Below are 132,861 nucleotides of genomic sequence, written 5' to 3' on the forward strand. Positions count from 1 at the left end.
GTGTCTCTGCCTGTGTCTCTCATGAATAAATAAAATCATTTTTTAAAAAAGTGTACCTTGATTACTGATTACTGATTTCTTTAGCCCTACATTATATTTTGCGTGGGAGGCAAAACCATCCCCTAAAGCAAACCTCAAACTGAGTATTACAGAAGCGTCCTGGGAGGAGGGGCATGAAGGGGATAGAAATTTTAAAACAAGCCTGAAATAATCTCCGTGTATTTAATGTCATCCACATCTCCAAATACCAGGCATTGGTGATTTTCTCCTCTCAGAAAAGAGCTTGCAGTAAGCATCGGTGTAAATGAAACCACAGTGCAGGTGAGTCAACCTGTGAAAAGCAATTGGGCCAGGCAGCCATTCTAAAACATGCTTCAGGACTTTTGTCCTGGACATTTTCATGTTGATTTTTATTGTTTTCCATGATCAGAAAACAAGTTTTGAATTTGGGGGCTTTAAGGGATAGAAAAATCGGATAAATTCCAGATTATGGAAATTGCCCATTACCAATGGAAATGTTAATTCCTAAAGGAAAAGAAAGTAGAACCATTTTTCCTACACCTGTGCTATACATATGCAATTTTTAAAAGAAGGATTTTATTTATTCATGAGAGGCACAGGGGGAGAGAGAGAGGCAGAGACACAAGTAGAGGGAGAAGCAGGCTCCATGCAGGGAACCCAACGTGGGACTCAATCCCCGGTCTCCAGGATCACGCCCTGGGCTGAAGCCAGTGCTAAACTGCTGAACCACCCAGGCTGCCAGCAATTTTTTTTTTTTTGCAATAAAGCTCAACTCATAACAGAAATCCTTTAGGGTGGATATGGTAGCCCTCCGTAAACTAGTATCTGTTTCTTGTGTAGTCATGCTGGAACATTAATGCACCAAGAAGCGGCTGCATATAAGAGAGTTCAACTACTCAATTATTTAAAATATTAAAAAGCAAGCAGAAGCTCTGAGCTAAAATGAGTGATTTTCTAAGTATGTTGGCACTAGTACAAGGGAGCCATTTGTCCACAAAACACAGAATAGGAGTGCCTAATGTCTGCTTAGTCATGTTGAGGCTGATGGAGGAAGAGAGTTTCCAGTCCAAGTCCTCCTGTTGTTTTTAAGCATTTGGTAAAGCAACGTAGGGAGTGGCATCCCTAAATTTGTCTAAAAACCAAAGCAAAAAACCACAACAATGGATAAACTTCCACTGCTAAAAAAGGGTGAAAATGGGAATTCTGACACAGGGATTGCAGATGCCACACAAGTTCAATGTTATGAAGCTCTTACCAAAGGTATAAGTAAGTATTCTCTTGAGGATTTTCTAATGTCTAAGGGACATCCCCCCCCGCCCCCGCTTTTGGCAGTACAATTACAAACAGGTGGGTTTTCTGGAATTTGTTTGATGGGTAAGGGAAGGCTGTCAATTCTAGGTAGATTTGTACCTATGTTAATTTGAAGTACTTTTCCATTTTCTCAAGCAGTGATGATTTATTTGTGCATCATGGGATCAAACGGTGATAACTTGAGATGACAGGGAAATTTTATCAAAGTATTGCAGGTGGAAAATTAGGATGAGCTCATTATTAGCTTTGCTGCAGAGCGTGTGTGAATGCATTGTTGGAAACAGGATGTGGCTCTAGCGGTGGGTGTCTGAAAAGCAGCTCAACAAAGCAGCCCCCTGAGTGCTGCAACCTGGACTCACCAGGCAGATGTGGCCAGGACTTGGGAGGCTCAGGCCTCTTCTTTCTCAAACAGGCAAAGCAAACTCAGAGGAAAAGAAAAAGTTTGGTGACTTGCTTTCGCTGGGTTTATGTAGTGGTCCCTTGATAGAGTTCTGAAAAGAGAGAAAATGTTCTCATCTACTTTCAAACTCTACAGCCTGAATTCTAAGAAACTCTTAATATATGCTTTTCTTTATCTCTTGCAAATATAATAGACCTGTTTTACGAAGTATTGGGAACAGGGACCTAATATTGGCCAGGATGACAGCCCACTGTGGGCTCTGACTGTGGAGGTTTAACTACTGGTGCATGTGGATCCTTCTTTACATGTGAATCTTTCTTTACAATTACATACTCATGCAGGGGAAGGGCCTTAGATCCTGAATCTGAGAGAAAAAGCGAAGAGTCTGGCAGGGAGAGGAGGCCCACAGTGTCACAATTTAGAATTTGAAAACTTCCAGACGGATTAAATACAATGTAAATTCCGTTTATTAGGATAATGGATGACGAGTGGACAGTGAGGTCAACTGAAATGTCTTTTTAAAAAAATAATTTTATTGAGGCATAACCAACATACATTAGATTCAGGTGTACAACATAATGAAATGTTATAATGGTCTGTATACAATGCAAAATGATCATTTAAGTCTAGTTAACATGTCATCAGTTACAATTTTTTTCTTGTGCTGAGAACTTTAAGATCTACCCTCTTAGCAACTTTAAAAATATGCAGTACAGTATTATTAACTAGTCATCATGCTGTACATTATATCTCATGACTTATAACTAAAAGTTTGTACCTTTTGACCCTCTTCACCTATATCTCCCACCTCTAGCAAATGCCAATCTGTTCTCTATAAGCTTGGTTTCTTGTTTCATGGGTTTTTTTAAAAAAAAGATTTATTTATTTGAGAGAGCGAGCGAGCAAGAGCATGTGTAAACATGAATGAAGGGACGGGCAGAGGGAGAGGGAGAGAGAATCCTCAAGTAGTCTCCCCACTGAGTTCAGAGCACAACTCAGAGCTCGATCCCAGGAGCCTGAGCCAAAATCAAGAGTCGGCTGCTTAACTGAGCCACCCAGGCTCCCCTTGGATTTTTTTAGATTCCACACGTAAGGGGCACCTGGGTGGCTGAGATGGTTGAGCATCTGTCTTCTGCTCAGGTCATGGTCTCCAGATCCTGGGTTCGAGCCCCACATTGGGCTTCTGGCTCAGCAGGGAGCCTGCTTCTCCCTCTCCCTCTGTCCCTGACTTGTGCGCATTCTCTCAGATGAATAAATAAAATCCCTAAAAAAAAATAGATTCCACATGTAAGATTATACCATATTTGTCTTTGACTGACTTAATTTAGCACCATGCCCTGGAGGTCCATCCAAGACATGCAGGGCTAGGAAGGGAGACATGGGTAGGAGCTGCATGACTAGGCTCACAGAAATCCGAGATGGGGAGAAATGCTGAGGCATACAAAACCAGAGATAGGGGTTACTGTTGGGGGTTGTGGAGGCTGAGAAAAATTAAGGCCGTTCCACCTCAAGTTTAGCATTAGCACAAGTACAGCCATCTTGGGCCCCTGGGAATAAGAGCTGAACTTTACAGGAAAAACTGCAGAATGTCCTCGGCAGAAAATCCCATATCAGATCTTAAGAAACTCCCCGACCCTTTCCCCATATTGAAAAGAAAAAAAAATTCCTCCACCTCTTCTGAAAATCCCCTAGACCAGCCCATAAAAAACCCAGCTGTAACCCACTTCGGGGTCCAAGCCCCTGCTCTGCTGTGTGGAGTATACTCGGACCCAAGCTCGAGCTTGTAAATAAACCCTCCTGTACTTGCATCAGTGTCGGCTCCTTGGTGGTTTCTCGGATTCACAATCTTGGGCACAACAGGGGTAAGTTAAGACTACAGAGGAATAGGGGACCCTAAGTGTGTCTGGTCCCTGGAATTCAGCTATATGGTTATCAAATCACCTGAATACCTGCAAAATCGATTAGGGATCTGAGATAAGAAATGCTGCAATTCTAAAATTAGAAAAGTGACTACTTTTTGGAAGGTATGAGGTGCCAAAATGTGAATCTGAGGTGATATAGTGATATACTGGAGGCTAGGTGGAGGGGAAGGAGCCTACTTAAGAAGGCTACTACAAAGTATTAGAAGTAGCCAAGCACAAAATCAGAATGTTTAGAAGTCTGCTCTGGTGGGGGACGTCCCTGGCCTAAAAGTGTTCAGGTGGTGAAGTGGGGGCGGAATCCCAGGTGGGACAGTGTGGTCTCAGGATCCCCAGGGCCACAAGAACAGTGGTGCCTGAGTGCAGCAGGGTTCCCAGGCATCAGAGTGGGGAAGCTGGCTGCAAAGAGCAGGCCTAGGCGGCGACTTTGCTTGCTGTTGCCATAAACAGAGAACTGCTGCCCACTTGCAGGACTACTCTCCCGGGCAGGAGCCGGGCAAAAGGCAGAAGCACCCAGAGACCCCTGCCCTCCCCTGAGAGGAATGGTGTGGGTCTGTGCCATAGGAGTCTGTGAAGTTTGGAGATTCGACACTGGGTCACATGCCTAAGATAAAAATGCTTGGTCACAGGCTGGGTGAACACAGAGTGTGGGCAGAAACCAGGGAGACAAGAGTGCCTGCTTTTCCGTGAGGGCTCACTGAAGAGTGGGGGGTGTGAACTTTCAGCTCGGGGGCTAGAGATGGGGGCCCTGCCATATTCATCCCCCACATCAGTGCTGAAAGCCAGCAAAGAGCAAAACAGCACCACATAGTGCAATCTGGAGCCGCTTACACTGAGCTGGGCCCCCTGGCAAGGAAGGTGCAGTTCCGCCCAGGGAAGGACAACTGAGAATCAGTGCAACAAACCCCACCCCCAGACACCAGCAGGAGCTTCCGGCTAATACCAAGGTTACTGATCATACAGGACTGTAGAACTTCAGCGATCAGGGAAAACAGTATACAGCATTCATGGTCTTTTATTATCCTTTAGTCTTTCAGTTTTGTTTTTTTTCCTTTTTAGCTATTATTTTTTCAAAAAAAATTTTTAATGATTTTATTTATTTATTCATGAAAGACAGAGAGAGAGGCAGAGACACAGGCAGAGGGAGAAGCAGACTCCCTGCAGGGAGCCCGATGTGGGACTCAATCCCTGATCCCGGGATCACGACCTGAGCCGAAGGCAGACGTTGCTCAACCCCTGAGCCACCCACGTGCCCCTTACGTTTTCAATTGTTAAATTATTTTTAATTTTTATATAAAAGCATTCATATATATGTATATATATACACACACACGTATATGTATATATATTTGGTTCCCTTTCATTATATTTTATTTTTGAACATATATAAGTTTTTCTTTCTTTCCTATTTTGGGATCTAGTTCATTGTTTTGTTCTGTTTTACTTCTTGTTTGATTTTTTTTATTTTGTATTGTTTGTGTTTTCTTCTGGTTTGTTTCTTTTTCAGGTGGTGGTGGTGTTATTTTTGTCTTTTTCTTCTATTCTTTTCTGGACATAAGGACAAGGCAGAGAAACTCACCCCAAAAGAAAGAATGGAAGGATATACTCACTGCCAGGAATTTAATCAATATGGATATAAGTAAGAAGTCAGAACTAGAATTCAAAATGATTATAAAGATACTATCTGGGCTTGAAAATAGCATGAAAGACACTAGAGAATCCGTTATGATAGAAATAAAAGAACTAAGATCTAATCAGGCCAAAATTAAAAATGGTATTATAGAGATGCAGTCTAAAAGGGAAGCTCTAACAGTAAGGGTAAAGGAGGCAGGAGAGAGAGTCTATGATGTAGAAGACAAAATGATGGAAAATAGCTGAGGGGCACCTGGGTGGCTCAGTCAGTTGGCCAACTGCCTTTGGCTCAGGTAATGATCCTGGGCACTTGGGATCTAGCCCCGCTAGATCTAGCCCCCGGCTCCCTGCTCAGTGAGGAGTCAGCTTCTTCCTCTCCCTGCTGCTCCCTCCACTCAGGTAAGTAAAAATAAGGAAAAAGGAAAGGAAAAGGAAAAGGAAAAGGAAAAGGAAAAGGAAAAGGAAAGAAAAGAAAAGAGTAGCTGAGCAAAAGAGAGAAAAACAACTACTAAATCACAAGGGAGACTGAGAAATCAGTGATACCATAAAGCAAAATAGTATCTGGATAATAGGGGTCCCAGAAAAGGAAGGGAGGGCCAGAAGGTTTATTTGAACTAATTATAGCTGAGAACTTCCCTAATCTGATGAAGGAAATAGGCATTCAAGTCCAGGAGGCACAGAGAAACCCCTCTCAAAAATCAATAAAAATAGGTCAACACCACAACATATATTAGTGAAGCTTGCAAATTTCAGAGATAAAAGAGAAAATCCTGAATGCAGCTCAGGACAAGAGGTCCTTAACGTACAAGGATACAAACATTAGACTGGCAGCAGACCTGTCCACAGAGACCTGGCAAGCCAGAAAGAACTGGCATGATATATTCAGTGTGCTAAATGGGAAAAATATGCAGCCAAGAATTTTTTATCCAGCAAGGCTCTCATTAAGAATAGAAGGAACAGACAATTTACAGAAACAGTGACTTTACAGGTAATACAATGGCACTAAATTCATATCTTTCAACAATTACTCTGAATGTAAATGGGCTAAATGCTCTAATCAAGAGACATAGGGTATCAGATTAGATTAAAACAAACAAAATCTAGGGGTACCTGGGTGGCTCAGTCGGTTAAGCAGCTGCCTTTGGCTCAGGTCAGGATCTCTGGGTCCTGGGATCAAGCCCCACATAGGGCTCCACACTCAACAGTGAGTCTGCTTCTCCTTCTTCCTCTGTTGTTCCCCCTGCTTGTGCTCTCTCTCTCTCTCTGCAAATAAATATTTTTAAAAACCAAGATTCAAAAAAAAATAAAAATAAAAAAAATAAAAACCAAGATTCATCACAATATGCAGTCTACAAAAGACTCATTTTAGATGTAAAGATACCTCTAGATTGAAAGTGAGGAGGTGGAGAACCATTAATCATGCTAAAGGACATCAAAAGAAAGCTGAAATAGCCATCCTTATTATCAGACAAACTAGATTTTAAACCAAAGACTGGAATAAGAGATAAAGAGGGACACTATATCATAATAAAAGAGTATCGAACAAGAAGATTTAACAATTGTAAATATTTATGCCCCTGATTTGGGAGCAGCCAAATATATAAACCAATTAACAACAAAATTAAAGGAACATTGATAATAATACAATAATAGTAGGGGATTTTGACACCCCAGTCACAGCAATGGACAGATCATCTAAGCAGAAGATCAACAAGGAAACAAGGGCTTTGAATGACACACTGCACCAGGTGGCCTTCATGGATTTTTTTAAAAGATTTTTTTATTTATTCATTCATGAAAGACACACAGAGAGAGGCAGAGACATAGGCAGAGGGAGAAGCAGGCCCCATGCAGGAAGCCTGATGTGGAACTTGATCCCGGCACTCCGGGATCATGCTCCGAGCCAAAGGCAGACGCTCAACTGCTGAGCCATGCAGGCGTCCCCTTCACAGATTTTTCAGAGCATTTCATCCTAAAGCAACAGAATGCACACAGATCATTCTCCAGAATAAATCACATACTGGGTCACAAATCAGACTGGGTCACAAAAAAGACTGAGATTATACCATGCATATTTTCTGACCACGATACTTTAAAACTTGAGCTCAATCACAAGAGAAAATTTGGAAGGAACATAAATAAATGCAGATTAAAGAGCATCCTACTTAAGAATGAATGGGTCAACCAGGGAATTAAAGAAAATTTTTAAAAATACATGAAACAAATGAAAACAAAAACATGACAGTTCAGGGCAGCCCCGGTGGACCAGCAATTTAGCGCTGCCTTCGGCCCAGGGCATGATCCTGGAGACCCGGGATCGAGTCCCACATCAGGCTCTCTGCCTGGAGCCTGCTTCTCCCTCTGCCTGTGTCTGTATCTCTCTCTCTCTCTCTCTCATGAATAAATAAATAAATAAATCTTTAAAAAAAAAAAAAAACACGCGACAGTTCAGAACCTTTGGGATACAGCAAAGGCAGACCTAAGAGCAATATAAGCCTTTCTCAAGAAAGAAGAAAGTCTCAAACACACAAACTACACAAACTAATCTTACACCTAAAGGAGCTGGAGAAAGAACAGCAAATGAGGCCTAAATCCAGCAGGAGAAGCGAAATAATAAAGATTAGAGCAGAAATCAATGATATAGAAAAAAAAAAAAAGAACAGATCAATGAAACTAAAAGCTGGTTCTTTGAAAGAATAAGATTGATAAACCCCTAGCCAGACTAATCAAAAAGAGAAAGGACCCAAATAAATAAAATCATGAATGGAAGAGGAGAGATAATAACAAACACCTAAGAAATACAAATATAGGGCAATATTAAGAGCAATTATATGCTAACAAACTAGGCAATCTGGAAGAAATGGATGCATTCCTAGAAACTTATGCACTACCAAAACTAAAACAGGAAGAAATAGAAAACCTAAACACACCCATAACCAACAAAGAAATTGAATCAGTAATCAAAAATCTCCCAACAGGGGCACCTGGGTGGCTCAGTGGCTGAGCGCCTGCCTTTGGCTCAGGTCATGATCCTGGGGTCTTGGGATCGAGTCCTGCATCAGGCTCCCCGCAGGAAGTCTGCTTCTCCCTCTGCCTGTCTCTGCCTCTTTCTCTGTATCTCTCATGAATGAATGAATGAATGAATGAATGAATGAATAAATAAATAAATAAATAAAATTTTGAAAAAAAAATCTCCCAACAAACAATAGTCCAGGGCCAGATGGACTCCCAGTGGAATTCTACCAAACATTTAAAGATGAATTAATGCCTACTCTTCTGAAGCTGTTTCAAAAATAGAAATGGGGGACGCCTGGGTGGTTCAGTGGTTGAGCATCTGCCTTTGGCTCAGGGCGTGGTCCGGGGTCCTGAGATTGAGTCCTGCATCAGGCTCCCTGTGGGAAGCCTGCTTCTCCCTCTGCCTGTGTGTCTGTCTCTGTCTCTCTCTGTGCCACTCATGAATAAATAAATAAAATCTTTAAAAAAACAGAAATGGAAGGAAAACTTTCAAACTCATTCTATAAGGCCAGCATTACCTTGATCCCAAGACCAAAGACTCCACTAAAAAGAATTATAGACCAATATCCCTGATGAACATGGATGCCAAAATTCTCACCAAGTTACTAGCCAATAGGATCCAACAGTATATGAAAAGGATTATTCACCATGACCAAGTGGGATTTATGCCTAGGCTACAAGACTGGTTCAACATCTACAAATTAATCAACATGATGCACTACATTAATTAAAGAAAGGACAAGAACCATATGATCCTCTCAATAGAAGCAGAAAAAGCATTTGACAAAATACAGCATCCTTTTTTTAAAAAGATTTTTTTAATTTATTTATTCATGAGAGACAGAGAGAGAGAGAAGCAGAGACACAGGCAGAGGGAGAAGCATGATCCCTGCAAGGAGCCTGATGTGGGACTTCATCCCGGATCCTGGGATCACGCCCTGAACTGAAGGCAGACGCTCAACCACTGAGCCACCCAGATATCCCAACAGCATCCTTTCCTAATAAAAACTCTCTGCAGTATAGGGATAGAGGGAGCATATCTCAATATCATAAAAGCCATATATGAAGAACCCATAGTGAATATCATCCTAAATGGAGGAAAACTGAGAGCTTTTTCCCTAAGGTCAGAACATGGCAGGGATGTCCACTCTCGTCACTGCTGTTCAACATAGTACTGAAGTCCTAGCCTCAGCCATCAGACCAAAAAAAGAAATAAAAGGCATTTAAATTGGCAAAGAAGTTAAACTTTCACTCTTCACAGATGACATGATGGGTCATGTAGAAAACCCAAAAGAGGAAGGGTGCCTGGGTGGCTCAGTCAGTTAAGAGTTTGCCTTCCACTTAGGTCATGATCCCAGGGTCCCGGGACAGAGCCCCACATCGGGCTCCCTGCTTAGTGGAGAGCCTGCTTCTCCCTCTCCCTCTGTTGCTCCCCCTGCTTGTGCATGCTCTATCAAATAAATAAATAAAAATCTTTAAAAAAAACCCAAAATATTCCACCCCAAAATTGTTAGAACTGATACATGAATTCAGCAAAGTCACAGGATATAAAATCAATGTACAGAACTCTGTTGCATTTCTATACACTAATAATGAAGCAGCACAAAGAGAAATCAAGGAATTGATGGCATTTACAATTGCATCAAAAACCATAAGATACCTAGGAATAAACCTAACCAAAGTAGTAAAGGATCTGTACTCTGAAAACTATAGAACACTTATGAAAGAAATTGATAAAGACACAAAGATATAGAAAAACATTCTATGCTTATGGATTGGAAAAACAATTATTGGGGTGCCCGGATGGCTCAGTGGTTGAGTGTCAGCCTTTGGCTCAGGTCCTGATCCTGAGCCAAAGGATCAATGCTACCCAAAACAATCTACACATTCAATGCAATCCCTATCAAAATACCATCAGCATTTTTCAGAGCTGGAACAAACAATCCTTAAATTTATATGGACCAGAAACGAACCCTGAAAAACCAAAGGAATGTTGAAAAAGAAAAACAAAGCTGGAAGCATCAGAATTACAGACTTCAAACTGTACTACGAAGCTGTGATCATCAAGACAGTGTGGTACTGGCACAAAACAGACACACAGATCAATGGAACAGAACAACAATCCCAGAAATGGACCCTCAACTTGATGGTCAAATCGTCTTCGACAAAGCAGGAAAGACTATCCACTGGAAAAAGGACAGTCTCTTCAACAAATGGTGCTGGGAAAATTGGACAGCCATGTGCAAAGAATGAAACTGGACCATTCTCTTATACCACACACAAAAATAAACTCAAAATGGATGAAAGACTTAAATGTGAGACAGGAATCCATCAAAATCCGAGAAAAGAACACAGGCAGCAACCTCTGTGACCTCAGCTGCAGCAACTTCTTGCTAGATACATCTCCAGTGGCAAGGGAAACAAAAGCAAAAGTGAACTACTGGGACTTCATGAAGATAAAAAGATTCTGCACAGCAAAGGAAACTGTCAACAAAACTAAAAGGGAACCTACAGAATGGGAGAAGATATCTGCAAATGTCTTATCAGATAAAGAACTATAGGGCAGCCCCGGTGGCTCAGCGGTTTAGCGCCACCTTCAGCCCAGGGCCTGATCCTGGAGTCCCGGGATCAAGTCCCACAGCAGGCTTCCTGCATGGAGCCTGCTTCTCCCTCTGCCTGTGTCTCTGCCCCCCTCTCTCTCTGTATGTCTCATGAATAAATAAATAATCTTTAAAAAAAGATAAAGAACTATAATCTTTATATTCTATAAAGAAATTATCAAACTCATCATCCAAAAAACAACAAATTCAGTCAAGAAGTGGGCAGAAGACATGAACATTTCTCCAAGACATACAAATGGCCAACAGACATATAAAAAATGCTCAACATCACTGGGCATCAGGAAAATACTAATCAAAACCACAATGAGATAACATCTCACACTGGTTAGAATGGCTAAAATTAACAACTCAGGAAATAACAGTTGTTGGTTAGGATGCAGAGAAAGGGGAACCCTCATACACTGTTGGTGGGAATGCAAACTGGTGCAGCCACTATGAAAAACAGTATGGAGGTTCCTCAGAAAGTTAAAAATAGAACTACTCTACGACCCAGCAATTATATTTACTAGGTATTTATCCAAAGGACACAAATATAGTGATTTGAAGGGGCACCTACATCCCAATGTTTATAGCAGCAGTGTCCACAATAGCCACAATAGCCCAGATATCCATTCATCTGTCAATGGACATCTGGGCTATTATATATGTATACACACACACACACACACACACACACACACACACACACGGAGGAATATTATGCAGCCATCATGAAGAATGAAATCTTGAAGTGCCTTGGTGGCTCAGTCAGTTAAGTAGCTGCCTTCCACTTGGGTCATGATCCTAGAGTCCTGGGATTGAGCCCTGCATGGGGCTCCATGCTCAGCAGAGTCTGCTTCTCCCTCTGTCCCCTTTCCTGCCTCCCTGCCCACCCCCACACCCTGCTCATGTTCTCTTTCTCTCCCCTGCCCTCAAACAAAATCTTAAAAAAAAAAAAGAAGAATGATACCTTGCCATTTGCAATGACAAGGATGGAACTAGAGGGTATTATGTTAAGCGAAATAAGTCAACCAGAGAAAGACAAATACTATATGATTTCACCCATATGTGGAATTTAAGAAACAAAACAGATGAACATAGATGGGCAGGAAAAATAAAATAAGATGCGAACAGAAAGGGAGACAAACCATAAGAGACTCTTAACTAAAACAAAAAGAAGACTAGGAGGGCCAAGTGTTGGAGACATCAGAAAGTTTTTTTTTTTTAGTGTTTTGTTTTAAAGATTTTATTTATTTATTCATGAGAGACACAGAGAGAGAGGTAGAAACATAGGCAGAGGGAGAAGCAGGCTCCCTGTGAGGAGCCCAATGCAGGACTTGATCTGGGAACCCTGATCATACCCTGAGCTGAAGGCAGATGCTCAACCACTGAGCCACCCAGGCGTCCCCATCAGAAAGTTTTAATTCTCAAAAATATGTCCCCTGTTGCCAAGGGTCATGTTGCCATCATAATCTTAGATGGACCCTATAATGCCATTTTTGTTCTGGAGCCCAAATGGAGATGGATATTCTGGTGACCCTGGGGCCCAGAACACCCAGGGCTAATCTACTGGGTGAGATAATGGTACTGTGGTTAAGTAGGAAAATGTCTTCTTTTAAATAAAAGAGCTGCAAACAGAGATATTTAGCATCAAAGTATGATACTTGTAATCTACCTTGGATACCTCAGCAAAAATCCCTTATTTGGTGGTGTCTGGGTGGCTCAATTGGTAAAGCATCTGCCTTCAGCTCAGGTCATGATCCTGGGATTCGGGATCAAGCCCCACATCAGGCTCCCTGCTCAGAAGGGGAGTCTGCTTCTCTCTCTCCTTCTGCCCCTGCTCGTATGCGTGCTCTCTCTCTTGCTCATTCAAATAAATAAATAAAATATTTGAAAAAGGAAAAAGAAGAAAAAATCCCATATCTGAAAAAACAATGTCAAAATGCTAACAAACGGGATGCCTGGGTAGCTCAGCAGTTGAGCATCTGCCTTCAGCTCAGGGTGTGATCCCACAGTCCTGGGATTGAGTCCCATATCAGACTCCCTGCAGGGAGCCTGCTTCTCCCTCTGCCTGTGTCTCTGCCTCTCTCTCTCTGTCTCTCATGAATAAATAAATAAAATCTTTTAAAAAATGCTAACAAATACTAAATCCTAGTGGTATTAATTATACTATTCCCTTTGCTTTCCTGAATATTTTCATGATGAAAAGGGGAAAAAAACCTATGTCTTTGGGGTGGGGGGCATGCTTTCCAAGAGCTCAGTCTAATGGAGGAGACAGACGTAATTAAAATCAGTTTTAATGGGGCAGCCAGGGTGGCTCAGCGGTTTAGCACCGCCTTTGGCCCAGGGCCTGATCCTGGAGACCTGGGATCGAGTCCCACGTTGGGCTCCCTGCGTGGAGCCTGCTTCTCCCTCTGCCTATGTATCTGCCTTTCTCTCTCTCTCTCTCTCTCTCTCTCTCTCTCTCTCTCTCTGTGTCTCTCATGAATGAATAAATGGGATCTTTAAAAAAATCAGTTTTATTACAAAGTACTGCATGACCATTGTTGAAGTGAGTTAAGCCAAGCCATATGCAGGGAGAGACTGGCACTGTACTCAGATGGACACTCTGTATCAGTGCCAGAAGCAAGAGAAAGAACATGAAATACTGAGGAGACAGAAGGTAGTCTCAGGTTACAGAGGATGCTGCAAGAGTGACAGGGCATGTGTGATTAGAGAAGGATCCATCGGGGTCTGAACTTTACCCTGAAAGCTACAGAGTACTGAAGGATTTTAAGTAGGGGACAGACGTACTCACATTTGTGCTTTAAGAAAGTTCACTCAGGGGCGCCTGGGCAGTTCAGTTGGTTAACTATCTGACTCTGTTTCAGCTCAGGTCATGATCTAATGGGTTGTGGGATCAAGCCCTGTGTGTAGGCTCCATGCTCAGTGAGGAGTTTGCTTGAGATTCTCTCCCTCTGCCTCACCCTCCCCATTTGCACACATGTGCACTTTTTTTTACATGTGCACTTTCTCTCTCTAAAATAAATAAATAAATAAATAAATAAATAAATAAATAAATAAATAAATCTTTTTTTTTTTTTTTAAAGTTCATTCTTCCAACAGTGAGAGAGAAAAGGAGCAACAGGAGCCAGGAAACCCAGGTGACATCAGAGGAAAAGACACCTTTACGTAATGTGTCCCCAGAGGCGGTACCCTCTATCAATCACTAGCCAGAAGGCACAAAAAGGTGACTTTCTGTGAGGCACCACCCCACAAGGAGTGTCTTCCATAAATCACCTGCCAGCCTGAGGGGGTCCTTTGTGGTGTGCCTTTTTGAAAATGGCCCAGAGGTGCCCAATGAGTGTGAGAATGACACAAGAGAGCTGCTCCATGGGCTGATGGAGCCCTGTATGGCTTGCTTTGCTGCCACATAGTCTCACAGCCCAAATCTGCCTTGGTTTGCTGCCACATGCCTTACACAGCCAGACACAACCCATGTGGAGTCACATTGCTTAGGGGTGAATCTCAGCTGTGTGAGCCTGAGTGCGGTACTTGCAACCTGCTGTGCCCCATTTCCCCAACTCTGAGATGTGTTCTGCAGTTACTATGTGGAATAAACAGCACTAATGGACACCAAGCACTTAGGGTGCCAGGCATAAAGTCAGTGAGTGCTCAACAATTCTCGGCTACTGTTTTTGTGTTTAACCTTCCTCTGAAATAAGTTTTACCAAGCAAAATGAGTTTGGAAGCCAGGCTTGCAAAGTGATGCTGGCCTTCTTACCCCTGGAGTCTGTGTCAAGTCAGAGTCACTGTCGCTGTCATTGGAATACTTCTTGTGTTTTCTTCTAGAGGATTTTTTCTTTCTCCTTTTCTTGGACTTTTCTTTCGAATGACCAGACTTCTTCTTCTTTTCTTCTACACAAGGTACAAATATAAAATTAACTTCTAAGCAAGTATTACAATGATCAGTTTTATTGTATTTGAAATACTGGAAAAGAACAAGTGACAGGCAACCTGAGTAAAAGTAAAGTGTATTGTTCAACTATGTATAAACATTTTTTTTCAACTTCTCAATAAAGAAGCTCTGTAGTATTTTAAAAAATACCTTCTGTGCAGCCCAGGTGGCTCAGTGGTTTAGTGTGGCCTTCAGCCCAGGGCCCGATCCTGGAGACCTGGGATCAAGTCCTGTATCAGGCTCCCTGCATGGAGCCTGCTTCTCCCTCTGCCTGTGTCTCTGCCTCCCCCCGCCCCCTTCTCTCTCATGGATTAATAAAACCTTTAAAATAAATAAAAAATAAAGATAAAAAAAAATAAAAAATACCTTCTGAAGTAGAAGCTGAAGTGCTGCTTTTCTTTGGCTCATCATATTCTCCTGGTGTGTGCTCATCAATGCTGAATTTAAAGAAGATAGTTGTAAGAATCAGAAAAGTGATAAAATGTGAACCATGGAGTATAAAAATATGGAATAAAAATATTTCAGTAATGATATCGATTGTCCAAGGACCATTAAAAGCTAATACTGGAATAACTTTATTCGAGGGTCTATCACCTTCATTATAATGTAATAATCACTTATGTTTGCATAAAGCTTTAGAGTTTACAAAGTCCTATTCAAACTAAAATCAACATGTATTTTTTTAAAGATTTATTTTTTTATTATTTGAGAGAGAATCGGGGGGCAAAGGCAGAGGGAAAGGGAGAGAGAGAATTCCAAGCAAACTTCCCACTTAATGCAGAGCCCAATGCAGGGCTTGATCCCACAACCCCCAGATCATGACTTGAGCTAAAACCAAGAGTTGGACACATAACCATCTGGGCCACCCAGGTGCTCTGTATTTTCAATGCTTCCTACAAGATACTCACTTCAGACCTAACAGCATGCACACTGAAAGTGAAGGGATACAAAAACCTTTATCGTGGAAATACAAGTGGAAAGAAAGCTGGGGTAACAATACTTATATCAGACAAAACAGACTTTATTTAAAAATTTTTTTTTAATTCTTAGTAATCTATATGCCCAACATGGGGCTTGAACTCATCACTCTGAGATCAAGAGTTGCACACCCTACTGATCGAGCCAGCCACGGGCCCCAGACAAAATAGACTTTAAAACAACTAGGAGTGCCTGGGTGGCTCAGTCAGTTGAGCGTCTGCCTTCAGCTCAGGTCATGATCCTGGAATCCTGGAATCCAGCCCCGGGCCAGGCTCCCTGCTATGCGAGGAGTCTGCTTCTCCCTCTCCCTCTGCCCCACCCCACTTGTGTTTACTCTCTCTCTCAAATAAATAAATAAAATCTTTTAAAAAACAACAACAGGGGTGCCTGGCTGGCTCAGTTGGTAAGGTGTGTGACTCTTGATCTTGGGGCTATGAGTTTGAGCCCCACTTTGAGCATACAGATTACTTAAAAAAAAGACAAGACACAATGAAGGATACTACATAATGATAAAGGTAATAATCCAATAAGAGGATATAAAACTGTAAATATTTATGCACTCAACACGGAAGCACCGAATACTAAATACTATGCTATCTAAAGCAACTATTAACAGACATAAGGGAAAAAACTGACAGTAATACAGTAATAGTAGGGGACTTTAACACCTTACTTACATCAATGGCTAGATAATCCAGACATAAAATCAACAAGGAAACAGTGGCTTAGAAGGACAGATGGACCAGTGGACCCAACAGATAAATTCAGAACATTCTATGCAAAAACAGTAAAATATATATTCTTTTTAAGTGCACACAGAATGTTCTCCAGAATAGATCACGTTAGGCCACAACACAAGTCTCAATAAATTCAAAAAGACTGAAATCATATCATGCACCTTTTCTAACCACAACAGTATAAAACTAAAAATCAATCAAGAAAAATCTGGGAAGAACACAAATACAATGGAGGCTAACTAATATGCTACTAAACAATGAGTGAGTCAACCAAGAAATCAGAGGAAATAAAAAAATACATGGACACAAATGAAAAATGAAAACACAATGGTCCAAAATCTTAGGATGCAGCAAAGGCTGTTCTAAGACGGGAAATTATTATAGCAATACAGGCCTACCTCAAGAAGTAATGAAAAATCTCAAAAAACCACCTAACCATACACCTAAAGGACTTGGGGGAAAAAAAACAACAAATGAAGCCTAAAGCCAGCAGAAGGAAGGAAATAATAAAGATTAGAGCAGAAATAAATGATACAGAAACTTAAAAAACCCAAAAGAACAGATCAATGAAACCAGAAGCTGGTTCTTGGAAAAGTCAACAAAATTGATAAACCTTTAGCCAGGTTCATGAAAAAAAAAAAAAAGGGAGAGAGGGAGAGAGGGGGAGGGAGGAAGAGAGGGAAAGAGAGAGGGAGAGAGAGAAGACTCAAAATTAGAAATGAAGGGGAACAAAAAGAAATGAAGGAGGAGAAATAACAACCAGTATCACAGAAATACAGAGGATTGTAGAATATTATGAAAAACTATATGCTAACAAGTTGGACAACCTAGAGAAATGGATAAATTCCTAGAAATACATGACTTTCCAAAACAAATCAGGAATAGAAAATTTGAACTAGGGGATCCCTGGATGGCTCAGTGGTTTAGCACCTGCCTTCAGCCCAGGGTGTGATCCTAGAGTCCCGGGATCGAGTCCCACGTCGGGCTCCCTGCATGGAGCTTGCTTCTCCCTCTGCCTGTGTCTCTGCCTCTCTCACTGTGTGTGTCTCTCTCATGAAAAAATAAATAAAATCTTAAAAAATTTTTGAACTAGTATTGAAATTGAATCAGTAATCAAAAACTCCCAATAAACAAATGTCCAGAACCAGATGACTTCAGAGGTGAATTCTACCAAACATTTAAAGAATTAATTCCTTTTTTTTAATAAATTAATTTTTATTGGTGTTCAATTTACCAACATACAGAATAACACCCAGTGCTCATCCCGTCAAGTGTCCCCCTCAGTGCCCGTCACCCATTCACCCCCACCCCCTGCCCTAAAGAATTAATTCCAAAAAACAGAAAGGAAAGCTTCCAAATTCATTTATGAGGCCAGTATTACCCTGATACTAAAATCAGATAAAGATACTACAAAAAAGAGAACTATATTCTAATATTTTTTATGAAATATGCAAAAATCCTCAACAAAACATTAGCAAACTGAATTCAACAATACATTAAAAAAGTCATTTACCAGGGCACCCAAGTAGCTAAGTCAGTTAAATATCCTACTCCTGATTTCAGCTTAGGTCACGATCTCGGGGTTGTTGGAGGAGTCTCACGTCCGGCTCTGTGCTCAGTGCGGAGTATGCTTGAGAGATTCTCTCTCTCTCTCCCCCTGTCCCTCTCTCCCTCCTCTGTGCACACTGTCTCTCTCTCTCTCTCTCTCCCTAAAATAAATAAATAAAAATTTTTTTAAAGTCATTTACCACGATTGAATGGGATTTATTTCAGGGATGCAAAGGTGGTTCCAAATTTGCAAATCAGAGGTGCCTGGGTGGCTCAGTTGGTTAAGCATGTGACTCTTGATTTCAGCATAGGTCATGATCTCAGGGTCCAGGGATCAAGCCCCAAGTCCAGCTCCCTGCTTAGTGGGGAATCTGCTTGTCTCCCTCTTCCTCTGCCCCTCCCTCTGCTCATGCACTCTCTCTCTAAAATAAATAAATCTTTTAAAAAATTTGCAAACCAATGGGATGCATCACATTAACGAGAGAGGAATAAAACCATATGATCATTTTGAGAGATGGAGAGAGAAAGCACTGGACAAAGTACACCACCCATTCATGATAAAAAAAAAACCCTCAACTTGGGGTACCTGAGTGGTTTAGTAGTTTGGGTGCCTGCCTTTGGCTCAGGTCATGGTCCCAGGGTCTGGGATCAAGCCCCATATCCGGTTCTCTACTGGGTGGAGAGCCTGCTTCTCCTTCTCCCTCTGCCTGCTGTTCTTCCTGCTTGTGCTCTGTCAAATAAATAAATAAATAAGATCTTTAAAAAATTTTTTAAATAAAAAAATGGGCACCTGGGTAGCTTAGCAGTTGAGCATCTCCCTTTGGCCCAGGTCATGATCCCAGGGTCCTGGGATTAAGTCCCACATCAGGCTCCCTGGAGGGAGCCTACTTCTCCCTCTGCCTAGGTCTCTGCCTCTCTCTCTGTGTCTTCTATGAATAAATAAAATCTTTTTTAAAAATTAATTAAAAAATTAAAACCCCCAATAAAGTAGGTTTTCAGGGAACATACCTCAACATAATAAAGGCCGTATGTGGAAAAACCCACAGCTAGGGGTGCCTGGGTGGCTCAATCAGTTGGATGTCTGCTTTTGGCTCAGGTCATGGTCCTGGGGTCCTGGAATCAAGTCCCATGTCATGCTTCCTGCTAATGGGGAGTCTGCTTTTCCCTCTGCCCCTCCCTCCCGCTAGTGCTCTCTCACTCTCTCCAAAAAGAAAATCTTAAAAAAAAAACAAAAAACCCACAGCTAACGTCATCCTCAATAGGGAAAAACAGAGAACTTCCTCTAAGATCAAGAATGAGACAAAGATGTCCACTCTCACCACTTTTATTCAACATAGTACTGGAAGTCCTAGTGACAGCAATCAGACAACAAAAAAATAAAAGGTATCCAGATTGGAAGGAAGTGGGCAGCCCGGGTGGCTCAGCGGTTTGGCGCTGCCTTCAGCCCAGGGCGTGATCCTGGAGACCTGGGATCAAGTCCTGCGTCGGGCTCCCTGCATGGGGCCTGCTTCTTCCTCTGCCTGTGTCTCTGCCTCTCTCTCTCTCTCTCTCTCTCTCTCTCTCTCTCTCTCTTTCTTATGAATAAATAAATAAAATCTTTACAAAAAAAAACAAAACAAATTGGTAAGGAAGAAGTAAAACTTGCACTATTTGCAGATGACACGATACTATATAAAGAACACCTTAAAGACTCCAACCCAAAACGGCTAAAACTGATAAATGAATTCATTAAGGTCACAGGATATAAAATCAATATACAGGAATCCATTGCATTTCTATACAGTAATAATGAAGTAGCAGAGAGAAATGAAGAATATAATCCCACTTACAATTGCGCTAAAAATAATATAAAATACCTAGGAATAAACTTAACCAAGGAGGTGAAAGACCTGTACTCTGAAAATTATAAAATTTTGAGAAGAAATTGAATATGACACTAACAAATGAAAAGATAGTTCATACTCATGGATTGGAAGAACAAATATTCACAAATATGCACAAAAAATGTACATACTATTAAAATACCAATAGCATTTTTCACAGAACTAGAATAGATAATCCTAAAATTTGTAGGGAACCACAAAAAAACCCAAACAGCCAAAGCAATCTTGAAAAAGAACAAAGCTGGAGGTGTTACAATCCCAGATTTCAAGATACACTACAAAGCTATAGTAATCAAAACAGTATGGTACTGGCACAAAACCAGATGCATGGATCTACAGAACAGAATATAGAGCCCAGACATAAACCCACACTTTTTTTTTTTAACCCACACTTTTATGGTCAACTAATCTATGACAAAATAGGCAAGAATATACAATGGAGAAATGACAGTCTCTTCGACAAATGATCTTGGGGGACATCTAGGTAGCTCAGGGTGTGATCCCGGGGTCCTGGGATCGAGTCCTACATCGGGCTCTCTGCAGAGAGCCTGCTTCTCTCTCTGCCTAGGTCTCTGCCTCTCTCTCTGTGTCTCTCATAAATAAATAAAATAAAATCTTTAAAAAAAAATAATGGGCAGAGGATCTGAAGAGACATTTTTCCAAACAAGACATCCAGATGGCTAACAGACACATGAAAAAATGTCAACATCACTAATCATCAGGGAAGTGCAAATTAAAACCACAATGAGAGATCAATTTATACCTGTCAGATGGCTAGAATAAAAAACACAAGAAATAACTTTTGGTGAGGATGTGGAGAAAAAGGAACTATAATGCACTGTTGGTAGGAATATAAATTGAGGTACTCACTATGGAAAACAGTATGGAGGTTCACAAAAAATTAAAAATAGAGGGGTGACTGAGTGGCTCAGTCAGTTAAGCATCTGACTCTTGGTCTCAGCTCAGGTCTTGATATCAGGGTCGTGAGTTCAAGCCGTACATTGGGCTCCACTCTGGGCATGGAGTCTACTTAAAAAACAATTAAAAAATAGAATTACCATATGATCAAGTAATTCTACCATTTTTACTCAGAGAAAACAAAAACACTAACTTGAAAACATACATGCACCTCTATCTTTATTGCACCATTATTTCCAATAGTCAAGATATGGAAGCAACCCAGGTATCCACTGATAAGACAAATGGATAAAGATGTGATATATATATATATAATGGAATATTAGCCATAAAAGAGGATGAAATCTTGCCATTTGTAACATGGATAGACCCAGAAGGTATAATGCTAAGTGAAACTAAGTCAGAGAAAAACAGGGGCACCTGGGTGGCTCAGTGGTTGAGTCTGCCTTTGGCTCAGGTCATGGTCCTGGAGTCCTGGGATTGAGTCTTGCATTGGGCTCCCTGCTTCTCCCTCTGCCTGTGTGTCTGCCTCTCTCTGTATGTCTCTCATGAATAAATAAACAAAATCTTTAAAAAAAAAGTTAGGGAGATGCCTAACTTTGCTCAGTGGTTGAGCAACCGCCTTTCACTCAGGGAGTGATCCCAGGGTCCAGGATCGAGTCCCGCATTGGGCTCCTTGCAAGGAGCCTGCTTCTCCCTCTGCCTGTGTGTCTCTGCCTCTCTCTCTCTCTCTCTGTGACTCTCATGAATAAATAAATAAAATAAAAGTCAGAGAAAGGGATCCCTGGGTGGTGCAGCGGTTTAGCGCCTGCCTTTGGCCCAGGGCGTGATCCTGGAGACCCTGGACTGAATCCCATGTCGGGCTCCCGGTGCATGGAGCCTGCTTCTCCCTTTGCCTATGTCTCTGCCTCTCTCTCTCTGTGTGACTATCATAAATAAATAAAAATTTTTAAAAAGAAATTTTAAAAAAGTCAGAGAAAATCAAATACCATATGATTTCACTCATATGTGGAATTTAAGAAATTAAACAAAGTGAACAAAGAATAAAAGAGACAGACAAAAAAAACAGAGTCTTAAATACAGAGAACAGAAGCTCCTGACTGGCTCAGCATCAAATCTTAAGGAGCGCCTGGGTGGCTCAGTCAGTTGGACAGTCTTTGCCTTAGGTCATGATCTCAGGGTCCTGCTTCTCCCTCTTCTCCCCACTCATGCTCTCTATTGCTATCTCTGTCTCTTTCTCTCAAATAAATAAAATCTTTTAAAAAAAAGTTTTGCACAGAGAGCAGCCCTCTTGTCTGCCAATGGGGGAAATAGCCATGGTGCTCATCACAAGACAGAGCTTGTGAGCAAAAGCAAGCACAAACTAGCTCTCTATGTTGTACTGGGACACATAGGAGAGACACAATCATTTGGGAGGACATTTGATCATATCTATTGAAGTTTTAGGGTCACCTGGGTGGCTCAGCAGTTGAGCATTTGCCTTCAGTTCAGGGCATGATCGGGGCTCTGGAGATCAAGTCTGGCATCCGGCTCCCTGCAGGGAGCCTGCTTCTCCCTCTGCCTGTCTCTCTCTCTGTTTCTCATGAATAAACAGAATCTTAAAAAAAAACACAAAGTTTTACATATATATGCCCACTGACCAACTGTTCCTAATTTAGAAATTTGTCCTACCAACACACACCCATAGAAGAATGTTCCCTGTGTTTTATAGCTTTGGCTCCAGGCAAGGTATTTTGGCTTTCTCTGTCTCTCTCGCTCTCTCAAATAAATGAATAATATCTTTTAAAAAATAAATAAATAAAAATAAAATATTTAAAAAATACAGAGAACAAACTGGTAGTTGCCAGATGGAAGGTGGGTGGGGGAGCGGATGAAATAAAGGGGATTAAGAGTACACTACTGAGCTCAGCAATGAGTAAAATTGCTGAATCATCATACGGTACACCTGAAACTAATATAATACCATACGTTAATTATACTTGAATAAAAAAAATACATGGGAGGAATCTTGGATGCACATGGTAAGTAAAAGAAGCCGATCTGAAAAGGCTATGTACTATATGGTTCCAACCATATGGCATTCTATTAAAGGCAAAACTAAGAAAACAGTAAAAAGACCGGTGGTGGGCAGCCCAAGTGGCTCAGCAGTTTAGCGCCGCCTTCAGCCCAGGGCCTGATCCTGGAGACCTGGGATCGAGTCCCTCGTCGGGCTCCCTGCATGGAGCCTGCTTCTCCGTCTGCCTGTATCTCTGCCTCTCTCTCTCTCTCTATGTCTCTCATGAATAAATAAATAAAATCTAGGGGATCCCTGGGTGGCGCAGCGGTTTGGCGCCTGCCTTTGGCCCAGGGCGCGATCCTGGAGACCCGGGATCGAATCCCACATCAGGCTCCCGGTGCATGGAGCCTGCTTCTCCCTCTGCCTGTGTCTCTGCCCCTCTCTCTCTGTGTGTGTGTTGTCTCTCACGAATAAATAAATAAAATCTTTAAAAAATAAAATAAAATAAATAAAATCTTTAAGAAAAAAAATATCAGTGGTTGGAGGGGAGGGAGAGATAAATAGGCAGAGCAGAGGATTTTTTTAAGGCAGTGAAACTCTTGTGCATGATAGTATAATGGTGAGTATATGTCATTATACATCTGCTCCAAACCTACAGAATATACAATACCAAGAGTGAATCCTAATGTAAACTATGGACTTTGGATGATTATGATGTGTTGGTGTGGGTTCTAACAAAAGTACCACTCTGGTGAGGGATGTTGATAGCTAAGGAGGCTGTGATGGTGTTTAGGGAAGGGGGTAATGGGATTTCTCTGTATTTTGTGCTCAATTTTGCTGTAACCTAAGCTGCTCAAGAAAATAAAGTGATTTACTTTTTCTGAATGAAGCCACAGGGTAAATGTAGGAAACTATAAGGAAAGATGAAAAATTACTAGAGACAAGAAGGCTGAGGGAAGACTTCATGATTTTATTCTGAGTGTAAAAAGCACATAGGGCAGAGCAGCAACCATTCTGTCCCCAGAGAAAGAACCTAACACACTACAGGAAAAGATTTCATTCTATGGTAGAGAATTCTGAAAAGAGTATTAAAATTCTATAATTGTTAAAAAGGGAATTTCCATATCATATAATATTTTCCTTGGGGTATCTGGGTGGCTCAGTCAGTTAAGCATCTGCCTTTGGCTCAGGTCATGGTCCCAGGGTCCTGGGATAGAGACCTGCATTGGGCTCCTTGCTCAGTGGGAAGCCTCCAACTCCCGCTGCTTGTGTTCTGTCAAATAAATAAATGTTTTTTTTTTAAATTTCATAGAATCTTTTCCTCTGAGATCACATCTGTAACAATTTAAGTATTGCCTAGAATGTTATTTTTAGGGTTCCTTCCAATTCGAATTCTATTTCAGGTTCTTAAAAGCATTTCTTTTAAAAACAAGTTTTTTTGGCGGGAGGGCACCTGGGTGGCTCAGTGGTTGAGCATCTGCCTTTGGCTCCAGTTGTGATCCTGGGGTCCTGGGATGGAATCCTGCATTGGGCTCCCCACAGAAAGCCTGCTTCTCCCTCTGCCAGTGTCTCTGTCTTTCTGTGTCTCTCATAAATAAATACATTTTAAAAAAACAAGACTTTTGTTTGTTTTTAAATGATTTTATTTTTAAGTAAGCTCTATGCCCAACATGGGGCTCGAACTCACAATCCTGAGAACAAGTGTTGCATGCTCTACCAACTGAGCCAGCCAGGTGCCCCTTGAGAACAAATTTCTGAATGCTTTCTCACCCTGTCACAAATCACAAATTTTACCCATCAAAGCACATCGTCTCAACTCAACCTCAAGTAGACACAGAAATAGATGAGAGGTGGCATACCTGGTGAGCTCAGTTGGTTGAACATACAATCCTTGCTCTCAGGGTTGTGAGTTCAAGCACCATGTTAGGAACAAAGATCACAGTGGGGGGGGGGTAGAAATAAAGGAGAATAAAGAAAATGCTTATGAATAGCAGCAAAGAGGAAAGAAATAAGGAAAAAGAAGCCATCAGAGATTACTGACTTTAGGAAAATTAACTAAACCAAACCATACTGATAAATTCATTTAAAAAATCCCTTTGTTGGGACTCCTGGGTGGCTCAGTGGTTGGGCATCTGCCTTCGGCTTGGGTCGTGATCCTGGAGTCCCAGGATCGAGTCCCACATCAGGCTCCCTGCATGGAGCCTGCTTCTCCCTCTGCCTATGTCTCTGCCTCTCTCTCTCTCTGTCTCTCATGAATAAATAAAATCTTTAAAAATAAACAAAAATCCCTTTGTAATGCTAAAATCTGGCAAGCAATCTGCTGTTGGGTTAGCTAAGAAAATAAATTCAAAATAGTATAAATGTATCATTAACACTGAACCCTTCTATGAAGAAGAAATTAGCACCCCATGAATTATAATTTAAAGAGAACACTTAGGGGCAGCCCCGGTGGCTCAGCGGTTTAATGCCGCCTTCAGCCCAGGGCGTGATCCTGGAGACCCAGGATCGAGTTCCACGTCGGGCTCCCTGCATGGAGCCAGCTTCTCCCTCTGCCTGTGTCTCTGCCTCTCTCATGAATAAATAAATAAAATCTTAAAAAAAAAAGAGAGAGAACACTTAGCAGGGTGACTGGGTAGCTCAGTAGGTTAAGTGCCTTTGGCTCACATCATGATCCCAGGGTCCTGGGATCGAGTCCCACATTGGGCTCCTTATTCAGTGGGGAGCCTGCTTCGCCCTATCCCCCTGCCACTCCCCCTGCTTGTGCTCTCTAATAAATAAATTAAATCTTAAAAGAAAGAGTACACTTAGTATCCTAAAATCCACCAGCAACATGTTTGAATTCTTAGATATATACCATGTTTTTATTTTTTTAAACAATTTTTTTTGTTTTGTAAAGTAAAAGAATACCATAACAAAATATACTGGGTGGCTTGAACAACAGAAATTTATTTTCTCGCCATTCTGGAGGTTAGGAGACCAAGATCAAGGTACCATCAGGACTGATTTCTGGTAGGCCTCTCTTCCTCACCTGTAGACTGGTGACTTCTTCCTGTGTCCTTACATGGCCTTTCCTCTGTGTACACATGGGAAGGTGGTGGGGAGATATCTGGTATCACTTCCTGTTCTTTTTTTTTTTTAATTTTTTTTAAATTTATTTATGATAGTCACAGAGAGAGAGAGAGAGAGGCAGAGACACAGGCAGAGGGAGAAGCAGGCTCCACGCACCGGGAGCCTGATGTGGGATTCGATCCCGGGTCTCGAGGATCGCGCCCTGGGCCAAAGGCAGGCGCCAAACCACTGCGCCACCCAGGGATCCCCCTCACTTCCTGTTCTAAGGATACCAGTCCTACTGAATTCAGGCTCCAGCCTTATGACCTCATTTAACCTAAATTACTTCTCTAAAGGCTTTATTTTTTTAAGATTATTTATTTGAGAGAGAGAGAGAGAGAGAGAGCACGCATGAGCATGAATGGGGGGGGGGTGCAGAGGGAAAAGAAAACTCCCTACTGAGCAGGAACCTGGAAACAAGGCATGATCCCAGGACCCCAGGATCATAACCTGAACAGATGGCAGAAAGAAGCTTAAACCAAGACTAAAACAACCAGGTGCCCCTAAAGGCTATATTGCTAAATACAGTCACTTTGAAAATTAGGATTCAACATTTGAATGGGGGTGGGGTGACACACAATTCAGTCCATAACAAGGATTCTCTGTAGACAATATACATACTTCAGGAGCTCCTAAATCTTCAATCATCTCCCACTTTAATCTCCTAGAAGATACAGGCATCCAAATTATAACTCAGTGGCTAAATTGTGGGGTGTATGGGGTGTGTGTGTGTGTGTGCGCGCCTATTTATCTGGAGATAAATAGGTCCAATTCAATAGGTCCAGTTAAGTCCTATTTTCCTTTTACATTTTAAACTTTAAATTAATAAAAACTCAGCATAAATGTAAATTCAACACTTAAGATTGATGTTATAATGCAAATGGTACAGACTGCAGCCAGCCTGAGCAGCCATGCTAGAAATGCAGCCTGGGGAGGCTGTCAAGTGCATCTCTTCTGCCTCCTGCATGACATAGTTCCTGATTGCTCATTTGTCTTCTGTAATATGTGACACAATTTTACATTTGGAAACAAGTTTCATTTGTTTGTACATATTTATGAAAAGAGAAAGAAATCTATTTGAATCTGGTTAAAGCTTTGGTTTTCAGAAACCCGAGAATTAGTAAAGACAATTTTAAAAAATGAAATATTAGAAGTAGAGGACAGTACAGGGAGCTCTGAAAAGAAAAGTTCCAGGTCACAAAAGTTGTATTCATTGAGATTCAGAGTTTGTTCCCACTCTATGCTTCCCCTTTAGCTTCTTTTTGGAAAAGGAGTACACTGTTGCTCTTTGGAGGACACTAAAATAATTTTTAAAGTTCTTACTCTATTTGTCATTTTCTGTTTCAACTTTTGTTATGTGCAAACTGAAAAGAAAAAAATGGGCACAATTCTGCAAAATCTAGCTGCTTTTGTGTCTGTTTGGTTTTTCAAAAAAATCCTTACAAAATAAACATATTTGGGATGCCTGAGTGGCTCAGCAGTTGAGCGTCTGCCTTTCGTTCAGGGTGTGATCCTGGGATCCAGGATCAAATCCCACATGGGCTCCCTGCATGGAGCCTGCTTCTCCCTTTGCCTATGTCTCTTCCTCTCTTTCTGTGTCTCTCGTGAATAAATAAATAAATAAATAATCTTAAAAAAATAAACATATTTGGTTTCATTGTTTAAATAAATTGTTATCTATTCAGGGGGAAAGGTTATCAATCAGAACAATGCAGAGTTAGATTGAGAGGGTCTCCCACTTCAAGAAGCAATCTAAAAATAAACATACAAATAACAGTTCTTGGAAAATTTGAGGACTATAGGGACCAATGATGCTTGCCAGGCTGCAAAGGCACACAGGTCTTGTGGTGTAAGGCGTAAAATTAAGGCCTATTATTATGTACTGCCTTGACATCTGGGAGAACCAATGGCCTAACTGCAGATTCTTCTCCCCACTCTGCTCCTGTAGATAAGATTCCCTAGCCAAAAAAAAAAACCTCTTTATTATAAGGAATGGGCCCAGTTCCAGATTTTATCCCTGAGTAGTAGGTTTCTGTACTCTGCCAGCCTATGGATCTCATCTGTCCAGTGTCAGGTGTCCTGTGTTCAGCCTCCCCATTAACCCCAGGAGGGAAACCCCTCCCTCACCCACAAGGTAAACAGGACACCATTAAAATAGTCTCTACTGCTGCCTGGTTTCATCTGTACTAGTAAGATAAATTATTTATGTGCCACATGCACAAATGCAAGTCGTTCTTTCATCTTTTAGTTAGAATTCTAAAATAAGAAGCTGTTTGGTTTGATTGGCACAGACTGGGGACATCGTTCTGAAACATTTAACTCGGATGTAGGTCTTCAGTGAACAAACTCAGAACTGCTTTTACTCTTTCTGCTCCCAGGCATTAAACCCTAGTAGCTAACAGGAATGTATATTCTGTTCCAGGCACTAACTCATTACAACAACCCTAAAAATATCAGCACTATTTTTATTCCCTTTCTACAGGTGAATAAATGAAACTAGGGAGGTTAAATAACTTGCCCAATGCTCTTTGTTCAATTAACATTTGTTAGGTAGAACACAGGGTGCAGGATGGTGAGCCAAAGTTCACCAGACCACAAGAGAAACTAAAATAGAGCAGTTAATTACTCACAAGACCTGGAAGAAGTACAGGGAATGCCTCCAAAGGCCACACAAGGAGGTCAGGGCAGAGTACAGATAGAGGCTAAGGACCTGAGGCAAGTGCCTTTACTAGGGTCTCTGGACGTAGTGCTTTGGAGTTCCCAGATTAGGGCCAGATCCATCAATTTAAACCAAAAGAGTGGAGTTTTGGTAAGCTCCACAGGGATCTTATCTAAGGGACCTATAGAGCAAACAGGCACTGGGAGGCAGGGGAACAGTTGATCACAAGGGCTATTGGGGAAGTCATATCAGGAACTTAACATTTGCTTGTGATTCTGAGGGCTGCTATCTAGGGCATGTGCTTGCATGAGGCAGGGCTAGTGTAAGTTTAAGGTCCCTGCAGGCCACTTGGTGAAACCAAATGGATGCCCAGACAACAGTACCATGGAGTAGCTTTGCTAAACTCTTGACACTCAAGGCCACACAGGTAATAATTGGCAAAGCAGAGCTTCAAACTCCGGCAGTCCGAATCCAGAGACTCGCCTCCTCTCTATGCTTTATTACCTCCCACTGCTAGGAAGAAAAGGAATAATCAAGACATGGCCCAACTGTTGTAATTTCAACCTAACTCTCAATGCCTGTAATGATTTTTAAATTTCTAATTTTTTTAAACACATTCAAGGCCCTCAGTATGGGTTATCTGATGTTCAATAAACAGTAGACATAACACTCACACAGCAATAATTAAAACTATTTTCCTTCTCCTTCTTAAACTACCTTTCCACTCCAATACTCACTTTCATTAGAGGAAAACTGATCTCACCCTCCTCCTCCTTTCTTGGGTCAAGAGTGAGACCTCCCTTTTCTTTCTGAGTGAAAGAGAGAGAGAGAGAGAGAGAGAGAGGCAGAGACACAGGCAGAGGGAGAAGCAAGCTCCCTGCGGGGAGCCAGATGTGGGACTCCAATCCCGGAACTCTGGGATCACAGCCTGAGCCACCCAGGCGCCCAAGAGTGAGACCCCTTTTAACAAAACCTTTGTAGGTAGCCTCAAATCCAGTAGAGCACATCACTTTTTCTACATTCATCCAATCACCTCTTGGAGAAAGGTTCTACTTTCTAATTTAAACCTGTTTCCAGGCGCCTGGCTGGCACAGTCGGTAGAGCGTGCAACTCTTGATCTTGGGGTTGTCAACTGGAGCCCCACACTGGGCACAGCGATCATCAAAAAAAAAAAAAAAAACCCAAAAACCAACAACTACAATCGTAACCTCGACCCTTCCAAATTCCCTACATATTTCCACTTACATATCCTGTTATCTCAGGATCCAACACGCAATGGATGCGCTAGACGCTGTGAATTCTGTAATGAATAAAATCCTCCTTTCCACGAACTCAGTCCAGCGGAGAATAAAAACATGCTCATGAATGGCAACTTAACGCGAATATAAATGCTTTACATAAATTTGCGACCCTTGGCCATGTCCACTAGAGGATGGGAGGCGGCGGGAGACCAGGGCACTGGAGGCGCGCGCCCGAGGACAGAAGGGCGTTAAGGGAGCCAAGGGGCGAATATGCGGCCACCGCGAGCGGGCTGAAGAACAAGATGAAAACGGGCGCAAGGCAGGAAGAAGGGTTCAGAGAAGTGCGAACACTAAGCAGCGGGATGAAGGATGGAGGCGACTCTGAAGGCCGGCGGGCTCCTCAGGGCGCAGGTGCGTCCGTCTCACTCACCTCCCCTCTCTCCTCGTCCTGGAGGCCAGGCCCCGCCGTCGCGAACTCGCAGGCGCGCGCGGGCACCGCGGCCGGGGCCGAGGCGAGGGCGTGCCCCGCGGTGCGCAGGGCGGGCCCTGGAGAGCGAGGCCGCGGACGGATCGGCAGGACCGGTGTGGGGAGCCTGGAGCGAGGCCGCCCCACCGACGGCTCAGCTGCGCGGGGGACAGCAGCGGGCCCGCGGGGACTGGGCGGACCCGCTGCGCTCCGCGCTCTTCCGGAAAGAACTGCAACGCTTCCCCACCCCCGAACCCGAGGCCTCTGTCTCCGGACTGCAGACCGGGACAGGGGGGGCCATCGCTGCCGCAGAAGCAGGGAACACGCTCACGAGCCTGGGAAAATCTCAGTTGCCTTGGCTCCCAGAAGCCCGCTGCGCAACCTCCCTAAAGCTGAGAAAAACGTGGAAACCGTTCCGGGTACGTCGGCAAAATCCTTCCCCAGGGCTACGTGGCGTCCAGCCCATGTGAAAGGGGTGGCGTATCCGTGTAAATAAGCCGTCGCTGCCAGCGGCTCGGAGCGCTCATTCTTCCAGTTCCGTAGGGGGCTCGGCAGGTCTCATTTAGATTGGAAACCGTGTCTTTCTCAGCCTTACACTTGAAATAACCGCAAGGGACGGATGACGGACCACGGGATACATTTCACAGAATGGCCATATCAACAACACAGTCGATTCTGCTTGTGTTTCAGGTCCTTTCTGTGCTTGTGTGTATGTAGCATATTACATAATATTGGGCGCTTAGTGTGTCTCATGTGTATGCGTGTATATGTATGTTTGCATAATATATGCATAGATATGTGTGTACGTGTACATATATAATATATCAAAATGGCTCGAGTCGAGTTACATGTTTTTTTCTGAGCCTATCCTGAATTAAAAGAAAAGTCTAAATGGGAGACGGGAAGAAAAAAACCAAAGTATTCAAAGTATTTCTACGCAGCTGACAGTGTGTTTATTTTAGTGTTGTCATATTTAGCAAAAAAAAAAAAAAAATAGAGTAGACCCACCTACATTTGAATTTCAGATAAACAACGAGCAACATTTTAGTATAAGTATGTCCCATATGTATGACAATAATAATGCAGTATTAAATGACTTTTTGTTGTTGTTGTTGTTAAAGATGAGAAGGCCACTAATGTGCCTCCTCCAAGCTGTTCACTTGCTGTTTGAGAAGCAGGAGGCAGCCCCTGATATCTGGCAGGTAGCAGAGCACGCAGGCCATGTTCTTCTGTTGAACATAAACTCACACAACATTAACCTAAGACAAAGTCAGTAGGAGACTGATGAAGTGAGGCAAAACAAAACCAATTTATAATTTTGTCTAATCATAGCTTTTAAGACAGGTCACTGTGTCACTCAGAAAACACCAAAATGGGTGACTGCTATTTTATCAATTACAGCTTTATTCCCACTCTCCTCTGCCCTCCCTATAGATAAGATTTATTGAGATGCCCGATCATAAAATTGCTCCTGCTTTCTGACAGCATCTGATCTAGAGTGAACTCCCCTCTCCTTAGATCATTCCCTAAATAGCCCAAATACTACAATAGGTTCTTTTTAACATCCTTTTACTGAAACACCCCACAGTTCCCTATGGTATGCGTTCTCCCTCCCTGTAAAGAATAATAAACCCAATTGTGGGTGTATTCCTGGTGATCTTTGTTTGAAGGGCATTGGCATGTTCCATTGCCTAGAATGTTCTTGCCTAGATATTTGCATAGCTCTTTCCCTTAGTTTATTGTGTTCTTTGCTCATACATCATCTATTCAGAGAGGTCTTTCCCGACCACACTATTTACAATGGCACCCTCATCGTTCTCTGTTCCTTTACACTGTTTTTCTTCACAGCATTCATTACTATCTGATATTATACATTTAGATAACATATGCACATATGTTTATCATATGTCTCTCCCATTAAAATCTAAGTTTCATGAAGACTGGGACTTCATCTTTTTGACTGTATCCACACTGCCTACAATATTGCCAGGCACAGAGTAGGTATTAAATGATAGGTATTTAGTGAACATATGAACACATGGATTTTTATTGTGTCAGGATTTTTTTTAAGATTTAGGGTTTTTAAAAAGATTTTATTTATTTATTCATGAGAGACACACAGAGAGAGGCAGAGACATAGGCAGAGGGGGAAGCAGACTCCCTGCCGGGAGCCCAATGCAACACTCGATCCCAGGATCCCAAGACTATGACCTGAGCCAAACGCAGACACTCAACCATTGAGCCAGCCAGGTACCCCTGAATGTCATGTTAAAAAAATTTTATCATCATCAATTGAATATATATTAAGCACTCACAAGATTCTTGGCACTTTAACACAGAGGAGGACAGTTGCTGCCCTCAAGGAATTCATTGGTTCAAACAAGTCAAGCAAACACTGACAGTAGGGTTCTAAAACCTAACTGATTCTGGGCACCTGGATGACTCAGAGTCTGCCTTCGGAGTCCTGGGATGAAGTCCCACATGAGGCTGCCCCCAGGGGGCCTGCTCTTCCCTCTGCCTGTCTCTCTCATGAATAAATAAATAAAATCTTAAAAAAAAATAAAGCCTAAAAAATAAAAATAAATAAATTTTAAAAATAAATAAAGCCCTTTCAGGAAAAGAAAAAAGGCAAGGCAATTCTCTTGGTGACCCTGGTGCTGGCAATGCTGGCACAAAAGAAATGGTATTACATCTTCCAGTTTACTAAGAGGTAATCAACAAACCTTTGATATCAAGAATGCAGCTACTACCACTGTGATCCGTATTTCAAAAATATGTCTTATTTTAGTTTTAGCCAACTAAGCTACTGAAAGGTAAATAGATCCTAAATTTTCAAGCAGTACTTCATCCTGTTTCCTAAAACATTTTTTCCTCCTAAATTTTGTGCGAGGTTGACTCAGGAAAAAGGTCATTAATCTGGTAACTAGTTTGGTTAAATCTGCTAACTCAGTTCCAGGATAATACTACTATCTGCTTTAGTTTATAACAGTGTACTCCTGTCTCCTGTGAAATGTCTTTTATTCTTTAAAGATTTTATATATTTATTCATGAGAGACACACAGAGAGAAAGGCAGAGACACAGGCAGAGGGAGAAGCAGGCTCCATGCAGGGAGCCGGATGTCGGACTGGATCCTGGGTCTCCAGGATCACGCCCTGAGCCCAAGGCAGATGCTCAACCGCTGAGCCACCCGGGCTGCTGGAAATGTCTTTATATTAAACAATGAAACTCATAATTTTAAGTCCTAATTGAAAAAACCCCAATAATGCAATAATTCTCACATTGTTTTCTCACAATACAAAATCTTGCAGTGCCTGAGGAATTTCGTGTGTATTTCTTATTTCCATGTGAAAATACAACCACTGTGGTATTTTTCTATGTGGCTTTACTTTATTGAGGAGAATGTAAAATAGATTAGGAATGGTTCGATGGTGACATTCTTGTCTGATTTCATGTTGAAGGACATTAGATATAGTGATTTTTTCATTCTGGAATATCCTGACGGACATTTTCAGCAAGATTTTTGTAGGAAGGAAGCACGGGATTCTGGCTGAAAGGTAAACAGATGCAAATTCACGTTTGGGGGAATGGATGCAATATTATCCTATACTTTTTTTTTTTTTTAAGAAAATGAAGGTAGTGGATGGCCTTAATTGTTGACGAAAAAAAGCTAATATTTTGGCTCCGTAGTTGGATGCGATAAATAACCAGCCCGAAGGGAGAGATTTTGCTCTCCAAACACCCATTCTGTTGCTTCATTTATCGTGGTACTCAGGCAGAAGTGTATTAGCAGAAGGTTTTAAAAAATTACCACGGCTCACTCATTTATTCATTCATTAAACAATTATTGAACACCGAATATGTGTCAGATGCTAAAACCCCCTGGGGAGGAAATGTTACGTAAAAAATAAAAATAATAAATCAACAGTGCAAGTGTTCATTTATTCCTCTTTCAGGATACAGCTCAGATGGGGACATTTAGTTTGCTCTTTCCTTCTCTGTGTTCTACGCCTTGCACAAAAATACTTTGGTCGACGTTTGTGTACCCATCTAATGAGCTCTTTGGGAAGGGAGAGACCCTGGTTTACTCTTTTTTGTGTTCCACGGCACCTAGCCGGAGATTTGGTATAGCTCAGACACGTGGTCAGTAAATGCTGGTCGAAGCGAAGGAATGAAGATAGTACCGCATCGCTTAGTATTCAATTAAGAAAACTGTCTAGTGTCCTAGATTTATTTCTTAAAAATAGTATCTGTAATGTCGTTTAACTTGTCATCGTCTAACTTGAATCATCCAGAGTCGATCAGTTCGACCCGATTATATTTATTCCGGTTATATTTCAAGGTGGCTCATCGTCTAAGATCCGGGCTAATCGGGCAGTTTCAAACTTGCAAAAGTAGTGAAACTCATATGGTCTCGAAAAGTTTTTCCGCCCTAGCAGCTTGCGCCCAATTTCGGTGAAGGCGACTCGCTTCCCTCCCGTCCCCGCCGCCTGCGACGGACCGCATTACCCCATCTTTCCCTTCCCTTTTTCCCACCCTTTCGCCCTCCGGAAAGGGCCGAAAGGCTCCCAGAGCTTCCCAGTCTCTCTCCGCCCCCTGCGGAAGGAGCCGAAGGCAGAGCAGGGCGCCGAAACGGGGGCGGCTAGGAGCTCGGGCCCTTCCGGAAAGACCCGAACTGCGCTCGGAGGAGGAGGGCGCCTTCGACTTCAGCGCTGCGTCCCCGTGCTGTGCCCTCTGTCGGCGGCGCGGGGCAGCTGTAGCAGCGGTGGCGGCAGCCGCGTCGACGTCGACCAAGACTGGAGCGACGTTTAAAGAAGGAGCCGAATCGCCGCGGAGTCTGGCTTCTGGTTGTTGGAGGGCTCCCACCCGTCCGCGCGGCCCGACGAGGAGAAGCGGCGGCGCCGGGAAGCAGGTGAGGACCCGGCCCTGCGCCGGGAGGGGCGAGGGAGCGCGCCCGCTGCCTCCGTCGCTGGGCCGCGCCTGCGTTTGCATTCTCCTCACTTGAACCAGGAAGCGGCGGAGTCGGAGGCTCCGCTCCTCCGGCCCTTCCTTTGTGTGGGCCCGGGAGCGAAGGAGGGGACGAGCCCGGAGGGCCGCGCCGCCGTCCCCTCCGCCGTCAGGGGCCGAGGGGCAGCCGGTGCCCCGGGTAGGCCCGGCGCGTGGGGAGCCCACCGCGGGGACCCACTTGGCTTTTTCCTAGCCCTCCGCCTGCCTTTTTGTGCCTCCTTTTCTCCTCGTAGCCCCTACTTTGATTTAGAGCTTTTCTGCCCGGCCCATCCTCCCCTCCCGTCCCCTTCCCAGGGCACAACAATGCCGCCTGCTTGGCCTCATCCCCTCCCAGCACCCCACCCTCCCGTTCGCCACCTTCTACTTTCCCCGGCTTGCCCGAGGACCCCCGCCCTCGCGGTGTCGTTCGTACCTCCATCTGGATTTGCAGGAAGCTGCCTTTTCGCGTGAATTGGGGTGAAAAAAAAGCCCTCGGCTGCAGCCGGCTGGGTGCAAATGGGGAAGAGGGGGTGGAGTAAGGAAGATGGGGTTCAGCTGCCGCAGGGAGCCGCGTGTCGGTTCGCTTCGGTCGCGGATGGCGTTTCTCTCTTTTCCACCTTCACCTGCCCTCAGTCAAGGGTTTGTCTCACAGGGATGCGGAATGGCTTTTCCGTAGGCAGGGCGCAGATCTCAGGGGTGGGTGCAGAGCGCTTCGTGGCGTTCCTGGGCCCACCCTGACGGGGAGACGCGGGAGGGATCTCAACAAAATGAAACCAATTCCCAGTGTCACCTGGACGCGTCCGTTTTATTGCATTACCCCGTTCCGAGAGTCCATTTGCAAACGACAAAAATTGCATTTAAAAAAAAAACCTATCTACCTACTTAAAAGCGACATCTGTCGAAATCCCCGTATTTCGGAAGCCCTGGTTGCTGGCTCGCCGTCCAAAGGTCACCCTTTCTGATGAATGCCTTGATGGTAACCTGGAATTCCTTGGTACTGTTAAACGAGCAACGCCTTCTAAGGGATGTTTCAAATCGTCATTTCTAGACTTTTTGCCTACTTTTTTGTTTTTAAGCTGCAGTTTTGAAAATTTCGAAGATGCTTGGGACGCCCCGCCTTCCACGTGTATATAACTTAAGCACTGTGACGACAGTGCCACTATTTTGGTAACTTTAAAGGGAAAGAATGTTGGCAATTAAAGTGTTTCTCTACTTAAAGTATTTATCAGCTAGTTGTTTATGTAAAAAAATATAAAAGTCAAATATATAAAAATTAAGTATATATTTAATATATGTATATATTTTCAACGACTCAGCGGCCTTGTTACTGGGAATATATTCTGTGACTTCCAAAAATAGAATGTTCTGGGGGTGGTACATTGCATTGCTCTTTACTGACATCCCCATCCCTTTTTCTAGAGTAACTGTCTGTTCTCTTCCAATAAGTTTATGTTTTCATTTTCACTAACACATCTGGTATAAAAAAGTTCTCCTACCAGTGCACATAATTCTTTACTTAATTCTTTACCAACAAATTGAAATGTTTCATGTTTTCGTGCAAATAAGCATTAAGAAATGGTGACCTTTCCTTTGTCTTATTTTTTTTCACAGTACCATCTGTTGACTTCGCTTGGCACTCTAACATTTCACCTCTGGAGATTGTAAGAGTAGAGAGGTGAGGGGAAGGGGCAAGGAGATGATGAAAGGGGAGAGGGTAAAAAAGGTGTTTCAGAGTTTATCTAGATGAGGCACCCCAATTTAAATAAGAACAGAAAACTGACAGTCTAAAGGTAATAATTGGCAGCGTTTATAAACACTAATTCAGTCATTGGCTCCAGGGAGTAGCTTTTGAATGTATTTTTAAAGACCAGATAAAATTTAGGAAGAGTATAGGATGGATATTGCATTCAACAAGCTTTTCTGAACTTAAATCATTCATTTACAGGTGAAATAACTTCTGTGTGTTCATGATGAAGAGTTTTCTTAAAGTTTTAAGACCGTTAAAACTGAACTCTCAAGTCTTCTTGAGGACAGAACCCAAAAGTGGAACTAAGAAAATTAATTCTAATCTTATAAAAACTGCTCAGTGGTGACGCATGTATCTGAGATTCAGAGGAAGAGATTACCATTCAGATCTGTAGATCAATTAAAAACTCGCTTGTCTCTTCTCAGGGGGAAGTCATGAGATTTGATGCATGGTCCAAAAACCAGCCTGTATGAACAATTGACATACAAGTCAAAAAGTTATGCCAAACTTCAGTTAAAACTTGAATACACTATTTAATGTTGCCGCAGCTTACATTCTGAATGATAGAGTACTTCTTGTTTTTCTTTTTTCTAATCTTCTACTCCTTCCTCCTCCCTTTCTCTTACAGGCATGGAGAGTAGAAAACTGATTTCTGCTACAGACATTCAGTACTCTGGCAGTCTACTGAACTCCTTGAATGAGCAACGTGGCCATGGACTCTTCTGTGATGTTACCGTTATCGTGGAAGACCGAAAATTCCGAGCCCACAGGAATATTCTTTCAGCTTCTAGTACTTACTTCCATCAGCTCTTCTCAGTTGCCGGGCAAGTTGTTGAACTGAGCTTTATAAGAGCAGAGATCTTTGCTGAAATTCTCAATTATATCTATAGTTCTAAAATTGTTCGTGTTAGATCAGATTTACTTGATGAGTTGATTAAATCGGGGCAGCTGTTAGGGGTTAAATTTATAGCAGAGCTTGGTGTCCCATTGTCACAGGTTAAAAGCATCTCAGGTACATCTCAGGACGGTAATGCAGAAACCTTACCTCCTGGTTCTAGTGACAAGAACCTTGAAATACAAAAATCAAAAGATGAAGCCCAAGATAACGGGGCCACTATAATGCCTATTATAACAGAGTCTTTTTCCTTATCTGCTGAAGATTACGAGACAAAAAAGATTATTGTTACCGATTCAGATGATGATGACGATGACGTCATTTTCTGCTCTGAAATTCTGCCTGCAAAGGATACTTTGCCGAGTACCAATGCAGTGGCTCAGGTCCAGCCTAGCCCGGGTTCCGTTGCCATTTCAGATGTTGCACCTTGTACTAGTAATAACTCTCCCCCTTTGCCAAATCTCACACCTACTCAGAAACTTCCTACTTCTGTGAATCAGGCAACTCTGAGCCAGACGCAAGGAAGTGAAAAATTGCTGGTATCTTCAGCCCCGACACATCTGACTCCCAACATTATTTTGCTAAATCAGACACCACTTACTACACCACCAAATGTTACTTCCTCACTTCCAAATCATATGTCTCCTTCAATCAATTTGCTTGTGCAGAATCAGCAGACACCAAACAGTGCTGTTTTAACGGGAAACAAGGCCAATGAAGAGGAGGAGGAGGAAATTATAGATGATGATGATGACACTATTAGCTCCAGTCCAGATTCGGCGGTCAGTAATACATCTTTGGTCCCCCAGGCCGATATCCCCCAAAATGCCACTTTTGATGGATCGTTGGTACAGAAGATGCAGATTCCTACACTTCTGCAAGAACCACTTTCCAATTCTCTAAAAATTTCAGATATAATTACTAGAAACACTAATGATGCAGGCTTAGGATCAAAACATCTAATGGAGGGTCAGAAGATCATTACTTTAGATACAGCTACTGAGATTGAAGGCTTGTCGACGGGTTGCAAGGTTTATGCAAATATCGGTGAAGATACTTATGACATAGTGATCCCTGTCAAGGATGACCCTGACGAAGGGGAGGCCAGACTTGAGAATGAGATACCAAAAACCTCTAGTGGTGAGCCTGCAAACAAGCGTATGAAAGTAAAACATGATGACCACTATGAGTTAATAGTAGATGGGAGGGTCTATTATATCTGTATTGTGTGCAAAAGGTCATATGTCTGTCTGACAAGCTTGCGGAGACATTTTAACATACATTCTTGGGAGAAGAAGTATCCTTGCCGTTACTGTGAGAAGGTATTTCCTCTTGCAGAATATCGCACAAAACATGAAATTCATCACACAGGGGAGCGAAGGTACCAGTGTTTGGCCTGTGGCAAATCTTTCATCAACTATCAGTTTATGTCTTCACACATAAAATCAGTTCATAGTCAAGATCCTTCTGGAGACTCAAAGCTTTACCGTTTACATCCATGCAGGTCTTTACAGATTAGACAATATGCATATCTTTCTGATAGGTCAGGCGCTATGCCTGTAATGAAGGATGATGCTATTGGGTATAAGGTTGATGCTGGAAAAGAACCTGCAGTAGGGACCACATCTACTCCTCAGAACAAGCCAATGACCTGGGAAGATATTTTTATTCAGCAGGAAAATGATTCAATTTTTAAACAGAATGTAACAGATGGCAGTACTGAGTTTGAATTTATAATACCAGAATCTTATTGAACTTTGAAATCTCAGAAAGTTTGGTTTGCGTTCAGGGGCAGGGGTTTCAAAAGACCTGTAAAACAAGGTGAAAATGAGTTCCTTTGATCTGCTGTGTCATCTAAAGGCAGTCTAGTTGGATTATTTGTTGATAATTTTTAGAAGCAAATTATTCTGAAAGTTTTGAGTAGAGATTGAAAAGTCCCCCTCCCCCCACGAGTATCTGTTTATATAGTTAGCTTTCAGCTCGTTTTAAAGAGGCAAAGAGAAAAGAAGCTTGGAGAGATAGTTTCCTGAATAGAATTTGAAGCAGTCTGAATGTTCTTTGAAAATAACTGGAGTTATTAGCATACCCTAGTTTATCTTATAACTTTCCCCTTCCATGTTAGCACTTTACTGCTAAATTCTCAATTATCTTAATATTGAGACTATAAATGTGTGTTGTGTTTTGGATGTGGCATAAAAAGTAAACAAGAACTTCTAAAGTTGTTCTGGAAAATTTCAGAATAAGTCTCTGCTTGATTGTGTATTCTGCTAGTCCAAATGGATAGCAACCTCCTGCCTCCCTCCTGCCATGAAAATGGCCGTGCAGACAAGTGTCTCATCTGAAGAAAGAGTTTTAGCTAATTAGAGTTAAGTTTTGCTTTTATTGCCATCGTCTGGAAAAGACTTTGGTGGCTGGACTACTGTATATATACCTTTGCAGTGTGGTCTCTGTGGGCAAACATGTTAATGGAAAACAAATCTCTGTATTGCAGACAGGAGGAGAGGAAAAGTTCTGTTGTATTTGTTTTGAATTCTGTGTTCTTAACGATAGAGAGTGGAAGTGAATGGAGAGTTCCTTTTTTGTTTGTATGGTTAAAAATATTCCCTTGAGAAATTTCAAAGTTTGAATCTGAAAGCCACCAAATAAATCTTTCATTATGTATAAATCTTTATAAATGATAGATTCCATAAATGAGACTCCTACATATTTTAGGCGGGAGGCTACTGGTATATATTTTTAAATGTTCATATTACTTAGAATTTCTAATAGGAAAAGTTTTCATTTGAAATAGTTGAATCCGTGATCTAGTATTTTCCTTTCACAAGACGTTTTATGTTTTTACCCCTTCTAAAGTAAGTTCCATTCCATCTGCAAAGTGCTGCAATATTATAGCAATCAGAAACTATATATGGAAATGTTATATAGGCTTGTTGATTCCTGTTTATCTTGAGAACAATAAGTGTACCTTTTTTCCGTTTAAAAGGACACCTATTTAAACACTTCGAAAATAAAGTCGAAACTCCTTCAAGTGCTAATACTAAAAGGAAGCAGGTTGGAACAAATATATAGCCTAGCCTTTATAACAGGATTAATGTGTTGAACTTCTGTAAATTACTTTTTGCAAAGGAAAAAAAATTAATAGATACTGAAAAAGATTGTTGTGCATAGTTGCTAGTCCTTTGTAACCTTGCTTAAATATTTCTTAATTCAACATGTTTTCTTTCTCTGTGTATTTTTAAGAATAGTCTATTTCTTGACTTTGAACTTAAAGCTTTAATCACATTTTCTCATGTATACATCATTCTTCTGACGGTAAGCTAGATTTGAAGATAACGGTTTCAGTGTTTCAGTTGATAGGTGAGGTTATCAGGCCTCAGTATTTGCAATAATATGAGAAGGAGGAAAAATATTCCAATCTTCGGCTTACCGAGGGCTAGAATGATGTGCATCTGTCTGTTTTCTGTTCTGTGAGTCTGGACGTTCAAACCATTTTGTGAACTAATCCTTGGAAAAGTTTAAGTTACCTTATAACTTAAGACTCTGATCTCTGGAATCACAATATCTGTTTCCTTTCTGGGTAGATAGTAACAACATTACTCTTTGACTATAAGGTGCACTCAAATATTTTCAGTGGAAATTTGTTCGAGTTTCATTAATGCTTTCTCACCAGTTAGACATAAGGACTTCTGCAAGTGTGGATGATACTGATGGCCAGCAGAGCTTCCAGACCTTTCAAACTTAATTGCTAGGGAAATTAGTTGATCATAATAAAACCTGAGAGTTTCTACCAGGCTATTTTGACAAACCAGGAATTGAGTCTGTAATAGAAAACTCTCCATTCTGAATAATATGGATGTAATTATTTGCTGCTGCTGTGCAAATTCTGAGTATAAAACTTAAACTCTGTGCCCAATGAAGGTATCTTCTAGAGTTTTTTGGGAGAAGGAAAACTGGAATATTAACTTGTATTTTTGCCAGAAGACTCTTCTTGCATGTATGTCAGGGTCTTCAGTTTTTTCAGAAGTTTCTATATCCAAAGTTCAGAATTCTTGTGAACTACTCCTTTGGGGCTGAAACCATTCACTCCCACTGTTTATTGGGTTGGAAATCTGTAGCAAGATTCTGTTTAAAACTTACCGTGGTGTTTTCCTATTTCATACTTAGCTTTCTAGCTATTAAATTCCTTCTTTTTTTCTTTCAAGTTGGCTGGAAATTTGCTCCTGTGCTAAATTACCTGTAAACCTTCTGGATTGGAACTGTTTGAAATAGCAATTTATTGAAAGAGATGACAGAAAGTGAAAATGCTAAACTAGGCAAAGATTTTAAAATGCCATAGCAATCTTGCAAAATTTACTTTAAAATATATCTTAAATGATCATTATCATCTCGGTAGTACTGATCCCCCACATGCAACTACTATGAGGAATCCGTGTTGTCTTTTTTCCATTGTACCAAAAAGATAAATGGTTAAAAATGGTCAAGGTATTTTGTATTGTCAAGGCATGCCTATTCCGAAGGATCCAATGTGAATTCAATAGCACTGGCTTCCTCGCCTCTGTCAATCATACGAAACCTTGTTCATTTCCACCCAATACTGTAATGTTCATACTTGTACAATCTTTCCTGTCATATGACTTTAAGTTCTACTTTTCATTAACCATTTACCTGGTATTAGTTCGTAGAGCTTCTTATGGCAAAAATAAAATGTTATAATTCTGATTTTCGAGTGTATTTTTTACAAGATTATCTTTCAGAAATTATACAGACCTGGAGCACCTGGCTGGCTCAGTTGGTAGAGCATGCCGGTGAGTTTAGACCCCACATTGGCCATAGAGCTTACTTAAAAAAAAGAAAAAAGAAAAAAAGAAAAGAAAAGAAATTACACAGACTTCACTATTGTGTTGCTTTTCAGTTTTTGTGGTAGGAGACTGGGGCTATTTCTGATGACTACAAAATGAAATTTCCTACTAGTTTTGTAGGAGTGCTAATGATACTGACTCCATCTTTGGCTCTCCATCTTGTTCATGTCTGTGCAATGACCTCCCTTGGGGCTACATGTTCCAGGCTGCTTGGAGCAGTATGCCCTGACCAGACACAAGGAGGCTTGTTTTGATCTTTCCTAAAGTTGTTTAAACAACCATACTAGAGTTAACAATTTCTTCCCCTCCCCTCTGGTATACAGATAGCAACACTTTAGATAACTACACTTTGACTTCACCACAATGCTCTATAAAATCTGTGGATTAAGGTCCGGACTTTGTGGAGAATAGCGGTGTAGTGCCTGGATTGTGGTCTGCTCCATTCCCCGTCACTCCCCCCCCCCCAACAATAAGTTACCCAGAGTAAAACTCTGTAAGCCACGTGGAGTGGCATGGAATGGCTTGCTTCGCTTGCTTCCTTGTTGGGTCTCAAAATGCCTTCTCAGTTTGTAGGATACTTTACTGTCCCTCTTCTGTCTTCTGACAGGTTTTATATGTTGGTTAATCGCATCCCCATTGTACCTTGAGCTCATAGTCAAAAGTGAGTGGGCTTTTCTGTCCGTTGCTTCGGGATGTCTGTAATACTTATGTAGGTTCCATGAAGATGCACATACGTGGATAAGGAGGATGATAGTTTTATTAATTTGAAACATCACAAAAGCAGTCTGGGTTTCCAACATGGCAGTGATACAGATTTTAAGCAACATCCAGTTTATACAGGTTCTGTTCTGGATTAATATTTTAATGTTTCATGCCCAGTTCAATACTGTAAAGCAGAATTAGGAATAAAGCAGTAAATATTACAAAATGCAGTCAAGGTACATATTGGAAATACAAATTCCTTCATTACAGCAAATGTTTTGCAAAAGAGTAAAGCAGCAAATATTAATTTTTCTAAGGTAACATGCACTTTATATAATTCAATGTAATAAAAAAAGAAGCTGCTCAAATTAAGTGTTACAAAATCTATTCTGTTTCAAGTTATTTTGTAAAGTAAGAAAAATACATAGAAATGAGTCAGAGTCTTAACACTTTAAGAAATGTGATAAATGTAGGATATACTGTGTAATGGTGCCTTTTAAAAAATTAAATACTCCTACATGTTCACTAAAGCAAAAGGTACAGTGTAAATGACAAAAAAATTTCATCGAGTATTACAAGTTGGTATTTGTATAGTAAGTCAATTGGTTATTAGTCCCTTTTTGAAATCCAATAGAATTTAATATGCTCAGAACTGTAGAAAATAAGAGTTAATTTTATATGACACAAAGAGATTGTAGTTTGTCCGATTTGAACTCTGGATGAGGCATCAATCATGATGCTGGAAGTTAAACTGAATGCTTTGCAGACATTTACTGTGAACAATGAGTGCACTTGTTGTGCCTTGATAATTCTTGATGGCTGGGTGTCTACAAGGTAGATGGGAGCACCAGCATTTGCCTGCTACCTCTACTCCATCAAGTGGGGAGGTAGCGAAATTGGCTGGAAAAATTTCCAGTATGTGTTCTGTGTGTTTGCAGAACTGTCAAATTAGGTACCCTCCTGTAGCCCCTGTATTTTTTACATTATACAAGTGTAGGATTATCAGTCTTCCTTTAAATCAATCATTTCTCAGGTTAACATAAGATTGCAGTGAAAGTGTTCATTCTGAAGTGAAGGCATGGGTGCCAAAGTGTTAAATTCGTCAGGTGGATGGTTTAAAGCTATGCATAATTAAAAGAACCGAACAAACACCTACCACAATGTGCCAGATGGATTTTTAAATCTACGGTAACACTTAAGATTTGTCAAGTTAGCTACTTTTGAGGTTTTGCAGACTTAAAGCGGCATTGCAACACTTTGATAATCTTGAACACTGTCATGATTGGTCTCAACAAAAAAAAGGACCAATAAGAGCAGTGGTGTTAAAATACAGATGATTCTTTTGGGGTGGGGTGCAGGATACGTGCGGTTTGCTGGGATTGAAGCACAATATTTGAAGATTAAATAGTCACAAAGATTAGTAACAATTCGTATCACCACCCAGGAACCTAATCTAGCATTTTTAACTCCGAATTTTAACCGTAAGATTTCTATCTCCCATAGCGAATGTCTTTTGTAATACTGCACCACCACTGTCTCCTAAGTTACGGATGTGTAACAGATCAACTCAAAACACCTCACACGTTGCTCTTTGTATTTCAGTGCATCCTAAACAATCGATCCTGTTCCCCACGACTCGAGGGAATATTGCACTTTTCCCTTTGGGAGGTACTGATAACGAAAGCTGAGCTGAATGATCACAACAGCCATTTTTTACAATACTCACAGAGAAGAAAGGAGTACAAGATACAGGCAGCGTTTTTCGACATCCAGACACAAGCAAACAAAATCTTAGCCAGAACTCTCTGTATTGGAACCACTGGGTAGCTCCATCTGGGAAATTTTCCTTAGGGACTGACTTTAGTGGTAGGGAAAGATAGGGCCTATATATAAGCCAGGTGCTTCACCCAAGGTGCTAGGGTGGCAATCTGCCAAGGGTCTGAGGACAAAGTGAAAGAGGTGGCAACCACGCTGCCACTGAATACAGAGGTGGTGCCATAGGGAAACAATGCAGGTCCAAACGGGGACAAGCTTCTTGTGGGAATGGCTCCCCAGTCTTAGTGCGCGCTGCCCTTGGAAGTGCTGGGTTCAGCCTCGCCACCCCTGTTCTGCACCGATAAGGAATAAGCTTCATCCCTATCTTTCCCTAGCTTGGCAGGCCTTCGTAAAACTTTATGCATTAAGAACCACACTTTAAATTTTGTACCCTACACACTTCCACTAAAGCAGAAATACAAAAGCCACAGTAATCTCAACAGCCAGCAGGTATTCCTCTTTAGGGGCTGTAAGGTGGTGGTTTTTCAAAAGGCGGGTAGTAGGGCGGAGAGTAGCGGGGTGGTGCGCTGGAGGACCACATGTAGCTGGGCGAAGGCGAGGCCGACTGGGGCTCATCAGAAAGTCCAGAGGGAGGGGAGGATGGGAAGACACCGGAATGCTGTGTAATAAAAACAAAATATCAGCTTAGGCGGGCCGGGTTGCAATTTCTCCACGGCCCATCGTTATTTAAAAATGAACATGAAAAAAAAATAATAATAAAATAAAAATGAACATGGACCAAGTTTGCTTCTGTTTGGAACAATAGAATGCTCCTAAACTTCACGAAGTTCATGAGGAGCATGAGCCGGTTGGTCCCACTATCTATCCCCCAGCCACTCCAACTGCACAGCTCCCATGCAGATAGCATGGAATCCTCCTCCCCGTTCCCTCGAGCCCTGCATCCAGTTCTCGATTCTTGTTGCTCCTACTTCTGCGTTGTCTCTTCAATCCACAACTCCCTTTTCCACGTTTACAGCCCAAGCTTCCAATACCTCTCGCTCGAGCTATATCAACAGCATCCCAGCTAGTCTTTGGATGGGTTATTTGGACTTTAAGAGCATCTGAGGTTAAGCCAGTAACATCTGGGAAAGGCTTTGCTACCCAGAATATGTCATCTCATCTCACAGACCAAAACACAAGACAAAAACTAAGGTCAGAGAGGTGAAGTGGGCTTTCTTGGACCTAGGCTCTTCCAAGTCCGACAATTTCTATTTCACCGTAACCGTAGCCCACCACCCCCAAGTGTGGGGCAGGTGTGGGGGCAGAGAGGCACACCGGCTTGGAGGGGAGAATACCAATGTTAAGGACAAGGAACAATTTGTCAGGTTGCAGAGACACAGGATTCAATTTTACTCTCTATTGTCTAATTTTGGTCATCTTTGAAAAGAGAGGAGATAGATTTTAAAAAACCAAACAATGAATTGACATATCACAAGTCATTTGCTACTTCTCTTTCTCTGGCTCATTTATACCCTTGACCCTAAGGATTTTCCTGCTCAAGGATAGTTGACTTGTTTCTGTTTTGTTCATTGCCATAGCCCTCAGAGCTCAGAACAGTGCTTGACACGTATTAGGTGCTCAATTAATGTTGAATGAGTGACCCTAACCTCAGGAGTATGTAAGATGGACTTGGCATGTTTTTATTTTTTATTTTTATTTTTTTTAAGATTTTATTTATTTATTCATGAGAGACACTGAGAGAGAGAGAGGCAGAGACACAGGCAGAGGGAGAAGCAGGCTCCATGCAGGGAGCCTGATGTGGGACTCGATCCCGGGACTCCAGGGTCATGCCCTGGGTCAAAGGCAGGCACTAAACCGCTGAGCCACCCAGGGATCCCCGGCATGTTTTTTAAAAGTAAAATCTATTTTCTTAAAAAAATGTTTTTAAGATTTCATTCATTCATGAGAGACAGAGAGAGGCAGAGGCAAAAGCAGGCTCCCTGGACCCTCCTCTGCAGGGAGCCCGATGCGGGGCTTGATCCCAGGGATGGCAGGAGGCCAGAGGCCAGTTTTAGGCTCTCAGGAAGGGTGAACACAATAAAGCCAACAAATAGGGCTGGAGAACTGCACATTTCTGGTGTGTCTTAGCTTTAGGAGGAACCGATATATTAAAAGAAAAACAAAAAGGGACCCTAGGTGGCTCAGTCAGTTAAGTGTTGACTCTTGGTTTTGGCTCAGGTCATGATCTTGGGGTCCTGGAATCGAGAGCCCACTGTAGGGCTCTGCACTCAGTGGGGAGTCTGCTTCTCCCTCTCCCTCTGCCCCTCCCCCTGCCCGTGCTCTTAAATAAATAAATAAATAATCTTTAAAATGTGGCTTTTAGAAAGAAAAACAACAAGACTCACACCAATATTTCTCAAGAGATCAAGTGCTGTTTGGAGGAGGTCATGCCTTTACTTTGTTCAGCTGGCCAGAGTCTGAGTAGAACATGTCATTTTTCCAGGCCTGGGGCAATCGAGAGTCAGGCTTGACATGAGCTTTCTGGAGCCTGAGACCATTTGGCTGAGTCTCCTTATCCCCAGTCCTCACCCCTGCACTTGTTAGAAAGGGCCGTCCAGATTTCTAGGTCTTGCCCGAGACACTGAAATATCTGTCCACATAATGTTGGGACCTACGAGGGATGTCACTGCCATCATTCCCTCCACCCCTCCTTCCATTATTTCGCCCCAAGTGCAGGAATGACAGGGTCACAGAACCTGCAGAGCCTTGAAAGACAAAACAGCTTGAGTCAGTGGACTGGAGACAAAGCCTGGTTCCCTCCTAAAATCTCAATTTCCCAGCCCCCTCTGGGAAGATACGCTTCCTTAAGACTTGCTAGTCACTATACAAACGTCCCCAGTGGGGTCAAGAGTCTCTGTGTCCTGGGGACGTGGGAGTCTGCCCATCTCAATGCCACTACAGGATAGTGAGAATCAGGAGGCTGCTGTGAGGTGCTCCCAGCCACGGACGGGAGGTGCTCCCATTCACAGACAGGAGGCGCAAGTTTCCAGCAGCACAGCAAGAGGCAGTTCTGTCCCGGAGGTGCTGAAAGGCTTCTGTGGGCAGCACTGCTGTGGGTGGCAGTTGTACACTTTGATAGTAAAAGGGGGTGGCACAACGGCCTTTGGTTCTCACTTCTTGCTTTCAAGTTTGGGAATTATTCAAGCGGAGGGTGGGGGTGGGATGATTCTCACTTCCCTTTGAGGATACTAGAGTCTTAAGGATAAAACTGAAGGGCTCCTGGCAGAGCTAGGAAGCGAACTGGCTGCAGTCCACACACCCTTGGGGCCAGCGGGGGGGTGGAGGGGTGGGGGTGGGTACAAGACCCACAGTACCAGCACGTAGTTTCCTAGCAACAGGCAGGCACCTTGGGAAGGATTTGGCTTTGTTGCGACTGGGGAGCTGGCCTGGTGCGTTTTGGTTCCTAAGAGTCGACTTTACTAATGGGACAGGCAGCTCAGAAGAACAGAGCTTTGAATCCTTGCACACCACAAAGCATGAAAAGCATCTAAATAGCCTACTGCTGGGCCTCCTGTCAGCTGGAGCTTCCTGAGTTGCTTCTTCCAGGCTGAGGCGAGAAGGGGGACAAGTGCAGGAGGCCGATGGTACTATCAGAGGAGGACCACCCTCTCAGGACACACAAAGCTCTCATCTGTCGCCCTCACCTGCCCCCTCTCTGCTAGATTGCTGACCCACACGCCTTTGGGATCAACCAGGTGATAGAAGTTACAGCAAAAGATGCTGTGTCCCCAGGGTAAGATCCAGGCTTTCTTGGTTCTTTGCGTTCCCCCTCTGTTTCTTTGCTTTTGAAAGCAAAGCAAGGGGTGATGGAGAGAAGAGTGGATCAAAGGAAGGCAGAGGAAGAAAATGGGGGATCAGAAATGAGAGAGAAGAAAGGACAAGAAAGAAAAGAAGGGATAAACTTGGTAGGTGAGGGAAAATGCAGAGAAACAGCTGAATTGGAGCAGCCACAGCCTTCTGAGGTTCTCCGCGACCCATGCCATACACCGCCCCCCACCCAGGACTAAAGCAACTCTTTCATTAAATGGGCCCACTTTTGGGACCCCTGGCTGGCTCAGTGGCTCAGTGGCTCAGTCTGCCTTCGGCTCCGGTCGTGATCTTGGGGTCCTGGGATCCAGTCCTGTATCAGGCTCCCCGCAGGGAGCCTGCTTCTCCCTCTACCTATGTCTCCGCGTCTCTCATGAATAAATAAGGGAAATCTTTTTTAAGGAAATAAATAAATGGGTCCACTTTCTAGTGGGTCATTTTTGGTGGCTAAAGTGAAACCTCATCTACCCTCATGTGCATTAGTAAACAGCATAAACAGAGGCGTTTGCATTTTGCATAGGCTGAGACTGGTGTTTTAAGCTAAACGTGGCAATTCACCAGGTGGACAGGGAAGGTTTACATAAAACTACCCTGGGTTGAATTTCCCAGTGGAAGTAGAAACTGATGCTTTTCACTGTACGGAATTTGGACTACTTGGCTAAAACTGAAGTACAGGTGGGAGGGAAGTGAACGTGGAGGCAACAGAAGTGAGTGGGGAGGTTAGCGAGCAGCAAAGATCTTCTCAATTTCTATCCTTCCTGCCTGGGGGGATGGCGAGCTTGTGAAGCAAGGATGCCCTGGAATCCAGTGTTTGCATGATTCTTGTTTCTCCAAGCTCAGCACTTACAACATCCTCGCTCATGGACTTCGCTCATGTCTGACCACAAGGAATGTTTCCCAAGCTTCCTAACTGGACAGCTACCCAGTAAGGGCACGACTTGGAGGGGTTAAAACAAAACCCTATCCATTTCTTTCCTCTCCCTTCTATCAACCTCGGGGGAAAAAGGAGCAGTGGTCTTCAAGTGCAAAGTCACATATATAGTCCTATTTGGAAATGATTCGAATGGGGAAGTCATTCAGAAGAAAGTCTAGAAAGGTCATTTGTAATGTGGGCCCTGTTGCAATCTGAGAAGATCATAAGGGAGCTCTGGCTTTTTTGGTGACGGGGGTGGGTGGTCTGTGGTCCTGGAGGTTTTATCCTCAGAGTTGGTGTGTGTTTTGCTGATTGCCTTCTATTTATCTGGGAACACAAGCAGGTGTTCCCTCATCCTCTTGGCTTTCCTGGGTAAACATTGGTATTTCCTCCTATGAAACTATAAGGGAATGAAAGTGTGTGAACAAAAGAAAGTGCAATTCAAACACACCATTTAAGTTCTGGGAGGAAACAAATAATTTAAGACTGCATCACTTAGGGCGCCTGGGTGGGTTAGTCGGTTGAGCATCCAATTCTCGGTTTTTTTTTTTTAAATTTTTTTATTTATTTATGATAGTCACAGAGAGACAGAGAGAGAGGCAGAGGGAGAAACAGGCTCCATGCACCGGGAGCCTGATGTGGGATTCGATCCCGGGTCTCCAGGATCGCGCCCTGGGCCAAAGGCAAGCGCCAAACCACTGCGCCACCCAGGGATCCCAATTCTCGGTTTTGGCTCAGGTCCTGATCTCGGGATCGTAGGATCGAGCCCCAGGTTGGGCTCTGCTTTCAGTGTGAAGTCTGCTAGAGATGATCTCCCTCTTCTTCTCCCCCGCCCCCGCTCCTCCCCCTGCTCGTGTGCTGCTCTCTCTTTCTCTAAGATAAATAAATAAAAACTTAGAAAAATTTGAAAAACCCACATTACTCAAAACCCACACCACACAACTCTAAAGTCTCTAAAAAGGAAACACAAAGACAGCTCAAACCTAGAAAAAGAACCGGGAGAGGGATGAGAAATGTCCCAGCAGCCCCTGGAGTGGGGATTAATTTAATAATTAATTGGAGAGAGTTTACTCCCTAGAGACCCCTTCTGAGTCATGGTTAGGAAGTCAATAATTTAAATCAGTAAAAAATATAAATATCCTAAACTTAACTGGGGAAAAGATCTATGCTGTGCTCAGATTTATAACTTCTCCAAAAAAATTCTTCAAGCCAATTCTAGAGTCAGACAGACTCCAATGACAAGAGACTGGCAATGACAAGATATTTCCCTCAAAGGATTAAATTGGATGATATATGTGAAGCACTCAGCACCATGCTTGGTGCATAGCAAGGGCTCAATGAATAGGAGCTGTTACTAACAAGTAAAGGCTTTCACAAATCCCTGACGTGCTGTAAACCTACACTGTAGGTTTCGGTTAGGCAGCTAGATTTGGATGCCTTCCTTGGGTTAGGGACCCTGTTTCTGGGTTTCCACAGCACTCTGGGTAAGAGTCTGTTGATGTTTTTGTCTCCACTGCTGTCCTCTGACCACCCCCTACCCAAGTCCCTAGACTGATCTCTCAATGCAATCAATCTTTACACCCACAGCTCCTAGCACAGTGCCTGACACATGGGAACACAGATGTAACAGTGACTGAACCGAAGCCAACAGCCTGAGTCACTGCTGGCTTTGTCAGTCTTGTTTTCATCCCGGGCATAGTGTTTGAATGAGGAAGGATGGACAGAGAAACATCTCCATGCCCTCAAGAGAGGCTTCCTGTCTTAGAGTGTGCAAGGACCATCACCAGGGAGATTACTGTTTCTACTCTGCAGATTTGTTATAAAGTGAAAATTCCTAAAATCGATATAACTGGCATAATTGGCTTTGATAAAAACTAAATGGAGGCAGGGTACCTGGGTGGCTCAGTGGTAAGTTAAATCTTTTTTTTTTAAGAAAGATTTTATTTATTTATTCATGAGAGACAGAGAAAGAGAGAGAGAGAGAGGCAGAGACGCAGGCAGAGGGAGAAGCAGGCTGCATGCAGGGAGCCCGACGTGGGACCTGACCCCGGGTCTGCAGGATCAGGCCCTGGACTGAAGGCAGTGCTAAACTGCTGAGCCACCCGGGCTGCCTGGTAAATTAAATCTTAAAAAAAAAAAAAAAATGGAGGCAGCCTCTTGGGCTGGTTGACTTTTTTTTTTTTTAAGTAAGCTCTACACCCAATGTGGGGCTTGAACTCACAAGCCTGAGATCAAGTCGCGCGTTCCACCGACTGAGCCAGCCAGGTGCCCCCAAGATGACTTTTTATTCCTGTGTTAATTTCAACGTGCCTGTATTTTCTCTCTCTCTCTCTCTTTTTAAAAAGATTTTATTTATTTGAGAGAGTGTGTGGGAGAGAGCATGAAAGGGATGTAGAGGGAGAGGGAGAAGCACACCCCTCGCTGAGGAGGGAACCCAATGCAGGGCTGGATCCCAGGACCCCAGGATCATGACCTGAGCCAAAGGAAGATGCTTAATTGACTGAGCCACCCAAACGCCCCATCCTGCATTCTCTTAAAGGACTCCTTTTGTCTCTGTCACTGCTGAAATTATCTACACCATTTTTGTTTTTTTATTTATTTTAATTTATTTTATTATTTTAAAAAATATTTTATTAATTTATTCATGAAAGACACACACACAGAGAGGCAGAGACAGGCAGAGGGAGAAGCAGGCTCCATGCAGGGAGCCCGATGTGGGACTCGATCCTGGGACCCTGGGATCATGTCCTGAGCCAAAGACAGACGCTCAACCGCTGAGCCACCCAGGCGTCCCATCTACACCCTTTTTGAACAGATTTGTGTTTCCCAGTCTGTAGCACCTATTTGGATAATGAGTTTCCTCAGTTGTCTGTCAATACTATAGAACAAGTTCTAGCATTATTTTTTCCCAAGCTTGGATGGACACCTCCTTGTTCTGATACTGTATTTTATAAGAGTGAACAAGTCCGTGTTCACAGGATGTATATTACTATTGCAATATACAGTCCTAGACCTCTGCACGCGGTATCTAAACCAAACAAAAGTATGCTGTCTTCAGCAAAATGGGGTTTTCCGGGTTCAATTATTTTGTTAATCTAAAGCTGAAATTAGGTTGCCCAAGGGCTTTGTATTTGTAAACTGGCTGGCTAATTGGAACCACCCCCAAACAGTCATGCCTTTATGTCCCCCTGGTCAGTAGAAGCAAATTCATTATGGGCACCTCTCCTTTTAAAGGTATTTCCTTTGGTCCTCAACTTTTCAATTAACCAGATTTCAGTGTAATCCCACTCTTCTATGGCCAAGGGTTTACGAGCACTGTAAATGTTGAAAAGACCATTTTGCTTGTTTTCCTGAAGTGCCTAGCCCCGTGCTCGGCACACAATGAATCCCTTTTAATTAGGGGCCTTTCTTCATTCTGTTTCTCCGTGCTTAGTCTCAGCTCAAAAGGAAAAGGGGAGAGTGCAAATTCGGTAACTCTATTTCTGACCCACGTGATAACAAGGCAGAAAAGGGGAGAGGGTTGTTATTAAAAAAAAAAAAAACAAAACAAAAACGCTTCTCTTGTTTTGTTTCCTAGTTAAGGAAGTCTGGAGAAAAACAAGGGACTTCTTCCTCATTGCAGATTTCATTCAGTCCCTTGTGTGGCCAGAGTCCCTTGTGCTAAGGAGCAGGATAGGCCTCTTTTTGTGGCAGAAGAATGGGAAAAGCCACAGTTGGACAGGGGTCCCTACCAATGTACTAGAGGAGTATGTCTTCTCCTAGGTGCTGGTCAAGGCAATTTGGGACACCTCGACCCTTGCTCCTTCTCTCCCCTTTCCTTCCAGCTCTCCGTTCCCTGTGTCCTTCCCACCCTCCCCATCTCTCCCTTGTTGCATTGCCAGAGTCTTTAAGCTAGGCGCTGGCCCTGGGATCAAGTCCCACATCGGCTGCTGAAGGCCATCAGGGTTAGAGCCTGGCTACTCTGTATGTAGTTGGGAGGTTCCATAGTCAGCGAGAGAACAAGACAGCATGAACAGCAGCAAGAGTGAGAGAGAGTTCTTTTTCTCTCAAAACATACCTGAAAGTCATAAGCAGAATATGGCGGCAGGTGGGGAGGGCTATGGTAGTAGGTATTGTACGATGCCACTTGAGGACGAGCATAGTAAGAAACAGTGGGGTGGGCATTTTCAACAGAACAGTTCAGTGCTGGCAGAGTTGGGTTCTGTAAAAGAACACAAATCAGAAACACCATCAACGTTCCTCATCAGGAGAACGATTCAACAAACCGGCACGTCCATGCTGTGGAATACCATGCAGCTATTGATGGGCCCTGATGTGGACCTGTGTCTAGTGCCAGGGAAGGTTGTCCAGCAGACATCGCTAAGTAATGAGCCACTGGCAAAACTAAGGAGACAATAAAGATCGGGGTTGCTCGGGGTTGTGGCTGGGGGCAGGGAGGAAGAGGCAGGGCCCAGAGGATTGTTAGGCCAGTGAAGCCGCTCTGTAGAATAGCAGCATGGTGGACGCATGTCGTCATACATTTGTCCAGACCCACAGAATCACCACCAAGAGTGAGCCCTGAGGTAAACTATGGACTTTGGGTGATAATGCCTTGTCATTGGAGGTTCATCCTTGACAATAAGTGCACCACTCTGCTGGGGATGTAGTTAATGGGGGAGGCTATGTATGGAGTGGGAGCTGCGAGGGCATGGGAAATCTCTCTACTCACCTTTTCATTTTGCTGTGAACCTAAAACTGCTCTAAAAAATATAGTCTTAAAAATTTTTTTTTAATTAAAAATATAGTCTTAAAAAAACTAGACTGGCAGCCCCAGTGGCTCAGCGGTTTAGCGCCGCCTTCGGCCGGGGGTGTGATCCTGGAGCCCTGGGATCAAGTCCCACATCGGGTTTCCTGCATGAGGCCTGCTTCTCCCTCTGCCTGTGTCTGTGCCTCTCTCTCTCTCTCTCTCTCTGTCTGTGTGTGTGTGTGTGTTTGTCATGAATAAATAAATAATATCTTTTAAAAAACAAAACCAAAAAAAAAAACCTCCACTATGTTATATACCATGATTCCCGACTTACATAAAAACAAAGACCTGAACAACTGTGTGTGTGTGTGTGTGTGTGTGTATTTGTAAATGACAACAGACCATCAACTGTGGTTATCTCTGGGGAGGGGAGTAGTATCAGGAGATAAATGGTGACCCTTTCTTTTCTTTTATGTATTTATTATTATTTTTTAAATTTATTTATGATAGTCACACAGAGAGAAGGAGAGAGGCAGAGACACAGGCAGAGGGAGAAGCAGGCTCCATGCACCGGGAGCCCGACGTGGGATTCGATCCCGGGTCTCCAGGATCGCGCCCTGGGCCAAAGGCAGGCGCCAAACTGCTGCGCCACCCAAGGATCCCTGTATTTATTATTTTAAATAGGCTCCACAATGGGCATGGAGCCCAACGGGGGACTTGAACTCATGATACTGAAATCAAGACATGAGCTGAGGGGCACCTGGGTGGCTCAGTGGTTGAGCGTCTGCGTTTGGCTCAGGGCATGATCCCGGGGTCCCCGGATTGAGTCCTGCATCGGGCTTCCCACAGGGAGCCTGCTTCTCCTTCAGCCTGTGTCTCTGCCTCTCTCTCTGTGTGTCTCTCATGAATAAATGAAATCTTTAAAGAAAGAGACCTGAGCTGATATCCAGAGTCAGACCCTTAGTTGACTAAGCCATGCGGGCAGCCCTCTTTTTTTTTTTTTTAATCATTTGAATTAGTTGTGTGATTTTCCGATTTTTTATTTTGAAAAATTCAAACCTAGAGAAAAGTTGAAATCGGTCATTTATGTGGTTTCGGAGAACCAAAAAGACAGTAAAGAATAAGACCCAAAATACAAAATGTCACATAGACAAGGCTGAACAGGCCACTGCGCTTGCCGTGACTGAAATGCAATGAATCGAAAGGGTTTGTAAATGTCATGAGGATTCCTGCGGATTCCAACCTTGCTAAGGAGCTCCTGTGCACCGCCAAAGGTATTTATTTCTCGCCGGCCCTGCGGGGGGGCGGGGGGGGGCAAACCCCAGCAGTGCACAGAAACCATGAAAGATGAGGTCAAGTATATTGATCCCCCTTGGGGTGCACACAAAACAACGCAGGAAGAATTTGATGTCATTTTTATAACATGATTTAGGTGTGTGTAGCCCTCCAAGGGTCAAAGCTGATCTTGCTGTGATGGGGAGTCCTGCTCTCAACTGGGCCAAAGCACTGCTAAGGGAAGTCACCACTGCTCACTGGTTCCCAAACACGACTGTCCCCAGCAGGACCTTGTGAGTGCCATATGGGTCAAAGTGCAGGGTAAATGTTTTTCCCCTTTTCCATGTCATTGACACCGCTGCCATTTGTGTGGATAACCAAGAACGGTCTGCAAAATCAATGCGTCTTGATTCGGGTCTGTATCTACACATTAGCGGACAGCAGAAGCTTCCTCTGGAGTGATGAAAATGTGTGGGCAGGCTTTGGCAGTGGCTACAGGCAGCCAAGCCGGGATGTTGGCAGAGGAATCCTCCTCCTAACAAGTTTCAACACAGTTCTGCTGCTCTCTTCCTGGGAGTGGGCTACTGTTTACATCTCTGGGAGGTTTGAAGAGCTACAAATCTCAGGCATCACAATGCAGCTCCCAGACAAGCAGGGAAATGTTTGTCAGCTCCTCCCACGTTGGGGAGAGGGCTGAGATTCTTGACCATTCCAAGGACTGGATTGCTTTACAGAAGAGAAAGTGCTAGGAAACGCCCTTACCTCCCTACCAGAATTCTAAGAAGGAACCTCATCCCGGAGGAAATCCCAGAAAGCATGTTCCCTTGGCCTTCTGTCAATTAAAAACACGCCCTCCAGCTCTTGCAAAATGAAACCAGTCCTTCTATGCAAATAAACTAAGCCTACCCAGGGAGAAACAATCAGGCAATGTAAACTCAATCTATAAAAATTTTTGTGTGTTCAGCGAGGCCAGGGGCCCAGGGTAATCTTTGAAAGGAAGTTGACTATTACAGAAAGAGCAACACAAGAGGAAGATTGAATGAGCACAGGAAAGCCACAGAAGAGAGGAGAGTCAAGGGTAGAGGGTATAGACAGAACGGACAGGGCAAGAGGGGTCGAGGGAACAAAGAGGTAAATGGGTGGGCAAGGAGGGAACAAAAGAGATGGCTCCAGGGACACCTGGGTGGCTCAGCGGTTGAGCCTCTGCCTTTGGCTCAGGGCGTGATCCCAGGGTCCTGGGATCAAGTCCCACATCGGGCTCCCTGCATGGAGCCTGCTTCTCCCTCTGCCTATGTCTCTGCCTCTCTCTCTGTGTCTCTCATGAATAAATAATCTTTAAAAAAAGAGATGGTTCCAAATACATGTCTGGTGAGGTCTTAAGCTGATAACTCTGACTTTACAGCAAATTTGGGCTCTGTGTCTGTTCGTGCATGCATACAGTTGCGTGTGTACTTCTGTTAAAACTCTGGGGTGCCGAAGTTCTGAGGCTCCTGTTACTGATCAGTAGCACTCTGAGCTCCGGGGAACAAGAGGTTCCTTGGTGGCCCAGGAAACGGTGAACGCAATCTTGCCTGGTCAAAACAGAGTCTATTCTTAGATGATGATTGCGGACTTTGAAAAGACTGCCTCTTTTACTCCTCCCCATTTTACTCCAAACCAGGGACCCCGATGAGGAGCAAATGGTAAGATATGGTCACCTTTCATTTATTTTTAAAAGATTTTATTTGTTTATTCATGAGAGAGACAGAGAGAGAGAGGCAGACCTAAGCAGAGGGAGAAGCAGGCTCTCCCTGAAGGGAGCCTGATGCGGGACTCGATCCCAGGACCCCAGGATCACAACCTGAGCCAATGGCAGACGGGCAACCACTGAGCCACCCAGGCATCCCACCGTGTCTCATTTTAATAAATTGATCAAAGTAATGGCTCCCTTTTGGCACCCCATTTTCCATTCCCACTCGCTCTCCCATCTCATGAACTGGATGCCTTGCCCCTGATCTTTGCTCTCATCTTTCCTTTTCCCCACTGGCCTTTGACCGAGTTCCCAGGCCCGGCATTTGTACTTCCCTGGCCCTCCTCCTCCTTTCCTCCTAAGGAAGCTCTGGACGGTTGGAAACAACTCGCTTTTACTTGTTCTAAATTAAAGCAACTAAACAAAGGAGGTAATGTGTGTTGAAGCACTTGTAGAACCGGAAAGGGCTATCCAAACGTTGGTCCAGGCAACTGGGATGCAGTAGAAAGAGCAAAGGCTCTGGCATCTGACAAACCTGGGCTCCAGTCCCAGCTCTGCTGCTTAGTTCTGGGCAAGTCACTTGACCTCTGTTGGCTGTTTCCTCATCTGTTTAGTGGGGGCAGTAATGCTTAGCTCATCAGGTAGTAATAGTGGTGAGCAGTGAAGAAAGTAATTGTGTGGAGCGCCTGGGTGGCTCAGTGGTTGAGCATCTGCCTTTGGCTCAGGTCATGATCCCGGGGTCCTGGGATTGAGTCCCGCACAGGTTCCCTGTAAGGAGCTTGCTTGTCCCTCTGCCTATGTCTCTGCCTCTCTCTGTGTGTCTCTCATGAATAAATAAAATCCTAAAAAAAGAAAGTAATTGTGCAAAAGCCCTTTGTATAAAGCGCCATCACTGCTACCTCTAAAGACAGATCCTCAACAAACCCCCTCCCCACCAAAGATCAAAAGTCACAGTGAAGAGCCCAGAAATAAACCTGTACATCGAGGGTCAACAGATTCCTTGCAGGAATTCCATGGAGCCTACCGAGTAGCCACTGCCCACTAATTTCTGCCTCAGGCTAGCTTGGCCGCCCAGGTCTGAAAGCACTAGGAATGTTCCAGAGAACCCTTAACACCCTTCCTGATGTCCCATGTCCTCAACTCACCAACCCCAGAGCTTCTCTTCCAGCCAAAGTGGCTCACATTCTATGCAGTGCCTCGGCTTTCACCTGTCCCCTGGGGAAAGTCTCCAAGAACACAGGGCACTCTTTGTTCAACCCAGAAACAGCTTTTCTGAAGCCTCCTCACCCCTAAGCTCCCTCAGGCCCAAACCTACAGGGCCCCCTCCCTCCAATGGTCCTACTGATGCTGGTGTGCCCCCCACTCATGAATGCTTCGGCTTGTCCCGGTTCAGTTCCGGGAGAGGCACGGGAATGAGAAATGTGCATATGGGCAGCCCCAGTGGCCCAGCGGTTTAGCGCCGCCTTCAGCCCAGGGTGGGATCCTGGAGTCCCAGGTTGGAGTCCCATGTCAGGCTCCCTGCATGGAGCCTGCTTCTTCCTCTGCCTGTGTCTCTGCCTCTCTCTCTCTCTGTGCCTGTCATGAATATGTAAATAAAATCTTTTTAAAATTTTTTAAAAAGGAAATGTGCATATGAGGGGTGTCGGGTGGCTCAGTGGGCTGACTGACTCTGGGTTTCAGCTCAGGTCGTGATCTCAGGATCATGAGATCAAGCCCCACATGGGGCTCTGCACTGGGCATGCAGCCTGCTTGAGATTCTATCTCTCCTGCTCCCTCTGCACCCACCTCCCATCCGCTCTTACTCTCTCTCTCTCTCTCTCTAAAATAAATAAATAAATAAATAAATAAATAAATAAATAAATAAAGTTAAAAAAAAAAAGAAAGCATGTATGAGAGGAAGAGAAAAAAGACAGACAGACTGGCCTTGAGCGGGGAAGGAAATCTCTTGACTTGGAGTCACTGGCAGGAACACTCAATGACTTCCTCTCCACCTGCTCCTGCTGTGTTGAGTGTTTTCTTTTTCCTTGTTTTACCCCACCTTTCACTTACCATTGCTTAGCCTTTTGACAGTCCGAGGTCAAATTACAAACTGCTTCTCCGGTTCCTGTTCCTCAGGGACCCAAAAATGGGACAGAAGCAGCCTGGGGCTTAGGGGCTACCTGCCTTGTTTCTGGGGCCAAAGAAAAACCCCTTTTAGGCACAAAATAATTCCCTAAACACATGTGGGTCGCTTCCCTAAAGCCGAGGTACTCAATTCTGGCTGCAGAGCAGAACCCCCCCCCCCCCCCCCCCCCCCCCGGGAACTTTTAAAACTATTGATGCCCGGGCTTCAATTTAGAACAATTAAATTAGAATCTCTGGAGGAGGGGACCAGGCAGCTGGGCTTTTTAAGCTCCTCAGGTGATTCTATTCTAATAGGAAGCCAGGCTGACATCCATAGCTCTAAGGCTATTATCTTCACAATTAGAGATCAAGGTTTTTGTTAAATAAGCAAATACTTTCCCAAATAAACAAAATCTTAAAAAAAAAAAACAAATAAATGCTTAGAAATGCTTTAAAAGCAAAGGAAGAAGCCCACTATTATAGAGCACTTACTGGGTGCTGAGTCCCCTGTGCTTTTGTGCATGCGTGCGTGCACACAAATATGGCAAGGAGTGGAGAGGGTGGATAGGGAACTCGGGGAGGCCAAGGTTGAGGACAAAACCCCACAAGCAGCTTAGCCCAGGGCTGGCCCGTCAAATGGAGAAAGAGAAGAGCTCAGATGGTCTTTCTGGAGAAATTCCAGGATGAAATTCCTGGGGAGGGGGAGACTAGCATTACCCTTACCTGAGCTAAAACAAAACAAACAAACAAACAAACAAAACCTCTTTTCTTCCATCTCTCCCAAATCTGTCAAGGGAAAAACTATCCAGAAAGGTTTCTACTAAAAGTGTGCGTTTGTGTGTGGGGTGGGGGGCAGGGGTGCATGAAAGGCTATGTTTACATAACTAGCATGAACGGGAAAATTGAGGACACCAGCTCCTCATCCCTACCTGCAGAATGTGCCTCAAGAACACACGCAACTCATGTTAACAAAGTTTTGCGCACTGATGATACTGCCTGGCTCCTTCAACTTGAGATGTATGAAGGCAGCTACATTCTTAAAGCAATTGTTTCTGATTCCTCAGAAAACATGGGTCCCCATTTGCCTCCAACCTCCCAGCCTCTACCCTGGCCCCTGACAGGGGCCTCTGGAATGGGAAGGCACTTCCTTCCTTACCATGTCCTTAAAGCCTCCAAGGACAGCGGCAGTGATGATGCCCAGGAACAGACCGACGATGTTGAGGATGGTGGCAGACCAGAGCAGGTGGTAGAGGTGAATGATGTCCTGGCAGCTGCTGACGTCAATGTATTCGTAGTACCCGCCGGTGATCTCCACGCGGCTGGACAGGGAGAAGCACACACCAGTCAGTCCCCATGGAGCAGGCTGTCCCCCTAGGGCTTTGGCTAGCTTGCAGCTCAGCGAAAAGACAGGTGAGCAGGCGGGGAGCTATGGTAAGGGACACCATAGCCATGAATGCACTGAGGGAGCGAGGCACTATACTAAATCAAAGTGTGATTGCTGTTTACCCAAAAAATAAATTTAAAAAACCACCTCCTACCTACCAGAGAAACACTTGTCACCATCACTAACGGAATATGTATACCTATCCATCTATCATCATAGATGTAGATCAAATCTATGATTTGATAATACGAAAAATAATACCTGTATAATAGTAAAAAGTGCTCTAGTCCTTACTACTAGATAGCATATATTGACACTTGCTCCATGCCAGGCACGGTGCTAACTAAGCATTTTACCTATGTGAATTCATGAAATCTGCGCTGTCGAATATGGTAGCTACTAATCATGTGACTGCTTAATTACAGTGAAGTAAAACAAAAAATTCAGTTCTTCAGGCTCACCATCCACACTTCAGGTGCTCAACAGCCACACTTGTAAGAGCCACCCCAGTGGCTGGCTACTGCGCTGGACAGAGCAGATTACATTCTCATCATTGCCAAAAGTTCTATTGGACAGCACCACAAATCCTTACGATATTCTATGAGGTAGGTACTATCACCATTCCCATTTGCCAGATGAAGAAACTGAAGCACAAAGTGCTTAGGAACTTGCCCAGGCCATAAGTGGTAAAGCTGGGCTCTGAATTCAGGCTTCAAAGATTTCAGCATTTCCTCTTTCAAAACAAAACAGCAACAAACAAAGAAACAAAACACAACGTCCCAGTAAAGAACTAAAGCCAAGCTGCTGCATAACACCCGAATCTCACCTCCTTGGAGAGGCTGACCCTGGCCACTCTGTCCAAAGACACCCTCACCCCCACCCCACCCGGCCGCCACCGTCTACCATATTACTTTCTATGGACTGAATTGCATCCCCCTCTAAAATTCATAAATTGAAGCCCTAACTCCCAACATGATTGCATTCTGACACAGGACTTTTAAGAGCTAATTAAGGTTGAATGAGGTTAGAAGGGCAGAGCCCTAATCCGATAGGATTGATGGCTTTATAGAAAGAGGAAGAGAGAGATCTCGCTCCATCTGCACGCACTGAAGAAAGGCCAGGTGAGGACACAGGGAGAAGGTGGTGGTCTGCAAGCCAGGAAGAGAGCCCTCCCCAGAACCCGGCCATCCTGGCACCCTCCGGTACTAGGAGAAAATGAATGTCCAGTTGTTGAAACCACCCAGTCTATGGTATTTTATCATGGCAGCCTGAGCTGACTAATACATCGTCCTCCTTGAATCGCTCTCTAGCACTTATTCGTTACTGTCTGTCCCTCAGACTTGAATGTAAGCTCTACGGCAGGGACTCAGTTCGTTTTGTTCACTGCTGTCCCTGACACCTAGCTGGTGCTACATAAACACCTGTTGAACTGATTAAATGAAAGTTCCTGTCTTCTTGGATGTTGCAAACTAGTTTACAACTTGGCCACTGGAATCGCTAATGAATCTCCAACACTGTGGTCCTTAAAATTAAAGTCACGACCAAACACCTTGGCATCGGATAGTTATTACATGTGACTCCCCTCTTATAAGAACACTGGCAGTGAAAAAGGACAAAAAAAAAATTAAAGGTTAACCTCCAAAGAGAATCGAGGAGGGATTGTTCACACAAGAAAAGACTTTTAAACCTCACAGATGATTTTATCTTAGGATTCTTTAAAACCAGTGCTTTCAATGTTTTTCTGAGGAATTGCAATCAGTGTGGTTATGGGACAGACTGCGTCAGAACCATCTGTGTTTGTGTGCATGTGTGCCTGCCTGTGTGTGTCAGTGCGTTGTGTGTGTGTGCATAGGTCTTTGAGAAAGAGATGCTTAAACATGCAGATTCCCAGGCCCAGCCCCAGTCCCACAGAATCTGGCAAAATCTCTGAGGGTGAGGCATGGGAAACTGTTAACGAGTTCACTGATATTTGAAACCCACTGTTCTATTCATTAATTTATTATTTTTTAAGTAAACTCTGCCTCCAACTTGGGGCTCTGACTCTTGACCTTGAGATCAAGAGTCACATACTCCACCTGACTGGGCCAGCCAGGCGCCCTGAAACCCACTGTTTTGTTTTATTTTATTTTTTTATTTTTATTTGAGATTTTATTTATTTATTCATGAGAGAGAGGCAGAGACAAAGGCAGAGAGAGAAGCAGGCTCCCAGTGGGGAGCCTGATGCAGGACTCCATCCCAGGCCCCGGGGACCACGACCTGAGCCAAAGGCAGATGCTCAACTACTGAGCCACCCAGGTGCCCCCAAACCCACTGTTTTAAATAGTAAGCTTCCATAATGAAATTATAAAGGTGTCTTAATTCAGCAGAATTTGAACTGGATTTCAGTATTTCAAGGGCATAGCTGCAGACCACCCATAAGCAGGAGGGATACACAGAAAGCTTACTGCCCAGTGGCTTTCTGCATACATCAACAAACAATAAGTCCTAAGTAATCATTACTCGTGACAGGGAAAATGTTTTCTTTTTGATAATATTAACTAAGAATATGTATATCTATCATCATAGATGTCAATCAAATCTACAATTTTGAAAACTAATACAGTTATAATAGCAAAAAGTGCTACAGTACTTACTATTACCTGGTACTATCTTAAGCAGTTTGCAAACTCCAACTCACTTAATCTTTATAATAACCCTATATGGTAGAGGCTATTTTTATTCCTGTTACATCCAGACGAGAAAATCAAGGCAGAGTAAGAAACTAATTAAGTATATATGATGGCTAATTGAATTTAAATTAAAAAAAAAAAGGGAAAAAATTCATTAAGTAGCAGAGGTGAGATCTGAACTCAGACCCTCTGACTGTGAGTTTATACTTAAACATGACATTTGGGATCCCTGGGTGGCGCAGCGGTTTGGCGCCTGCCTTTGGCCCAGGGCGTGATCCCGGACACCCGGGATCGAATCCCACGTCGGGCTCCCGGTGCGTGGAGCCTGCTTCTCCCTCTGCCTGTGTCTCTTCCTCTCTCTCTCACTGTGTGCCTATCATAAATACATTAAAAAAAAAAAAAAAAAAAAAAAGATTTAAACATGACATTTTGCTGCCTCTCTAAATCAAAACTGAGCGCCACTGACAAATCATTGTCGAATTCTGTTCCCTATCATTATCAATTATGATCAAACAAATCAGATTTATATTGCATGCTACATTTTTTTTCATATTACTTGCACATATCTTTTATTCTTCACTGAACTTAGTAGAAAACCATGAGCCATAACATCAGCTCCATAGCACCCAGGATATCAGATACTGGATGGAGAAATGATCCATTAAAGAGGGATTTAAAAAGAAGACATATTTCATTCTCCTTTTCAAGAATTAAAAAACATTTTTTTCCTTTTCAAAAATTCTTGTTTCTGATATAAAATATGAACATATCCCGTGTTTATTGGGATGTTAAGGCATTAAAATCTGTGAAGTTTAAAAGTCTCTTCCTGTGTGAACAATCCCTCCTCAATTCACTTTGGAGGTTAACCTTTAATTTTTTTTTTTTGTCCTTTTTCACTGCCAGTGTTCTTATAAGATGGGAGTCACATGTAATAACCACTCTCAAGAGTGTCACTTATTAATAAAGAGATTTATGCAGTGAAATGGAAGATAGCTTACTGCCACGAAGTGGCACAGACAGGACTGTCCAAAGGCAGGCTCCATGGGTAAGGGTGGGTATGGGGTTGTAGGGGCGCAAGAGAGGCTGGAGAGTCAGCTTCTGACTTCCCCCAAATTATCTTTGTTTACTTCCCAACACACTGAGGGCAGGCTGGGAGTACCCACGGACAGGCAGTAGAGTACAGCCGACTTTTGAGTCGGACTGCATTTGGATCCCAGCCGTGTCACTTATTTGTTATCTGACTCCGAGCAACTTTCTTAACTTCTCCAAGCCTGGGGGATTTAATAAGAGAATGCATGAAAGCAGCATTCCACCACAGAGTAAGAGCCCCCCAGCATAACATGTAGCTATTTTTTTTCCCCTTCTAAGAGCCAGCCTCTGGCAACGAACCTTTGAATCTTGTTCTTGAAGCGTTGACACTTTAAAGGCACAGACCACACACCACCACGATAGGTTAGTGGTTTGTTTAAAAATATTCAACAATTTTAGATACGATATGTTCGCTTCTAGTTTGAGCAGGTTCAGCAGCTATATTCAGTAGCTGAATATATATCATATATATATATATATATATATATATATATATATATATATTTTTTTTTTTTTTTTTTACTTAACCATGAAGCAAAAGAACATTGGTACTGAGATCTGGTTCAGGGTTTAGCAGAGTAATGCGGTGTGTTTCTGTTTGAGATTCACAATTCCACTTGGTTCCGTCTGCATGAATGCAAGGCCCTCCTACCAGACCCCACCACTGCCCACCTAAGTTTCCTCAAACATTTTTGAAACTAAATCATCCATTTATTCAAAATCCTTCTATGGCTCCCTATTACCTTCCGGAAAAAGGGTCCGGAATTTCCTCAGTCTGCCATAATCCAACTCCAAAATGGTATCCACGTTCCAGCTAGGCTGGAATCATCAGAAACCCCAAAACTGGCCATGCTGGGTACTTCTTCCACACCTAGGCTCAGATTTCTCTCCCAGCATGGAAGGCACTGCCTTTTGTTCTCTGCCTCTCCTAAACCTCTCCTGCTGCTCGAAGCTTCCATACCCATCCCTCTAGTGTCTTCTTCAAGGAATCCAGTGCCCATTCATTGGCTTTTTCCCGGGGCTCCCACAGCCTCAGACAGTCTGTTCCTCTTAGTTTGGCCCTTTGCAGTTGTCATTCACTCAGTCATTTAACCCGATGTTTAGCGAGAGCCCACTCAGTGCTGAGTACCGTGCTGGGTGCTGAGGCTATGAGCAAGGTGGACATAACGTCTGGCCTCAACTGTAACCTCTTGAGGGTGAGGGTCATCTCTTACATTTCTTTTGTGTCTCCCTCACCGCCTAGCACAGTGGTAGAAACATTATAAGTCAAAAAAAAAAAAAAAAAGAAACATTATAAGTCATCAATAAGTACCTGGTGAATGGGTAACTGAGTTCAAAGGCGGATTGTGGCATTGATCATGAGATTGATTACCCAATATGGGCTTTCACTCTCTCGCTCTCAACTTGCTGGGTTTGCCTGGAGAAATGGATACCCTCTCTGTGTTTCAGTCCCCATTTAACAAAGCAGGAGGCGACAGATCTTGGATGAGACACAAGGCCATCGTCCTGCTCATCCCCCATAGGGGCCTGAACCATGGGAATCTGTGTATGGGTCTAAGCTATCATTCCCACACACCCCTCCCCCCCAGTAAAATGAGTTCCTTAAGGGTACGATTATGCTTTCTCCATACCTGTTCTTCTCGAACAGTCCCTGGCACACATTTTTGGAGCTCCATAAAAGTTTGTTAAAGGGAAGAATGACTGAAAGTAAGCTACCTTCTACCAGTTGAAGCAGTCCGCAAACCACCCCATATCCTTCCATTTCCTTGAGGAGACCCACTGGAAGCCGGGGATATTGACTTGACCTCTCCAGAGCTGAGTGAAGTACTCTGAGAGGCAGTTGCCGAGGAGCTGTGTCCTAGAGAAAGCCACCGTCCTGCACAAGGGTAAATGGAAGAATCTATGTTTGGTATTAAAACCTCACTGCCTTGACGTCAAAGAAAGTCTGTGGGTTTGAGGGGACAGTAGGAACTCTGTTTCCATAGCACTGTACAAATGACTGCCTGATGTTTTTCTTCCCACTTTTTTTTCTCTTGGCCTCCTTTCCAGGAAATGGACTGGAGGAGCTGGCAATTGATTAAAAATAGGTTTCGTGTGAGGAAAACAAATACACGCTCGGCAAAATTAAAGTCCCCGCATCTCTCAGAGTGCTTGTTGCTAGCTATATTTAGGCTTGGAGTTCAGATCTCTTTGGTGCTGGCTGGAAAAAGCCTCAGGTCAAGGGAAAGCTTTTCCCTCTATTGTAGGATTATTGCCTCTTAGTCTCAGGGCCTTGGTTTAGGACCCCAGTGGGGCTGTTCCATGATGGAAAGTTCAGAGACTCTTTCCCAGTGGCTTGGCCTTTGGCAACTTAGCACTACAGGCAGGGTCTCAACTGATCCCCGGGGCTGGTATCGAAGGCATCAGATAGGTGAAAACCATTGCCGAGCTTGAAAGATCTTTAGGGACAATGTCCCCATGACCCCTCTTAGTTGCCTAGTGCAATATTTTAATATTTTATCTTCGTGGTAAAAAGGGCGTCCTTCCTCTTGGGACTTGCTAACAAATATAGCTCCTGTTTCATTAGGTCTTTCCCCATGCCCGGTCCTGTGCCTGGGCCTGGGGCTGTGGATAAGACAGAGTCATGTTCCCTGCCTCTAGGGAGCCCAGAGTTTAGCACCACTCCTCATACAATTCCTTTAGAGCTTTGAAGACCATACTGGCCTAACTTGCTTGAAGAAAGTAAGAAAGTCAGTTACGATCAAGTTCAGATTGACAGGAAGATAAGCTGGGCTCGAGTCTCCACGTTGGGAAAAGAAATTCACCTAAGGACTCGGCTAAATGGAATTTAAAGTAGAATTACTGTATTCAAACCTCTTCCAGAAACACACCAAATTGCAGAGAGAAAGGTGTGTCTGCAAGGAATCACTTTGCAGCCCTCCCGGCGGGGGCCTCCCCTCTTCTCCATCTCAGGCCAGGCTGGTGCTGGCCAGCTCCCAGACCCCCCCTCCCCACCAGGCCAGGATGTGGGAAAAGAGGGAGAGCAGGCCAGAGGAGGGCGGGGAGAGCAGTGAGCGGGTGAGGGAGGGCGGAGTGGTGGGAAGGAAGGAGAAGGACAGCGGCAGGGAAGGCAGGGGAAGGGGAGGCAAAAGCAAAGATAGCAAAATAACCCAATTCCCCTAGGACCTATTTTACATTCCTTTGATCATTTTTGGAAGGATGAGCTCAGGAAGTACAATTATAGCCAGCTCTCCATCACCGCTGCTAAGGAGGGAAGTCCTTTACAAGTGTTAGTTATTATTACAACATGAATAATTGAACCTCCTAGATCATCCCCAAACCTCATTTGAGGCTTTAAATTTCTCTTCCACCGCCGCCAAACCTTTTAACGAAATGAGGCTGGTGCTAGGGAAGAAGGTAAAGGGCTGGTGCGAGTCCCCCCACCTCTCCTCCCTGCCTCCAGTCTGGTGGATCTTGATCCTCAAACCAGAGAAACGCCCCCCCACCCAATACCAAGAGTAGGGGGTGGGAGTGAGGACCCTTCTGGATCGAGTTCCATCCAGGCCCACTCTGCCAACAACTTCCTCTCTTCCTCCTTCCTTCTCCAGGCTCTCAGTGCCCTCATCTTCCATGTTATACAATTCAGTGGCTTATGGGGTCAAATCCAAATTGCTTACAGGGTCAAGTACAAAGTCATTCCTGTGGCCTGTGAGCCTTCCATGATCTGGCCCCTGACTACAGCTCAGCCCTCACCTCCTACCCCCTGTAGAACTGCCTCCACCTCACAACTGATGGGAATATCCTTTCCACCTCTACCTCCCTTTTGGTTTGTTTCCTAAATCCCTATTTACCCTTTATTTATTTTTATTTTTTATTTTTTTCCTATTTACCCTTTAAATTTCACCTCCCACATCACCTCCTCCTTGACACTGTTCCCCCAGCAACTCTGACCTTCAGTCACTTGGGTAGCCGGGGTGCCCAGTATATCCATTGATCCCCACTGTACTTCTCACTCTCTGTCATATGTAATCAATTATTCACATGTCTGTCTTGCCTACTAGTCTGTGAGCTCCTCAGCGGTAGACTCTATATTCCTACCACCTAAATATATTTTAAAAGAAAGAATAAGTGATGTTTTCACAATTAGAAGGCAGAGAGCCAGAGTGGTTTTGACACGACCAGCACCAACCCTGCTCCTGCTTCAGGGCCTTTGTACTTGCTCTTCCCACGGCTTGAAACACTCTTTCCCCAGATATCTACTTGGGTTGCCTTCTGGCTTCGTTCAGGTCTCGGCACAAATGTTACCTCCTCAAACAGACCTTCCCTGGCTACTGTCTCACATAGCGTGCACATTCCTCACCTTGTCACTATCTATCTACAAGTCCTGGCTCATTTTTTACTCAGACCTCTGATCAACACTTGGCATATTATATATTCATGTGCTATCGACTGTTTTCCCAAATAAGATATAAGCTTCATGAGGCCAAAGACTTATTTTGTTTGCTGCTGACAGCAGTGTCCAGAACAGGGCCAGGCCCAGAAGAAGTGCTCAGTAACTATTTGTTGAGTGTTGTTGAACTTGGCCTTAAATCGAACTGCGTTTGGACCCTACCTCTACCATTTCAAGTTCCGTGTGACTTTGGGCCAAGTGTCTGTTTCCTCTGAGCCTCATTCTCAACATCTGTGAAGTGGAGATGTGTAAATGGAAATAACCCTACGTACATCAGAGGTACGAAGTCAAGGAGATCCAATATCCCCAAGCACTTACTTAGCACGACGCCCAGCACAGAGAAAGCATGTCATGCTTATTAGCTGAAATCTGTTGACAGACCAATGTCTTGCATTTCTCCGATCCCTACCGTGTGCCCTCGCACCCCGCCCTCCCGGTGCCCACTGAGGGGTCAGAGCCTGGGTGCTCGGCACGTACTTGCCACAGTTGTAGAGGTCACAGCAGAAGCAGGTGTTGCCCCGGATGCGAGGCGTGCAGAATCCAGGGCTGAGGTGAGGGCAGTTCACCTGAGGGCACAGAACAGTGAGGAGATGGGCTGGCAGTGGATGGGAGGCAGGACCCTCTGGGACTGGAAATATGAGTTCGTGACTGATGGAGACGGTGAGGACGGTAAGGACGGCTGTCCGATGAACACAGCAAGGCGGGAAAGGGATGGGGCCAGGCCCTGGGCTGGCTGAACTTGTGCCTGAGACGAGGTACCGTGGAGCCGGGGTCCGTCCAGCCTCGGCCACAGCCCTCGGTGCCCCATCCCTGAAGGGCGGGGATGCAGAGGCAGAAGGATGGATGGAGGACAGACGGAAGAACGAATGACAGTAGGAAAGGAGGACAGGAGGACAGGTGGGGGAGGGGACTCAGAGGGTGGGGGGGAATCAGAGGGGGAGGAAGACAGAGGGGCCGTCACATGCACTCTGAAGTACGATAGTACCTCTCTAGCTGCCTGGGTAAGGTTCCTCATAACCCTCGCGGAAGGAGAATTTTTGGTTGAGGAACTTATGACCTTTTATAGGAAAAATAGGGTTAGGGGGACCAGGGTTACAAGTGAACCTATGGAAGTCATTATTAATATTTTTACAGTCACCAAGTTAACACAAGAAAGCGATCACCACGAAATCAAGAGAACAGCAATGACATTTTATACATCTCGAGTTTGCAAACAATTGAGACCATCGATTTTTCCATTTACCTGTCTTTTACGTTTAAGAACTTTTCCAGATTTTCTTCCCCATGTGGATACAATGAAGTGCTTGTGAATGTGTTTCACTGTGTTATAGACAATTCATAGCAAATGGGCACTATCTTCTGATAAGCTGTTCGCACACGCACCTTTCTACTCCTCCTTTCAGACCAGAGTATAATTAGAAAAACAGTAAATTTGCGATCGAGGGGAAGGGGGGGGCAGGTGACAGGCAGAGCCATAATAGAAGTATCCGCCCTGGTGCCTTGGGAGCAGAGCCATCACTTTGCCGAACTCCAGGGGCACCATTCTCATTGTATTTTATGTCAAATGGTAGTTTCATATTCAAGGGGCCTCTGGGTTGGGGTGCAGACAGTGGGTTGAGTTGCTTTCTGAAAATGACCCAGAGCCATGCTTCACCTCATTGCCCACTGCCTGTAGTTCCGTGTGAGGTGGCACAGAACGCAAGGACAGCTGTGTGGGGCGAGAGAGACAAATTGTCATGCTTCCGCAGCCTGGCCTATTGGGGGCATCATGAGAGGGGCCAGGCCGACAGTCCAGGCCTCCCCAGAGCCTTAAAGTGGACCAGGTTTCTCAATTACGCTCATGTGGCTTCCTGACTCCTCTTGTGGGCGGGGGTGGGGGGAGACCCAGACTCTGCCTCCCTAGTCCAAGCCCAGTGCTTTGCTGGGGTTCCTGCTTTTCTTCCAGCTGAGCACCGAGTCCAGGCAACGAAACCATCATCTGCAGGGCTGGAGGAGGGGCTTGCCCTGTGGCCTCTGTGCTCATCTGTCCCCCTTGGGATCGAAACCACACACTGAGAGGCTGCCTGCTGGGGTCAGAGGGGCAGCCTGTGGCCACAGAGCAAAGTAAATCTGATTAGGTCTCATGAGGCTCCAACCTATGACCATGGCCTCATTAGCACTTGTGCTCTGACCCACTGAACAAATCAACTCCAGACACCTAGCAGCAAGCCTTAGGCCCACGAAAAGGAGTAAAAGAAAGGGGGTTTCAGGCAGAACAGAAGACTTTCCCAAAAGGTAAGGCACACAGCCTCACCCAGCTCACCTCCTCAGCTTCCTTCTGGGATGTCTTGGGGACGTAGTGGCACCGGTTAGCATAGAGAGGTTTCAGATCCTGGAAAGGGAAACAGCAAACCAAAGGAGTTTGGGTTTTGGAAAACAAAGCAGCAAGTACTCTGATGGGTAATAAAAGATTTGAAAACACACACATGCACACACGCACACACACATGTGCACGTGTGCACATGCACACATAAGCAGGCAGTGGATTGGGTTAATTTCTGAAAACTGCCCATCTATGGAGCCTGAGAATCTGAGGATTAGATACAAATGTCCTCACAACTGCTTTCTACTGGGCCACTTGGTTAATGAGAAATTAGGAAATTGTTTGAGAAATGGGCTTCTTGACATTTCCTCTCTGCTTTCATTTCTAGTCTTCATCTTCCTCCCAAGAGGCCCCAGGGAACAAGATGCAGAACTCTTGCAACATAGTCCCAGAAGGAGGGAGCCCAGATCCAACGATGAGGTCTCGTTATCACCTGAGGACAGGACTCGGGCTGGCTGACATGTGCTCCCTTCTGTCACTGCCACAGCTTTTCCAGAAGAAAGAGCTCAGGAAGCCAGCCCCAGGGGGATGAACAGCGACTGAGCCTGTTGTAGATTTTAACTCAGCTGAACTATATTTCACTCAGCTACACAGATTAGATAAGGACCATGAACTCCAAAAATACTGCTAAAACACAGAAAACTAACATGGAGTTCAAGGACAGTTGACTTACCCTCCTGGTTTGGCAGCTTCCTGGTGAGGGAGCTCTCAGGCATGGGGTTTAGGGTAGAACAGACACAATCCAGGGCTGCCCAGACACTTGCATCAGGGGATGTTGTTCCCTTTTGGGGTGACGCCAAACATGAGTGGTAAGGGGCTCTGGCCAAAAGCAGGTGAGGATGGGACAAGCAGTCTGCAGCCAAAGCCCCCTTCCTCCTGCCTCCACTTTTCTCACCATTTGCAATAATCCCAGTGGCTGCCGTTCCCCACACATGATTTAACTTCTCCCGTTCCTGGCACCTGAGTGCCTCCAGCCTCCCAGCCTGTAGCCCCGTCAAGGACCGAGGACTTTCCATCAGCTGCTCCTACATGAACCTCCTGTCTGTACGATGCTCTGGAAGTACATTGCCCTGTTGGCCGAGGCTGGAGTCTGGCAGGAAAGGAATGAAGGTTCTCGTGTTTGTTCACAGCAGGGTTTATTTTCCGTGTTTGGGGACTAGCAGAGGCCCTCACTGTCCTGTGGAAGGGGAGGCTTGATGTGCTGCTCGCAGCCCTCCCAAGCTCCCGCTTCTGCAAAAAGCAATCAGCCTCCAACGGCCCAAACGAAGACAGACATGTTCACACGTGGGGGCTGCCCATGTGCTGCCTCTGGCTGCTATTCTGCATTGAGACCCTCGAGGAGGAACAAGCCCTAAGCCCTGGCGGTTGGGAGGTGGGAAAAAGTCACTCAGCTCCGGTTCGGCAACCTTTTTAATCTGGAAGGGAGACCAACTCTGGAGCAAAGAGTTGGAAATGAAAACTGCTTTATGGCAAGCCCCTTAGGGCAGTTGCCACCCATTATCTCATACGGGCCGCAGACTAAGCCTGGGAGGCAGGGTATTGTGCCATCCAGCTGAGGAGGAGGCAACGGTGACACAGGAAGGTAAAGTGACTTTCCCAGCTGGCTGGTGGCCACGTTAGTGGAAGGGCAAGGGAAGGGAAGAAGAGACAAGAAAGAGAAGGAATGAGACACATTTGGAGGGATGTGTAAGAAGGGTAGATCTTGAGAGGAACCTCACATGCCCCCAGGCCAAAGGACAGGGCAAGATGGTTCAGAAGAGCTCCAACAACAGAAAAGGCTGGCTTTAGGGGCACCTGGCTGGCTCAGCAGGTAGAGCGTGAGACTCTTGATCTCAGGGTTGTGAGTTCAAGCCCCCACATTGGATATGGAGATTATGTAAAAGAAAAACCTTTAAAATTTATATATATATATTTTTATTTATAAAAAAGAACAAGAGAAAGAGAAAAGGCTGGCTTTAGCTCACCAAAGTGGTGCTAGGGCCCCAAAATGCCTTTCATTAGACAGGCCAACAGAGATGGCCATACCTTAATAAAGCCCTCTTCCTCAAAACGCTCTGGGTGTGAGGACTGGCAGATGTCATAGGATAGGCACAGGGTAAGCAGAAAGGTTTTTCTTAAAGATTCATCCAGCGTGACTCTAAGTCCCTGAATCAAATGCTCTACTGCAGGCCACTAACTGTAGGAAGTACAAAGGGTCTGGAGGCAGAGACAGGTAGGTGATCATTACAGGACACTCCCAGTAAATATAACTGGATTTTTCCCCATTGCCTCTGGCTGAGGCCAGTGATCAAAGACATGAGGAGTATCAAGGAAATGCGAATCAAAACCACAATGAGGTACCACTTCGTTCTCACTCGGATGGCTAGAATTAAAAAGTAAAATAATAAGAATTGGAGAGGATGCACTGAAATTGGAACTCTTATACATACACTTCTGGTGGGAATGCAAAATGGTGCGCCTATTTTGGAAAAGTGTCTGGTAGGTCCTCAAAAAGGGTAAACATTAAAAAAAAAGCGTAAACGTAGTTACCCTATGACCCAGCAATTCCACTTCTAGGTATACACCCCAGGAAAATGAAAACATGCGGCCACACGATACATGAATGTTCACAGCAGCATTATTAATAAAAGCTACAAGTTGAAAACAAGCCAAACGTCCATCACCCGGTGAATGGACAACCAAAATCTGGTCTATCCATATGATGGAATATTCAGGCCATAAAAAGAAATTAAGAGCTGTTACATGTTACAGCATGGATGAGCCCTGAGAAAAGAAGTCAAGTCGCAGAAGACTATAATGTTATATGATTCAGTTAATGTGAAATGTTAATTAATACAGGGAAATCTGTAAGAAAGAAAAGTAACCTAGTGGTTGCTTAGGGCTGAGGGGAATGGGGTATAGAGAGGTGAGAGTCCAGAATATGGGGTTTCTTTTGGGGGATGATGAAAATCTAAAATTGATGTGGTGATGGTTTGCATGTAACAGTGAAGATACCAAAACCCGCTGAATTGTTCACTTTAAGTGGGCAAAAATTTTATGGGATGTGAACTACATCTCAATGAAGCTGTTTTTTAAAAAATACACATTAGGAGTGGGAGGAGGAGGGCAAAGGAGGAAGCCATTTTAGCTCATGATGCCATCAAAATCTACTGCAGGCTTCTTGGCCACTAGGCCTCTGTTACCATGGAGACTGCCTCAGAGTGAATACTCCTTGTCAAATGGGGATTATAATGCCTGCCCTACATATCTCACAGGATTGCTAGGGACCTCGAAAGAGATAATAGATGGGAAGGCACACTGAAAAGCTAAATGCGCTACATAAAAACAAGGCATTATTGTTATTAAGATGGCTCCTGTTGAATACAAAATAGCACGCATGCTATGATTGGCTGTAACCACACTACACAAATAGGTGTGTACTCGGAGACTAATATGCAGAAATGCTCAGATTTGCTATGCTAGGGTGGTAGGCTTATGGATGTCACAAATTCCCGATGTGTCATTGGCCTTTTTAAGAAGAAAAAGATGAAGGAGATGGCTGGCCTCGGCTAAAATCAGAAGGGATGGCTCTGACATGGGGGCCTACATTTAAATTCTTGGCCCTGAAAAGAAAATTGGGCAAAGAGCCTCTCTTTCCCTCCCCTGACTCTGCCCCCTGCCCAGAAATGATCTCCTGAGACACCAAGTCAGAGACTTCTGGTGGGGCAGCACTGACCACATGAGTTCTTCTCATGGCAAATGAGGGACTGACTCTTATGCCCGAGAGGGGGGTCCAAGAGGTAGCTGGAATTGAAATAATGATGATACAGATCCTCCTTCTGCAGATCCAATCATACTCATGCCATTCCCTCAGGATGACTTGCACTATTAGCCAATGTCATTGATCCGCAGAAGATTCTGATGATATAATTTTGCTCCAAATCAACTGTTTTGGAAAACAAAACATTTCCAGTTAGCTCATGAGATGTTCTCATTTTCCTTGTTGATTCAGTACGAATAAAAGGAGTACTCGTGTTTATTGTAGGGGCCCAGTAAGTTGCAGTGGCTCACTTTGGATTTTGATTTGTGGGCCAGATTAGGGCTATGTTATGACCTCCCTGGGACCTAGGCACTTTTGCTTTTGTGGGTCTCTGAATTTAAAAAAAAATGAAAATTATATTTTCTTTATCTTAATTATATTCAATGACTGCATTGGTCTAAAGACAAATATATTTATAGGCGAAAACTTTTCCTTGACCTAAAAGCTCATCACTTTTCTACTCATCTGAAAGGAAATGATACTGTTTTTATGAAACCCTGAAAGTCCTATGGGTCATAGGCACTGTGCCTATTGTGCCTAATGGAGAAGTCAGCCCTAGCAGAATTGTCTGGAATAGAATGAAATGGAAAAGTGCTAAAAGAAGGACGAGGGGGGGATCCCTGGGTGGCGCAGCGGTTTAGCGCCTGCCTTTGGCCCAGGGCGCGATCCTGGAGAGCCGGGATCGAATCCCACATCGGGCTCCTGGTGCACGGAGCCTGCTTCTCCCTCTGACTCCCTCTCTCTCTCTCTCTCTCTCTCTGACTATCATAAATAAAAAAAATTTAAAAATAAAATAAAAAATAAAAATAAATAAAAAATAAAAGAAGGGCGAGGGCTCCCGTAGGGAGCCACATAGGAATGCCCGGAATCCTAGGCTTTCTCAGAGCAGAGCACAAGTTTGGGTTTCAGGAGTAAAATGGCCTTTCTCAAGGTGCAGCTTTGCAGATTTGGCACCTAAACTCCAGGACTGGGCTCTGAGTGGAAGTTTCTAGCACTAGGGTTTTCTCTGGACCCCAATGACATCACTAAACGCCAACTCCTGCTATAGGGACAGAAAAGTTCAGGAATCTGAGAAAAGGTGATTCCGTCCTCATGGTCTGCTCTTGTTGCTGTTGAAACTCCCAAGGCTCCCAGAACTCATCCACTTTCCTGCTCCTCCCTACCTCCTCGCTCTCAACGTCACTTCCGTTCCCCTGGCCCCAGTGCCCTTGCCTCTGCCTTTCCAAATCTCACTCAGATGTCAAAGGCTCAGTGCTTTCCACCACCGGGAAGCCTGCCCTGGCCACTGGAGTCCAAGATAAAGCACTTTGACACTTAAGAGTTTACACCCGCAGGCATCTCTAGATGACTGTGTGTCCAGCGGTATCCTTATCTTGATTATCAGCAGCTTGAGACAGGGATCCTGTTTTCTCCCTTTTCTGTCCCCATTGCAGCGCTTAGCACACATCCTGGCACACACTCAATGAAACCTTGCTGTGTTGCACATTCTCTTTAATCCAGGGCTGAAAGTACTCACAATGTGTCTGGCAGCAAAGACCCCGTCGACTATGGCACAACAAAAGGCTGCAATCACACCAAAGCTGATAAAGACGATAGAAGCCACCAGCTGCAGGGGTGAGGGGTGAGGGGGACAGAACAAAAGTGTTAGCCTTCCACTCTTGCTGCTCCCGGAGACTAGATGATCCCCAAGAGAATGCCCACCAAAGCCCAACTCTGGCCTGCCACTCAACGGGGTGCTTTTTTTCAATCATGCAGGATGAGGGCAGCCCTGGGTGGCTCAGCGGTTTAGCACCGCCTTCAGCCCAGGGCCTGATCCCGGAGACCCGGGATCGAGTCCCACGTCGGGCTCCCTGCATGGAGCCGGCTTCTCCCTCTGCCTGTGTCTCTGCCTCTGTGTGTGTGTGTCTCATGAGTAAATAAATAAAAATCTTAAAAAAAAATTTTTTAAATCATGCAGGATGAGTGGGAGCTGGGGGAAGCAGGGAAGAGGCCACTGAAGGCATTTTTTTCCATTTTCAGGGCAAGCCAAGAAATTCACTCAGTGAGTCTGTGAGCACCAAATCGAGGGGAGGCTTGCTGATAACGAGCATACTGTCGGTGAAGGAATTTGACTTGTGTGGCTCCTCCATTCTCAGAAAGATGTTGGACCTTTGATATCATGTAGCCCAACCCCCTACTTTATTTACTGTGGGAGTGGAGGCTCAAAGAGGGGAAGTTGGTGTGCCCAGGGTCACCATCCAGTCTACAGAAGAGCCTGGTGCCCACCATCTCCCAGTCCAGTGTTGTTCTCAGTCCCTCACAGTGGGCAGTGATGAAGACAGGGATGATTCGGAGGCCCCACACAACCCTACGTGGCCTTCTGCGTGGTTGCAGAAAGAACATTCAACCTATTAAGATTTAAATATCAAAGACATTTCACAAGGCCGTGGAAGCCTCTGGAACTGATCAGCGCTGTGTAGTACATACAAAAATTTTTAAGTCAGATAAATGTTTGCTTGAACCAGACTGCCCTATACTCTGATCATGTTGAATAATACATTTTCCTCATAATTTGTCTTCCATTACAAAGGTGATGCTACAAGCCGGTGTGGGGGAAGGTGCTCGTAGGGGCAGGGGCAGGTGCTGCCTAAGCAAGCCCACCATCTGCCCCAGGGTCAACCCTCAGAACTAGATGGAATCAGTCCTTTTGTTCCTTGAGGTGTCTGGGGTAAAGAGCATGGCATCAAGCTGCTCTCCAGGGCCAAATCAAATCCAATTCAAGGCCACCCTAAGGTTCTCCTTCAGCAGGCTAGGAGGAAATATTTCTCTCCTTCAGGAGTTGTTCAGAAGCCTCTCCCCATAAATCTCACTTCACAGCACTACAGAGAATTGGTAAATAATGGATGAACGATGTCATGAAATTGGCATTATTAGCTATGCTTTGATCAGCTCTACAATCAAAACTCCCCCATTATTTTGAATAATGTAAGCCCAAAGTGCAAACACAACTGGCAGGGGAGGCAGGGAGTCCAGGTGAAATGGAAGAAGAAAACTCTGAGCGCTCCCCTGAGGGTGATTCCCCACATTGCTGGGGGAGAACATATGGTTAGAGTTCTCTGTCCCTGGAGCTATTACGTTATCTGATTAAACTTGCTGTTAAATAGGCCCCATTATCAAAGTCTAGATGCCACAGAAGCTTGTACTGGGGGAGCCTAATCAGTCCACCATCTGACCACTCACCAGGCATCTTGATTTACAAGCCTCTAAAGCTGCAATGTGCTTGTAATTCTGTAGGTACCAGGAAATCCAGCAGCTTGCCCTCGTGGGACCCCCATTAGGACACAGAACTTTCTAAGTTTTACCTCAAGTTATACGCTCATTCTTCCGTCAAAACTTACAACACACTTAGCTTTGAACTCTGGGTAATGGAAATGCTTTAGGTTGGTCTCATCATTTTATTTTGTCTTCCGCGGGCCCCAAGTGTATTTGTTCTCTTCATAGAAGTCTCTTAGATTGTAATATCCTAAAAGGCAGGAACCCTCTGCAAAAACCTCAGAGAGGGAGGAGGAAAGCAAAGGGCAAGATCCAGAATATTCTATCCCTTTGACTTAAGGACACTAACTAGGGTGCTGAGGGAGCATCAGGCAAGATGGGGACAAGTCCCATACCACAGGTTCACTTCAGAACAAGTTCCCTAGAGCCCGAGGAGAAAAGGCAAAGGAGCAGTTTCTTTTATGGCTCTGATCTGGGAAACCTTAAGAAGTGTGTTACTTATCCATATAAATACTGAGCTCTGTCAGAGGAAGAGTGTGATTCTATAGTGATGCAAACTTACCATCTGCCGTTTGTTTTCAACGAGGTTTGATCCGATGATTCCAAGGAATGATCCAAAGCCGAGCTGCAAAACAACATGGCAAACATAGCATGTGGGAAGGTGATCAGCCTGACTATGCAATCATTCCAGCTTCTGGATACGATTCAGGACAAGCAAAAAGACCTGGGGATACAGATGCTAAAGCCACATGCAGTTGTTACACAGGTATGACCTGTTCAATAAAAGTATTTCTCCCACCATTTGTCAATTTTTCCTTGCGGAAATGAGTCAGACTTAAAAAGAAACTCATATGCCCAAAAACTAAAAGTAAAGGTCAACCAGAGCTTTGCAGAGCCTGCCTATTTCAATGTCAATATCCATTACCTAGCGCATGACTGGTGAGTCAGTAAGAGGCATATAACGGTGAAAAGCACTCATTATATTCTGATCTTTATCTTTTTTTGTTTTTTTTTGAAAGGAGACCATCTACTCTCTGGTACGCGGATTACAAAGTAAAAATTTGAAATAGCAATTTCTGATGCATCTGGCACACTAATCAAACCCAGGAAGTACTTTAGAAATCAGCAAGCACCTTAACCTAGACTTAAAAAAAAAAAACCCTATTTTTTGAAAGCCTGTATTTGTGGCTGACCCACTGCAATTTACCTTAGCACTTGTTCACCTCTTCTTCCATCTCTGCTTCATTTATGGACAGAAAGCATTCATTAGAGGGTGAAGAGAAATGGCCGTGTAAAACCCTGAAAAAACAATCTCCCTGTCTAAGTGGCTGGGATGATGGCTCGATGTAGCAGGTCCCATTTTCCTCTCACTTCTGCCATTAGTGGACTGAGTGGGCCAGGCTCGTCTGAACACGATCAGTAGCCAACGGCTGTTGGCGGGGGTAAAAATGCAAGAAGTAAAAAGTGGTGAACCCGGACCAATAAATCTTAACACAAGCTCGCTGATGTAGTTACATGTCTCTTTGGCCTCACTAATGGGCCAGGTTTCCATCTGCAGCCTTACCTTGGCGAACAGGGGCATCTATTTCCATCTGAGGCCCCCAAGCCTTCCAGCTGAACTTGGAAATCTAATGGACCCGAGGGCCTGGCAGGAATGTGGTAGGGCAGTGGAGGGGCACTGGGTGGTTGGCTCAGAAACCCAAGAAGGAAAGGGAATGGAAGGGAAGGAATGAATGCAAATTTGCAAGGACTCATTCTGCAGGGCCACTCGGCCAGCCACTCCTCTTGAGAAAATAGAAGCTGAAGTGCACAAGGAAGGGTATGTCCCTTGCCCTCCAGGACTCTACTGAGAACATCCTCACTCAGCAGTTAAACTATGCCCATCTCCCGTCTGCTCGTATTTTAAATGTAATTGAAATGCGTTGTCATAGAGTGTACTGATTAAAACCTGGTTCTCTCACTAGCCTGGCTTTTTACCCCAGCTTACTTCCACCTCTGTCTATGGAAGAGCTCTTGAACAGACTGGCCTCTCTAAACCTCAGTTTCCTGATTTGGGAAATGGGGAATCTAGCAGCAGCTATCTCATAGGGCTTTTGCAAGCATAAACCAGGATGGTACATCCAAAGGACTTAGCACAGTGCCTGGCACACAGTAAGTACTCAGTAAATATTACCGTTCTGGGGGTTATTACTATTTTTGAAGACATTTCACTTTTGAGCAGTTCTAACCTAATTTGAGCTGGAAAATTCTATCATTGTTTGCTTGAGTTCATAAGAGGCCTTCATGTTTTCTCTTAGCTTTGCCTCCAATATATTCCAAAGCTTTTATTATTCAGGAAGAATTCTACTTATAGTCTGTGTTTATGGCACCCTAGTACCCTGGACCACTTGGGGAGATGGAGAGAAAGTCGGAGGCAGCTTCTGACACGAAACAGAAGTCCTTTGACTGAGCAGTGTATCAGTTTCCACAGATATTCACTTGATGTCTCCTGAACCCCCAAAGCAGTCTTGGCCTTCAGACCAGAAGCGAAGACTTTGGTTATTCCTAGCAGTCTCAAATGACTCCCTGATGGTAGTGGCCAGAAGAGGTGGGCTGAAGCCTCATGGAATTGACTGGAAAGACAAGGCACTCGGGACTAGAAGTCCCAGGTTAGCCAGTTACTTCATCCAGTTCCCTCCCTTTCTTTCTATCCCATTCTAATCCAGTCTGATTCATTTGGCTTTCTAATAGTCACTAAGTACTTGTGTCAGATAATAAGATTTGGCCCCTGCCCTCTAGGAGTTTATAGTTCAGTGAAGGAGAGACAAGACTGTGGGTTAAGGACCATAGGCAAGGAAGAAACACAGTGCTATCGGAGAAGAGAATCATTCATTTTGTATTACATCTCTGGCCCCACTACCTGTAAACTGTGTGACCTTGGGCTAGTCCCTCAACCACTCTGTGCTTGTGATTCCCCACCTATAAAATGGGAATCACAGTGGTAACTACCACACAGGGCTGCCGTGAGCATGAAATGAGATAAAGTATGCAATGTGACTTCTACTGCGTATTTACCGCCCCCAAAATGAAAACATGAATTCAAAAAGATATCTGCATCCCTATGTTTATTGCAGCATTATTTATAATAGCCCAGGTATGGAGGCAATCTAGGTGTCCGCTGACTGACAACAGTAAGGAAGATGTGGTATATATATGCGATGGAATATTACTCCGTCAGAAAAGGATGAGCTCTTGCCATTTGTGACAGCGTGGATGCACCTAGAGGGTATGAGGCTGGGTCAGATAATTCAGGCTGAGAAAGACAAATACTGTATGGTCTCACTCATATGTAAAATCTGGAAAACAATACAAATGAATAAACAAACAAAAAGAAGGATCAGACCTATAAACACAGAGAACTGACGGTTGTGTCAGGGGGGCAGTAGCGGATAGCAAAATGGGTGAAGGGGAGTGGGGGATAGAATCTTCCAATAATGGAATGAATAAATCATGGGAATAAAATGCACAGCATAGGGAATACAGACAATGGTACTGTAATAGTGTTGTATGGTGACGGATGGTAGCTACACTTGTGGTGGGAAGAGCATAATGTATAGAGGCTGAGTCACTGTGTTGTACACCTGAAGCTAATGTAGCATTGTGTGTCAACTACACTCAGATTTTAAAAAATTTAAATAGAGTATGTGGTGTGACTTGCATAAGGTAGGATGCTAAATAAATGGTAGTTCTAAGATTTCACATAGAAGGAGACATTTTAACATGGGGTCAAAGGCAGGTAGAGTTCATCAGGCAGGGAAGTAATATCTTTTTTGAGTCATGGCTGAAAGAATTCACTCACCTGGATGACAGATTGGTGAACTCACTAGTGTTGCTGAAACCACCGTACATTTGAAAAGCATTTTAATTTAAAGAACAAGGGGGGCACCTGGGTGGCTCAGTGGTTGAGCGTCTGACCAGCTCAAGTCGTGGTCCCGGGGTCCCGGGATCGAGTCCCACATCGGGCTCCCTGCAGGAGCCTGCTTCTCCCTCTGCCTGTGTCTCTGCCTCTATCTCTGTCTCTCATGAATAAATAAATAAACTTAAAAAAAAAGAACAAGGAGTAGTGGAAGGGGAGGTGGGCGGGGGGTTGGGGTGACTGGGTGACGGGCACTGAGGGGGGCACTTGACGAGATGAGCGCTGGGTGTTATGCTATATGTTGGCAAGTCAAAGTCCAGTAAAAAATATATATACAAAAAAAGAAAAGCATGTGCCCTCCATTTTGGTCACAGTAATACTATGGAGTTTAATGGAGCTGATGCCATTCCATTTGATAGACAGGAAAGTGGTGGCCTCAAGAATTGTATGGAGTTATCCCCACTTAAAGCAAGTTAATGACAGGGACAGGACTAGTTCACAGGTCCCCTGACCAACAGCTGGTGCTCTTTCAGCCACTCTGCTGCATTTGTGGTGTGTTAATAGAATAATGACCTTCATCACTGCGCCTCCCTCTCCAGGAAAGAAATTCCTGGCAAGGATGGAGTGAGAAGTCCTATTTGAAGAAGAGCTGAGAGGTCGAAAATTTTTTTAAAAAAGGACAGATCAACAGAATTTCCTGAAAGTGGGCAGCTGCTTCTAATCAACTGTTTACTCTCCTGAGGCCTCAGAGAGGTAAGCTCTGTGGTCATCCCTCGAGAACTGCATGGAATCATGGGAAGTGCAGACCTTTGGACCTCCATCTTGATTCCCCATTACCTGAATAAATAACCAATTTACTTTGTTTTGGCTGCCCTCCATCCGTTGAAGAAAAAGTCAAATAGTTAGAACTCCAAGTCAGATTTAAGGGCTCTTTTTGGCCTGGGCCCTGTAACTTCTGCCGATTCCCATTCACTGCTGCAGACGCCCAGCTGACGGTCAGATGGATTCGTCATTCAATACGTGTTCGTTGGACATCTAGTCTGCGGCAGGCGCTGTGCTAGATCTGAGATTTGGAGGCCAGAGGTTGGGGGTGGGGTATGATACCACGACCAATGAGACTCAAGGAGCTATAATTAGGTAAACTGGTCCACAATTCGTTCCCATAATCCTGAAATCCATAAAGCTGTTTTTGTTTTTTTTTTCTTTGTACCTAACTTGGTGGCAAAACCTTGAACTGATGTGAGATTATTTTATAATCTTTATCCTCTTAGTATAAAAATTCAGTTTATTAGAGAAATATAAGGGGCTGATGATGGGGTTTTTCTCAAGACCCCACTGGGATGTTAGATAATATAAGATATGCACTGTATTATCTTTCCAAAATAGAAAAAAAAAGTCTAAACTCGCAAACACATCTGATCCAAAGATTCAGATAAGGGATGGTGGACCTGCATAAACAAAGCCAAAGAATATGGCCCAACAGACGCCACAAAGGAGGATGTAAGTATTTTCCAGGAACCATGAGTAGGAGAAGTCTATGGTAGACCCCACTTGTGGAACCCCGCAGCTGAAAAACATCCCAGCCGTGTCTTTAAGTTGAGATAGAACAGAGCATTTGGATCAACAGAGAGAGAGAGAGAGCAGGGATGACATTCCAGACCAGGGTGAACAATGAAAGTCAGAGCAGCAAGGCAGGAAACCCCAAGGTGTGTTCAGGGCCAGGAACTGGCAATTTTGGCAAAAAAGGAGGAATGGGAGACCAGAACAAGGGCATCTTCAGAGATCCCCCCAAGTGACAAAGCTAAGAAGGCAACAGGGAGCCAATGAAAGTTAGAACTTTATGGCACGAGAAGTCTTATTTAGCAAACTTGGATTCGATTCTCATCCTTGAAATGTACTTCCGAAGGTAAGAACTGTATTTTATTTTATTTTTTTAGAACTTTATTTTAGAATGATCTTATATTTTAGAAAGATTTTCAACAAGGGGGAACAAAATTTCTGCCTAATTCACAATAAACCACAAAATCCTACTATCCAGAGCTCCGTCTGTTTCCTTAGCAGTCAATTCTTTAATGTAAACTTGTTGGGTTTATCAAAAGTCTTCACATGTAAAGCGGAAGCCACACTTGCCTAAAGAAAATTTCTGTGCTATTGCCTCAAATGATTCCTGTTGTCTCAGTCTCCTACCATCCCACTGTACCTCTGATATAGTTTTTCCATTAACTCACATACACACCCCCACCTCGGAGATGGGGCTGAAACTCTTTTTTTTTCCTTGAAAGAAAATCCAGGCTAGTATGGGCCTTAGCTGGAGAGAAGGTGCGAGAATGAAAGGATTTCCATGCTGATCAGGTGGCCAACCCCATCTTGTGGGTTGCTGGGGAAACACATTTAAAGGCCTCATTCTTCTGGATCTAAGGTTAAAGTGTTTACTGGGGAGGAGCAGGCTCGGTCTCCTGCCCTTTATACAACAACCGAGCCTCTTGTTTTTTAGGCCTCCTGTGCAGAAAGCTCACCAAAAACTCTTCTGTAAAAATCCCCAGCCAGGTTGTCTTTCTTTATTGGTTTTCATTTTTTAAAAATTGCACAGTTCAGCTTTTACAGATGACCACATCTTTAAAGATGCATGTGTGCTTATGTGTCTTAGAATGGTGGTACCACATTCCAGCTCGGATAGAGTAGCTTATGCTCTATTATAATGCACCTCACCATACAAGGGCATCTTGCTTGGCAAAATAAATACGCCCCAGAAAAGTTTCATGCGAGTTTGAGCTGTGCAAATATAATTATATTTTAAAATCCCTGAGATCTCAATATTTAAATGGATTGTGTATATGATAATTCTTTTTTTAATCTAATAACTCCTCCCTAATTTGTCTGTTCTGAAATTTTAAATTCTCACATACTGTTAACATATTTAACCAGCAGAGTTAATGCCCAAACAGCAGAGTTCCAAGTAGCCTGAAGTTTTTCACATTTCTATACAAGGATCATTTATATTCGGAGTGACCAATTTGCCAGTGTGGAATCTGAAAATGCCACCTATGCTCATTGTGGCTTTATCACAGAGCATATTTTATTTATTGGGTTTTAGTTCTCCACATGGTTGCTGGTTCACCTGAATTCGGTTCCCCTCGGGGTATTTATTAAAATGCAGATTCAATTTGTATTACTTTTTCAATCAAAATTAGTTCATCAAAGGGAAATTCGGGTTCCTGGGCCCTATGTGAACCTGCTGAGTCAGAATCTCTGGGGATAGGGAGTCTGGGGTCTGCATCCTCCCCCACCCCCTGCCCCGCGCTCCCCCACCAGTCATTGGTGTGCACACCAAGGTGGAGAAACCACTGGCTTAGAGCTTATATGGTACCTACCTCTCTAATAAGAAAATGATTCAATTAGTGAAAGCGCCTCATTCCCGGGGAAATCTGGATTCTCAGGCATGGGTCGTTACTCTATTTGTTACAACACAATCTGACCTCTAAACCCAAATGGATTTTCCTCCTTTTCAATCTGCAATCTTCCCCATTTGCTTTTGATAATTAAAATGCATTTTAAAGAAACAATCTACAGGAACTCTAAGAGCACATTTTTAAAGGTTTAAGCATGGGGCACACTGTCCTTTAGGGATGGTTGTCCTCTTAACATTTCAAGATTAGCTTTTAGTGAAGCACACACACACAGACACACGCCCCCACTGCTTCAACTTCCCCGGCTGGCTGAACATCAGGTACCCGAATAACAACAATCGCGAGCCCTCCATCCTTTGTTCGTGTATTCCAACCTAGCCACCCACAGGCCCATATTCTACAGAGAGGGTTCATAGCCACGGTTCCAGAAGAGGAGTTCCTACTCTGAAATGACGTGGAAAATACCTTTTCCTCACCCATGGGGAGTCTGAATCTTGGCTTGAGCCTTTGCTCATCCGTCAGAAATATTTTACAAAATGCAGCTACCTGAAGCACGCAAAGTCATACAGACCCTATAAATTGCCTTTCCAAGCCACCAAAGTGCAATCTTACCTTCCCTTTATCTCCTCACCACCCCCACCCCCCTTGCTTGTGTTTAAAAATAAAACCCAATTCTGCTGACAACTGGTTTTCTTGCCTCACCACAGGAAGTGGACTGGGTGAGTTCTCATGTCACATGGTTAACAGAGGGCACCGCACAGTGTGTGTGGGACACCTGCTTTTGGCGGCAGGAGGGAGCCCTGCGGGCCCAAGAGCTGCGAAGGAACTTCCCCGGGGCGCTGCAGCCTTGGGCTCCTGGGAGGTGGGAGGCCCTGCAGTGCAGGCTCCAGGGCTCCCTAGGGCTATTGAGGAGGCCTGCGGTGGACCCGTGGACCCAGTGGCCTAGGCAACCTGCGTCAGGCTTGGTCACTCACAGCGCCAGGCTTGTGAAAGGCATTCATCTTTAATCCCTTCCTGTCCCTTGACTTCTCTCTCCAACCCCACCTTTCAAAAAAAAAAAAACCAAAAACACAAAAACACACCAAACCAACAACATAAATACATCTGCCCTCTTTGCTCTACTAAAAAGGAAAAAGGAAAAGAACCAAAAAAGAACTGTCCTAAACTTCCTTCCTGCTCTCTACAATTAATTACAAATTAGAACTGGGAAATCATGCAAATGATAGTGAAATATGATGAAAATGAAATATGATATGAGCCAACCTCTAGAGTTAGGCTTTGGGTTCAACAGCAGTGCGTGTAGATCCAGATGAGGTTTGTGTTTGTTTTTGTTTTTCTTTTCTTTTCTTTTTTCCCAGACTTATCGAGGTATAAATGACAAATAAAATTGTGTATGTTTAAAGTACTCAACGCAACAATTTGATGTAAAATGAGGTTTTGTATGTCAAGAGTTCCGTGGTTTTCATGCACCCTGGGGATGTGAAAAGCAATCCACTGACCTCTGGAAGAAAACTTGTTTCCTATTTATTGTTTATCTAAAGTAGTAATAAAGAAATTGAGCATTACAAATATTCAGTAAACAGACTGTCACTGGTGCCCTCCCCAGGTCGTGAATGTCAGATGACAAGGTGGGCTGTCTGGATGGAAGGAAGGCGAGATCCAAGCAGCAACAGGTTGATGTTGATGGTGGGTCATTTTACGTGTGTCTGGACTGTGTTACCTAGTTTTAACTAAACTAGTCCCTATAAAATGGACAAGTGGTTAGGAAAGGCTCCTGTTGAGAAGCCACAAATTGATGATGCCCCTAATAATGTAAGCAGAAGCCAGCCACAAGAAAATGGCAGAGTTGACACTTGTCTTGGGATGAGCTTTCTGTCAGCTACATTGTGGGATCAACATTAAAAAACAATGATGCCACGTTGTATGGTGACAGATGGCAGCTACACTTGTGGTGAGCATAGCATAATGTATAGAGATGTTGAATCACTATGTTGTACACCTGGAAGTAACATAATATTGTGTGTCAACTGTACTCAAAAACGTTTTTAAAATGATGCCAATGATCATCTGATCATCTCTGATAAGTCAGGCAAAAATACTCAAAATTATCTAGTGGGCTATTTGAAATAAGGATGTATAGCCACTACCTTTATTTTTTTTTTACTTTTTTTTAATTTCTTATTTATTTATGAGAGTCACAGAGAGAGAGAGAGAGAGGCAGAGACACAGGCAGAGAGAGAAGCAGGCTCCATGCACCGGGAGCCTGATGTGGGATTCGATCCCGGGTCTCCAGGATCACGCCCTAGGCCAAAGGCAGGCGCTAAACCGCTGCGCCACCCAGGGATCCCTAGCCACTACCTTTAATGTCAGACTTCAAGTGAAGTGCGAATCGTTCTTTGAAATTTTAGTGTTAGTATGAGGGTATTACAAATTATTGTTTATTTTTAATCTAATATTTGAATTTCCATTTATGTATGTTTTATGAACGTGTAGAAAACTTCTAAGTGAATAAATACACACATTTTAGAAGCAAATATTCCACATATCTTTCCCGATAGGAATGCATGACTACTTTGGAGATCAGTACTGTGCGTCACAGAGTGTTGAGCTGTGGTCAGATTTCGGGTCAGATCAGACCCCCATTATATATAGGAAAGCAGATGCCCAGAGAGAAAAGGACCTTAACTTAGGGTTAGCACTGCTAGTTAGTACTATCCCCTCAACCAGAAAACCAAGGTCCTAGAGAATGAGGTGACTTGCTCAGGATCATACTGCTAATTAGGGACAGAGCCGGGATTCTTCTGATTTTCAGAAGTTGCCCCTCTATACACACACACATAGGGAAACGCGAAAACTGAGCAAACACTAGAAACTCCCGCAGAACTAAAAACCATCAGAGTAGAACCCGAAAGATGGTAGGCAAAAAGCCATTGGGACCTACCTATGCCCATTATACTTACAATAACTCCTGGGTAATAACCTCCGACAGTCACATTCTGGGTCCTAGTGGTTGCAGCAAGGCCCACCGTGAGAATTAACACAGACACGATAAGCAAAGTCACGGTGACATAGATGGAGTTTCGTTTCCTTCGATTGAAGGCTCCTGAAAGCACACAGAGAAACTGAAGCTGCTCATTGTGGCCAGAGAAGGAATGGGCTTACAGGAGAAATTAGGAAGGTCTTCCTTTCCTACTCCAACTGGTACCTGGGGTTATCTCTGGGGAGTGGGATTATGGGGAAGGGATGGGGCTTCGTTTTTTTTTTTTTTTTGCAGTCATCAGGTGCCATGTTTACAATAAAAAAAACATATTTCTAGTTTGAAAATGAACAGCAGAAGAAATCTTACCAGTTACATAAAAACGGAAAACAAATTTTTGTGCTCTCCGCATTCTATAAAAGATGTGTCATATCCACTTAGTAGAGTGTTTTTTTAGGCCGAATTATAAGGCATATGATAAATGGGAAGTGTACGTGTGGAGGTATTAAATGAAAATATTTTAAAGCCATTAAGCGACCAAGAAGGGTTTTTTCATAAGCTGGAGATAGGAAATTTCATTTTCAGTGTAAATATCACAACCAAGCCAGGTACTGGGATTTTTTTTTCATTTATTTCTGACATTTGCCACCTTATGTATAAACTTTAAAATGGTGTGTTGGCAAGATTTCTCACATAACAAATGTGTGTAATAAAGTAAGTGTTTGGAGGCCATTAGTCCACAAAGATATGTATCGAGGGAGGTAGATGGGAAAGATTATAACTTATACACATTTGGGCTTATGTGAGGGTGACATAAATATAAATGACAAGAAACCCGTTCTCCTACTCAGTGCTTATCAGACATGATAGCGCAAACCAATATTTTTTTCAGAAACAGGCTTATTAAGTCAGATAGAAAAATGGCATCTAGGCTCGCTTTTGAATTTAATTTTTTTTTTAAAGGAATCAAGCACCGCTCCACACTCTGCCTGCATTTCTCTGGCGAGGGGAAGGGGCTCTCAGCAGGAAATAGCAGGGATGAGTTCCCACCTAGGAGTTCGGTAAACACAAGCAATGGGGGAGGGAGTAAGAGAGTCCAGTTCTCCAGTGAGAAGGATGAAGCAGCAGGGAGCCTTATGATGGGGTCGCCCACCCAGGCGGCTTGAGTGGCATTTATGGGCCTAAAGAGGCCACTAGAATCTGCTCCCAGGACCCCATCATTCTGGGAGGCCTCTCTGCAGCCTCCAGGCAGCAGCCGCCTTTGAAGCCGCCCAGACTGCACCACTGGGAGGGAGGGGAGAGGGGACGAAGGAAGGGGGAGGGAGACGAGACAACTGGGGAGACCCGGGGGCCAGGTGTGCGGAGGGAAGGGCTGTGCCTTCCGCTGTGGACGCAGAGAGCCAGGAGTGCCACCCTGGGTTCGCTCCACCACCCATCTTGTCTTGCCCAGTGCGGGCCCTGCCGAGGGCTCCCAGGGAGGTGGGAGGGGCTGGCGGTCTCCCCTGACGTCAGCCTGCAAAGTGAGGGACATGACTCATCAGGGTCATTTCTAATGCGATCCCGTTCTAAGACTATTTCACATTGAAATGTACAAGGGGCCGCAGCGGTGACAGGGACCCATGGCCTAAAGCGCCAGACCTCGCCCTGGGAGGAGAGGTAGGGAGAGTTGGGAGATGAGGCTCCTCTCCAGTGGGGCCTGAGTCCAGCCTCCTCGGGAAAGGGGCATAAAGGAACTCTAGTGACATCTGTGACATCAGGGCCCTCCGTGAGAGAGGGCTATTTGGGATGCAGATGGCAAGCAGACTGGCGGAAACACCTCGAGCAGGGCTGGGAGAGGCGGCCCAGGGTGGGGAGGGGAGAAGGGGGGCAGGATTTATTTCCTGTTCACCTGAAGGTTAGTTTATCCTTTGGTGGCATCTCCAGAGGCCCTAAATGAGTGTCTGAACCGGGGTCCCTGCGCCTATTTGATGACAGACACTTCGCAGTGAATCTTCGAGTTGGTTCCACTGAGGGGCTCTAACAGAAACCTACCATCATGATCGCCTTCCATTCCACCTGCCTTCTCCGATGTCACTCGCCCCATATAAGCCTTCCCCTGCCTCAGATTAGCAAAAGACAGTGAGGGAACATCTGGAGACACCACGGGTATCTTTGTGACACTGAAAAGTGCCTCAACGCCTCACATGGAAAACGTAGAACTTTAGAGACTAAATTGGGGGAGTGTGCATGTGGTCTTCCTCATTTTTTTACGCTCTCACTTGCCTGCTCCTTTCCTGCCAAGTGGCTTTAAATCCTATTCACAGCTCTTGGGTCTCCTTTGCAAATATCACTCTAGCTCTTAAAAGCATAGGAGCCAGGTCAGAAAAGTGACTCAGCAAACCACATGGTGTCATTTGAAAAATCTATTTTTTCCCCCCTGCTTTAGAACCTGAACTGAAAATCCAGTCAGTTGAGAAGCCCAGGCAAAGAGCCTACACACTTACCAGGGCCTTTCCTCCAGATAGGATTTGCTTTGAAAATTCCCAAGTAAACTCTGCAATCAGTAGGTTGAATATCTACTCTGTCCCCCTCACACCTTCCCCCAAGTCACTCCCTACTTTACACTATAAGGACTATAATTGTGTAAGTTGAAATTATTTCTAGTTGCACTTGGGAAGTTGACCATCATAAGGAACCTCAGGGTGAATGCTTTTGAAAAGTGAAGAATCACGTCTCCATTTCCCTTTAGTGTCAATTCCACTTAAAAGTCTCATCTACTAAGAGCAAGACACACATGCTCTCTGAATGCGTGGTCCAGGCTACTAAATAAAAGGTAGCTCATTTTGTCTGGGACATTTTCCTGGTGGTTGTTTCATTGCAGAAGGGAGCCCTGTTCTTATTAGCCTGCCTTAGATGTTCTCATGAACCCAGGAACATCTGATTCTGATTTTGTTCAATCAATCCATCGAAAACCTCCATCTGATACCATGAGGTACTTAAATAAAGCAGGAGGTTCTTGAAAACAGTGCCTATCGCAGTGTTTGATATCTAGAGTGCAGTCAATACTTGTTGAATAAACAAGAGGCAACATATCGGAATTGCTTCCCTTCTAAGCAAAAAGGCGTGTGCGTGCGGGGGAATTGTGTGAATAAATATAAGCTGGGTTCATAGACTGGATTTTTAAAAATAGGGCACACCTGAGGGGTCCCCAGAACTAAAATCCTTCTGTTCAACTAGTGTCACACAACCCCGATGTCTCTCAGTAGCCTGACAACTTGGCACCCAGTATATTTCTGTTTAAACAACCACCACCACCCCTGCAACCAACAGCAGTGGGAGAGTCTGAAATCCAGTCATGGGCTTCCCTGCTCCCCTTCCGCCCCCAGCAGCTTCCCTGCAGAACTACTGCTGCAGACCTCTCTCTCTCTCTCTCTCTCTCTCTCTCTCTCTCTCTCTCTCTCGATCTCTGCAGTGCCCCACCTCCACCCCAGATTCGTGAGGACCAGGATGCTCAGCTCTAGAAGCGCCCAATTATTTGCTGTCTCCACCCTTCCAGATACAGCCTGGTTCCCCCCCCCACTCCCTGGTCAGAGCCCCCACCTGCACTGCGGTCTTTGAATCTGAGTCCCTCCCTCCCTCGAAAACCTGCTCAAAACTCACCTCCTCCAAAAGTTTTCCTTACCAAACTTACTCTCCTCTAATTGCTCATTATCTCGTGTCCCAGAGTTCCTATATATACCTTACTCAATACACATATTAATTGTAACTGCTACGATCACCATTGTAATTGTGGGTCTGGTACACAACCCATATGATAACTCCAGTTCGGGGATTATGTATCTGACAGGAATGCAGGTGTGGGTTGCCAGGAGGTGGGATGATTGTCTCTGCTTACTGATGTTTCACCTTGTGCATGTTCTTGGTCACCCCCTTAATAATAGGGTGCAGTAATCGCTGTCAGAGGGCAGCAAGGACCAGGGCCCAGTATCCTGTCCTGTACACTATGTTGTCGATGACTGGCTAACGGGGGTGGGGGGCGGTGCTCATCTTTTCAACGGATTAGGATTTGCTTACCTGAATTGAGCTTTGCCACACAGGGAGGGTCCCAGGAAGTCCCAGCCTCACGTAGGTGGAAACAGGTGGCTGCCCACAAAAGACCCTCAAGGCTCTGCCAATCTCCCAAACATTTCCTTAAAGGTGCTGATATCCGGTGTCCTGACCCCCCTCCTTTTGCAGTTCTTTGACCAAAGACCTCCAAGGCCACTGGTGAATTACAAATGTGTTACTTGGGAGGGAAGGGGGGGTCCCCCGCTGTAGTAGAGATGCCTTAGCGCCTGGGGGCGGTGTTGCCAAAAGGGGTTTGCTGGGAGTTGGGATGTAGGGGCGCTGGAGTCCAATTACCATCTTCATATTGCCCAGCGCCGCTAGGACCGTCCCTCTCCAGGCAGCCAGCAAGCGTAGCGCGCAGGCACCTTGGTGCAATGTGTGTCTGTGTGTTTTAAATTTTATTGTTGGGGCTGCAGTTGTGTCTTGCCGGTGGAGGAAATCCCCTCTGAAATGCTGCCCCTTGGGGGCTGTAACACTACCCCCACCTCCACTCTCCTCCCCCGCCATGCAAGGGAAGGTGGTGTTGCCAAAGCTGAGTTAAGTGGGAGTAGCTCCTAAATAGCCTAGACGCTGATTCAGGCCTTGGTTGTGCGGGACCCGAGCCAGGGAACTCCGGGGAGACTCCCCTGTCCAAACTGTGGAAACCCAGGGTTACCACTCGACTCAGGAATTCGCTAGTGCCCTCGGTCTGCGGACTTTACAAAGCGGGATGCGTGGAGCTGGCTCGCGCGTCTATAAGGGATCTACAATTCTTTGCCCGCAGTGTGGAGTCTGGGCTGGGCAAAACCCACTCAGCTTCTTGTTGCGCAGACCTTTCTAGAAACGTAAGATTGGCCGAGGGCCCCCAGGAGCCTAAGAAAGAACTCTCTTCATCGTGTTCCCCCACCCACAGAGCCGTGTGCCTAGTAGCGACAGTTAAGGCCCTGGCCCCCTAACCTGAGCACTCCCCCGCAGGCAGGGGGCCCGGCGCGGGAGGCCGGCTTTGCGGGTGGCTGTGGCCCGCTGCGGGAATGTGCGCTGCGGGCCCTCGCGCTCTTCCCCCCCCCAGCCCTCCCTGGCGCAACAGTCTGGCGTCGGGGAGCCAGGGGCTGCGCTGGCGCCACAGCTGGCCAAGGTGAGGAGTGCATTCTGTGTGCAAGTGTGCGCGCGCGTGCGTGAGTGTGTGTGTGTGTGTGTGTGTGTACGCGCGCGCTTGTGCTAGACAGCTGGGGAGAGTCTGGTACTGCTGGGTTCTGGATTCGGACCCAAGTCCTTGGCCTTATTTGGACCACACTCAAAAATAAAAAAGATCAAGTTCTTATACTGAATATGCAGAACCATTGAAAATACGGATCTTCCCACCATCTGGGAAGTTGGGATGTAGGGGCGCTGGAGTCCAATTACCATCTTTCAGGGGCCCTTCTTTCAGGGACACTTTCAGGGGCCCCTCCGGTGAACGAATTCTGTTGAGACTCGGTCTTATGCAGGCTGATATAGGGGGTTCAACCCTCTCCCCGCCCCCTCCTCTAGAGATGTTCCCACGAATTCATTACAGAAGACCTGAGCAGATTGGATGGCAGGAATTCGGGACGGAGGAAATTTGCAGAATGTAAAGTATGTTGGCAAGACATAATTTGATTTGGTTCGAGTGTATCCGAGGCGAATTTTAAGATTAGGTGGGATCATGGTTTGACAATCCCCTCCCGCTCTCCTGGGCTCCAAATTAATTTCTCCGCCCAGTGAAATCATAGGGCTTGGGAAGGTGCCTAACAGCTGAGGGGGACTGGGTTTGTGTTCTGTTTGTAACTACCAAAAAGCAGCTTCAAGGGACAGCCAAGTTGGTGTCTAGAGGTAGCTGTGCCCCAGATGTGATGAGGAAAAGTGTTGAACCTAATCAGGCTGGTGGGTCCCCCTCCCCCTCCATTACACCCCGAGAGAGAAAGCGCGACTTCGGAAGGTGCGCGGGCTCGCGCTCGCTCTTTCTTTCTCGCGCTCTCACTCGTCGTCCCCCCCACACACACACTTTTTTTTTTTCACACTCACGCACATTCCTTGCATTTGGAACAGAATAGGAATCAAATTCAAGGAATGTGGATCCTGACGCTGCACACGGCAGGGATGGGCTGTCTTGAGTGATTCCTTAGGAATTCCCCTCCCGCCAACCCCCCTCCTTTCTACTCCCCCCCGCCCATCCCCCAGGGTTGCGCAACACCCCCCCCCATCAGCGAGGTGCAAGTCTGCCCCCCCCCCACTGCAGCTCTGAATTTCTGGGCAGCTTCGACAGAGTTGGGAGGGGGCGAGGACTCTGTTCTCCTAATTGTCGTTAGTCGTGAGCTCTTAGAAGTGACGGGGACTTTGCAAACAGGGAGCGTGGAATGGAAAGCGAAGGCGCAGGTTGCAGGGAAGTGTTTTGATCCCCAGACAGCTGGAATTTACCACCGGCTGCAAGTCTGTCGGCACACGCACAAGAACACGCACACGCCCGCACTCCGGGCGCCGGTACTCCGACGCAAGCTTGGCGCTCCCGTCTCCGCGCGTCGCCCCGGCCCCCCCCCCCGGGCCGCTCCCCTGGGGCTCCGGTCGGCCACCCAGACGCTGGGGCGCGCGGACCCCCTACCTAGCCCCGCTTCCCGCTCCATGGCTCCCGGGGCGGCCGGGGCGCTCGTGGTCCAGAGGGCAGCGCACTCACCCCTAGCTGCCGCCGCCCGGAGGAAGGGCGGCTGGACTTACCCATGGAATCGGGCAGGGACATATCGCTGGACCGCTGCTGAGTCAGGGACTGATGCATGGTGAAAGCTGCCCTGTGGCCCCGGCCCCCGAAGCTGCTTCACGCGCCCCCGGCTCAGGGCGCCCCGCAGAGCATCCTACTCCGCGGCTGCCGCTCCTGTCCCTCCGAGAGCTGAGAGAGACTGCCTCTGGTTGCGAGCTGCAGCCCAAGTGTCGCCTCCCCCTCCCTTCCCCTCTTCTCCCTCCCTCCTCTTCTGCCTCCCTCTGCTCCGGGAGGCAGCAGCATTGGCGGTCCGATCAGCGGCGTGCGCTTGCGCAAGACCCCCCCTCCCTCCCCCTCGGCCCCCCCATCCTAGTTATCCACCTCCCAGCCTCCCAAGCCAGACAGGGAGCCGTTTTCGCCCGTTGGGGCCAGGGCTGCGCAGAGAAAGAGGGGGAGGCTACAGCCTGGGGCCTGTCGGCCTTCTCTGTACTTTGGAGAGAGGGTCTTGGGCAAGCATCCTGTTCTAGGATGTATAATTGGGGAGGGGGCACAGTCAGAGGTTCAGAGCTGATGAACACACACACACACACACAGGCACGCGAGCGCGCATGCACACACACACACACACACACATTTGTGCAGGTTGGTCTTAGTGCTTCCAGAATGACATAATGGAGCTGGAGATGATCCAGAGAAGGGCCACTCTATAATCAAGGGGATGGGGGAGGGTAGAGGGGCTGCCATATGAAGATAGATTAAACAAACGCAGACTCTTTAGTCTAGAAAGATGAAGGCTGGGAAGGGATGTGACCAGAGTGTATAAAATTATGCAGAGATGGAGAGAGGGAACACAGCCTTATTCACCAGGTCTGAGAATTCTAGAACCAACGGCCCCCTAAGAGCTAGAAGGAGATTCAGCTAAAGCAAACATGACTCTGCATCAGCACCATCCCAGTTTGGGCTTTGGTCAAGATGCTTTTATGTCAAGGATCTCATCTTCTCATCACAGCAGCCGTGCAAGGCAGGAAGAGGAAGTATCCATAATCCCATTTTACAGATGAGGAAACTGTATCTCAGAGAAAGCACGAAAATTTCCTGTAGCCACTCAGCCAGTAAGTGACAGAGGTGGGATTTGAACCTAGATCTGTTGGACCCTCAGGTTGGCGCTCTTGCTGCCATGGCAGCTGAAAAGACATATTACTCTATATGGTGTATTGAAAACCTAAGGAATTCATTAGCCCCAAGAGGTGCAACAGGATGTAAACACAAGTAGCTTTGGAAAGAATGAAATAGCTGTGGCCGCCAGAATCTGCTGTGGATTGCTAAGGGAAGGGTAGAGGGGAAACGTCCTTGATCTTGGAGGACAGCAAAGTCCCTCCTAACTGATCCTTCCAGTCCCCATTAGGATATTGGGCTGGAATCACTACCTTGTCAGCCCAGAAGGTGGTTTTGAGTCCTCAAAACAGTAGCAGAGCAGAATGAGGTGGAAGGCGAGGAAGAGGATAACAGTGGGCTGCAGTTCCCTCGGCAACCCAGCCCTGAGGGCTCCGCATCCCATGGAATTTACCTGTTTGAAGGCATCCATTCTGCCCAGTGAGAGCTCCCAGGTTCTTATTGCCAGGTCTCCTTCCAACCACATCCCCTGATGGTAGTGGCAACCCTATTTCCGTGTTTTCCCGCCGAAAAAAAAATCAAGTATAAAATTCACCTAAGAGTCTATGGGATGAAGAAGAGAACTTGGTTCTTTCCAGCTCTGGCTTGCTCATCTACTGTGAGGCTTTGTTTCATTATCCATGAAATGGAACCAAGGGCCCTTGCCCTTTCCCATCTCCCAAAGGAAGAAAAAGATGCTTCCTGAAGGTTAAAAAGGAAGCCCTTTGTAAAGAACTTGAGCACCCCAGGGGCCTGGCTGAATGCCGTGTCAGGTATTATTAGCAGCTTTACACTATAGATGTGGTTTAGAAATCTGTGATATATGTCCTAGATAGAGACAAGATGCCCACGGGTGTAGAGGTGTATGTCTTAAGCATGCTTGGCTCATGTGTCGATCTCCAGTAAGCTCCACAAAGGCAGGGAGCAGTCCTGTACTTATACTTTTGCCATGTTTGTCTTCAATTCTGGTTACTTATCCCCACCCCTTTCACTCTAAATATCTCATATATTTAATGTGAAGACCTCCTGCAACCAGTATTAATTTTTCAGGAGTTCTTCATAACTAACTGATTTTGTTTCTGTGAAAGTAACCTTGGAGAAAAGGGGGTTTATACAGGCTGGAAAAGACGCCTTTCTACATTCTTTAGAGATTTTGGCTCCCCTCTAGCAACCAGAGAGCTCGCAATCCCTAAAGAAGCCAAATAGAAACTTGTTACCATGTTGGTGTCGATGGACAGACAGAGATGCATTACCCATCAATTGATACAGAGGGCCTATGTAATTTGACCTTTACAAGCAAAGCCATAAACGAGTGAGGGAGGGCTTGCTTTATGCAACATCTGTATTTCCAAATCCTGCGTGAAAATTAAAAGCATTTCGAAAAAGTATGAGAGGAGCTGGCCATTTAGAAGAACTGCATACTGTATATTTCCTTCATATGTCTCTTGGGGGTACCTTATGGGACTTGGAACACAGCAGGCTCTCAGTCAAGTTAAAAATGACTTTGAGACCAGGAGCAATGACCATAGCAGCAGCTGCAGCAGCTCAGTGAGTAGTAGCAGGCTTCTCCCCAGAGATGGTGTGCTTATTTGGACAGAGGATCTGGGATAAGGGGAGGGACTAGGATGGGAGCTTGGAAAAGAAAAAAATAAAAAAGAAAGAAAGCAACCCACATTTCAAACAAGACTGGCACAAAGACCCCTTTTCCTACCCCTCCCAAAAGAAAAAAAAGAAAAGAAAAAAAAACAGTGTATTTTACTCTGAATGAGCTGGACAATTAAAAAGCAAGAGGCAGTTTTTTTCATGGGCTCTATCCTGATTTTTTTTAATGTCAAAATGCATGTAGATTTTATACAGTAATAGGCTCGTAGTAAAATTTACCAATAGAAAAGCCACCTAAATGAAGGAACAGGTCTTTCATGCCAGCGAAGGCTACTATAAAACTGCTTGGTTAGCTTTGGATAAAAAATAAATTATTAAAATGGCTTAAAATAAATCCTTTTCATTGCAAGCTTAATCAAGCATACAGTGTTGCTCTAGGTTGCAAACTGTTTTATAGCACGAGGAAACATTTGCCAATGGGGCTCTGCAGCCTGCTTCTCTCCATCTTCTTCAAACCAATGATGAGAGTGCTCCCTAGAAGGCTTCGGACCACTAGAAAAATGCCAGATGGTGTTCTGTCTCTAACACATTCACCCTGGGAATAGCCAGAGCACTCCATCACCTTCTTATTTTGATGATCAATTTGACGAAATTATTGTAGAGCCTCCCTGATTCCACATTTGAGAAATGTAGGCTGGCGGAGTCATGTCCACGTGGATACATACACATAAAGGCATTCATGCATATTTGGAATGGTGGCCACACAAGTATTCACAAAAGCACACACACATACACACACGCACACATCCCAGCCATTCTCTGTCCACCGGGTTATCACCACCTACCTCTCTCTCAGCTCCTACACTTGAGTTGACTAAAGATAGAAAGGAGCTTCAGAATAATGGAGAACCTCAAAGTGTCCAAACATCCCTAATTGAGGTTGGGGTTGCATTTTCCAAACTACCTTAGGTCAATGCCTAATACCCAGTACCTGCGCCACAAACAGCTGAATCTTCACTGTGGAGAACCATGTTTGATGGTGTGATTTCGCCCAAGGAGCTTGACTGGTTCCCATTGTCGACTGGTCATTTTCTTTGGGTACCAGGAAAAAGCATCTCAGCACCAGAAAACAATGCTTGGTACTTATCTTTACTTTGTCACTTTTTTTTTCCTATCCTAGTGACCGAACACTGTAAGTACCAAACATTGTGTTTTTCAATACCAGTAAGGAAATTTTGGTAACATGATTTTAAAGGAACGGAACATCATTTAATCACCAATCCCTGCTATTGGATACTTCAGAGGTTTCCAGTTTTTCAACATTTATAAATAACACAATGAACTAAATATTAGGATCTTTATTATCATAGGATATAATATTATAGTGGTTTAGTGCCGCCTGCGGCCCGGGGCGTGATCCTGGAGACCCTGGATCGAGTCCCACATCGGGCTCTCTGCATGGAGCCTGCTTCTCCCTCTGCCTGTGTCTCTGCCTCTCATTCTCTCTCTGTGTCTCTATGAATAAATAAAAAATAAAAATCTTTAAAAAAAAAGTTTCACATATATATTTTCTAACAAAACATTTTTATCACCATACGTATGGTAAGGTGCACAGGTCTTAAGTATACATATCAATAAATTTTTATATATACACCCCTGTAGCCATCACCCAGATCAAGATTCAAGATGTTGAACCTTTCCAACATCCCAGATGGCTCCCTTGAACCCCCTTTCCGGCCAGTAACCCCCCCCAGAAGTAACCACTATCCTGATTTCTATCATCAAGTCTGAATATTTTTTAAAAGATTTTATTTATTTATTTATTTATTTATTTATTTATTTATTTATTTATTCATTTATTCATTTATTTATTTGAGAGAGAGAGAGAGAGAGAGAGAGAGAGAGAATGAGCAGAGGGAGGCCAGAGGGAGAAGCAGACAGACTCCTTGCTGAGCAGACCCAGGGGTCGATCCCAGGACCCTGGAATCATGACATGAGCCAAAGGCAGACACTTAACGGATTGAGCCACCCAGGCATCCCCAAGTCCGAATATTTTTGAGGCTTTTTTTTGAGGTTTTTAATGCATATTGCCAAATTGTCCTCCAAAATACTTGTGGCAAAGTTCCTTCCCACCATCAACATGTCCAGCATGTGTGTGGATCCTCACACTCTCTTGGCTTTACCTTGCAAAGGAGATGTTTCAGCACTTAAGACACACACCTAGTTACAGTCAGAAACAGGAAGGGCCAGTCAGGAAGCTGGATCGGGGTTCAGCTGGGTACTAGGCACCTGGTGGGAACCACAGATCTAGGAGCCAGGAGGGAGACAACACAGTGTCACCGTCCATGAGAACCTTAGAAACCTCCAGCTGCTTAGTTGTTCTCATTATTATATTCATCATTGTTCTCTGTTGCATGTACCCGAAGTCTCCTTTTTACATAGCTTTCAAAATGTCTATAACGATCACTTAGTTATGCCTGGTCCATAGTAGGGACTTAAATAACTGTTGAATATATGGCACTTTTAATCTATTGCTTTTTTTCTGCTTACTGGAATAAAACATGACACTGTAAAAATTCTCCAAACTGCAGAGATACATGATGCAGCAAATTACTGTCTCCCCCACAATTCTACTCCCCAGAGATAACAATTTATGGGTTGAAATACATTTTCCTGATTTTTTTCTCCAGGCATACTTTTGTTGGTTGGTTTGTTTTGAGAATGAAATGCTCCTTTTTAAAAATAAACTTCTCAATAATAAAACACATTTTTTGTTAAACTATGTAAGTTGTATTTAATAGCTTTCAAATACACCTCATCAAAATCCATCTTCAGTCAATCAAATATTCTTACACAATAAAACTCCCTTTGACTTATGTTATGATATCTATTTAGCTCTTAGGGGCAAGGAATGGAAATTACAACTCATTTTTGATCACTAATGTGTGATGAAGAGCATCAGGAGAATTCTATGACAATGAATAGAAAGAAATGATTCAGATTTCAAAGCACATTGCTTCGAAACATTAACAAAAACATCGAAATGCTACAGGTATACATGCTTCAGGAAATTCTTGATAGGGTAGTTCAGAAAAACATCTGTTTCTTGCTACAGAAGGGAGGGTTTCCTTTTAAGATAAAAGTCTGTTTTTTTTCACAGAATTTCACACGTTCCTAATTTGAAGGGATAAAACAACAACAGAGAATAATAATGCATGCATCAATGAATACACTAGGGAAATCTTGATATTCAAAAAGGCTAAATGATGCTTTTGTGAATTGTAGAATAAATTTAACAGAGGTTAATATTCACCAAATGTTAAGGTTAGAGAGAGACGGGTCAATGGGTAGACATAATTAACATATTTTATACAGTAAACTTTATTGAAGGAAAATCCATACAGAAAAATTCACCATACATATGACTTTTTAATCAGGGGGAAAAAGGGCAGAGGATGAGAGTGAGTGGTCTTAAGGCCACAGGACTGGGTTGGGGGATCAGTCGGTGGGTCTCACAGTTTGGATATTCTGGTTCACCTGCCAGAGATGGCGGTTGGTGGCGATAGCGGAATAGCATTCATTTAAGCTGTAACTGCCCTGTTTCCTTCCTTTAATTAATTACAGAGCTGAGTACATCCTTTCCCTGTATCCCCATCAAACACATTCATTAAACACCTAATTAGATGTGGCATTGTCACAGGCGCAGGGTTGGGGGAGAGGTGCATCCCACTGCTTGGTTCAGGTTTGAACTGGAGAGGATTTCTGTGTTCAGTAGATTCTGGGAATCAATAGATTTGCTCCCAGTTCAAACTGCTCCACAGAGTCTTTAAAAATGTTTACACTCTGTGACCCAATAATTCTACTTCTGGGAATCTGTACTAAGGAAAGAGAAATCTAGACCAAGATTTATGTGCAAGGATGTTCGTGGCAATGTTCTTTATAATAAGGGAAAAATTGGGGGGAAAACCCTGAAATGCCCCCAAATTAGGGACATAATTAACTAGATAACACAGCCATATGGTGCATATGTTATGTAGCTGTTAAGATTGTGTTTTCAAATATTAAGGACAAAGGAATATCCATAATAATAAGTGAAAAAGCAGGCTGTATAGTTTGATCTCAATTTTGTTTATATTTTAAAAGATTTTATTTATTCATGAGAGACACACAGAAAGAGGCAGAGACATAGGCAGAGGGAGAAGCAGGCTCCCTGCAGGGAACCTGATGTGGGACTCGATCCCAGGACCCCAGGATCATGACCTGAGCCAAAGGCAGACGCTCTACCACTGGGCCACCCAGGTACCCCCATCTCAATTTTGTTTAAAACTGTATATATGCACAGAGAAAAATGACGAAAAGCGAAGCCATAAAGATACTTACTGTAGTTAATTCTGGGTAATGGAATTACAGATGACTACCTTCTTTTTTATACTTTTCTGAGTCTTTCAAATGTTCAGTGAGCATGTATTCTTAAAATTAGCCCCCTAAACCTTCCAAATTCTATTTTGTAAGCAGATTAAATAAACCTGTGAATGTTTCATAACTTGCACTCTGTCCTCCCTGCAGTGTGGGCAGTGTGGGCTGCTCAGGACCCACCTGCTTTGATTCCCTGTCTCTCTGTCCCTCTTTCTCTGTCTCTGTCTCTGTCTCTCTCTCTCACACATACACATACACACACACACACACACACACACACACACACACACTCGGCTCTGCTTTCAATCTTCCTTGCCCGAGTGCAAGTTTCAGGCAATGTGTCACCTCTTTCAAGGAAATTTGTACTTCTCTTTCATTGTGTGATTAGTAAAGCTTGGTGGTGCTGGCAGGTGGGCAAGTACTTTTTCTGGTCCAGCTCTTTCAATGCCCCTGAAAGTACGCCGGTAGGGGGCTGTCTACTCTGTGGATTGCCTGAAAGGAAACCGCTTTTCTGAGTGACTGACCTGCCTGGGAAGATGAAAGGAACTCTGCCTGGGTTGGGGTGGGTGGGTGGAATTTGAGGGAGAGGCAAAAGAGAGAGAGGGAGAAAATGAGCACCTTTGTTTATTAGCGAGGACTCCTCTGGTAAGGTTGCAATTTAGTGTCCTCCTGTTTAGAAGAAACACAGCTTTGCAGTTCAGTTGGAGCCATAAGAAGTTCTGTTGAAGATGAAATGCACCTAACTCCAGACCAGCCTCTCGGCTTTGACCAGGAACCCAGAATCCTGCTATAACGAGGAGAGGTTGCCTAAGAAAGCCTGCTTCCCTTTAGCAAACAGCCGGCAGTTGCAGAAGTGAAATAGGCACCTCAAGCTCAAACAACACAGAAGTGTGTATAGACTAAAAAGTGAAAGTCTTTCCCTTCCCAGTCTCACTTTTTAAAAAAATGTTTTAAATATTTTATTTAAATTTAATTTGCCAACATACAGTATAATAACACCCAGTGCTCATCTCATCACGTGCCCTCCTTAATGCCGGTCACCCAGTCCTCCTCCCCTTCTGCAGCCCTTTGTTCGTTTCCGGAGCTAGGAGTCTCATGGTTTGTCGTCCTCTCTAATTTTTCCCCACTCAGCTTCCCCCCAGTCTCACTTTTAAGAGATAACCTCTATTAGAAGTCTGGGGTGTCTTTTCCCTGTGCATATGCAAGTATATGTCTGTTTTTCCTGTGCATATGCAAGTATACACGTGTACACACACACACACACACACATTACACACATAGGTAGCAAACAAAAATGGAACCAAATCATAACTCTTATTCTGCAACTTACTTTAAAAAAAAAACAATTCTACTTCATGGGCAGATAAGCATGTCTGTATATACAGATTTACCTCATTCCCGCCCCCCCCCCCCCCAGCAGCTGCCTAACATTCCATCTTGTGAACGTCTCAGACTTATTTAACCAACCCCCCATGGTTGGACATTTAATTTAGTTCCAGTTTTTCATAGTTACAAGCAGTACTGCAGTAAACATCCCTGTACATATACCATGGAATCAATTTAAGGGGAAATCTTCTTTCCATCAGCTGTGCATTACCTAACCATTTGCAATTAGTTTCCTGGGCTCTGGAGAACAGTTTTTAATGGCTATGCCAAATGTTCTGTAGCGTCCCGAACGGTCCAAGGCATCCTTTCCAATTAAGTTGCAGTCTGCTACCCTCTGCATTTTAAACGACATTATGCGCTAAGGACAGGGCACTGTCTTACATTACTGATACAGTGGTACGATGCTCTAGCTTAATACGAATGCTCTGCACTTGAACAGGCACCGCCTGACCAGAGTGGGCGGCCAGAGGCTGGGGGGACCCAGCACCATCACCCAGGGCAGCCCCACCCAGGAACCAAGATATGTGACCTTCCCTCCTCTGCTTACTTCCCAGCCTCTCTCCACCACTTCTGGCAGGAAGGCCCAACTAGAAAGTAAGACACTTTATGTGCCATCTATGGGCTCAAGGGAAAGAAAAAGGGAAGCACAAATGCCAACATCCGAATTGAGGGGCATCAGGTGGCTTTCTGCCCCTTTCACCCCCGTCCCCCAAGTGCCCCCTCTTGTCCAGGTACTCCTTGTCTCCGCTGCTGTGCCTTCTGGAGGCGTGAAAGGCTTTGTCTTTGAAGCCTTATTTGGAGAGGATCTCAGTCATTGCCTGCACCACCATCAAAGCCCGTCTGTTCTTCGAACTCCCAGTTGCCAGGATTCGTTTGTGTTAGTGGGACAGACAGACAGTGCTTAAGGCTCGGCCTCAGGAGACCCTTTCTAGCCCTGGGCCTTGGACCACACTGATCACTCAGAGCCTCCATTTTGACATCTGCAAAATGGGGACGATAAGAGCACCTACCCCATGGGGCCCATGTGTCATGAGATGAGATCGTACATGGCAAAGCGCATCGAAAGCAGGGGAAAGTGCAATGTGATCGCAAAAGGTGCCATGATGATTTATGAATGCTTCCTCCAGACAAGCCTGTTTTGATTTGTTTCTGTTGAAACCGGGGATTTCTGGAGACTACGGTGCTTTAACTGGGAGGAGTGCTTATTCCAGCAAAAATGTCCAGGCCGTGGGGCAGGCCAGTGGGGAGGCTATTTTGAGAGGGGGAAACCCTTCCAGACTTCCAAATCCACATATGCAGGGGGTTGCTGGCACCACCAAGGAAGAAGACTGGCAGAGGCCCCCAGGCAGAAATGTCGAGAAAGTCTCCCTTACTCCTTTCTGTCTCCAGCTGAGAGGAAGATGGGTTGGAGGGGGGGGCAGCGAGGACAGCATGGATTTCTGAGGGCTGGCCTGAGGACCTGTCCTCCCCAGGGAGATGTGTTCTAGCAACTGTTTGGTGTATTTTTAAAGGTCAGAGAGGCTTTGGCTCTATAGGATGGAGTGGCTGTGACACCTGATTAATGTCTGTGCAGTACTTTCCAGAATGAAATTTAATCAGCAGAATGATTGCAGCAAGCAGCTGCCTGGAGGAAAATGATCCTGTTCTAATGGTGGCTTGTTTGATGTGTTGGCATTGTAGTGGGGCACGTACATTATTAGTCCAGCCCAGGGGGCCCCAACCAGGATACTGGATCAACTAGTAAGGAAATGCAGTGAACACCAGCAAGCCCCTCTCTGGCTCCTATGCGAGGCCATCACTGTCAGATTGCCAGCTCCTCCCTGCTCCCAGGACCTTTGCTGTCAGCCTCCTTCATATCCCCAGGGTCTTTCCTGTCTGCTCCTTCAAGTCCCTCCTCGCCTTGTTACCCATTCCTGGAGTCCCTCTGATCCATCACTCACAGCGCCCCCTCCCCAGCCTCCAGGCCTTCCCTGACAGCCTCCTCCAACACACTCACAGGTATCCATCCCTCTCCTCCCCACCAGAAGTGCTCTCCAGGCTTCAATGGAATGAAAAACGCCTCTCCTCACCAAATGACTGGAGTCCCCTGGTCTAATTAACCCTTGTTGGCCTACTTTTCCATCAGAAGCACAGAGGTTATTATGCTGATGTGGCGATTCTGTCGTCCGTCTTACATTCTCTAACAGGTAGGAATCCAGCAGGGACTGAGGTGACCGCCATGTCCCATCATCCAAATGACACAGTGTGCTTTACATCTAGGCTGACGATGTTGGGCCTTCCTCAGCAGAATCTGTGGTATGAGATGCTTCCCCAGTGGCAGAGAGAGGTTGAATGAGCCAGGCACAATTTCTTGCTGATCTTTGTTCCCTGGTTTGAAAAATGTCCACACAACCCCTCTAGAGCATACTCTACCATCACCATGGGGATCTGACCCAGGATGAGGGCAGTGCTGGGAATTGTTAAGGCCCTGGCTTATACTGGAAAGGGTAACCTTTGTGTCGGGGGAGTGCCTGGGTGGCTCAGTTGGTGAAGCGCTTGCCTTTGGCTCATGTCATGATCCCCAGGGTCCTGGGTTTGAGTTCAGCATCTGGCTCTCTGCTCAGCAGGGAGCCTGCTTCTCTCTCTACCTCTGCGTGCTCTCTTTCTCTCTCTCAAATAAATAAATAAAATCTTAAAAAAAAAAAAAAACAGGAAAGGGTAGCCTTTCAGGACCAAGAGGATCAAAATGGATAGTGTCCCTCAAAGCCCTCTCTAAGCTCAAAGAAAGAGTTGAGCAATCTCTTCCCCATGCGTAGTTGAGAGTACCTCATGACTCCCAGGCCTTGACAGAGGAGCGAGAAACAGAAGAGGTCAAGAGAGAAGCAGCAGGAAAAATTCAGCCACCGTCAGCGCCACCTCCCCGCCACCATGTATGGGGTAAAAAGCTGCCCTCACTGGAGATGGATGCAGCTGCCATCCTGTCTCTTACTTCTCTTGGCCCTGGGGAAGGATTTCCCAGATGAGACAATGTGCAGGGTGGGCAGTGGAAATCCCCGCTGTGCCCGTGATTAAAGGAGAGAGGGACAGAGAGACAGTTATCTCGAGGAAAAGAAGGGGAAGGCCAAAGAATAAAACAAGGATTTCCCCCACTAAAATAAAAAACAAGAAACACTCCTAGACTTTGTCTGAGGCACCACCCTGGGGCCCTATGTATGAAAGGAATCTGGAATCCAGGGAAAAAAAAAACAACTGACTAGTGTTCCTAACCACATTAAGTTGTACATGTGTTTGGGGATGTCTGGAGGTGAAGTTGGACCACGGGGGCAGAGATGGCATCCAAAGTTAGAAAGCACTATGACTAGCACACAACAAACCATCGTTGAATACTTGCTATGTGCCAGATACTGGAAAGAAGTAAGATTCAGATCTTGCTCTCAAGGAGTTCACAATTTCACAATTAAGTAGGGGAGAGAGATTTGTTAAAAAAAAAAAAAAAAAAGATAATTTCGGCACAGAAAACTAAATGCAGTGGTAAAGGTGTAAGCTGAATATCGAGAAAGGACTGAGATGGTGTTCCTCACCCAGGCAGGAGAGATGGGGGAAGTGGTGCCCGATTTAAGTATTAAAAGATTGACTCATTCATCCATTCATTAGGATTTAAGCCCCATAAGGTCAGGGACTTGTTTTGTTCACTGTTGTAAGTCTTTTTTTTTTTTTAAGATTTATTTATTTATTTATGAGAGATACAGAGAGAGTCAGAGACATAGGCAGAGGGAGAAGCAGAAGCAGGCTCCCTGCAGAGATCCCAATGTGGGACTTGATCCCAGGACCCCGGGATCATGCCCTGAGCTGAAGGCAGATGCTCAATCACTGAGCCACCCAGGTGTCCCATTCCTGCAATTCTGACAGTGTTTGCCTCACGTATATGGAGGTGAGCTTTTAGGTGTGTATATATTTATCATTGTTGTATCTCCCTGAATTATTGATATTATTATTATTATAAAATCTTCTTCGCCTCTACTAACAACTTTTGTCTTAAAGCCTATTTTGCCTGATATTACAATCTCCACTCTAATTCTCTTTTGGTTACTGTTTTCACTACTTCTTTTCCATCCTTTTACTCTGAACTTAATTGTGTCTGTGAATCCAAAGCACGTCTCCTGTAGACAGCATATAATTGAATCATGCTTTTTTATCCATTCTTCCAATCTCTGCCCTTTGGTAGTTGTGTTTAATCTGTTTGGATTTAATGTAATTATCAAAAAGGTGAAATTAATGTCTGCTCTTTTGCTATTTGTTTTTTCTATTTCATGTCTTTTGTGTTCATCAATCCCCCCATTACTGCCTAATTTTGTGTTAAATGGATTATTTTCTGGTCTGCCATTTTGATTACATTATTGTTTCTTTTACTATATATTCTATTATTTTCTTAGTGGCCTCCCTGGAGACTGTAATGAACATATTAACCTATAAAAATCAAGTTGAAATTAATGCCAATATTATTTAAGAACTTTGCTCCAAGAGAACTCCATTCCCTCCTCCCTCCTTTGTGCTGGTTGTCGTACCAGTTACCTCTTTAGACACCATATGTCCATCAACACAGGTTTATCATGATTGCTTTGTACAGTTGTATTTTAAGTCAAAAAGGGAAAAAAGGAATGTGTCACACAGTCTAAAATTAATATTACAAGTTGCTTTGACATCTGGGAAAATTGGGAATGCCTCCACTGGCCAAACTGCAAATTTCCTTCCCTCCTCTGCTTCCACAGATAAGGTCCTCTGACCAAACAACCCTCCTTATCACAGACACCAGGCATGGTGCCTACTTATCCCTGAGTAGTGGGCTTTCGTTCCCTGCCAGCCCATAGAATTATTTCAACTAGCCCATCACGTCTTCCCATGGGAACCAGGGATCATCCCTTCCTCTTGATACTACCAAGGCTGCTTCCCACAATGCTTGGTTGTTCACTCTGATCCCAAGTGCAAACCCCCTGTGGCTCTATGTGACATGCAGTACCCTCCTCCTTCAGGCTCTAAGTATATATGGTTAATAAACTGCCATCAGTCTCCTGTGTCCAGCTTTGGGTGTTGTATGTTCAATCATCTCCACAATTCTAGGGAAGAATCCCTCCCTCATCAATGGAGTGCAGAAGAGATCAAAACAATTGGCATCATGAAGAGGATAGACCAACCATGACAAGGACACCTGGCTTGTTTTAATTAAGCGCTCACGGCTAAATAACTGATTCCACGATATGGCAAATGCTGTCTGGGACAGAGTTACCAATTGCTGATGGATTGCACTTTGGCTTGTGGGGCACTCTGTGGTCTTTCCCAGGTATTGGTGGTGGCTCTTTTCTCTCTAAATGCTCTAATCCTCATGACAAGCATTGTTGCTAATTGGCTATACCCTAGCATGACATACCGTTGGGTTTGGCCTGGATTTGGCAGGTGGTCTCTGAGGCCTCTAACTGTGAAAGCAGCACACACAGTATCCTAATCACTTGGCACTTTAGTCCCAACTACCAAAGATGGGCTGTAGCTCTCTGGTTACTGTGTCTAGCCTGGTTATTATCACTGGCTACTTGAGTGGCCATGCAAACCTTGTTTGTGCACTGCCAGGATGGGCCTAGAGACAGCTCTTGGTGAGGTTTGAGGAAAGGAAGGGAACCACCATCCTAGAAAGAATTAAGCATGGCATCCCAGTTGCCTAATAGTCATCATTGTCCAAACAAGGGTAGCATCTTTGCTTCTGTAATGTGCTGCTACTTCCCTTGCTACTGTCACCTATGATCTCCTGACCCTCTAAAGATATTGAGGTACACATCCATGGTAACCCATGGCCCAGGTACTGATTTTTAAAAATGGTAAGCGGTAGGACACCTGGATGGCTTGGCTGGGTAAGCACCTGCCTTTGGCTTAGGTCATGATCCCAGAATCCTGGGATCAAGCCCCACGTCAGGCTCCCTGCTCACCAGGGAGCCTGCTTCTCCTTTTCCCTCTGCTCTCCACTCATGCTTGTTCTTTCTCTCTCTAGTGCTCTCTCTCTCTCTCTCAAATAAATTTTATTTTATTATTTTTTAATTTTATTAATTTTATTATTTTTTAAAGATTTTATTTATTTATTCATGAGAGACACAGAGAGAGGCAGAGACATAGGCAGAGGGAGAAGCAGGCTCCATGCAGGGAGCCTGATGTGGAACTCGATCCTGGGACTCCAGGATCACGCCCTGGGCCAAAGGCAGGCACCAAACCGCTGAGCCACCCAGGCGCCCCTCAAATAAATTTTAAAAATCTTTTAAAAAATTAAAATGGGAAGAAATATTTTGTACTTAATTGCTTTCCCAATACATAATCCCTGGCCAGGGTGCCTGGGCTTTGCCTAGCACTGCTGCTTACCAGCATGCCAAAGGGCTAATTTTATGATCATAGGACTTGATGGATCTCATTCAGGCCATAGACAAAATGATTTTGCTGGATGCAGACCTCAACCCTGGGAAGATTGACATTCCCTGGAGGAAGAGACAGCTGCCAATAAGGCAGGCCCCAGAACTCCTGAACCTTTCCTCATAACCACCGAGAGATCCATCACAGGTGACTGGGCAGAAACAGAAACTAAAAGTTGAGGCTTTACTTGCCTAGAAATCTAAATTATTATAAGAGAATTTTTACAGATAGAAAAATAGGGGGAAAAAAGGGAGGCCCCTGTGGGGAAGAGAGTAGAGCCATAGCGAAATTGTGGACACAATGCTCTTCTGCAATGCCATTCTGCTGTTTATGCCCTGATTACAACAAAGAGCTCACTCCTCAGGGTTGCAAGGAAAAAAAAATTGAAATAAAGGTACACGATATGATACAATTGGAAATATAAAATTTACTAAAAGAATTTATATAGCAAAAAGACAAAAAGGCAATGATTGACTTTTGTGCCTCTACAACATAGGCTCCAAATTAGCGTCAACATTTGTTGAAATGCACCAATTGGCAAACCTACGTGGACTTGATCAATACTAGGACTCAAATTACAGTTTTACCTAGGGACCCATTAAATTTAAACAAGGTACTCTCTAGAATCTTCAGGGAGTTACTGAAGATACAATAAAGGACAAGTAGGTATGCCTTACCTTAATGATCAGAATTGTTATTTTGCCTAAATTCCCCATGGCCATAGCACCCATTACCATAAAATATCCTCTAGTAGGCCCAGACATTCTGACCCAGGTGAGTAATAAATTAAAATCGTATAAAGTCTTCCACTTTTATCAACTGGCTTGGCTAAATGAGATGCCATGGACTGCCCAGTTTATTTTTAAAAAGATTTTATTTATTCATGAGAGACACAGAGAAAGAGAGGCAGAGATAGGTAGAGAGAGAAGCAGGCTCCATGCAGGGAGCCTGATGTGGGACTCGATCCTGGGATTCCAGGATCACACCCCAGGCCGAAGCCAGGTGCTCAACCGCCGAGCCACGCAGGCATCCTGATTGCCCAGTTAAAAAAGTTAAGATGGCCTGATGTGATTCAAAACAGGGCCCTAAGGGATTAAAAGTGATTATAGAAGACCTAATTAGTGAAGGGGTGATTATCGCCATTGCTTCTCCATTTAACATCCCAATTTGGCCTGTTCTAGAACCTGGAAGGAATGAATGGTGCCTCATAGTAAGTAACTGCACATCAGTGCTCTGGCTCCATCCATTAGGATCCCATATCCAATACTGACTATTGGAATTACTGACTTCATCCACTCAGCAACTTGGAACTATTTTGCTATTATAGCTTTGAATAATATGTTTTGTTCAGTGTCTATTTCAACTGTCTCTTAACCGCTGTTTGCCTTCACTTCTGAAAGGACACAATATGCCTTTGCCAGGCTACCCATGGGGTACCTCGGCAGCCTTGTCATTACACACAGTCTTTGCCAGCCAGATCATAACTGCACCCACCTTTCTCTAGAAACACAGACATGACATGACATTGATGACATCCTCCTCCAAGGAGATTCATTTGACACATTTATTAACAACATACAAATACTCATAAAGGAACTCACAAAAAGGGGACAGATCATTGCCACCCATAGTGCAAGGCCCCTCCATCTCTGTTACATTCCTGAAAATTCATTGGCAGACTGAGGGCTATTCCATCTCTGACAATTAAGAACATACCTGTTGACCCTTCAGCACTCACAAGGTTAATACAAGTCCAATATTTCCTAGGATTTTTTTTCTCTTGGTTCTGGGGATACCATGTTTTTCATTTACAAATTTTACTTAATCTCGTTGATGTTACTCACAAATTTTCCCACCTTGGATGGGTCTCCAACAAAAAGCTCCAGAATCTGTCCAAATTGAGATCAACAAGTACTGCTATTAGTGTCTTCAGAGACTCCTTCAGGCTTCCTTTCATGGCTCCTAGAATCTCTAGAGAACCTATGATAACCATAAGTGGTCCATAGGCTTCTAAAATAAGTTGCTCTTCATAGTCCTGTACTATACTATTAAGGCAGTAATTTGCTGGCCACATACTAAGATCTCCTGAAACTCAAGGCCCTCACAGTCCCGTAGCCTATAACCCTCTACAACCAGCTGCCCATTATGCTTTGGGTCATGAAAACAGCACTCCACAAACACATCACAGCTGCTGAGACCTCCTTGCTCCCAGGATGGAGCCGAACGTGGCCCGTCTAGTAGATCCCACCTACAGGAGGCTGGCCTTCTCTATCCTCACTCACTTGCCAGATGCCATGATGCTATCGAGGAGGTCAACCTCTCTCAGACCCTTGGCTACCTAGGGATCCTTGTAGGATCAACCAAGTGACCAATAATGGGAGTTCATACACTTTGTGGATGGCATTGCACCGTCATGCACGATGGAGTTCAGTAGAATATTGATGGTTTTTCCTCCCTTAACCAGAATGTCCCTGAAAAGGATGGCACCCAAGAGTCATTACAACTGGCCATACTTCAGGTAGTCGTTTTAGCATTGGATGCCTGGCCAACAAATAGTATCATTTGCATATTTAAAAAAATTTATTTATTTATTTATTTATTTGAGAGAGAGAGAGAGCGAGAGCACATAAATTGTGGGGGATGGGTAGAGGGAGAGAGAGAAGCAGGCTCCTTAGTGATCAGGGAGTCCAACACGGGACTCAATCCCAGGACCCCGGGATCATGACATGAGCTGAAGGCAGAGGCTTAACTGACTGAGCCACTCAGATGCCCATCATTTGCAGGGCCTCTGCTTAAGAGTTGCCCCTTTAGAAGTAAAGAACTCTGGGAATCTCTTCCCTCACAGATATCCAAAATATAAATGAAAGTCACATGTCTTTACATATGCTAAGGCCACAAACAATACAAGGCTTTCCCAGGATATTCCTTATCCCTTTTGGAGTTACATTGCCATTAGTGACAAGGGCACTCATTTCATTTCTGAGTACACCATGCTGGCTCTTAAAGAAGGCATTCAGTGGAGTTTTCCCTATAGGACCCAGGAAGTTGGTTTAATCAAAAGGCATAACGGGCTCCTCAGATAACTCTTATTTAAGTTACAGAGTGGCAAATGGACCCCCCCCACTGGGTGTCACTATTGCCACAGGCATTGATTTGTCTAAATTCATGGCCTCTGGGGACATGCACTCCTTGCACCAATGCCACATGGGTCCCTCAAATGCCTTTTTTGGACATAAAGGGGGATACCTCTAAAGTTCCTGTTTTTTGACCATCATTTCACCATATGGTCCTCTTCCTCCTGGTCAAGTACTTACTTCCCTTCCTAGGGAGGCACTTTTACTACCTAAAAATCTCATTCATAACCAGGATTGAAATTGATAAGACATTCAAGGGGTCAGGTGTGATGTCAGTCCTAAAATTAATATTCTGTGCTGCTGTGACAGCTGGTAAAAATCAGGAGAGCCTCAAATAGACTAACCACAAGTTTACCTCCCCACTCTGCTCCCATGGATAAGGTCCCCTAGCCAAACAAAACAAAACAAAACAAAAACTTCCTTTCATGGGGACCTGGCACAGTTATTGCTTGCTGATCCCTGAGTACCAGACCTCAGTTCCCTGCCAGCCTGTGGAATTATTCAAACAAGCCAATCACATCCATTATGGGAACCAAGGGTCACCTCTTGATACAGACTTGAAAGTCTGCATCCCACTGACCCTGTTCCTTCGTTCTGTTCTCAAGTGCATGGCAGGTGGTGTCCTCCTCCCTTGGACTGTGAGTACACGTGACTAATAAATTATAGTCAGCCTTTCAGATATCATGTGTTAAGCCATCCCCATAATTATACACTGGGGAATCCATTCTTCACCAATGGGGTGAAGAAGAGGTGATTAAAACAAGGACTTATAAAGAAAAAAAACCCCACTTATATTGTCTTTTATATTTACCTAGGTCATGAGGTTTATCAGTTTTTTAAATGTGAATTCAAGTTACTATCTAGTGTTCTTTCACTTAAGCCTGAGAGTCTCCCTTTAGTATCTCTTGTAGGTCAGGGCTGCCAGCAATAAATTCCCTTAGTTTTTCTTTATCTGGGAATGTCTTGGTTTTTCCCTTATTTTTCAAGAAAATGTTTGCTGGATATAGAATTCTTAGTTGACAGTCTTTTTTCTTTCAGCACTTTTAAGGAGTCATCTTATTTCCTTCTGGCACCTATGGTTTCTGATGAGAAATTAGCTGTTAATCTTTTTGAGTAACTTTGCATCTAATGAGTCACTTCTCTCTTGTTGCTTTCAAGATTATTTCTTTTTCTTTGTTTTTTGACAGTTTGATATGATGTGTCTAAGGTATGGATCTTTCTGAGTTTTTCTTACTTGGAAAATCTACTTTGTTTAGTTTCTTGGCTGAGTAGATTCATTGTTTGTTTTTTTTAGTGAAATTTGGGAACTTTTCTGACATTATTTCTTCAAATATACTTTTTGCTTCATTCTCTCTTTCCTCTTTTTCATTATGCATACACTTGGTTATGTCCAACAGGTCTCTGAGGCTCTGTTCATTTTTCTCTCTGCCCCTCAGATTAAAAAATCCCAATTGACCTCTTTTCAAAGTCATGGATTATTTCTTCTCTCTGCTCTATTCTATTGTCAAGTCCTTTTATTGAATTTTTAATTTTCTTATTGTACTTTTTACCTTTGTACCTTCTATTCCATTCATGTTATAATCTCTGTTTCTTTATTGATAATTGCTACTTCATGAGACATCATTTTCAGACTTTGCTTTAGTTCTGTAGACTTAAGTTCCCTTATTTTAGCATATTTAAAACATCTCATTTAAAGTGTTTATCTGGGGTGTCTGGCTCAGTTGGTAGAACATGCAATTCTTAATCTTGAGGTCATGAGTTCAAGCCCCACATTTTGGAGCTACTTAAAAATAATAATGAAGTGCAGATGCCTGGGTGGCTTAGTGGTTGAGTGTCTGCCTTTGGCTCAGGGCCTGATTCCAGGGTCCTGGGATCGAGTCCCACTTCACGTTCCCCACAGAGAGCCTGCTTCTCCCCCGCCTCTCTGTGTCTCTCATGAATAAATAAAATCTATAAAAAAAAATAAAGTGTTTTGCTAGGAACTCCAATATTTGGGCTTTCTCAGGGACAGCTCCTATTGACTGCCTTATTTCCCCTTGTATGAGTCAATCTTTCTTTTTTCTTTGCGTGTCTCTGTGCAGGGCAGAAACCCAAAATGGAGTATAAACAGAAACAAATGAATATAACATTTCAAATAAATAGCATAACAACTTTAGGGATTCGGGTGGAGGGAGAACTAACCCAAGAAACTTTTGAAGGCAATTTTTTTTTCACTATGTACCGTCAAACAAAATAATTGTAAACAAATACTATACTCTAGTTAGTAGGGGTTTTTTTAAGGTTAAAAATTCTGAAGCTACAACATGGAAAAGAAGAAAGCTAGGATGAAATTTGTAGTGTTGAATTTCAATCAGAGCTATCAGTATGAATTCATGGTTAATAATATATTTTACTTGTATATTTTCTGGTTCTGTCAACTGAGAAGGCCAAGTAGTAATAATGCCCTAATAACAATGAATACATCTAATTCCCAGAGCCTGGTATCTAAGTACTCTTCCATAGTAAAAGGGATCAGGGCTACTTGGAGAAATGGCTGATTCCAAGGCTGGGACAGCAGAAACAGCTTGTGGTGCCAGAAAATAGGGAGGTATTCAAAGAATGAAGCTAGCTTGAAATGACTTCCAATAGCCCAATATGGGATAATTTGATGAACAAAATAATGATAGTAGTGAAATGTAACCCATAGAATAAAACAAACATTGATGGGTCTATACTGATATAAACAAACAGAAATTCTTTCTTTTAAAAATTATTTATTATTTATTCATGAGAGACACACACAGAGAGAGAGGCAGAGACATAGGCAGAGGTAGAGGCAGGCTCCCTGTGGGGAGCCCGATGTGGGACTCGGTCCCAGGACCTGGGATCATGACCTGAGCCAAAGACAGACGCTCAGCCACTGAGCCACCCAGGTGCCCGAAATTTTACTTTCAGTAGAATTCCAATTAATAAATGTAAAAGGAATGGTGGAACTAGAAAATTACCATTTGGCAGCCACCATAACAATACTTGTTTCAGGCAAGAATCATCAATGGATGCCAAAACCAGTGAATGAGAATCTAATCAGAAAAAGGATATCTACATAGTATTGAAGCATCTTTCCATAAGATATATACTAATTACCAAGTGTAAAACGTAACTTTACAATGGAAAAGCCTGCTAGGGACCACCTTAACCAAATGGTTACAGTTAATAAACATTATGAGCAACAGCACAAAGCAATATCATGTATCTCTAATGTGATGCATTGTAAAAGACACATCACTCTTTGGTATTCCTGCCAAAAATGTATAACCTAAATCTAATAATGAGGGAATCATCAGAAAAATCCAAATTGGGGGATATTATATAAGGTAACTGGCCTGTACTCTCTAAAAAGTCAAGGTCAAGACAAAGAATTAGGAATTATGCAAGATTAAAAAAAGGTCAGGCTGCCCAGGTGGCTCAGCGGTTTAGTGCCGCCTTCAGCCCAGGGCCTGCTGCTGGAGACCTGGGATCAAGTCCCTCGTCGGGCTCCCTGCATGGAACCTGCTTCTCCCTCTGACTGTGTGTCTCTGCCTTTCTCTCTCTGTATGTCTCAAACGAATAAATAAAATCTTAAAAAAAAAGAGTGTAAAGTGTGACAATTGGTGAAATTTAAATTTAAGACTAGTATATTTGATAATAGTATGATATCAATGTTAAGTTTCGGTTTTGATCATTGTTCTGTAGTTATGTATGAGAAGTTCTATTTATAAGAAATACATGTATAGAGGTAAAGGAACATCAAGACTGCAACTTAATTTTAAGTGTTTCAGTAAATATATGGGGGAAGAGAAAGTGAATGTTGTAAATTGTTAACATTTGGGCAATCTGTGTATGTGAAGGGTATAGAGTACACTCTTGCAACTTTTCTGTAAGTCTTGATATTATTTCAAAATGAAAAGTTTTAAAAATCCCTAGGAGGGGCAGCCCAGGTGGCTCAGCGGTTTAGCACCACCTTCAGCCCAGAACCTGATCCTGGAGACCTGGAATCAAGTCCCACGTCAGGCTCCCTGCATGGAGCCTGCTTCTCCCTCTGCCTGTGTCTCTGCCTCTCTCTCTCTCTCTCTCTCTCTCTCTCTCTCAAATAAATAGAAATAGATAGATAGAAAAAGATAAAATCTTTTTTAAAGTCCTAGGAATAAACCTAATAAAATGTATGCAAGACCTCTGTATGGAAAACTATAATGCTTTACTGAGAGACATTGAAGATCTATATAAAACAGATATACATTATTCATAAATTAGAAGACTAATATTGTAAAGATGTCAATTCCTTCAAATATAGATTCAATTAAATTGCAATCACTGCCCCCTATGTTTTTTTGTGTGTGTGTGAGAGACAGAGAGAGAGAGAGAGAGAGACTTAAAAGCTGAATTTTACATGTATATAAAAATACAAGAGGTATTATAGACACTTTTTAAAAAGGATTTTATTTATTTATTCATGAGAGAGAGAGAGAGAGAGAGAAGCAGACACAGGCAGGGGGAGAAGCAGACTCTGCGCAGGAAGCCCAGTGTGGGACTTGATTCCAGGACCCAGGATCACGACTTTAGCCGAAGTCAGACATTCAACCACTGAGCCACCCAGGTGCACTTTGGGGACAAGTTTTTGTAGTTTTCCCATAGGCCTCTCTTCCTGAGTGAAATTTATAAGAGGGAAGTTAATGGGAAAAAAATCTAGAGCCCCTATCGCTGCAGTTGGTCCCAGAACTAGAACTGGAATGCGTGGTCTCCTCCTCACTATCCCTCCTAAATTCCTCTCCCCATCAGCTATTGCCTGTGCTAATCCCGGTGGCTTACTTGGTGAAGTGAGTAAAACCCTCATTACTGAGAGATCGGAGCCCCAGTAACCATACACACCTCAGTTTGGGGTTCTGCACTCGCCTATTCGCAATCAAAATGGAGCAAGGCAAAGAAGTACCAAGAGTTGTCCAAACGGATTACCTAAGCTCCATTCCTATTTCTTTTTTTTTATGATGACTTAAAAGTTATTTTTTAAATAATAAATTTATTTTTTATTGGTGTTCAATTTTCCAACATACAGAATAACACCCAGTGCTCATCCCGTCAAGTGCCCCCCTCAGTACCCGTCACCCGTATTCACCCCCACCCCCTGCCTTCCTCCCCTTCCACCACCCCTAGTTCGTTTCCCAGAGTTAGGAGTCTTTCATGTTCTGTCTCCCTTTCAGATATTTCCCACATATTTCTTCTCCCTTCCCTTATATTCCCTTTCACTATTATTTATATTCCCCAAATGAATGAGAACATACAATGTTTGTCCTTCTCCGATTGACTTACTTCACTCAGCATAATACCCTCCAGTTCCATCCACGTTGAAGCAAATGGTGGGTATTTGTCGTTTCTAATGGCTGAGTAATATTCCATTGTATACATAAACCACATCTTCTTTATCCATTCATCTTTCGATGGACACCGAGGCTCCTTCCACAGTTTGGCTATTGTTCCATTCCTATTTCACCCTGTCCCCATTTTATAACGGCAGCCCACTGGGACTTGCCAGAAACTCTACAATGCATGTCTTCTCACACCTTACTCTTCCACGCCAAAGGGTCTGCTAGATCATATGAGTTAAGCAGCCAGGCTGCTTTTACCACCCAGAGTTCCTGCTCTGTGACTTACTCCAAAGTGGTGGACCTCAATGACTCTGGGTAGATGGAATAGATAGGTATTCCCAGGTATGGGGTGACTTGCTGTAAGAGTCAAATGGTCCTTCCTGGTGCTGTGCTTTTTTATCTTTGTGGTAGGGATTATAAGATGCCACAGTTTGTCTTTTACTTTGGCAGGGATTTCCCTGCATGCTCCTGACCACTGGATTCTTTAAAACGTCATTAAATCTTTATAGGCTTTATCTCCTACAATCTGGAGCACAGGTGTCTTACCAGGGCCTCCAGAGAGCTAGTCATGTCTTGCTCATCCTGCTCAATCAGCACAGTGAGGTCATCAATGTAATGGATCAATGTGATGTTCTGTGGATGTCCGGAGAGACCAGATTTCTTTGAACTATGTTATGACAGAAGGCAGGAGAAATAACACATCCCTGGGCAAAACTCTAGATAAATATTGTGATACATTCCATATGAATGTGAGCGCTTTCTGATTCTCTCTCAATTGAAATAGTAAAGAACACATTTGCCCAATCAAAGGCCATCTATCATGTACCTGAAGCCAAATTAATTTGCTCTAGCAAAGGTACACTGACTTGCACAGAAGCTGTGATTGGCTTCTACCTTCTTGAGCTTGCAGTCATCTCCAGTCTTCTTTCAAGTCCTATTCAGTTTCTGCAGGGTCTATCCCAGTGTATCAAATAGGGAACACCATTCTTTCATCATTGAGATCCTTAAGGGTGACACAATCTATGTCATACCCCAATCCCAGGCAGAGGATGGAGTATTGATTTTGATTTACTATCTCAGCCGTGGGCTACATTTTCAGAGCTTTTGACTTGGCTTTTCTACTACTGTAGCTCTTATGCCACAGGACAAAGACTTAATGCAAAGGTTACTCCAGCTGCTAAGAATGTCAATCCTAATGAAGACTCAGTGGCCAGGGAAATGACCACCTGGTAGGTCTACAGGCTCAGTGGACGTAGGTATTAATGTCCAGTAGTCTTCTAAATGTCTCCCCTTTCCCCAGTGTACAGTCACCCACATAAATGGCCATACGTCCCGTTAGGGAAGAATTGGAACTAGTATTATGATATATAATTGTCATGGTGATTTAGAGTCCTTCCTTCTGGGGACCCAGCCATCTCTCCAGTGGTTCAGAAAATTGACTCAGATCCAGCGACTCAACAAGGGATCATAGTTTGCCCAGACTCCTGTATACCATATATATATATATATATATATATATATATATATATATATATATCCCCTTGTTGGCTGTCTATCTATTTCGCCCTCAGGACCAGACTGTGTTAATCCTCTTGACTCCTTGAACTGGGGAAGGATGGGGCCCTTGTGTAGGTTCTAAGGGTGCAGAGGCAGAGGGCTTGAGGTTGGGGTAGAGATGATAAGAGGGATGCCCAATTAAATTAGAATTTCAGATAAATGAATTTTTAGTATAAGTATGTCCCATGAGACATTGTTTTATTTGTAATTTTTACTTGCTAAATCTGGCAGTGCTGGTTTGGAAAGCTGATATGGTCTGAATCTTTATGTGCCCCCAGCCCCAGATTCATATATTGAAATCCTAATGCCCAATGTCATGATATTAGAAGGTGGGGCCTTTGGTAGGTGATTAGGTCATGAGAGTGGAGCCCTCATGACAGGGTTGGTACTTTTATTAAAGAGACCTCACAGAGCTCCCTAGCCCCTTCCTCCATGTGAAGACACATCTAGAAGTCTGCTGCCTGCAACAAGGCCCTCTACCTGACCATGCCATCAGCCTCGTCTCAAAATTCTAGCTTCCAGAACTCTGTGAGCAGTAAATTTCTGTTTTTTATAAGCCACCCAATCTGTGGTATTTTGTTATAGTAGCATGAACAGGCTGATAGAAGCCAAAATGTTCAGTGTCATTCACCCATGTGTCCCCAGTCTTCCCAACCAAGGCTCTGATTTCAGCATAACTGACCTGTCTCTACTGAGCATTCAATCATCCTTGAAGCTCCTCCATTCTTTAACATCCCGAGTCTGGTCTTCATGTTTTTTTCTGCTCCTTTACTGCACAAGATGAGAACTTTGGTGTAAGCTACCAAAAAGGCACACTGGATTTGGCAGTTAGATTTCAACTGTTCCTTCATGACCCTCACCTTTTCATTATCCTTCTATAGGGCATCAATGCAACCAAAGAATAGCTGGCCAACTCCACTATCTTTGTATGATTCCCTCCCCCTCCCCATTTCCCCAAACCCTGAATCGTTGCACTGACCACAGCGTTGCCCCCCAGTGAAATTTTCCTCGAGACACCGACTATGAAAGTTTTAGCCAGGGTGCCCCCTCTTGTGTCTGGGACAGTCCATACCCCACATACCACTGGGGATGGGGGCCACACTGACAGCCTGGTGGTGGGCAATGCCCATTTTCAAACTCCTATCTGACTGCCCGATGGATCAGATGCTACATCTCTTTGTGTGTATGCTTAGGTGCTCTGCTGAGGGGATCTTGAGAGGGGGTTGTAAGGACAAGAGGCTTCTTAGAAGATAATCTCTGTGAAAGATAAAGAGAACGGAGGACCTCAGACTAGGTTTCGGCATCTGGGATGCCGAATCGCTCCCGGGGCCACAGGGATGGGGCCTGAGTCCACCTGCTGTGCCCAGTCAGGGGCCAGGGGCTGCCCGGGGAGAGCCTGGCTTCTGCTCAAATGCTTCAGCAGATCTGCGAGCTGCAGCAGCTTGGGGCCCATCGCCGATTGCACTCTTGGGCAGCTGGATGGCAAGTTCTTCAAAGAACAGCCAAGCGGCACAGATGGTTCTTTTCAAAAATGGTGCTGGGATGATTGGGTGCCCACATGGAAAAACTGAAAGAAATTGGGCCCTTACTGCAATGAATACACCCAAATGAGTTACAAGTAGATTATACGTCTAAATTTAAAAGGCCAAATGATGCTTTTAAAATGTACATGATGATGTTCATAACTTTGGGATAGTGATGAACCTCTGAAACAGTACACAAGACTCTTAGCTGTAAAGGGAAACAATTGATGACTTTGACCGCAATAAAATTAAGCGGTTTATGGAAAGACACCATGAAGAGAATGAAAAACTGAGCCATATAGTAGCAAAAGATATTTGTAATATATATATGCCAACTAAAGTTCTAGGACCCAGGACATATACAGAATTGTTGGAAAGTGATAAGGAAATAAGAAAAATGGGCTAAAAGTCATAAACAATTACTCCACAGAAGTGAAAAGCCAAATGACCAATAAACATACAAAAATGTTCTCAATTTTATCAGAGAAATGCAAATTAAAACCATTGTGCAATATCACCACATATTCACTAGATTGGCTAAATTTTATTTATTTTTTATTTTTAGTTTTTTAAAAGATTTTACTTATTTATTAGAGAGAAAGCACAAGCAGGGGGAGCAGCAGGCAGAGGGAGAGGCGGAAGCAGGCTCCCCGCTGAGCAGGAAGCCCAATGTAGGGCTGGATCCCAGGACCCCAGGATCATGACCTAAGTGGACGGCAGATACTTAACCAACTGAGGCACCCAGGTGCCCTAAATTTTATTATTTTTTAAAGATTTTATTTCTTTTTTTAAAGATTTTATTTATTTGTTCATGAGAGACAGGAGAGAGAGAGATTGAGGCAAAGACACAGGCAGAGGGAGAAGCAGGCTCCATGCAGGGAGCCCAATATGGGACTTGATCCCGGGACTCCAGTCACGTCCTGGGCTGAAGGCAGGTGCTTAACCGCTGAGCTACCCAGGCGTCTCTAAAGATTTTATTTCTTTTTTTGAGAGACAGAGTGAGAGAGAGCTGGAGTGGAGGGACAGAGGGAGAGGGAGAAGCAGGCTTCCTTTTGAGCAGAGAGTCCAACGCGGGACTTGATCCATGGACCTTGGGATCATGACCTGAGCTGAAGGCAGACACTTAACTGACTGAGCCACCCAGGGGCCTCTAGAATGGCTAAATTTAAAAAAAAAAAATTCTTATAATACCAACACTTGGCAGGGCTGTAGAGCAACAGGAACTCTGACACACTGCTGGCTGATTGAACCACTTTGAAAAAGTTTGCCATTATCCTGTAGATTTGAAGCTAATGCACTTTGTGACTCAGTGATTTCACTCCTAGGTGTACACCCAACAGAAATGTTTCCGTATGTTTATCAAAAAACCACATACGAAGTGTTTTTAGCAGCATTGTTTTACTAGCCTTTACACTTGAATCACCCAAAATGTTGATCAGCAGACAGTTGATAAGGAAAAAAAAGTGTAATACATCCATACGATGGAACACTTCAGCAACGAAAATTAGTGAACTACAGTTACATTCAACAACATGAACAAACCTTACAGACCTAATAATGATGCAAAGGAGCCAATAACAAATACAACTGACCTCTGAATAACCTGTTTCAACTGCGCAGGTCCACTTATATGCAGATTCTTTTTCAATAAATACAACACAGGACCATAAATGTATTTTCTCTTCCTTATGATTTTCTTAATAACATTTTCTTTTCTCTAGCTTACTTTATTTTAAGAATACGGCATATTGGGGTGCCCGAGTGGCTCAGTTGGTTAAACGTCTGCCTTTGGCTCGAGTCGTGATCCAGGGGTCACAGGATCGAGCCCCGCATTGGGCTCCCTCCTCAGTGGGGAGTCTGCTTCTCCCTCTCCCTCTGCCTGCCACTCTGCCTACTTGTGTCTCTAATAAATAAAAATCTTCAAAAAAAAAAAAAGAATACGGCATATCATACATATAGCATACAAAATATGTGTTTTGGTGAATGATAAGGCTTCCAGTCAACACTAGACTTAGTAGTTAGGTTTTGGGGGAGTCTGTGCAGTGGGTCGGCGCCCCTAATCCTGTGTTAAGGATCATCTATATTATGTACTATATGACTCCATGTATATAAGGTTGAAAAACAGGAAAAACTAAACTGCACTGTTTAAGGACTCAAACGTAGGTGGTAGCACTCTAAAGAAAAGCAAGGACTGGGGCAGCCCGGGTGGCTCAGTGGGTGTGATCCTGGAGACCTGGGATCGAGTCCCACGTCGGGCTCCCTGCATGGAGCCTGCTTCTCCCTCTGCCTGTGTCTCTGCCTCTCTCTCTCTCTTTCTCTCTCTGTGTGTCTCTCATGAATAAATAAATAAAATCTTAAAAATAAAAGCAAGGACATGATTAATCCAAAAGTTAGGATATTGGTTACTTCTTGGAAGAAGAAAGGTGGGAGTGATCAGGAAGGCACACATGGGGGCTTTTTCTACTTTTTCCAATTTTTTATTATGGATATTTTTACAGATATAGGAAAAATGGAAAAGATAATACAGTTAATACTCATGTACCCTCCAGTTAGATGTAACAGTAACATTTTGGCATTTTGTTTTCTCTTCCTCCATGTATACATACTTATGTTTTTAACACCTTTATTGAGATATAATTAACCTCCCACTACAATTTACCCATTTTTAGTGTACAACTGGTGAGTTTTAGTATGGTCGCTGATACACACAGCCATCACCACATTCAATTTTAGAACGTTTTCATCACCTCAGAAATAAATTCCATACTTTTAGCTATTAACTCCTTATCCCTCCAACCTCCCAGCCCTAAGCGAGCACTAATACACTTTCTGTCTCTGCCGCTTTGCCTATTTTGGACATTTCATATAAATGGAATCATATAGGGGATCCCGGGGTGGCTCAGCGGTTTAGCGCCTGCCTTGGGCCCAGGGTATGATCCTGCAGTCCCGGGATCGAGTCCCACATCGGGCTCCCTGCATGGAGCCTGCTTCTCCCTCTGCCTGTGTCTCTGCCTCTCTCTCTCTCTCTGTGTCTCTCATGAATAAATAAAATCTTTAAAAAAATAAATGGAATCATATAATATGTAGTTTTTTGCAATTAGCTTCTTTCAGCTAGAACATTTTCAAGTTCATGTATCTTGTCACATGCGTCAGTCCTTGCCTTAGTCCGCTGTACCATAACACAACATGACACACCGGGTGGCTTAAACAGCACACGTTTGTTTTTTCACAGTTCTGAAGACTGGAAGTCCAAGAGCAAGGTGCCAACAGGGTTGGTTTCTGGTGAGGCCTCTCTCCTTAGCTTGCAGATGGCCATGTTTCCACTCGGTCCTCACATGGCCTTTTCTCCGTGTACTTGCAGAGAGAGAGAGCAGTATCTCTGGTATCTCCTCCTCTTCTTATAAGGATGCTAGTCCTATCAGATGGACACCCCACCTGTATGACCCCATTTGATCTTAAGGATCTCTTTAAAGGCTCTGTGTTCAAATATAGTCACATTGGAGGTCAGGGCTTCAACATATAAACTTGGGGAGGGGAACAAGTTCAGTCTGTGACAGTACTGCATTCCTATTTACTACTGAATAATATTCCATTGTATAGCTATATCACACTGAGTTTCTCCATTCATCAGTTGATAGACATTTGGGTTATTTTCACCTTTTATCTATTATGAATACCGCTGCTATAAACAGGTACAAGTTTTTGTTTAGATATGTGTGTTCATTTCTCTTGGGTTATACACCTGGGAGTTCAATGGCTGGGTCATGTGGTGACTCTATGTTTAACCACTGAGGAACTGCCAGCCTGTTTTCTGAAGTGGCTGCACTGTCTTACATTCCCACCAGCTACGTATGTGTGTTCCAACTTCACCAACTCTTTGACAAAAGCTGTTGCGATTGGACTTTTTATTACAGTCATCTTCACGTTTGTGAGGGGCATCTCATTGTGGTTTTGATTTGTATTTCTTTGATCACTCATGATGTAAAGCATCTTTTTTGCCGTGCTTGTTGGCTATTTGCATTTCTTCTTTGGAGAAATATTTATTCAAATCCTTTGCCTAATTTTTAATTGGGTTATTTGTTTTTGTATTATTGAATTCTAAGAGTTCCTTATATATTCCTTGTTTTGTACTTCTTTTGTTTCCTGCTCTGGTCTCATTTTGTGTTTCCTCAGTTTATTGAGCTTTTGAGAAGCATAAAAGAATGTTTTTCAATAAATCTGTGAAGTTTTCAGCCATTATTTCTTCAAGTAGTTTTTCTGCGCCTTCCTCTCTTACTTCTGCTTCTACTACCCCCGCTGCATGTAGGTTGGTGATCTCTGCATTTTTGATCATTCTTTTTTTTTCTCTGTTCTTTGGATTGGATAAACTATTGTTCTATCTTTAAGTTCACTAATATTTTCTTCTGCCAGTTCCGATCCACTGTTGAGTCCCTTTAGTGAAATTCTTGCTTCAGTTATTGTGCTTTTCAACTTCAGAATTTATATTTCATTCTTTTTTTTAAAAAAAGATTTTCTTTTTAAGTAGGGCTCGAACTCACAGCCCTGAGATGGAACGGTGCATGGTCCACTGACTGAACCAGCTGGGTGTCCCTATTTAATTCTTATAATTTCTACTTCTTTACTGATGTCCTCTATTTGATGTGATGTCACCATACCTTACTTTTTCTCCCTTAATCATGATTTCCTTTAGTTCTTTGAACCATTCTGTTTTTTTTTTAAGATTTTGTTTATTTATTCATGAGAGACATAGAGAGAGAGACAGAGACACAGGCAGAAGGAGAAGCAGGGTCCGCGCAAGGAAGCCCGATGTGGGACTTGGACCCAGGAATCCGGGATCACACTCTGAGCCAAAGGCAGACACTCAACTGCTGAGCCACCCAGGTATCCCTGAATCATTCTTCGAATGGTTACCTTGCAGTCTTTGCTCAATCCATCATCTGGTCACACTATCTGTCTTAGCTTAGGCTAAGGCTAACAAAATACCATAGATGGAGTGGCTTCAACAATATAGGAATTTATTTCTCATGGTTCTGGAGGCTGGAAGCCTGAGTTCAGGGTGCCAGCTGGTCAGGTTCTGGTGAGAGCCCTCTTTCTGACTTACAGATGGCCACCTTTTCACTGTGTCCTCACATGGTGTGGTAGGGGTAGGGGTAAGGGGAGAATAGTTATGCGAACACTAATCGCATGATGATGGCCCCACTCCCATGACCTCTTCTAAAACCAATTACCTTCTAAAGGCCATACCTCCAAATACCATCACATTGGGGGTTAGGGCTTCAACCTATGAATTTGGGGTGGGGGACACAAACGTTCAGTCCCCAACACTGTCACAAGAGTTTAGATCATATATTATAGTACTGGTTTCCCCTCTAGGGCTTGTTATTTGAATGTATTTATTTGTTTGTTTTGTGACCATCTAGGTTAGTTAAGTGAAGACTGTCCCCCACCCACCACTACCACAGTGTGAAGGCTCTGACGTTGCTCCTCAGAGAAGTGCAGTTTTGGGTATCCCAACAGTCACCCTGGGATGACAGTGGTTTTCACAGGGTTCTCCTTATGTCTTTCCCTAACCACATCTAGCTGTTGAGTTCTAATAATTGTCAGCTGACTGCTCTACTGTTTTCAACAATGCCCAGGGCCAGAAACTTCTCCAGAGACCGATCCAATCAAAATCAGAAAGGACGATTCCCATGGGAAGTGTTTTGAAATTTGTTCTGACACCAGAAGCACTCCTCCCAGCTGTATCTTTCTTAGGTTCTCTCCACTATAGTTAGCCCATATAGCTTCAATAAATTTACCAGTCTCCTACCAATTCCTTTTCTCCATGACCTCCATGATTTTTGAGAGCTCCTTTCAACTAGAACTCCTCAGAGCACCTGGGGGGCTCAGTCGGTGAAGCGTCTGCCTTCAGCTCAAGTCATGATCTCAGGATCCTGGGATTGAGCCACACCTTGGGCTTCCTGCTCAGTAGGGAGTCTGCTTCTCCCTCTCCCTCTGCCCTTCCCCCCTGCTCATGAGTGCATGTGTGTTCTCTTTTTCAAATAAATAAATAAAATATTTTTAAAATTTAAAAAATAAACTAGAACTTCTCTACACTCTGTTGCAAATGAAATCAGTTCCTTTGGAAAGAAATCCAGGAAACCTCTGTTTATGGCCTGCTTCTCCCCCCAAGCAAAGTGTCTGAGTTGTGGCTCTGGATCTGAGGGTGAAGATAATGGTGCACTTCTCTCTGAGTGGCACTCCCACTCTAGAAGCTTAGTGCTCAGTGGAACAGGGAACAGTAGCCTCAAATTCTCAAGTTTTCTAGGCTTGCTTCTCTCAACACAGAATCACCACCTTACAAGCCAGGGAAAGGGTGTTTGGGATTCCCACATCCTCAGTGGTGCCATGCCCAAGGTAGAGGCCTCCCTCCACGGTGGTGGCTAGATAAAGGAAGGAAGCCTGCACCTTTTCTCACTCACTGGATCTTAGACTCAGCAACTTGTAGCTAAGGGCCACATGAGAAATGCTTATCTCCTGCCCCTCCTGAGAAAATAGCCCTCCAACTGGGAGCTAGGAGAAGGTAGAGCCTTATGTTCTTGGCTGCACGAATCTGGGGTGGAGTTAAGAGCTAAGAAAGGGAGAGGGACAAAATGGGTCTTGGTTCAAATGCCATAGATACTCCCATGTTCTCACCAAATTTTAGTAGACTTTCTCGAATAGATGTTTCTTAATTTGCTGAATGTCCTTAGGATCATTTCTAGAGACTTTTTAAAAAAGATTTTATTTATTCATGAGAGACACACAGAGAGAGGCAGAGACATAAGCAGAAGGAGAAGCAGGCTTCCCGCAAGGAGCCCGATGTGAGACTCGATCCCAGACCTCAGGATCACGCCTGAGCCGAGGGCAGATGCTCAACCGCTGAGCCACCCAGGTGTCCCATTTCTAGAGACTTTTAATGATTGTATGTATTTTTCCATAATTTTCACCAGTTTCATCAGAGGCTGGTTTACAGAGCTCCTCACATTGTCATGCTGGAAGTGGAATTCCTATATATATATATATATATATATATATATATATATATATATATATATATATTTGTTGTTGAGCTGTCCCAAAATAAATTGCAGACATCAGGAAATTTTATCCCTTCAGCATGCATCTTCCCGAAATAAAGACATTTTCCCACATATTGACTATACTATTATCATTCTTGAATAAATTCTATAGTATCATCTAATAAACATTCCATATTCAAATTTCTCTAAGAAAGTCTTCTATTAACCGTTTTGTGGGGGGAGGGCAGGGACAATAACAAAACAAGGTTCACATATAGCATTTTGTTGCTTTGTCTTTTTAGGTTTCTTTAATTTAAAACAAACCTTCCAACTTTTCTTTTGTTACTGATATTTTGAAGAGTCCAGACTAGTTGTCTTTTAGAAGTTCACATGGGAAGAAGGTTATTTCTTGAGTGCCATCAATCTTCTACTTCTTGACCTGGGTAGTAGTTTCTCTATGGTGTTAGCTTTAGCTTTTTAAAAATTTTTCATTAGGCTGTACAATAATATTTTATGTGTCAAATTTGTTTATCAGGACTAAAAAGAAATGAGCTCTCAAGCCATGGAAAGACATGGAGGAATCTTAAATGAATGCACTTAGTGAGAGAAACCGATCTGAAAAGGTTATATACTGCATGATTCCAAAACATTCTAGAAAATATAAAACTATGGAAACAGTGAAAAGGTCAGTGGTTGCCAAGGGTTAGGGAGAGGGTATAAAGAGATGGAGCACAGAGGATTTTTAGGACAATTAAATTATTCTGCATGATACTGTAATGCGTAGATGCACATTATTATACCCTTGCCAAAATGCACAGAAAGGCCGACACCAAAAGCGACCCCTAATGTAAACTATGGACTCTGGGTGATAACAATATGTCAGTGTAGGTTCACCGATTGTAACGAATGTACCACTGTGGTGTGGGATGTTGATAGTGAAGGAGTGGGCAGGGGATATATGGGAACTCTCTGTATCTTCCATTCAATGTTTCTGCGAACCTAAAAATGACTTAAAAAATAAAGTCTATTTAAATATCTGTAAGTATATGTCACAACTTTTAAAAATGGAGAAGTATCCAGAAAGAAGTGATTACAGCTCCAGTGCTCTAAGTTTCTCACCGTCTTTAGGAGTTATGTCAGGTATGTCAATAGGTTAATTTTAGACTTACTTAAGCACACTGGACTGTCAAAGTCCAAATTCTACTTTTCCCATTATACCATCCTTTCTCTCCAGAATCAAGAGTTATTGACCCTTCTTGGGAAAGTCTCCTCGCTGCCACGTTTGAAAGTTCCCTCCAATCTCACTCTCTCCAAAGAGTTGCTCTGTTCCTGGGCTGCCATGTTGCAATAGCTGAGAGGTAATGACCTCCTGCCCTCCCTTGAAGTTAATCGCCATTTGCCCCCTGCCCCAGGGAGGAACGGGGACAGAAGACTTGGCACACCACTCGGAAAGGTCTCTGACTCATGATCAAGGGGATTAGATGAAGAAAGAGGCCGAGCTAATGATTAAAATGAGAGTTAGGGATAATGTTTCCTTGCTTCTATTCCTAGCAGTACTGCACTAGCACGGGATTGGTTCAAATTGACACCTGACTCTCTATCTGGGAAACTGGGGAGACCAATTTAAGCTCACAAAATACTTGGGGAAAAATATTTTTGTTGATAGCCTACGACTGACTGACCAGAGAAGTCTGAGAATTTTATAAATAAAATAACCATGAATCTGCTTGTAAACACCATGCCATTCCATGCTATCATTCATATATATATATATATATGTATATATATAATTTTTATTTATTTATAGAACAGATTGTGTCATCTGTTCAGATGCAGGCTTTGCTGGGAAGGGAAGGAGTGGAGGCGAGTTCTGCCTTCAGGGTTCTTACAATCCTAGTGGAGCAAAAAACTGTTCAGCTAGGATGAGGATGGTAGCAAACCATATCAAGTATCTCACTGGTTTGGAGTGCATGATTATTTCTTTACCTGCCAGAGGTGAGGCTGACCTTTGAAGAGAGGGAGGGAGGTTCTGGAGTTAATTAATCGTGAAAAATGAGGGCACTCTGTAGTTCCTTAAGAGTGAAGGCTAACAGATTATTAGCTAACAAACGTTCCTTTGGCAGGTGTGTTTCTTCTTAAAGAATGGTTCTGCTAATGTCAATGGAGATCTGTTCTTTCTCAAGTCCTCAGCAGATTCTAGAGGCCTCATTTCCCTGACCCTCCTTCCTTTCTCTCATCAGTGTCTCTGCCTGTCTTGGAAAGTAATAGGACTCCACTCCTTGGACCGTGTTCTACATCCTAGCTGGTCCGCAAGTTTAGATTGACCTTTCACCTAGTTAGGGCCCAGAAGTGAAGTGTGACTCCATCAAGGAAAAGTGGTAAGAGATACGATCCTATGTGGACAGTGTCTCTCAATGAGGCAGTACAATCAAGAGGGAAATGGGGATGATCCTCTCTTCCATATATTATGTTCCCCTGGTGACCAATAATGTTTTTTTTTTGCTTAAGGTCCATCTCCCCAGCTGAGGGGCAAACTATATGAAGGTGGTGACCATGTCTTTTTCATTCTCTGCTGTTTCCTTAGTCCCTAGCATGGTCTCTGACACACAGTACGTGTCCTATAGATATTTGTCAAATGAATGAAGAATGAGTTAATGAACTGAGTGGGACTTAAAGCCTGACAGGATGTGGATGGAAACTAGCAGATGAGTGAGAAAAGGTGGTGAGAAGGAAACTGAGGTCCCCACCAGCAGCCATGGAATGGCTGCAGGAACAGGACAGGAAGTGTGAAACAGCAGGGCCTTCCAGCAGTCGGGGTGGCAGAGTGAAACTATCATCTGCTGAGCATCTTCTGGGTGTCTGGTGCTTTAACATGTACGAACTCATCTACCCTTCACTGCAAGGAGTGGGTACTATTGCGATCTACATTTTACAAATGAAAACAAACGAGACGCAGAGAGGTTAGAACTTGCTCGTGATCACTGGTGTGAGACCATGCCCCGTGGACCCCTCATGTTTCTGCGCATCTCCTGAGCTGACACCATTCCGGAGTATTTTTTTCAATGATATTTGTGTAGTGAACAGGTTTGGAAGAGACAGTGTCTCCCTCTGGATCGAAGGAAAGGCATACTTACTGCCCATTATAAAAGATTTGGCTTCAGGAAGCTCAATGTCACTCTCCTGCAACACAACCCACATCAGGTAGAGGTGTCACCTGGCCCCTTTCGAGTAAGCTCCTGGGATATCTGGAGACAAGGGGAAGTGACACAAGGAAATCTTTATGCT

At 44.0% G+C, this 132,861-nt stretch overlaps 3 protein-coding genes across 6 annotated transcripts; 1 reads left to right on the forward strand and 2 right to left on the reverse strand.

Annotated features, from left to right (window-relative positions):
• Positions 1-7,194: 7,194 nt before the first annotated feature.
• LOC121482638 (NF-kappa-B-activating protein-like) lies at positions 7,195-31,592 on the reverse strand. Its single transcript, XM_041740476.1, has 5 exons — positions 31,530-31,592; positions 30,334-30,755; positions 15,202-15,272; positions 14,662-14,795; positions 7,195-7,255 (listed from the first exon to the last, which is right to left on the reverse strand). The coding sequence occupies exons 1-5, from the start codon at positions 31,590-31,592 to the stop codon at positions 7,241-7,243; spliced, it is 705 nt and encodes a 234-aa protein (XP_041596410.1). The 3' UTR covers positions 7,195-7,240.
• A 3,283-nt stretch (positions 31,593-34,875) lies between these two features.
• On the forward strand, positions 34,876-42,714 carry ZBTB33 (zinc finger and BTB domain containing 33). Of its 3 annotated transcripts, none has more exons than XM_041741703.1 (3): positions 34,876-35,279; positions 36,965-37,028; positions 37,729-42,714. In XM_041741703.1, exon 3 carries the CDS (start codon positions 37,731-37,733, stop codon positions 39,747-39,749), a length of 2,019 nt encoding a protein of 672 aa, XP_041597637.1. In that variant the 5' UTR covers positions 34,876-35,279; positions 36,965-37,028; positions 37,729-37,730; the 3' UTR covers positions 39,750-42,714. The 3 variants fall into 3 exon arrangements, with proteins under 3 accessions (XP_041597637.1, XP_041597636.1, XP_041597638.1); XM_041741704.1 differs by lacking the exon at positions 34,876-35,279 and adding an exon at positions 35,288-35,513; XM_041741702.1 differs by lacking the exon at positions 36,965-37,028 and having other exon boundaries at positions 34,880-35,279.
• Positions 42,715-43,593: 879 nt separating this feature from the next.
• On the reverse strand, positions 43,594-96,190 carry TMEM255A (transmembrane protein 255A). 2 transcript variants are annotated; one of them, XM_041740253.1, is made up of 10 exons: positions 95,983-96,190; positions 89,171-89,313; positions 79,471-79,533; positions 77,173-77,262; positions 71,798-71,866; positions 70,481-70,552; positions 69,973-70,061; positions 61,081-61,243; positions 54,149-54,292; positions 43,594-45,990 (listed from the first exon to the last, which is right to left on the reverse strand). In XM_041740253.1, exons 1-10 carry the CDS (start codon positions 96,038-96,040, stop codon positions 45,832-45,834), a joined length of 1,050 nt encoding a protein of 349 aa, XP_041596187.1. In that variant the 5' UTR covers positions 96,041-96,190; the 3' UTR covers positions 43,594-45,831. The 2 variants fall into 2 exon arrangements, with proteins under 2 accessions (XP_041596187.1, XP_041596188.1); XM_041740254.1 differs by lacking the exon at positions 70,481-70,552.
• Positions 96,191-132,861: the final 36,671 nt, after the last annotated feature.

The sequence above is a fragment of the Vulpes lagopus genome, chromosome X (genome assembly GCF_018345385.1).
Source record: "Vulpes lagopus strain Blue_001 chromosome X, ASM1834538v1, whole genome shotgun sequence".
NCBI classification, from domain to species: domain Eukaryota; kingdom Metazoa; phylum Chordata; class Mammalia; order Carnivora; family Canidae; genus Vulpes; species Vulpes lagopus.

What these genes read in the sequence shown, in the direction of transcription:
- LOC121482638 (XM_041740476.1), bottom strand. Translation starts at nt 31,592, where the DNA reads ATGGCCTGCGTGCTCTGCTACCTGCCAGATATCAGGGGCTGCCTCCTG. An exon ending in TCCTGCTTCTCAAACAGCAA is followed by an intron (nt 30,756 to 31,529) that starts GTGAACAGCTTG and finishes TCTCAGCTTTAG; the next exon opens with GGAGGTTGCGCAGCGGGCTT. An exon ending in TTCAGCTTCTACTTCAGAAG is followed by an intron (nt 14,796 to 15,201) that starts GTATTTTTTATT and finishes TACCTTGTGTAG; the next exon opens with AAGAAAAGAAGAAGAAGTCT.
- ZBTB33 (XM_041741703.1), top strand. Translation starts at nt 37,731, where the DNA reads ATGGAGAGTAGAAAACTGATTTCTGCTACAGACATTCAGTACTCTGGC.
- TMEM255A (XM_041740253.1), bottom strand. Translation starts at nt 96,040, where the DNA reads ATGCATCAGTCCCTGACTCAGCAGCGGTCCAGCGATATGTCCCTGCCC. An exon ending in CCCAGAAGGAAGCTGAGGAG is followed by an intron (nt 70,553 to 71,797) that starts GTGAGCTGGGTG and finishes TTCCTATAAAAG; the next exon opens with GTCATAAGTTCCTCAACCAA. An exon ending in GACCTCTACAACTGTGGCAA is followed by an intron (nt 61,244 to 69,972) that starts GTACGTGCCGAG and finishes CTCCCTGTCCAG; the next exon opens with CCGCGTGGAGATCACCGGCG.